The sequence below is a fragment of the Manis pentadactyla genome, chromosome 5, assembly GCF_030020395.1.
Source record: "Manis pentadactyla isolate mManPen7 chromosome 5, mManPen7.hap1, whole genome shotgun sequence".
NCBI lineage: Eukaryota > Metazoa > Chordata > Mammalia > Pholidota > Manidae > Manis > Manis pentadactyla.
The window spans coordinates 159,438,577-159,582,423 of NC_080023.1; the positions used below are offsets into that span (position 1 = coordinate 159,438,577).

Genomic DNA, 143,847 nt, shown 5'->3' on the forward strand with positions numbered 1-143,847 from the left:
AGCTAGTGCCCAAATGGAAGGATTGGTGTCAGGCTCAGGGACAGTTCCTTGATAGTAATAAGGCAGAGATGCAGACAATTAGGTATGTGTTGGGGAAGCACGTGGAAGGTCTCTCTGCTTCTATTTTCTCAGTGAAATAGAAGCAAACTCTTTTTAAAAGAGAGGAAAAGGTAGAATGAATGAAGGAAATGTAGGCTAGCAGGCAACCCTAAATGCCCACTGGAGATCTTGAATTTAAAGCAAAGCCAGTCAGCATGGTTGCGTTTTCTTTTTCTTGGCACTGTGCAACTGCAAAGTACGGAGAATGGGGTTTAACCAGGGCTGGGGGTTTGCCAGGCAAAAACCACTTAGTGAAAGAAGAGAAATCCACCTGAAGGTATAATCCAAGGAGTGGCTATTATGATGGACCGGTATTTTTGAACAAGCTCCGAGAGTCCGTGAGCAGCGCCAACAGCTTGCGGCCAGTCTCCCCTAGCTGGGCGTAGGTCCGACCGCAAGCCACTCAAGGCCAAGCCGAAGGAAGGGCCGGCAGGGGGCGCGCTAGGACTGTGGGGGCCTGGCACCAGGGCTTCAGCTCTGCTCTGCTGTCGGAGCCGCCGCCTGGTAGCACGGCCACTCAGGCCCGGAACCCCCTTTCCAGCTGACCACAAAGAGCTCGGCCCTGGCAGAGGGGAGCAGGAACCGCTAAGTGGGAGAGGGGACGGAGTGGCTGGCTTTAAATTCCACCAAGCCATCCTAGACCTAGGGCTAGAGGTGTCTCCTGCAGCCAATGCGGAGATGCAGGGCGGGGCCGGGCAGCGGGCCAGCCAATAGCACTCAGGGGGCGGGGCCACAGCGGCGTGCGCAGCATCCGGACTTCGCCGTTAGGGTGGCAGCCAATGGGAGGGCTACGGCGCGAGCCGGTTACATTCAAAGGTGCCTATAAAGCGATCTGCACGCCCGCACTCGCCCGAGCCGGTCAGGTCGGGGTGCCACCATGGCTCTGTGCTCCGAGGGCCTAGACGAACTGCTCGCCGCCTGCCTGTCCCCATGCGGGCCGCCCAACCCGGCCGAGCTGTACAGCGAGGCGCGGCGCCTGGCTCTCGAGGAGCTGGTGGCGGGCGGCCCCGACGCCTTGGCAGCGTTCCTGCGACGCGAGCGCCTGGGCCGCTTCCTGAACTCGGACGAGGTGCACACCATCCTGCGCGCGGCCGAGCGGCCCGGCCAGGAAGGCGTGGCGGCGGGGACCGAGGACTCCTTTGGCTCGTCGCACGACTGCTCGTCCGGCACCTACTTCCCCGAGCAGTCGGACCTGGAGCCGCCGTTGCTGGAGCTCGGCTGGCCCTCCTTCTACAAAGGCGCCTACCGCGGTGCTACGCGCGTGGAGGCGCACTTCCAGCCCAGTGGCGTCGGCGCTGGCGGCCCCTATGGTTGCAAGGATGCGCTGCGCCAGCAGCTTCGCTCGGCGCGAGAGGTGAGCGGCCCAGACCCTTGGGTCGCCTGTGTCCCCAGTGGGACAGGAGACCTCTTCAAGAATGGGAAACAGACCTGCTGAGACCTCGGGTTGGGTGGCTCCGGGGTCCACTCCGCTCCATTCTGCATGTCTCCTGTGCATCACTGATCCCCCCGGCGGCTCTTTGTGTCAGGGGAGGTTGGGAGAAGCATCAGCCCCCACGGATGCGAATTGCGTCTGAGGTCCAACTCCTAATATTCACATCCCCTGAGTGAGAGGGTCAGAAATACTTGCAGTTACCAATTTCAGTTAAAACTAAACCAGATTGGCAATTTTCCTGGCTGTCAGCCAACACTAGCTCCCACTTTCAGGGACCTATTAGATGCATTATCTAAGAAGTTCATTACCTAAGGAAAAGTTCCAGAAAGATTGTCCCTAGAGCAACTGTGGGGCATTGGGAATCTATTATTGCTAGTCACCTCCACGTGTCTTATGTTGTAGAAAGCAAATACATACCACGGGCCAACAGAACCCTGCCCTTTGCCTCCTGCCATAAAAGAGACGAAATTGCTTCTTCTGGGAATAAATGGGGCAGGGGGTTTGCTTCTCTGCAGGCTGAGGCTGTTTCAGTTAGCAGTGGCCTCCTAACATGCAGATTCCCCTACCTGCATTCGATCTCCCTCTGATTCTTCGTGTGGCGTATTGGGGTACGGTGGGAGGTCTTGTCTCCCTGCCAGCCAAGATGAGACTTCAGCAGAGTGTTGGGGACCTAGGGGTCTGAGAGGAAGAATGCAACACACAAGGTGGGTGGGGCATGTAGGGTGTGGCCCCAGACACCTTAGTCGAGAGCCCTAGTCCCTGTCACTTTGCTTGCTGACTGGTAGTGCCCAGCTTCATGTGTTGTTTGCCTTGGGTTAGAGACATGGCAGGTAAAGCCCCAGGCCATGGTAAGACTCAGTAGGGCTGGTACCTGAGTGTATCTGACTGGGTTACAGCATGAGTCTCGTTGAAATAAACAAGTCCAGGAACAAGCCCTGACTCCAGTCAGTGTTCCTGGTGCTGCTGTTCTTTTCCTGTTGGTGGGGTTGCAGTGGGAAGAGGTGGGCTCCAGGTAGGCTGGTATCAGCCCTGCAGTGTTCCCAGGTGTGCTGCTAGTCCTTCTGATGCAGCAGACATTTGTGGGTTCAGTGAGAAGATCACAAAGATGGGAATGGGCATGATTGTGGCATAGGTGTGCATTCCCAAAGCTCATGTGCAGGGAGAGAATTTGGGAAGATGGAACTTGAGAGAAGTAATGAAAGTGTCTACACGAAAGAGGAGGGATTGCCTTAGCCTCTTGCCCAGTTCCAATTTCTAGTGGTAGTGGAGGGGCACTGGAGCTAAGGCCAGAGGGAAACTATCAGCTCAGTGCTGGCGCTGAGACACTCTTTGTCCTGGGAGCATTCTGCAATACTGGCAAGCCTGGGTAGAACTTTCTGCTTGCTCTGTTCTGTGCCCTAGTCCAACTACATACACACTCATTGTCTTCAAGATTCTGTTTTTGGAACCCGGGCCATTTTAGCTGAGAAAAGTAGTACATTACTTTTAATTAAACCCCATGAGTATTTTGAGCATCTCTGCCATATGCCAGATTGCTTGTTTATTCAGTGCCTCCTGTGTATCAGACACTGTGCTCAGGGCTGGGCCACAGCTGCAGGGCGTGATCCTTGCTTGCAATTGAGAGTTGACAGTCTGCTGGTGGGAAGTGTGAGGAGGTTGCTACAGAGAGTTGGGGCAAGGGCTGAAGAAAGAAAGCCTCAAGAGTGATGGTGACCTTGGAGCTGTGTCCAGGAGGATGGGAGGCTTGCTGGGCCAGAGGATAGGGACTGGCCCAGAAGTGTGGAAGGGACTGGCGTGTTTGGAGGCAGCCGCGTTTCTCACAGCTGGAGCAGAGAGTGTGTGAGGGTTAGTGGTGAGAGGAGGCCGGAGAGGAGAGGAGCCCAGGCTTTGCACATTAGCAATGGGGAACCACTGAAGAAGAAGAGCATGATCAGACTGGTGTTCCCGAGCTGTAATTCTGGTGGGAGCGTGCAGGAGATGCGTTAGAGAGGGCTGAGACTGGTGTCTGGGATGGTCGTAGGGAGGAGGGTCGTAGGGAGGAGGCTTCATATGACGTATGAGAAGAGGGTCTGTGCTAAGGCAGTGTTGGCTGGGTGGGTTGGGCAGGGAGTTTTCTGTAGAACTGACAGGACTTGGTCATTAGATGGCCTGGAGGGGTAATGAGGGAGGGAGCAGGAGCAGGAGTGCCAAGGAGAAGAAGGTTAGGAAGAGTTGAAGAAGATAGTGGTTGTTCAGCTTGTGTGGGCAGTGATGCTATCAAACTAGATAATAAGAGGGAGAAAAAGACCAGAGGTAGGAATGGGAGATTAGTTGGATTTGAGACATGCTAAACTTGATTTTCAGAGACCATCTCTTTTATTTAAACGATCATAGTCATGCTTTCTCAGCTAAGCACTGTTCCCAGTAATCCCAAGGTAGGTGCAGTTCTTGCCATTGTGCCAGTGACGGAATGGAGGCATAGAGAAGTTAAGCTGCCCCGAGGTCACACAGCTCTGGAAGGACAGAGACCCGAGACACAAAATGAGGCACAGCATCTCTTAACGGAGACCAGGAGCTGTGTCTGTGCTCAGGTGGAGGGGGCCTTGTGAGGGAGACACGTGACAGAGAGCTAATCTGGTGACTGGTCCAGTGCTGCTGGTGTAGTGAGGTGTGCCTTCTGTACACAGGAGGGGCAGTGTCACTAGCCACATGCTTTGAAGTTCAGTACCTGTGACAGTAAGGACCATGAAGATGCAGGTCTCAGGCAAGTTCAGGATGAGATGAGAAGTCCTTCGACATCTGTGTCCAGGTGGCTGATGCACTTGGTATAATCGAGCACTTTCAGTGGTTAAGCACTTCAGAGAGGTTAAGTAACTTGCCTCAGATCACGTAGTTAGCGTGGGGCAGAGCTGGGCTCGAGCCCAGGTTTGCCCAGCTCCTGACACCAAGCTCTTACTCACTGCTCTGCGTGGTCTCCCGGGCGCTTGGGTAGTTTTCAACAGGCTGAAGGTTTTTAACAGTTTCTTAAGATTTGGACTTTTTACTTCCATGTTGCACATCCTATTAACAGGAAAATGACAATGACAGTACTGGAGCTGCGCTTCCCAGGAAGAAGACCAGTGTCAGGTCAGGCAGAAGAAGCCAGGGTCACTTGGTAAAGGGGGCATCCAATCCTGGCTCGGCAGCCTGAACGAACCGTTCTGGGATAGGTCTCATCCTCAGCAGGACTGCTCTGTGAGCCGCATACTCTTGCAGGGCATCCGTCTGGCACAGAGCAGGAGTTCAGCGGACGCTGCGGACACTCACCGCAGTACGTTTGCTCTTTCAGCTGCGTGCATTGCGTGGGGAGGCGATCAGTAGGAAGGACGATCACAAAACAGGAAAACAGGTCAGCTGTTTCTGCCTGTCTTTCCAATCAGTGAGTATTTGTCCCAGAGTAGGTGTGGCTGGGGCTGTGAATCTGCCGTTTCCTCCATTGGCTCAGTGTCTGGGCGCCTTTCAAAGTGTGGCATTCTGCCGTGAGAGGTGTCACGTTTAAAAAGCATAATTTATGTACAGCATAGTTTCTGAATACAACCTGGTGCTCAGTCAAGCTTCCCCAAAGCTGAAGAAAATACTGTCTGCTTTGGTCTCAGTAGACTGTCTTATCCTTCCTAATTAACTATTTTCAGAAAGTATGGTCCAAAATAACTACTCTAAAATTAAAACTGTTGCTTCCTAAGGAATTTTTAGGATAATTTTGAATTATGTGGGAATTTTCCCTTACATACCTACTCCAGACTCTTTCCCCATATTACTGTACTTGATGAATCATTCAGTTCTTTGCCTCTGTTGCTGCGTGAATCAGTGTGTGGTTGGGCTCTGCCCCCCTAAATCAGGCGTGAGTGGAATTCTTGCCTGGAAATGCTGGGTGCCCACATTAGGCCATGTGCTTCTGCTCTGATTCTTGAGGTATTCCTGGTTCTGAATAGGCGATTGATAGGCAAAGCTCACCCTACCAGGAGGTTCTGCACTCCTAAGAGCCATGCGTATTCCCTATGTGCTTTTGTTCCAAAGAGGCAGTTTTGCTACTACCTCACCCTTGGGCATCCTTCTGATAACCTGAGCATTAGTAGAAGCGATCATTGCATTGACACAGAGTCCTGCCAGTGTCTCAGCTGAGAAATCTGTCTGAGGCCCCTGTGTGGATGTGGATGTATCTGAGTTAAGGGCCTCCTGATCATGCTCAGCTCTCTCTGGGTTACAGTAGAATCCATGCAATGTGATGGGTTCCTGTTCTGGATGCCCCATCACCCCAGAGCAGTGTCCCTGGCCTCCCCACTGACTAGATGCCAGAAGCACCCCCATCTCCAAGAGCCATGACAGTCAAAAATGTCTCCCAAGGTGGGAATAGGGAGTTATTCCTTAATGGTCACAGAGTTTCTGTTTGGGGTGCTGAAAAAGTTTGGCAACAGAATGGTGATGACTATACAATATTGTGAACAAAATTAGTGCCACTGAGTAATACAAATCATTAAGATAGCAAATTTATGTTAGGTATTTTACCACAGTTTTTAAAAAATAGCCAAATATTGGGAGGGCAGGGGGTCAAAATTGCCCTGATTGAGAACCTTTGGCCTAGAAAGTCTGACTGGCGCATAATTTTAGGAAGCTCCCTACTAGACTAAGTGTGGCTGCTTTTATCCCTTCCTTTAGATTTTGTGTGGTGTGTGTGCAGGTTAAAGACTTTGCAATTGTTAGCTATTTCATTTCATTTTTTTAAAATTGTGGTAAAATATACACCACAAAATTCAGCATTTTAACCATTTTCAAGTGTGCACTCAGTGGCATTAAGTATATTCACATTATGCAATGGTCACCACCATCTCCAGAACTTTTTCATCTTACAAACTGAAATTCTGTACCCACTGAACACTAACTCCCCATTCCCTCCCCCTCCCAGCCCCTGGCAACTACCATTCTACTTTGTCTGCCTTTTCATCTCTTCATTCTTTTCACCTACTCTCCATCAGACAGTAGAGTGGCTGCAGGATTATTCTCTGATTCTTTTATGGATATAGGATTAAGTTCTCTAAGGAAGAAAAAGCTGTGAGTATGCTGGCTTTTTATATAATTTTTAAAATGATATAACTTCTGGAGGGGAATTTGGCAATATCCAGTGAAATTTTAGTAGTATTTACTCATTAACTTAACAATTCCAAGTCTGTGTATCTGTTCCAACGATACACTATCAAAAATATACAACAGGCTATTGATTGCAGCACTGTTTATAGCCAAAGACCAGAAGAGCTCAAATGTCCCTCCATAGAGGACCTTGGAAACTGACCTGTCTACACAATGGGGTGCCCTGTAGCCCTAAAAAAGGAATGATGACTGGCTTTGTTTTAAATGAAATGTCTAGAATTATCGTAATGACCAATGCAATAGCCATTAGCCATATGTGGCTATTTGTTTGTGTGAATTAAAATGAAATATAATTATTTCCCCCCCATGCTAACCATATTTCAAGCATTCAGTCACCACTTGTGGCCAATGGCAAGCATGTTGGACAGCACAGATACAGAAAAGAACATTTCCATCGTCTCAGAAGGTTCTGCTGAATAGCACTAAGAATAATGTGTATCTACCTTTTATCTACAGGGTGGATATGAACACATATACACACAAGTATATATATATAATATACATACTTATGTATGTTTTAAAAAATGGAAGAATTAAATCAAAAATTAATTGAAATTATCTTAATGGAGAGAGAGGAAGAGAAAGGAGGGAAGGAACAAGGATGGAAGGTAGTTGTCTCTGAATGTACCTTGTTTTGTAGATTGGATTTTGGAGCCAGGCAAGTTTTACATAACTATAAAATAAAAATAACTCAGAATGATAACCCCTTCCCTCTAAAAACCTCTTAATGCTTTTCTCTCCCAGCAGCCTGTGTATTTCATGCTAGGACAGAGGAGATGCAGTTGTGTGTGGTCAGCCCCCAGCACTGTGGCCGGTGGAAAACGGGCTCTCCCCTGCCCAGCCTTCCTGGAGAGGCACTCTGACCCCCGTCTGCAGCAGGGCAGCCGGCTGCTCCACAGCACTTGACTCTGACCCTTACTTTGCTCATTGTATAATAACAGCCTAGGAAACCTAGAGAGAACAACACGTAGGTTTCACGGTGGAAATGTACATTCCTTTTGTTTTTAAACCCTGAAGATGGTACCAAGATAGTTATTTAAAGATTTTTACAGGAATTTCAAGGAAATCATTTCTGTTCTATTATAACATGTAATAAATGGGGAGAAAATAGACCTTTTGCCTTTTTTTTTTTTCAGTTAGAAAAATTTTTTTTTTTTTTTTGAGAGGGCATCTCTCATATTTATTGATCAAATGGTTGTTAACATCAATAAAATTCTTTATAGGGGACTCAATGCACAATCATTAATCAACCCCGAGCCTAATTCTCAACAGTCTCCAGTCTTCTGAAGCATAACGAACAAGTTCTTACATGGTGAACAAGTTCTTACATAGTGAATAAGTTCTTACATGGTGAACAGTGCAAGGGCAGTCATATCACAGAAATGTTTGGTTTTGATCACGCATCATGAACTATAAACAATCAAGTCAGATATGATTCATTTGATTTTTATACTTGATTTATATGTGAATCCCACATTTCTCCCTCATTATTATTATTATTTTTATTTTTAATAAAATGCTGAAGTGGTAGGTAGATGCAAGATAAAGGTAGAAAACATAATTTAGTGCTGTAAGAGGGCAAATGTCGATGATCAGGTCTGTGCCTATAGAATAAGTATTTATCCAAGCTAGACAAGGGCAACAAAACATCCATGGATGCAGAAGATTTTTCTCAAAACGGGGTGAGGTTCTAAGCCTCACCTCTGTTGATCCCCAGTTTCTCACCTGATGGCCCCTGCCTTTTGCCTTTTAAAGTAGAGAGTCTTCAGAAGAATAAGTGGCAAGATCTCTGGGGAATTGAAGGAATTGGGGGTTGGGTGTCAGGTCGTCAACATGAGTTCAACAGATAGGTGGTGTCGGCCGCTGGACAGGCTGATACATCTGTGCATGTGCCTGAGCCTTTGGCAGAATTCCAAGCATGCTGCACATGTGTCCTTGCTTTATGACTGGGTGGGAAGGGGTGATTGACGTGAACTTCCTGCGGCACAGCGAGGAAGGGCTGGAATGAGAACTGCAGTGACTGACTGGAGGGGCCCCTTGGGCTGTTGGTGTGCTGCTGGGTCAGTGTCCAGAGCAGCCCATCGGGGGCGCGTGATTCAGACTCTTCAGCGCTAGAAGCGGCCTTGCGTGAGGAACTGAGCTCAAGTAGCATGGCTTGCCCAGGTAGAGTGGCCGGATTGGGACTAAGACTATGACTAGCTGCCACTTGAGGGCTTTCCATATGCCGGGAACTGTCAGGTGTTTTTTCCTGACTGAATGTACTACAAACATTACAAGACAGTAATGTTTGCATGGTACAGAGGTTAGCAGAACTTGCCAGAGGGTACGTGGTGCTTCAAAGTGGAGGAACCAGGATCTGTATGTCCAGGTGTGACTCTAAAGCCTGTTCACATAATATCTGTGCTTCCAGGGTTTCCTGATTTAGTTCTGAGCTAGTGGGCAGTACCACCTGCAGAGACAGGGTGCCTGGTGTCCTAGAGCGTCCTGAGTGTCCTTAACGTTTGTTCTGCGAGTTATTCCATACTGTTAGTAGTCTTCCTCTGGTGGGCTGGAGCCTCGGTGCTTTATGGAATGCTCTACTGATCCTCTGAGGATTATTCCAAGCTCTCAGTCATGTGAAGACTGAACAGTTTGACTTGTTTAGAATGATATTTAACCCTTTCTTCATAGGTAGCTCTTTAGTTGCCCAGACTTGGGTTACACTTACAGCTTCTGCATTTATTTGTTTTCATTTTGAACTAGTTACCTAACCTCTCCAAGCTTTATTTTTCTCATCAGTCAATTGGAGATAACAATGGGGTTTTGAAATCTCTAATATCTCTTTAGAGTTTTTGTGCAAGAAGGCAACTGGGAAAGTTTCCAGTTCTATGGGAAAAGTAATGTACCCAGGGTCTGTGGTCTCCCCAAAGACAGCGAATACCACAGGGCTTGCTACTCTGTGACTACATGGATCACCGGATATTTTGGTACAAATCACCTGGATAGTTGGAGTGACTAAGGTGGGTAAGGCTTGAGGTTTTGTCACCTGTGATGCAGACGTGGGATTTGACATGGGTGTGGCTACTCTAGATGTGGCTGGAGAAGTGTAGCAACAATGTGGGGTACCCAGCGGCAGACAGCCATCCAGGCTTCTGACAGCTATTTCCTCCTTAGGTATCATGTTGTGACCAATTTGCACTGCCTGACCATGGAATAGATCTCACAAGTCACCACTTGCTGAGCTTTCCAGCCCTAAGAGTGGGCAGGCTCTGTGCAGCACAGGCTGGGACAAGGCAGTGCCTGCAGTGACTGTGCACTGATGGGCGTGGGATGCCCACCTTGCTGACGTATCTCTCCTTTGTCCAACCTACATTATACCTCAGGGAGTGGGAGCAATGACCATTTTCCAGTCCAGGTGTATTTCTAGGGCCCAGCAGCCTGCAGCATGAACACCAGCTCCTAGGAGATGTGTCTGGCCTTGGAAAGTGGGCACTCAGCTGGCTAGTGAATGAGTCCAGGTCATTGCTCATTTCAGGAAAGCAACCGTCCCTTCAGAGATTTGAGAAGACCAAGGTCTTATTCCATCAGGCAGGGCATGGGGGCTGGAGGGAGCTGAGGGGGAGAGTATAGAGGAGCGGGGATGGAGTCTGGAAGGAAGGAAGGCCTTCCTGTGATTGCCCCTTCTCCAGAAGTCTCTTTAGAGTGCTGCTGTTGTGAGAGAGGAAGGGCCGTTGGGGACAGGGGAGTTGGGAAGAAGCACCTTTATCCACCCTCTAAACAGCCTGTGGGTGTTAGGGACCAGCCTTGTAAATCCAGTTATTTTCAACACATACAGGAAAGGTTGAAGCTTTAAAACTTCATAGCGAATAATAAAACTAATAGCAGATAACATACTTACTCGTTACCTACCAGAGGTGTTGTTTGGACAATGGTGAATCAAAATTCAGTTTGGCGGACACCTTATACTGGGGGCCTTGCCTCCAGCAACCCTGCAACCCTTTCCAGCTGGGCTGGGTTCCTGGTCTCTGTTCCTGTGGCCCCTGGGTATGCGCCCATCGGCCCCATCACATCATGTTTCCCCGGCTTGTCTCCTGTCCCCATCATGGGACTGGATTTCTTGAGGACAGGGATTGACTCTAGATTTGTTTTCCTCTAGCCTTCTCTGTGAGCTCCACTCATTCTTAGACTGTGCATTTGAAACCGCTTTATGAAGGTTTTATTGCCATTCAAAATCAGTTTCTAAGCCCCTCCCTCTCAAGCCGGTTCTTGTTTCCTGTTTGTGGTGGCCTGAATCTGCCTCACCTCTTCCCACTCTCCTCCCCTCTTTTTGCCTCCCTGAGCCCATGTAGTCCATTGCTTGGCTCTCCCACAGGCCCCTTTCCCTCTTCTGCAACCCTTCTTGCTCCCTGCCTGGCCCATTGTGAAACCTCTATCACTGATTTTTCCTCTTTCAGTCTTTAGTCCTCCTAAGCTTTTGCTGAACCTAGAACTATATGTCAGTGCCTGCTGTGTACCTCCCCATCGTTCTGCTGCTTCCTCAGTCACATGGCTTCCTGCCAGAATGCCCTCGCCTTCCCTTCCCCATGTCCTGGTCTTGGCCTGTTTGTGGTTTGGGTCAAATGCCATCTCCACGAATCCTTCTGTGCTCTTGGCAGGTATCTGCCTGCCTATAGTGTGTCTACTGCTGCAGGGGGAAGCTCCCTTTTCCCCTGAAGTATTCCTCCAACTTAACTGCCTTCTACAGGTGGTATCATTTTACTTCCCTACACCCCATGGCCTCCCCTGTGGATAAGTCAGGCGTGTGTCAGATTCTTTATAGCCATCTGTCGGCCACTTAGGGGGTTCAGCCTGTAGTAGATCTAGGGAGGTGCTGGCTGCATAATTGAACACCTGTTTCATGCCTGACTTAAGCCCTTTTCAGCCTTTGTCTCATTGAATCGTCACAACAGCCCTTTGACATAGATACTGTTGTTATCCATATCTTCCAGAGGAGGAAACTGAGGCTTAGAGAGATTAAGCAGTTTGCCCAGGGTCACATAGCTAGTAAGCTCCTGAGCTGGGATCTGTGCCCAGGCCTTTCAGCCTTTTAACCACTATGCTCTGTGACCTGAATTAATGGGACAGGTACAACTCCAAATAGGATGTATAAAAAAAACGTATTAGAGGATATAAACTGCTGAAGATGCCACCAAATCAAACAGAATACTTTTTTTTAAAATTAAGGTTTCATTGATATACAATCTTACGAAGGTTTCACACGAGGAACATTGTGGTTTCAACATTCACCCATGTTATCAAGTCCCCCCGCACCCCACTGCAGTCACTGTCCATCAGCGTAGTAAGATGCTATAGAGTCACTACTTGTCTTCTCTGTGCTGTACTGCCTTCCCTGCGGGACACTTGTTTTTTTAAATCACTGTCCAGCGGGTTTTAGCCATACCCTTTAGCAAGAGTTGCTCACAGTTGGGGCTTCATCAGCATGGGGAAGGGAGGGGAAAGGCAGCCAGAGAAATTGGTCTCCCAGACTCCCTCACAGCAATGACTTCCGGGGAGCTGGCATTTTAAGGTCCCTCATCCTGGTAGACGACACTCTGGGGTGTTGGAGATTAAAGACAGCAAATTTGCCTCTTTGTCTCTGCATTTCTTCTTTAACACCCAAATATGTAAGGGATAATTATATTATAAATGACTGTCAGGTACCTTCCTGAGTCCTCTGGGGCCAGAGGTAAGTCAGTCCTGTTCTAGGGCCTCTGCTCCCATGGAAGAAGTGAGACTTGTAAATAAATTACCTTAACATTCAGAAAAAGAGTCAATGTGATTCTAAGAGACATGTTTGTACTGTTGAGGTTAGGAGGAGAATGATACCTTTAAGCTTCGGACTGCAAAGAGCTCCCACCTTGGCTTCAGGGAGCAGTTTGCTTAGGTAATACCCATGCTCTGACTCAGTTTATAGGGACTTGTGCTAAGACTGGATGTTTTAACATCCCTGCAGCCCTGCCAGGAATTATCTGAGGGCCATGGTTTTAAACCTGCAAAGGGTGTGATTAGAGGCTTTGTGGCTGGAGCGGCCTCTCTGTAGCAAGGAAAGCTGGGAGCTGGCAGATGTCTCCTAGTGTTGAACTGTCTGGAAGGCTCAAACTGCATGTAAAGTGAGCCAATGAACAGGTACTTAAGGGATCTTTTGTGCCTTGTACTTCATGTAACACAGTCATTTAGTTCTTACCACAGACCTATTTTGCAGGCCAAGGAAACAGACATATGAAATGTCTATAATTTGCCCAAGGCCTCTTGGCTGAGGCAGCTCTTAACTGCAGTCTATGCTGAGTGTGGCAAAGTGAGTAGAAGGGAGGAATGGAGCCGTGTGTCAGGGAGGAGAAAGGATTGGCCCAAGAAGAGTGTGGAAGAGAGGCTGGGAGGGTTAGCTGGGCCACGTTGAGATTTTTAGGCCCTAGCAGCCTGAGCATCTTTGAAGATGGGAGAGTCCGTGGTGGTGGCAGTGGGGTGGCCATACTGCGGGAGAAGGAAGGACATGGTAGGGGGCACCTCTCCCAGCTCTGGGATGGCTCCGGAGCCCGGATGCCCAGCTGTGTGGTGGCGGTCTCGTGGGCTGACGGCTTGCTCTTCCTCTGCGTCCCGTTGCAGGTGATTGCGGTGGTGATGGATGTTTTCACAGACATCGACATCTTCAGAGACCTGCAGGAAATAAGTCAGCAGCAGGGAGTTGCTGTATACATCCTTCTGGACCAGGCTGTGCTCTCTCAGTTTCTGGATATGTGCATGGATCTAAAAGTTCATCCTGAGCAGGAAAAGGTTTGTGATGCACTCTTTCTAGTTTCACCACAAGCAGCCAGTAATGCTTGAGCATCTGTGAGTTCCATGGTGGTGGCTGGTGGCATCCCCATGACCAGAGGAGGGAACTGAGGCTGTGAGCAAAGTCATTTGCCTCAAGTCTCACAGAAAGGAAATGACAGAGTCAGGATTCAGACTTGGGCCTCTCCCTCATATCGTGCTGCCTCCTAATAGGGAACTTGCCTGACAGGGAACGGCTGCTTTGGAAGCTGCTGCTTTTAACAGTAGCACCAGTAGGCTCCAATTTTAACCATAATGACTGCCATTTATGGAGCTCCTGCTCGGTCCTTGGTACTGTTGTAGGCTGTAGACAGATGATATCCTTAATCCTCACAGCAGCCCTGTCAGGTGAGTGGCCTACCTGTGTTTCAGATCAGGAAGTGGTGACAACAGGGAGCCCAGTGTCTCCAGCTAGGAAGTGGTGGGACTGGGGATTGACTCCCCATCTGTCTGCCCGCCTGCCTCCACCCTGGTGTTCTTAATCACTGCCACATGCTGCCTCTCATGTCTCATTATTATAAAATTAGACTTTTTATGTCCTTCGCTCTGAGCATGAAAGTAACTTGAGCTTAAGTATTTAAATGTAAGGTTTCATAACTTAGCTAGCTTGTTCTCTTTAGTGGGAAGAGGCAAGAAAAACAGTTGTATTTATTACATCATTTCATTTTTTTTAACTTAAGCAACTTTACCTGTGACCTTTTGAACTTAATCAAACATCACCTATGTGAGCACCTACTCTGACCCACTCACTGTCCTAGGGACTAGAGTGAAGCATTTGGGCTTTGGTGCTGTAAGTTATTTGCATGGGGGACATAAATTTACTGCCTGGTTATTATCAAGCAATTTGGTTTACACAATTTTGCTATTGAACTTCTTTCACAGAGTTCTTATTGGTGGTTTGCCCTAAAAAGGAAACTGAGGATTGGGTTTAGTTAGGGAGCTACTAACTTGTCACTAGTGCTAAAGAGCAAATTCATGATGGTGGAAGGACTGGAGCTTGGAGACAGAATGAAACCAGCCAGCCACGTGAACTAACAGTCGGTTAAAAAAAATGAGATCTGGTGGGGATTATTCTCCCAGACTTCAAGCTCTACTACAAAGCCACAGTAATCAAGACAGTTTGGTACTGGCACAAGAACAGACCCATAGATCAATGGAACAGACTAGAGAGCCCAGATATAAACCCAAGCATATATGGTCAATTAATATATGATAAAGGAGCCATGGACATACAATGGGGAAATGACAGCCTCTTCAACAGCTGGTGCTGGCAAAACTGGACAGCTACATGCATGTGAATGAAACTGGATTATTGTCTAACCCCATACACAAAAGTAAATTCGAAATGGATCAAAGACCTGAATGTAAGTCATGAAACCATAAAACTCTTAGAAGAAAACATAGGCAAAAATCTCTTGAATATAAACACGAGCAACTTTTTCCTGAATGCATCTCCTTTGGGCAAGGGAAACAAAAACAAAAATGAACAAATGGGACTACATTAAACTAAAAAGCTTCTGTACAGCAAAGGACACCATCAGTAGAACAAAAAGGCATCCTACAGTATGGGGGAATATATTTGTAAATGACATATCCAACAAGGTGTTAGCATCCAAAATATATAAAGAACTCACATGCCTCAACACCCAAAAAGCAAATAGCCCAATTAAAAAATGGATGGAGAATATGAACAGACACTTCTCCAAAGAAGAAATTCACATGGCTAACAGGCACATGAAAAGACGCTCCACATCACTAATTATCAGGGAAGTGCAAATTAAAACCATAGTGAGGTATCACCTCACACCAGTTAGGATGGCCAACACAGAAAAGATTAGGAACAACAGTTGCTGGTGAGGATGTGGAGAAAGAGGAACCTTCCTACACTGCTGGTGGGAATGTAAACTAGTTCAGCCATTGTGGAAAGCAATATGGAGGTTCCTAAAAAACCTAAAATTAGAAATACAATTTGACCCCGGAATTCCACTTCTAGGAGTTTACCCAAACAAAACAAACATAGGCACCCCTATGTTTATCGCAGCACTATTTACAATAGCCAAGATATGGAAACAACCTAAGTGTCCATCATTAGATGAATGGATAAAGAAGATGTGGTACATATACACAATGGAATACTATTCAGCCATAAGAAAGAAACAAATCCTACCATTTGCAACAACATGGATGGAGCTAGAGGGTATAATGCTCAGTGAAATAAGTCAGACAGAGAAAGACAAGTGCCAAATGATTTCCCTCATTTATGGAGTATAACAAAAAGCACATTATCATCTAGGCAAATATTTAGTCCATGACAATTCTTATGTATAGAGCCAGGTGAAAAAATTGAATGTGTTCAAGGTTTTTGAAGATTGTTTAGTTTCAAGGCTCTCTTTCTGTAATTAAGGCTGTGAGTTAGCAGCCGGGATATCACAGAATCATTTTGGCCACAACAAGAGACTGTCTTTGAGTCACCTCCTTGCAGAAATCTAGGGATGTTTGTTGACTCTGGTTCTTTAGGTCGCTGCCTTCATGGGTGTCTAGATCCTCTCAGAGGGCTTGAAAGGAGGTCTGTACTTTGGCCTCACCAAGTTTCAGTGTCTTAACTTCTTCCTAGGGAAGCACCATCTTGCCTGGCGCTCCTCTCTCCAGGGTGTGTCTGTGCTGGTGGGTCTGCACCTCACCCAGTGGGGGTGATGTCTCCCGCCATGCTCTGGCCCCGTGGCTGGTTCAGAGCATTGGATGTCCTATTTGTAGGAACTTGGTCACACATTTGTGTGTGGGCCCTCAAAAGTGCTTTGGCCACAATCACAGAGGCCTGCACAACATTCAGATAAGCAACAAAGGGAAAGATGCAGAAACTGTGCCTACCTGCCTATAGTGATTTTTTGTGATGCTTGTTATTATATGTTGATCCTTTGAAGCTTGGCTCAGGAATCATTACCTCCTCCAGGGAGCCCTCCTCTGTCAGCTCCATGTGTACCTCTATGGAAGTTACTATTCTTAAAAATTTTCATTCAATTGTCAAATAATTTGATTTACAAAGGAGTTACAAAAATAAGAGAAGGAATTCCTGAATACTCTCTTCCCAAATTCCCTAAATGTTAACATCTTACAAATCTCAGTACAAATTTCAAAATTGGGAATAAACTTCATACTCTAATCTACAGGCATTATACAGTTCACTAATCATTCCCCAAATACCCTTTTTCTTATATATAAACATACATTTCTTATCCTGGATCCCATCCAGGACCATACCTTGCACTTGGTTGTCATGTCCCCTTTGCTTCCTCTCATCTAGAAATGTTCCTCTGTCTGTCTTGTAGGGTCTTGATGCTTTTGAAGATTATTAGCCAGTTTTCTGTAGACTCTGGGTTTGGCTGATGTTTCCTCATGGTTAAAATCAGATTACAAATTTTGGTAAGAATACCGCAGAAGTGATGTTAAGTCACACATTTGTGTGCCATAGTTTTCTCTTTTTATTTTGAAATAACTATAGATTTATGGAAGTTGCAAAGATAGTACATACAGGTTTCTATGTATCCTTCACCCAGTTTTCCCCTATGCTTTCCTCTTATATAACTTATGGTACCATATCAAAACCTGGAAATTGACATTGGTACAATGTGTGTCTGTAGTGCTGTGGCATTTTATCACATGTATGTGTAGCCACCATCACCATCAGGATGCAGAAATATTCCATCACCACAAGGATCTCCCTTGTGCTACAGCTTTATAGTCACATCCACTCCCCTCTTTGTGCACGCTCCATCTTTAACCCTCGCAACCTAGTTTGTTTCCCATCTCTGTAATTTGTCATTTAGAGAATGTTATATAAATGGAACCATATAGTATGACCTTTTGAGACTGGCTTTTTTCACTTGGCATAATGCCCTCATGATCCTTCCAAGTGGTTGTGTGTTTTAGTAGTTGATTTCTTTTTATTGCTAAGTAGGTTCATATAGTATGACCGCACCACAGTTTGTTTTACCAGTCACCCACTGAAGGACATTAGGATAGTCCCTAGTTTTTTACTATTATGAATAAAGTTGCTATGGTTTTGTGTGGACATAGATTTACTTTCTCTGGATGATGCTACGTCTTGCTGTAATTATTTGATCATTTGTTACTTTTCTTTCTCCTAGTCCTTGAAGATAAGAAACATGTCTTATAGTAAGATGCATGCCTTATATTTTTGCTGTCTCAAGGCTTGGCACGTGTAGGGGCTTTCTTCATGGAATGAATGAGAGAATCAAACAAAAATCCTAAACATTTTATCTGAATTGTGTAAGATTTCTAAAAATACATGGCTACTGATCTGCTCCAAAGAATGCATATTGTCTTTGGATTTTGCGTACCATTGTACATACACTTACATGTGTCATTTTACAAGGATAATTGTGCATTGATATACAGTCTGTAGCCTCAGTGTATTATCAGAGTACCTTTTTGGTAAATACTTGTAAGAGATGTGACATTGCTGAGTAAACCACACATGAGATGAGTGTTTCAGCCTCATAAGCCCTGTGTTGTCAGCAAATGCTTGTCCTCTGTTCCCATTCTCCATACACATATGGATGATGGGGGGGGGGTAAGTGAGGATGGGCAATATTCATTAGTGATAGTATTAAACAAGAGTAGGAGCAATATCAGTTTAGTTTCTTTAAACCTTTGTTAAAATGTTATTTATTACCAGAGTGTTTGATGATTTTATCCCCCACATTTTGTTTCAGAAGCATTTCTTGGATTCTGTTGGTTAGTATCCGCAAAAAGTGAGTCTTCTTTAGAGCACATGTACACATGAACTAATGATCTCAAAAATAATATAAGAAAAAGGCATACAACAAGATGGACTAAATGTGAAGTAGCATTACTCAAGTCTGAAGGACCATGTGCTGAGGGTAGCCTATGTGTCGTTACTTAATGTTGACTGTGAGCCACTCACTTCCCAGTGAGTTCATTTAGAATTATAAACTAAGCCCTCTTATCATTCACTCACTGGACTGTTGGATTCTTTTTCTCCCATATCCCCACCAATAGCTGATGACAGTTCGGACCATTACTGGAAATACTTACTATGCAAGGTCAGGAACTAAAATTGTCGGGAAGGTTCATGAAAAGTTCACATTGATTGATGGCATTCGAGTCGCTACAGGCGCCTACAGGTAAGCTTCTAACCTGTCTACTTATTAAGCTATTTTGAATAAGCACGCTATAGAGAGGTATAAGCTTCTTTTTCCTCTCAATGGGAGCCTTGATGGCCAAGCATTCTGATACGTGTGCATCCGTGTGTATGTAGAATAATTAAAGCCTCCTCCTGTAGGAGGTGGGCGGGGTAGGGTGACCTCCCCTGCTCTGGACCACAAAACTAAAGTTCAGAATATGAAATTTTCCTTGAGACTCCATAATGAGTGAGTGAGTCCTAGATTCAAGTGTTGGCCAGGCCTGCAGTGGACAAACTGGGTGTAAACAGTGTCAGGAAATCCTGTTCTTTGGGGACTTTGAGCCTCCTTGTCCCTGCTCGCTTGCAGGTGAGGGCAGTTACAGGCATTGGCACCAGTGTGAAGGGCAAAGCCAAAGCTGCCGCCTTACACATAAATCCTTCATCTTGCTCCTAGCCTTGTGATGAAGTATGTTAGCCTGGAACCTACTGATCCATGTTTCTGGCCCCACCCCTGAAGTCTTACTTAATCAATGGCATCTTAAGGTAGAGTTCAGGGAGGTTGAATAGAGGGTGGAGATAATGAATGGTTAACACTAATCTCCGGAAGTTAAAATAGACCATTTTTACTTATGTGGCTCTGATGGTAGCATGTTTTGCCACCTCTGTGTTAGTTTGTATGATAGTATACATGGGGTGTGTCTTTAGAGTTTAAAAAAGACAAACTCATTTTTGAAGAAGCATAATCCCTGAGTGTCAGCCCAGGTAAAGGTGGACATGCAAAGGTTTGTAGAAGATGAGGCACTCAGATCAAGAAACTCTTGATGTCTCTTTTCAAAAAGTACCGTCATTGTTCTGAACAAAATTCACTCTTCCCTGAGACTTCCTTTCATAAAAAATGTATAAATGACAGGAGGAAACTAGATTTTCACCCAAAGTAGGATTTATTGACACTAATCACTTAGTTCCAAATGGTTTTGGCTATTCTAAAACATGAAATATGAAAACTATCCTACAAATGAAATATGCTACCATTGAGGAGGAAGAGGACCAGGAGGTGGGAGGGGGCGGTAGCTTCTATTTGTTGAGGACATTTCATAATCCAGGTTTTGGATAGGCATCTTGTTTATATGATCTCATGCAGGGTTTTCAAAAGAATCTTTCTTAGGCTTTGAAGGCTATTCTCAAGGTGAAATTTGTATTAGCTAGGATTCTTGGTTGCAAGAGACAGATACTGTATTTTATGATCCGTTTATCAGAACACTATCTCATGCTTCTGCTTTTCTCTAATCTTTATTCTCAGTCAGGCTCTCATTTGAAGGCAAAGATTCAGGCTTTTTACATGGCCTTTAGTAGCTATCTCTTAAAGAGAGACTTTCTTTCTGCACTGGTATCAGGCCTTGAAAAATTACTTGGCCTTAACTGGGTCACACACCAATTCTGGATAGATCCCCATATCCAAGGATAGGATACTCTGGCCAGCCTGGATCACATGTGCACCTCTGTTGTGAGAGGATGCAGAAATGAAAGGCTTCTTGGCTGGGGTGGGCAGAGTTCTGTTACCAGAGGAAGGAGATGGGGTGCTGGACAGGCACGGGCACATGGCCATAATCAGCTCTAAACATGCTTTGAACAATAGCTTCATCCTATGAATGACAGTATGGTCTCCCTTGTGAAAATGGCAGCAGTGGAGGCATTAGCAAGGAACACTGCATTAACCGTGCTTAAGGGCTGGGGCCTGGTCTAGGGTCTGCCACTAGCTCCTACTGGGACATTACTGGACGATTTGCTTACTTCTAAAATGAGAGTGCTGGCCTAAATATTTTAGAAACCTTTTCTAGTTTTTAGAAACTCTGGGGCTGAGGATGTGTAGGTTAAACAACTGGCCTTTTTCCTTTTATGTTAACACATACATATGTTATGTTCCATGTAAGGCCAGTTGAATTTACACTAAGTGGTGGGTATGCTGTCACCAGAATTGTGACTCTTAGGTAGCAAGATATCTGCACTTTATTATTCAGATTGACAGTAAGTAAACTAAGATTGCTCAACCTTACCAGCTTCTGTTTGTTTGTTTTTCCCCCTTAAGTTTTACATGGACAGATGGCAAGTTAAATAGCAGTAACTTGGTCATTCTGTCTGGACAAGTGGTAGAACACTTTGATCTGGAGTTCCGAATCCTATACGCACAATCAAAGCCCATCAGCTCCAAGCTCCTGTCCAACTTCAGGATCAGCAGCAAGTTTGACCACCTAGTTGACCAGAAACCACTGTCCAAGGAGCTCACATTGGGCAACCTGCTGCGACTGCGGCTGGCCAGGCTCTCAAGCACCCCCAGGAAGGCTGAGCTGGAGTGCGAGGCACCTGCCGAGGGCATGGCAGAGGTCAGGCACCGCGAGACTGAGTCCTCCACCATCAGTGAGGAAGAATGCTTCAGCAGCCCCAAGGATGAGCCGGAGAGTGGAAAGGTGACCGATGCTGCCACTCAGACAGAGCCAGGAGAGGAGATGCCAGCAAGTGTGAGGGATGCAGAGACACAAACAAGCACCACAACAGCGTGTACTGGGACCCAGACTGCAGTCGCCACCCAGGCAGCAGAGTCCCAGACGTGCGTGGTTGAATCCACGTCGGCCACCACGCAGACTGACGCAGACGAGGATGTTCTCTTTCCCCAGGGAAGCCAGTCTAAGGAAGGGTCACCAGTCTCAAGGATGTCGGTGTCGCGATCTTCCAGTTTGAGGTCTTCCTCCTCTCTGTCCTCCCAAAGCTCCGTGGCAAGCTCCATCAGCTCCCCGACTTCTGTCAGAGCCACTGACTTCGTTGCTCCTGGTCATCCCACGTACTGGGGCACCCCCCACTTGGATCTGTGCTTAAGAGACTCATTTAGAAACTTGAATAAAGAGCGGCAGTTTCACTTTGCTGGTATCAGGTCCCGGCTCAACAACATGCTGGGCATGCTCTCAAGGAGAACATTCCTTACTGAAAACTACCTCAGTTTTGATTCTGGAAATTTTACCAGAGCGTCAGTTAACTTGGTGGCTATTAGAGATATCACACTTTATCCCTCCTTTCAGTGACTGCTCAGCATTCAGAGTCTGCTGGTCTCATCTAGGCTCGTAGCAGACGTTCCCCGAGCATCCTGCTTTACAAAGTGCCTCTTGTCCTAATTGCCTTTCTTTCTCCTGACTTTTGATCATCTTGGTTTTCTATGAATTCTATAAACTGAACATTATTTTACATACTTTGTTTTATTTTATTTTTGCCTTGTATAAACTAGGTATTGGTTTTATGGTTTTGAACACTATGGGTACAGTTTCTTTGCACGATTTTAGTATTGATATCTCTTAAAGAGAATGTTTGGGGTTCTCAGGTTAACTCAGGATGTGTTTTGCATTTTTTCAGAATTGTGTGCTCTTCTGTTTTAGAGATTCAAACCACTGGCTTTTATGATCAACATCATTTTTAGAAAAAACTGTTTCTTAGTTGTCTGTCTCTTTAGGATATCAATGTCATTAGCATTAAATAAATATAAACAACTTTGGTGATTGCTTGAGTGCTTTTTTAATAGTGTTGGGGTGGGGAAGAAGTAGGTGATCCAAACTGTAAAAGAGAAAATATCCACTTAAAAGTTAAACATCAAGCAAGTGTCAGGGTCATATCTTCCTTAGCAATGTGAATATTGATGTTGCTATCTCTATAGTTTGAATGAGGAAACTTGCCAGAAACGACAGGTCTTTTCATGTGCTTTAGCTTGTGTTTTCCCGAAGAAAAAGCTTGAGCTAATTAGGCAAGGACCTTGTTTCTCCGCTTTGTGCCAAAGAAGGGCTTAGTGTGCAATCCTGGACTGTTCCTGATACTAACTCTAGTGGCCCCATGGGCCTAATTTCATCAGATGGGTGTATTGACGATTTAGCAACCTAATATCCTAGAGTAGGGGCAGAAGAGGACACTAACAATTATCCCAGATTCTTTGTCCAGTGGCAGGCAATGCAACTGGTTTCGACACCCTGCTAATCAGGACTGGTATGGCTGTGGTATATCCTGTTTTTGTCTTGTCTCGTTTGTGTGGACAGACAAAAGGAAGAGAGTTAAATGATGGCTTCCTTCTGATTTGGCTAGAGCAAAAGAGATCTGTAATAGCGGAGGGTGTTGTCTGCCGCACAGACACATGCTGATGCACCCAGATCATGAGCACGCCTGCAGGTTTTCATGCATGCACCAGGACTCCCTTATGGTCACCAGGTTATTTGCTGAGTTAGTGCCATAATCTGGACTAAGAAGCAGGCCAGACAGCTGGTTCATGTCCAGTTATAATTAACTCTGGCTTAAGCCTCAAATAAACATTGTTATTTGAAACCACTTACAGATTTAGATAATATCCTATACGCTATCTTTGACCCTCACAATAATGTAGTTGTTGGACATGTTATTTCCAATTTTCAGGTGAAGAAACAAGCTCAGATTAAGTAGCATGTTCAAGGCCACATGGCTGGTGACATAAGCATTGAAATACAGGTTTTCAGATTCTAAGTTTGGTACTCTGTTACATGATTGTTTCTCTATGGGATAAAGGTATTAGAGGGTGTACCTTGAGAAATGGCAGTTTATGCAATTATGAATTGAAAACAAAAAATTAATCGCATTAATAAATGTAGGTACGTTTGAAATTTCAACTTACTATGTTCTATGGAACTATAAATAGTCATTCATAAAAAAAGGTTCTGTGTTCAGTTTGGGAAATGATGGATCAAATAAATTTACACAGTGACTTTTTCAGAGGAGAGCAGGTGTACGGCCTAGCACAAACTTACCTGACCACAGAGTCCTCTTTTTGTGGAATAGGACTCTAAACCATTATTCTCTGAAAGTGTTGCCAACTATTAGAAATAAGACCAAGAGGTATATGAAATCCCAAGACAATGGCCTGGGCTCAGGGTAGGCAAAGCATTTCTGGTGCTGGAGTGTGGAAAGAGTATCATTATAGGGCAGAGTTTCTCAAGGCGAGATCTGAGGACACCCACATCAGAGTCAGTTGGGGTTCTTGTCTAAAATGTTTATTATGAGCTTCCCTCCCAGAGGAGGGGAGGATAGATGTGACAGACTATTTGATACGGAAATATTTGTTGCCTCTCCCTGGGAGAGAATTAAATTTACTTATCTATCTAATGTCAGACTTGGCCATTACGGACTTGGCTGTAAAAAGAAACACAATACCATGATCACACCTAAATGACTTTTAAAAATTTCTCAATGTCATCAAATAGTGTTCAAATTCAGTTGTCTGTTCTGTTTTCTTCTTGATGATTTGTTTGAATTAGAAATCCATACAATTTTGAGGTCAACCAATCAGATTGCAAGATCACCATTCTCTTGAAAAATTTAATGAGTCAACTGAAGAGGTGCACTTATGGACACTTCAGACAAGTAGGCAAAACATTTTGGGGTGCAAGGGCCACCCCACCTCTGCAGACAACTAGTTGGGTTGAGGAGCATCTTTTGATTATGGGACTTAGGGTGAGTAACAAGAAAATCTAGGGTATAGAGCATATGAGTGAAAAGTTAATGTGAAAGAAACTCAAGGGTGGAGGTTGTAAAATGGAGTCAGGAACAAGGCTACATTGTGTGCCACACTGAGTAACACACTTTGGGTAGGCCATACATTTAACTTGAAGCTTCTCAGCGGCCAAGGCAGAGAGAGAAACCTGGTCAGAGCCACCATTCACAATGTCCATAAATTAAAGTATATCCAGTTTCAAGAGGAACAATTCTTGGTACTAAGATCAGGTAAGAATTTCTTAGAGGGATCATTATGAAAATGACACTGTGAAGCATTCTGATAGTAACATCCTGATGATAAACACAGTGACAGATGTTCTGGGTTGGGCCCAGGCACTGAACTCCAGAGGGCACTTGTCTGAAGTGTCTATAAATGCACGGAATGTATTCAGATACATTCTGTGAGCATGGAATATGTACCTTACGTTGCATATGTTCATATGAGTATTGGTGCACTAGGTTCACTGGTGCCACACTCCTAGAAATATGCCTCAGTTTGCCTGGTCAAATTCCAGCTTATGCCTGTGACTCCCCCCAACCTTCATTTGAAGAAGTGTCCCAGTTTGAACAATAAAGCATGACCTAAGGAGACCCTCCCAACTTGTCCAACCCCATAGATGTGCCATGTTCCTCAGGCTGATGGAATAGACGCTTCCCCGGTAGCTGAGTCTGTTTCCTAGCGGATCTTTCCACACTCTGTACCCAAGTCCTTGGAGCTAAGTAAACACTGGATTATGCTAGTACATGTGTGAACTTAATCATTTGTGTGAGGCCAACAAACCAGAGAGGTATATGTATGTCACAAGTTGCAGAGGGCTGCCCCTAGACTCAGTGGAAAATCCCAAGAGTACAACTCAATAAAGGCAATTTTGCAGAGGACTCTGCCTCTAGGCTCAGGGATAGCTCTCTGTGATCTGGCTTCATGGAAGAGACCCATGAGCAGTTAAGATTTTTCTTAGGAAGCCAAGAGTTCTACTACATGAATACATGGATGATATAATGGATATCTTTTATTTTTGCTTCATTCGACCTCTGATAATCTCAAATTTCCCTCTGAGGAAACATTCTGTTCCCAGTCTCAGTCCATGTGGTTCTGGTGATGCTGACCACACCTGACTTGGGGTGGAGTGTAACCTAGGTTTGAGCCAGATAGTACATCTTATTCCCTGATTCTAGTGATTGATTCAGGGATTGATACATGGCCAATCAGACATTTTTGCCAGGAAATTCTGAAAGAGGCTTGATGCTGAGAGGACGTGGTGGCTGATCTGACATGGCTCTTATGTTACCAAGTGAAACCCAGGTCAGTAGAAGGCAGAATGTTAGGTTTAGAAACAGGCCCTGATTATGTTATGTCTGATGCGGCTGTGTGTCAAATCAGAACTACTCTTGGACTTTTTAGGTTATTTATGAGCCATTTTTGCTTAAGAGAGAATGGACAGAGTTTTCTATCACTTGTTAAAGTCTTAACTAGTAGAAAGATGAACACCCCTAAATCCTATGCCTTGTAAACATGGCCAAGATGGTTGAACTGGAAATATTTCAAAGCAGATATTACCAGTTAACCAGCAGAGGTGCAGAAAAACTTCTGGAACACACCCATGAAACATGATTTTGAGGAGTATGATCTTTCTGGAAAAACTTATCACTCAGAAGTTTCAAAATGCACCTCTATGTAACAATATGATCTAACTTTCATGGAATTGTTGGCAATGAACTAAATAAATTCTGGATGCCATCTAAATAAAACAAGGATCAACGTCATCTAAAACAGCATAGAGCATGGTGTTCATATATACATTACTCAGTTGGCAGTTTGTTATTTGGCTATGAATATGAATGGGACATGGTTCTTGTCCTTAAGAAGCTCCCAGCGTAATAGTGGAGGCAGATTAACTACAGTTCAACTAAATAAGTGTTACCACCACAAAAGTGAGCACCCTGGTTCTGAGTCTACAAAGGGTGAATGCTTCAGTGGGATAGTGAATTTAGAGAAGTCTTCTTAGAGCTGGCTCTTCTAAGGACATCTTAAGAAGGGATGGAGAATTCTAGGCAGAGATAATCATGTATTGAGCACTATTTTTTTTACCATATAGAATACATTTTATTTTATTTTTATTTATTTATTTTTTTTGAGAGGGCATCTCTCATATTTATTGATCAAATGGTTGTTAACAACAATAAAATTCTGTACAGGGGACTCAATGCACAATCATTAATCCACCCCAAGCCTAATTCTCATCAGTCTCCGATCTTCTAAAGCGTAACAAACAATGAACACTATTTTTAATATGAATATGGAAATAAATCAAAGGGGATATTTGGAAAATCAGTGTATGCAAGTAAATTGATTTTTTCCCTGGTGGATTTGCTCTGAGAATGGGAGCTAACACTGATTAAATGACTATGTCTTACACTGTTAGGTACTTCACAAGTTATCTCATTTAATACATTTTTAATTCTTATTTTAAAGCCCTAGCTCTTTTCACGTCATGAGGACATTTCTCTCAAAAAAATGCAGAATTTTCTTCATATTCTAAAATACATAGATTCTGAAGTCCCTCACTTCCTTCCAGTTGCCTACCCATGAACTATTTCCTCTACTTGAGCTTATTAGCTCTTTCTCAAGCTTGTTGATGGGAAGAATCATCTGTGGAGCTTCTCAAAATGCAGGTTCCCAAGCCCTGCCCCTGTAAGTCTGACTGGGTTGGATTGGGGCCTAGAATCTCAATTTTCAGCAACCATTTTAATCACATGGGCAGTCAAACCGGAGGAAACATTGGGTTAGCCTAAACTGACCTACCCATTTCTAAACTTATCCCACTTTTCCCGGTTATTCAGGGTTACTCTCAAGGACCCTGAAAACTCCCATACCATTTCCCAGTGTTTTATTTACTGATAGTAATAACACTGTTTATCGGGCTCTCGCTCATTTACTGATAACCCTTGGCACACCCCCCCAACCCTGACCAGCTCGATGAAGGGGCTGAAACTGCAGTGATTAAATATTTACTGAACCAGCAAACACACCAGGTAGTTACTATTATTATCTTTCATTAGAAAACACGGAGGCCAAAGGAGAATTAGTAAAGTTGGGACGGCTTGTTAACATAACATTGAGCAGTTAATTCAGGATACACGGTCTCCGTGGCCACCGCTGGCGAAGACAAGACTCCCAGGCCATTGGTCCTTTTCCAAAGCTCGCCCTTGCGGAGGTGTACAGCAACCAATGCCAAGTCACATTCCGCCCCCAGGAAAGGCACTTGGCACACTCACCCTCTACGGTAAAGACGGCGGAATAGAGCGCCGTTCTCTCCAATATGGCCGGACGGGTCACGTGTGTGGGGGGCGGGGCCGGAACGGTCGCTGGAGATGAGGCGCAGATCACGTGCCTCAGGGCGTGGCTGTCATACAGCCGGTCTCGCCGGGGCTGAGGCTCCTCGAGGGCCACGCCCCCCAGCCTTTCTGGGGGCTCGCGCGCGACGAGGGGGTGGAGCCGTCGTCGTGACCTTTCACCCCAGCATGGCTGCGCCCGTGGGACCTGTGAAGTTCTGGCGACCTGGTAAGGTCCTTGGAGGAACGCTGTGCAGATGCGGTGGCCTGACTTGTTCCCGGTTCCGCGACCGGCGCCCTGGGGCCTGCGGACCTGTTCCCAGGCCTGACCTTGGCGGGCCGGCCACCGCCGCCTTGGTGCTAGTGGGCTCTGGGACTCAGGGCGCCCACAGTGGCCCTGAAGGATTGGGGGTCCGCTCACAACCTGGGCAGAAACTGTGTGTGACCTTGTTCGAGTCTCTTAGCTTCCTCAGGCCTCGTTTTCCTCACTCCTGATGTCTGTCTTGCCCAACGCGAGAGATGGGGAAACGCTAAAGCACCCACGCGTGCCCTGTTTACGCCCCGGGGCTACGCTGGGGCCGGATGGGCGGTGCTACTCGGGGCTCAGGGGCTCAAGCTATGGAGCCGGGCGTCTTGGGTTCGAGTTTTCGGCTCTGCGGTATGGTAGCATAGTTCCTCTGGGCAAGTCGTTTAACCCTCTGAGCCTTGGCCTCCTCACCTGTGACATGGGCAGAATGGTAATATCTGTATTGTGGGCTTGAGTAACGAGCACGACGCGTTGTTTGACGTAGTGTTAAGTTGCTCGTAAAAAGGGAAAGTTTTTATTTTGTTTTAGGGTACTTCTTGTCCACTCCGAGCGTCTACCACAAAGTGAACACCCTTCCTAATTGGCTGCCACACACTTCACCACTTTGCAGACTAACACGAATATCAGTCACAAAATGTTTTGTATGTTTTATTTTAATTTACTCATTAATCAGGATTTTATTGAATGTGTACTTGCTAGACCCTGGTAGATGCATCATTTTCTCCTCTTGCATCAGTTTCTTGTGAAAAAAGCAAAAGTTTCTTACCAGTTACTAGCTTTTTTCCATCATTTGCACCTCTGCAGGTCTGGATGTGTAAAGTATATTTCAGCAAAAATGAAATCATACAGAGTAGGTAATACAAGGAAAGCTTTTAGAGGGTATTTTTGAGTGGGTTCCTTTTTACAGGGATTTTTGAGTGAATTCTGATCATGCATTTACATGAGGTAGGAGACAAACCCAAGCAAGAGATGTGTTATTTAAAAAACTTTGTGTTTTGTTCTTCAGTGACAGTTGTATGATTCAGTATTTCAAGTCATTAGCCAATTATCCATCCTGAGTTTTGTTTGAAGCCAAAACTAAGATCCCATTAGGTAATGAGATACCCTGTATTTATTCAAACCTTTACTAATAATAGGTCGAAGTGTTAAGTATAATAAAGGCTGAATGAATTGTTGAAATTCAGAGCAGGATACTTTCTATTTTGGTTAAATCATGTGGGGTTATTCTAAGAGTACTGTTCTTTAGTTCATTCATTGAACGGATACTTATTGAACATCTGATTTTGTGGTCAGGAGATAAATATGGGTGACCAGAGTTCTGCTCTCAAGATTTATTCTCTTCCTCAATTATAGTATGAAGTTGGATGTCCTTTAAAAGACATTTTAAAATGAGGCAGGAAAAGGTGGTGGTAAGGAATATGGGCTCTAGACTCAGACTGTAGAGTCTATCCGTGACTGCTATTTACTGATTTGGTGACTTGGCAAAGTCAGTTAAGTGCTCAGGCAAGTCTCAGTTACCTCATCTGTAAATTGGGCATAACACCTACCCAAAAAATAGTTTTGAGGATTAAATGAGAATATGTGTACAGATTTTAGCACTAGACACATATTAACTGTTACATGGAAGTATAAAAGAGAGGGAAAGATTGAATGTGTGAATAAGAAATACTTCATAAAGATAGTGCTTTTCTTGAGGTGAACTTTGAAGCACAAGTAAGGTTTTGTTCCTTGGAGAGGTAAGAGAATGGAACAGTAGGCAGAGGGTGCAGCATGAACAAAGGCAAAGTGAGATGTGGGATATGTGCAGAAACCAAAATAATTGAGTAGTGAGATGGTGTTAAGTGGTTGGATATATTTTGGGGCATGGCAGGAGATGAAGTTAGAAAAGTAGGTAGGGGCCTCATTGTGAGAGGTCCCCATGGCAAATTAAAGAATTCGAACTTCACTGCTTTTAAGCAGGGGATGACACAGGTTTTATTTTAGAAAGATAATTCTGGCCGTTGTGTGCAAAATGGTTGGGGGAGGAAATTAGCGTCATGCATACAGTTCTTAAGAGAACATACTACTAAAACCAAGGAGGGATATTGCAAGCCTCAATTCTGGTCTGGGAGCAGAGAGGAGGGACCTTTTTGGAGAGACATTTTAGAGGCAGATGTAGGAGAGGGTAAAGTCGGTTATGAGTTACATTTTTGTGTTGGGTGACTTATCTAGGTAAGTGGTTCTCAAATTTTGCTGAATAGTTGAGTCACTTAAAAAAGCTTCTAAAAATCCTGCTGTTCAGTTATACCCCATGGCAATAAATCAGAAGTCTGAAAGGGTAGGTATTAGGTATCAATATCTTTTAAAGAAACACAGGTGATTCCAGCATGTACCAAAGTTTGGGAACTACTGGTGTAGGTAAACTGTTGTCATTAACTAAGATAGCAATGGATTTAGTACATATTTACCAGGTCACTACTTTTTGCTAGTCACTTTTACTTACATTATCTTGTTAAAAGGTCACGGTATTTCTGTGATGGAGGTACAACTCTCATTTTACAGATGAGGAAACTGACGTTCAAGGTATGAAAATAGAATAGACACATGATAAAGGTCAGGGAAGTGGTTGAAGCTGGCTATAAGGCTAGATGCTGGAATCACAAACATATCCTATACGCTGGAGTCACATGCTCAGGTAGCTACAGGGGCCTTTCAGGCAGTCTAAATAAATGAAGCTGCTGGGTGGAAGTAATAAGGACTGGTGGGGACTGTGGCATAGTAGAGTGTGCATACACTGATGGATATGTACACTGTAGATATGCACTGGAGCTTGCATATGCTCTTTAAGCAGGAAGCTGTACTTGGTTCCACCTCATTGTTACATGGGCTCAGAGTTGCCAGATTAAAAAAAAAATCTAATATCCAGATTCAAATGAGAAAAAATTTCAAGTTTTTTAATGAGCTATTTCAAAAATTGTAATGATGGTGTGTTTGGAGACCTTGCATAATTAGTTTGTGTTCTTTACCAGTTTGTGATTTCTGCCTTAAAAGCTTTGTATGAGTTGCCTGAGATTTTTGTAGAAAAAAGTTTGATTTGCTAGTATAAGTGGATCAGGAGGGCCTAGCCATTTTCTTTCATTAATTCAATGTCTTTAATGATTGCTGAACATGGGCCTGGCAAACATTTTATAGCAAGGGCTTTGAAGATTTTTTGACAGTAAGAAATATATTGTGCTGTGATTCAGCAAACACACACAGACATACACACTGAAAAAAGTGGTATTAAAAGGATATTGCTTTCTGGTGTGCACCCTGATACTTTGTATTATTTTTCTAGTTCATTATTAAAAAATGCTTGCTGGGTATGACCCACTACATTAATTTCATAACCTACTAACAGAAAAACTGGGTTAGAAGAAAGAGAAGAACTGGGTTAGAGAGAATGCTGAATTGGTGTGTGCGTGTGCTGTTTAACAGCCTTGTTTTATAGGTGGAGAAACGAAGGCATTTGTGGTTTGCAAGAATTATGAATTTGTTCCTCCCCTAAGTGTAGAGAATACTCCCATGAGAAAAACAACCATAGGCAGCCAGAATGTGCCACGGGATGTATGTAAGAGGGAAAGTGGTCCTGTTTTGGCTGAGTGTAGTCTTTTGTAAGGAAGAACATGCTCCTTATTGTTTGACAGCAGCTGTTCTTGTAAAAGATCTCATAACAAAATAAACTGAGGGACTTGGCTATAGGTTTGAGGCCGGGAGAGGGAGGGTTAGTGAAGAAGACATCTGGACAGATTCGAAGCCCTGGTGTGGGAGGAAGCAAGAGATCTTGCAAAGACAATGTTAAAATACTGTTAAAATATTGTAGATGTGCTGTAAAGGTTTACAGCATGTTTTGAAAAGGAGAAAGTTCAGGCCAAGAACAGAGCTGATGAGGGAAGAGGTATTCTTTGCTGTAGTTTTCATTGGTAAAGATTACACGAAGTTACTGGAAAGTAGTGATAATAAGGAAAGAAAGGAAAGGAAATGTGCTTCTTTGAGCACAGGCTTTGTTCCAGGTTCTGATCTATCGTTTGTCTTATTGAAAGGAAGTTCACCATTTTGGCGAAAACAATACAGCAGTGCCCTACTTACCTGATTTTTGGCATCCTTGGACTTCTGGAACACAACTGTATGCCTAGAAACAAATGGAAAAAGGTTCAGAGGTTTGTGGCAGTGATTCTAAACTTAGCTTTAAGGGGTCTGTGGACTGCTAGCATTTTGTATTCTGATAAATTATATTCTGGTGTATTTTTCAGGAGAAGGGGGTTCATAGCCTTTATGATTGTGGAAGGGATCTGGCACACCCCCAAAAATGTAGAAATCACTGGGCCAAATATTCTTGTCCCAAAGCCCCTGTACTTTCACATAGCGTCATAGATTCTGAGTTCAGAGGACCTGGTAGATGAAAATTTTGGGTAGTTACCCCAGTAGTACCAACCTTCCCATCCCCCCAACCAAGAAGGCTGTGCAGCATGTATTTGAACTTCCAGGGAGGGTTTTTATTGATTCACAAGGGCAGCATTCCCCAGTGCTGAACAGCTCTGACTTTTAGAAATATCTTCCTTGTGTTGAGTTAAATTCTGAACCCTGAGTCATTTACTTATTACTCTTAGTTCTGTCCTAGGACTGCACAAATTGGCATGAAAAGGTATGGAAGCTCATCATAAAAACGGAACCCATGTTCCTCCAAAGACATTTTCTCCTTTTCAGGCTAAAAATCATGGTACTTTGAACAGTTTTCCATGGTGAGATATGACTTCTCCATTCTTCACTGTCCTGAGCACTGATTTGTTATTGTTCTCACCAGGAAGCTGTTAGGGATATCCGTTGTTTAACCAGCTCAGCACAATGGTTTCTCAGAACACCACCATCCAACCAGTCCAGTTCTGTTATTCAGAGTGGAGTCTGCCATTTCTTGCATCCCATTCCTCTGGCCTCTGGCCCTGGTTGATTGGCTCGAGTTGGGCATGGAACCTAAGCTGGGAGTAAAAGAGCCTTCCCCACTCCCCCAAAAGATAGCACACACCTGGGACTCCCTGTTCCCCTTACTGGGTCTTGAATTTCCTTCACGCACTTACTACCACTTAACACACTAAGTTCTGTTGGGAGGAAGAATTGAAGTGGGTAAGTTGCACTAGGGTAGGGCCTGCCTCTGTAGTGTTCACTGTTGTATCTCTTGTACTTCCATTCTTTCTGGGTGGGTGAATGAACAATTGGTGGAGGAATTGTGAGCTTGAGCTCTGTCCCTGAGAGCAGCCTTGATTCTAGCTCCTATAGACAGCCAGCCAACCTAAGGACCTAAAGGAACCTGTGGCGAGGTGCAGAGGTGAGAGGAGAAAGCCCGGGCAGTGTTTGAGTCCCGGGTTCCTGTCATTCCTGGACCTTGCTGCGATCCTACAGTTATAGGACTCATCTTTTGTTTCAGCTAATTCCTATGGGGTTTCTGTCACTTTTATTAAGAGTGACGATAATTCTGATGTGGAGGCCAGAACTAAAAAAAACATTGTCCTCTGTAATACACAGTTGTGTGGCCAATTTGGAGTCCAATGGGACTGCCATTTCCTTTGTTTCACACACTGCAGTGAAGCTTTTAGGGTAGGTTTTTCTATTCTCATAGGTACCTTTCTAGATGCTTTCCTAGAGGTAAAGTTTAATTTTTCTTAGCAGTTTGAGATAAAATGCATTGCTTTTGTTGTGTGACTTTGAATTTGTAACTGCAAATTTTTCTGTTTACTGTATCAGAATCTGTAAAAAAGCATTTCTTTTACAGGTACAGAGGGACCAGGTGTCAGCATCTCTGAGGAGAGACAGAGTCTAGCTGAAAACTCTGCAACAACCGTTGTTTACAACCCTTACGCTGCCCTTTCTATAGAGCAGCAGAGGCAGAAGCTGCCAGTGTTCAAGGTATATTGAATAAGCACGTTCATTCTGTCAGCCTGAAGTAGTCTGCAGTAGCTTTGTACTTGACACTGACATGAATAATGGCCTCTTACCTTACTGAGGCTTTGGAATATACTGAGCCCAGAGACACTCTTGTTTGAAGGGATTAATCTTTCAAAATATGTATTTGTTAGCTTTATAAATCTTGAAAGTCCTTAAGATTTTTTCAGTTAGATCTTATGTGTTGAGAAGCTGGAAGAAATGGAATGACGTTCTTTTCACCCTCTTTGCTTTCAATTGCGGACAAGTTCAAACATACAGAAAAGTAGAGAAAACCGCACAATGAACTTTTATGCATCCAACTTCAAAAAATTACCAACATGTGGCCAATTTTAGCTTTGTTTTTAAAGATGTATTTCTTTAAACAAGATTAATTGGGAATATTAATTAATTGTTTCTGTTGAAGAGACTCACTCCCACTGAGAAGGCAATGGGATTTTGGTGTGCTTATTCTGTACCTCGTGCCCACCCAGGTGCTCGACCTTATTAGTCTCATGGAATGGATGCATACTCATCCCACAAGAGACCAGAACGTAAACTAGAGTTCAGAATCCATTCATTCACAATGAGCTGAAGTTCTCCAGTACAGACAGACACAGTCTATGGTCACACTTTCTCCCCTTTGCCAAGTTAACTTGTAATCAGGAAGCCGATTCAGAGCCACAGGTGATGTACGTATAGTTGGAGGATATTTGTTTCCTAAAGCCCCTGATGACGGGTGGTGAACTCTCCCTGCCTCATGGGATGCTGCTGGGATGACCCTAGTAGGTACGGCCACCAGCACCTGTGTCTCTTCTCCTGGACAGTGGTGGGTGAAGATGCTGTGTTCTTATCCTTAGGGAGTCCCTTTGTTTAGACTGTGCTAATAATTGCTCTTCTATTAATATGTTCTTTCTCCAAATGGATGTGACACAGAAGCCTTTGTAGTTTAGCCAAGTCACCTTGGTTAGTGTTTTATGTGGCCTCAGACCTGTTAGTACTCATGTGCTGCCAGGCTGGGTCTCCCCCTCAGGTGATTAGCCTCATCCATTATGTGTGAATGCAAACCAGTCTGACCCTCAGGAGATAAGTTTATAGGTTCACTGTTGCTTCCTTATCACGAATGGACGCAGCTTGAGCCATGATGAAGTGTCTGGACTTTGGAGCTGGACTTCAGAATTTAAACCCAAATGTCATCATCTCTGTGCTGTGTGACCTTGCTTCACCATCTGAGCTTCTGTTTCCTTATCTATCATATGGGACTAATAGTACCTACCTCATAGCATTGTAATGAGGATCAGATGAGATAATCCATGTACAGCATTTAGTAAGATAGCTGACATGTAAGAAATGTTCAGGTACAAAGATAATTATTGTTTACCAAGTATTTCGTTTGACCTTTTCTTGACTCTTCTTCATCCTCCAACTCTACTTGTAAGATGAAATAAATGAGACAAGAAATGAAAAAAAGCTAAGCAAGAAGTTAACATATTGATGAAGTTAAAATGGTAAGAAGGGGTATAAATTATTGATCAATAGCAAAGCAGAGTTTAAGCACAGTTAAGATCTCATAAGGTGTTACAGATAAATCTAGAAGATGAAAAAGATAAAAAGTTACCCACTCACTCTCCCCCACCCAATTAAAACTAAAAGTAAAAGTAACTTTAAAAGCAGAAAATGAAACAGAAAGCAGCAATAAGTCTTAAGGTCCACTCCCTTTCCCCAGTGCCATCACAAGGTGGCCTTCTATAGGCTGGCGTTCTTATTGGGCCCTGGATGCCGTGTGCAAGGTTGTCATCTTACTCCCTCAATCTTAGCTTCTTTGCAGCTCAGTGTGATCCCCCTCACGAGTTCCCCTTGATTTCCCTGCCTGCATCTGTTGGTGGTACTGTCATTCTCCCAGTCACCAAACTAGAAATCTTTCTGTCATCTCTCTCTCTCTCAAATGCCACACATCAGACTCTCCATTCGCAGTGCTTGATATTTAGCACATGAAGAATGCGTTACTGCCTTCAGTTTCTTCATGTTCAAATCAGTCTGGCATGCTGCTGCCAGTATTCTCAAAGCACAGCATATACTGCCTCCCAGGTGAAGTCTAGACTCTAGATTCAAGGCCTTTCACAGTGAAGCCCTAACTACACCTCTTGTAACTCATTTCTAAACCAAACTGGAACCTTCCATGGGCTTTTTATAGCACGCATCAAATAGAGTTTATATAGTTTGCTTATTTCCATCCTCTTGTCTTTTTATGCTATTTTCCTTTCCTGGAATGCCTCGTCTGTCTCTGTCTGTATTCAAATTGTCTTTCAGGTTTTCCTTGACCATCTGTTCATCCATCCAACCATTCATTCATCCGACCAACTGTCCGTCCACCCACCCACTCAGTGGCTGGATGTACTATTTACAGAATACCTGTTGAGAACTCAGACCTTTCCTCTTCCCCTACTCAGATCAAAAGAAATCACAAAGTCCAAGCAACCAACAAAGAAAGCATCTAGCCAAGTTATTAGATCACCTGCCACAGAATCTCCTTGGGGGTGCTTGTAGAAATGCAGATTCCTGGGCCCTACCCTAATCCTACTGAATCAGAAACCCTGAGGGCAGTGCTAGGAATCTTCATTTTTAACAAATATCCTAAGAGATTTTCATACCAAGATTGGCGAACTGTATATTTAGACCATAAATAATGACCAATTCAAAAACCCAGAATAGCCGATGCCTTATTTAGCCACTTAGCATCCTAGCTCTTCCAGTCTTGATCAAACACATTGTTGCTGTGGAATCAGATGAGCTGAGCAGTGATCAGAGTGTGAGAATTAGGCAGTTTTTAAAATATTCCACACAAGGTATTTATGGAATACCTTCATGACTTAACAGACTGTCAGGTGTGTCTGTAATCAAATGTGGGTATAAAAATACATTTTGAAGCCAAGTAGATAAGATGTTGGAATTATCTGTGGCTTTTGTGTGGCCAAACCATTTCTGCTCCCATTGAATGGGTAAAGGAAGCCTCAGATGAAATATAGATATAACCTCCGGGTACTTTATTATGAATGTGAATTTAGGTGTAGAGGTGAGAGCATATTCTTTTTTGTCTTTTTGGGTTTTTTAAAACAAGTTAATAAGTGAAAAAATTTTTAATTAGGTAATACATACATGTAGAAAATTCAAAGATCTCCTTCACACTCTTGCTCCCCAGCTCTTCCACTTCTTGGAGACAGTACAACTGTTTCTTGTTTTGTTTTGTTTTTCCCAAAGATAGCTTATACATAAACAAGCATGTATATATTCACCCTTTCTTTTGAAACACAAATAGTAATGTATTATTCACACTGTTTCACACCTTGCTTTCCTCTCTTCACATATCTTGTTGGCTGTTCTCTACCAGTACAAATAGACATTTGTTCTTTTTAACAACTGCATATTATTCCATTATTGCAGTTTTAATAACTGATTTAATCAACCCCCTGTTGAGTATTTAGGCTGTTTAAATTTTTGGCTATTATAAATAATATTTCAGTGAGTATGCTTGTATATACATCTTTGTTCACATGTGTTAGTATGTCTGTAGTATAACTTCTAAGTGAAAAATCTTGAATCAAAGGGTATGTACGTTATATATTTTGATAAGTTTTTACACTCAGTTGCAGTTGTTTCAGCTTATATAGATACCAAAAGTACCTGATAATTGGAACTACATTTTGATATATATATTTTAAAAATTTACTTTACTTTGGCAAACAGCTCATTTCATAACATTTAAATATCTTTGTTTAGGTTTTTTGAGAAAATGTATGGCTGTTTACAATGTATGGTTGTATTTTTTTCAGCTTAGGAATCATATATTATACCTGATAGAAAACTATCAGACAGTGGTGATTGTTGGAGAAACAGGATGTGGGAAAAGCACGCAAATTCCACAAGTGAGTATATATTTAAATGTGTCTTTATACTTAGGGTTGATTGGAAGGATTTTGTAATTTGAGAACTCTCTGTATTGTCATATACATTTTTAATAACGCTTCTCAGGAAATAATCCAACTAGATCTTTTTAATTAAACTTGTGGGTCTTACCATTTCTTTGATTAATGCTGAAGTAACAGTCATCTTCGATTAATAATAATTCCAAAATAATAGTTGAATAATAGCCTTTCTCTGAGGGAAATAATGGGGATCCATTCAAAGAAGTGTAATGTGTAGTTTTTGTCCTCAAATATTTACTATTGAAGAGAAGGGGTAAAATGAATATTGCTATAGCTGTAAATAAAAGTGGACTTTAACAGGATTATATACTGCTATGGAAGACACCTCTTATAAGACTCAGTAATACCTGGTGCAGATGGAAGTTAGAAAAAGGATCAGGAAAGGCCTTGTAAAACAAATGGCATTTGAAATGGACCGTGAATGATCAGTGGGTGCTGCTTAGGAAGCTGTTCTAATCTGGTGAATATGATAGTTGGAGATACTGGGGTGGAGAAGTGTTTGGGGCTCAACAAGAGTGGAGAGATAGGGTCAAGAGTGGGAAGGTAGGGTGAGGTCAAAGTGTGCATGAGAGCCTTGATTTGGAGGGTGAAGAATGATATGTAAGTGGTCAGGGATGAGAGTCCTTGCAGGTTTTTCTTTCCTTTTTTAATGTAGACTTTTATTGAAGTATAAAATACTTGTAATTATACAGCTTGATAAACTTTCAGAAGTAACTACACCTATGTTACCAGGACCCAGCTCAAGTAACAGAACAGAACATTGCCACAACCCCAGATGTCCTCTGGCTTCCTGTCCTGGTCTCCTGCCTCCTCTTCCTGCCTCCACAAGCATATACACTAGGGGAACTCTTATTCTGGCTTCTGACACCATGGATTAGCTCTGCCTATTTTTTGAACTTTCATAAAGAAATAATACAGCTTCTTTTGCCCAGCCCAACAGTGGGTTTAGGATGGGGCCCAGACATAGGTATTTCTTAAAAGCTCCCCAGGTGCAACTAGGGAAAGGTGGGCAGAAGGGAATGACCTAGCAGAGAAAGGATAGCAGAGGAAATGGTGGCCTGAAGGAGAACATGCGTGCAGATGGTGCAAGGCCCTAGCAAAATACTTGCTTCCTTACAGAGAGACACAGAGGGGCCATGTTAGATTACCAAGAGAATAGCAGTTAGAGAGTAATAATAACAATAAAACAAGTAATAATAAGTAATAATTGTAGTAAGTGGTACATAAAGTGATTGCTTTATACATATTTATCTGTTTAATCTTCAGTGACCCTGTGAGGTAAGTAGGTACTACTATTATCTTCATTTTACATATGAGGACACTATGAGAGTAGTGAGGCAAAGGATTATGGGAGTAAAAGATAGGCCATGTGAGATTAGATAATTTTAGTTTGTTTTGCAATTAGTCTGTATGGTTATTTTGTCAGCGTAATATAACTGATTTGGTAACAAAGAACCTGAAAATCTCAGTGGCTTAAAAACACAAAGGTTTATTTTTTCCTCATGCTAGTGGTCTTGGGTTGATGACCTAAGATGTAGGTGGGATGCTCGCCATGGCCACTTTTTTCACTGGGACCTGGGATAGTGACATAGCCCTTCTCTAAAACTGTTGGATCCTGTGGTAGATGGCAGAATCAGGAGATGGCTCTTAAAACTAATGACTGGAAGTGGCACTTCTGCTCACATTTCATTGGTGAAAGCAAGTTACAAAGCCTGATAGCAATAGGGTGGCAGTGTATAAAATCCTCCCACAGGGATGGGTAGCACATACATGCATCAGTACTACAATACAGCAAGTGATCTGGTCATTTCCCCCAGTGAGGCTTAGCTGCCAGGGAACAGAGAGGGCCTACTGAGGGGCTGAGTTCAGGGAAAGAGTGGCCTGAAAGAGAGAGGACTAGGGTTTGAGGATTCAGCCTGGATAATGTGACAGCAAACAAAGGTAATTAAAAACATTTTTTTTTTCTTATCTTTTTTTTTTTTTTAGATAATTATTTTTTATTGAAGGGTAGTTGACGCACAGTATTACATTACATTAGTTTCAAGTGTACAACACAGTGATAAAACATTTATATACATAATTCTAGGTTCCAGCTATCACCCTACCAAGCTGTTACAATATCTTTTTTTTTTTTTTTTTTTAGATAATTATTTTTTATTGAAGGGTAGTTGACACACAGTATTACATTACATTAGTTTCAGGTGTACAACACAGTGATTCAACATTTATATACATGATAATTCTAGGTACCAGCTATCACCATACCAAGTTGTTACAATATTTTGACTATATTCCTTATGCTATACATTACATCCCGGTTACTTATTTATTTTACCATTGGAAGTCTGTCCTTTTTTTTTTTTTTTTTTTTGTGAGGGCATCTCTCATATTTATTGATCAAATGGTTGTTAACGACAATAAAATTCTGTATAGGGGAGTCAATGCTCAATGCACAATCATTAATCCACCCCAAGCCTAATTTTCGTCAGTCTCCAATCTTCTGAGGCATAACAAACAAGTTCTTACATGGAGAACAAATTCTTACATAATGAATAAGTTACATAGTGAACAGTACAAGGGCAGTCATCACAGAAACTTTTGGTTTTGCTCATGCATTATGAACTATAAACAGTCAGTTCAAATATGAATATTCATTTGGTTTTTTTTTTTTTTTAATAATTATTTTTTATTGAAGGGTAGTTGACACACAGTATTACATTACATGAGTTTCAAGTGTACAACACAGTGGTAGAACATTTATATACATAATTCTAGGTTCCAGCTATCACCCTTCCAGGCTGTTACAATATCTTGACTATATTCCTTATGCTATACATTACATCCCGGTTACTAATTTATTTTACCATTGGAAGTCTGTCCTTTTTTTTTTGTTTTTTTGTTTTTTGTTTTTTTTTGTTTTTTTTTGTTTTTTGTGAGGGCATCTCTCATATTTATTGATCAAATGGTTGTTAACGACAATAAAATTCTGTATAGGGGAGTCAATGCTCAATGCACAATCATTATTCCACCCCAAGCCTAATTTTTGTCAGTCTCCAATCTTCTGAGGCATAACAAACAAGTTTTTACATGTAGAACAAATTCTTACATAATGAATAAGTTACATAGTGAACAGTACAAGGGCAGTCATCACAGAAACTTTCGGTTTTGCTCATACATTATGAACTATAAACAGTCAGTTCAAATATGAATACTGATTTGGTTTTTATACTTGATTTATATGTGGATACCACATTTCTCTCTTTATTATTATTATTTTTAATAAAATGCTGAAGTGGTAGGTAGATACAAGATAAAGGTAGAAAACATAGTTTAGTGTTGTAAGAGAGCACATGTAGATGATCAGGTGTGTGCCTGTAGACTATGTGTTAATCCAAGCTAGACCAGGGCAATAAAACATCCACGTATGCAGAAGATTTCTCTCAGAACGGGGGGGTGAGGTTCTAAGCCTCACCTCTGTTGATCCCCAATTTCTCACCTGATGGCCCCCCTGCGACTGTGCCTGTCTTAGGTTGTTCCTCCCTTGAGGAATCTTACCCGTCTCTGGCTAACCAGTCATCTTCCGGGGCCATACAGGGAAATGTAAAGTTGGTAAGTGAGAGAGAAGCCTTATTGTTTGAAAAAGTTAGCTTTTTACTTCTTTGCATATTTATGCCCTGTGGCTTCTATGCCCAGCATTTGTCTTGAGGTATCTTTACCACTTGGAAGAATTATGATACTCGGTAAATTTGATATGAGGCACGAATTCTATTTAAGGGTTGTAATTAGGAAGGAAGAAGAAAAGCTATAGAAGTAGCAGGCGGAAGAAAACCTGGGAAGATTGATTATTTCTTTGACATATCTTCTTGTAGAGTAACTTCAGCATGTATAGGTTTTAAGCTACTACTTAAATTGCGCACACACATTAACGTAATAGGAGTATAGTTACATAACCAAAGCATATCTGTAATTACCAGCCATCTCCAGTGAAACCAAGAAAACCAGTTAGGCACCTTAGGCATTTGTGAAAACTTATCTGTGATATGGTGGATATTGTCCAACTGAACTTGAACAGTCTGAGAGAAATCAGACAAATTAAAACAACCCATTCCTGGGGAATGTTCACATCCCTTATGTTCTTTTAACAGTAAATAGTCTGTAGTTGTAAGATTTTGGAGCGCTACAATTTGCACTTCTCCTAATTCTTGGTTGAGTTCCAACAGTATAGATCCAGTCAAATTTGTTGTTTTACTGTATGCACAGGCCAGCTTAGATATCTCCTTCATTCCCATGGCAAGTCCAGGAGCTGGTGGGATGAGTGCATCTACAGCTGTAGCAGTGCGTGGATCTTTGTTGGGGTTTTTTGATGATCATCTTCTGGCATGAGTCTTCCAGAGAGTGCTGATGTTGGAAGTTCTCTTTCATATCGTATCTTAGTTCATTTTCGGGGTAGCCCAATTAGGCATTGATCTTCTGTATAAACACAAACAGACCCTTTGCCTACACTTTTATATGCCCTTTATACCCTTGTGTAGAACTCATTGGAGGTTACCACACAGGAACTGCCCTTTTTTTTGTTTTGTTTTGTTTTGTTTTGTTTTTGGTATCACTAATCTACACTTACATGACAAATATTATGTTTACTAGGCTCTCCCCTATACCAGGTCTCCCCTATAAACCCCTTTACAGTCACTGTCCATCAGCATAGCAAAATGTTGTAGAATCACTACTTGCCTTCTCTGTGTTGTACAGCCCTCCCTTTTCTCCTACCCCCCCATGCATGTTAATCTTAATACCCCCCTACTTCTTTCCCCCCCTTATCCCTCCCTACCCACCCATCCTCTCCAGTCCCTTTCCCTTTGGTACCTGTTAGTCCATTCTTGAGTTTTGTGATTCTGGTGCTGTTTTGTTCCTTCAGTTTTTCCTTTGTTCTTATATTGCACAGATTAGTGAAATCATTTGGTATTTCTCTCCCTGCTTGGCTTGTTTCACTGAGCATAATACCCTCCAGCTCCATCCATGTTGCTGCAAATGATTGGATTTGCCCTTTTCTTATGGCTGAGTAGTATTCCATTGTGTATATGTACCAAACTTCTTTATCCATTCATCTATCGATGGACATTTAGGTTGCTTCCAATTCTTGGCTATTGTAAATAGTGCTGCGATAAACATAGGGGTGCACTGATCTTTCTCATACTTGATTGCTGCATTCTTAGGGTAAATTCCTAGGAGTGCAATTCCTGGGTCAAATGGTAAGTCTGTTTTGAGCATTTTGATGTACCTCCATACTGCTTTCCACAATGGTTGAACTAACTTACATTCCCACCAGCAGTGTAGGAGGGTTCCCCTTTCTCCACAGCCTCGCCAACATTTGTTGTTGTTTGTCTTTTGGATGGCAGCCATCCTTACTGGTGTGAGGTGATACCTCATTGTAGTTTTAATTTGCATTTCTCTGATAATTAGCGATGTGGAGCATCTTTTCATGTGTCTGTTGGCCATCTGTATTTCTTTTTTGGAGAGCTGTCTGTTCAGTTCCTCTGCCCATTTTTTAATTGGGTTATTTGTTTTTTGTTTGTTGAGGCGTGTGAGCTCTTTATATATTCTGGACGTCAAGCCTTTATCGGATGTGTCATTTTCAAATATATTCTCCCACACTGTAGGGATCCTTTTTGTTCTATTGATGGTGTCTTTTGCTGTACAGAAGCTTTTCAGCTTAATATAGTCCCACTTACTCATTTTTGCTGTTGTTTTCCTTGCCCAGGGAGATATGTTCAAGAAGATGTCACTCATGTTTATGTCTAAGAGGTTTTTGCCTATGTTTTCTTCCAAGAGTTTAATGGTTTCATGGCTTACATTCAGGTCTTTGATCCATTTTGAGTTTACTTTTGTATATGGGGTTAGACAGTGGTCCAGTTTCATTCTCCTACATGTAGCTGTCCAGTTTTGCCAGCACCACCTGTTGAAGAGACTGTCATTTCGCCATTGTATGTCCATGGCTCCTTTATCAAATATTAATTGACCATATATGTCTGGGTTAATGTCTGGATTCTCTAGTCTGTTCCATTGGTCTGTGGCTCTGCTCTTGTGCCAGTACCAAATTGTCTTGATTACTATGGCTTTATAGTAGAGCTTGAAGTTGGGGAGTGAGATCCCCCTTACTTTATTCTTCTTTCTCAGGATTGCTTTGGCTATTTGGGGTCTTTGGTCTTTCCATATGAATTTTTGAATTATTTGTTCCAGTTCATTGAAGAATGTTGCTGGTAGTTTCATAGGGATTGCATCAAATCTGTATATTGCTTTGGGCAGGATGGCCATTTTGACGATATTAATTCTTCCTAGCCACGAGCATGGGATGAGTTTCCATCTGTTAGTGCCCCCTTTAATTTCTCTTAAGAGTGACTTGTAGTTTTCAGAGTATAAGTCTTTCACTTCTTTGGTTAGGTTTATTCCTAGGTATTTTATTTTTTTTGATGCAATTGTGAATGGAGTTGTTTTCCTGATTTCTCTTTCTGTTGGTTCATTGCTAGTGTATAGGAAAGCCACAGATTTCTGTGTGTTGATTTTGTATCCTGCAACTTTGCTGTATTCCAATATCAGTTCTAGTAGTTTTGGGGTGGAGTCTTTAGGGTCTTTTATGTACAGTATCATGTCATCTGCAAATAGTGACAGTTTAACTTCTTCTTTACCAATCTGGATTCCTTGTATTTTTTTGTTTTGTCTGATTGCCATGGCTAGGACCTCCAGTGCTATGTTAAATAACAGTGGGGAGAGTGCGCATCCCTGTCTAGTTCCCGATCTCAGAGGAAATGCTTTCAGCTTTTCGCTGTTCAGTATAATGTTGGCTGTCGGTTTATCATAGATGGCCTTTATTATGTTGAGGTACTTGCCCTCTATTCCCATTTTGCTGAGAGTTTTTAACATGAATGGATGTTGAACTTTGTCAAATGCTTTTTCAGCATCTATGGAGATGATCATGTGGTTTTTGTCTTTCTTTTTGTTGATGTGGTAGATGATGTTGATGGACTTTCGAATGTTGTACCATCCTTGCATCCCTGGGATGAATCCCACTTGGTCATGGTGTATGATCCTTTTGATGTATTTTTGAATTCGGTTTGCTAATATTTTGTTGAGTATTTTTGCATCTACGTTCATCAGGATATTGGTCTGTAGTTTTCTTTTTTGGTGGGGTCTTTGCCTGGTTTTGGTTTTAGGGTGATGTTAGCTTCATAGAATGAGTTTGGGCGTATCCCCTCCTCCTCTATTTTTTGGAAAACTTTAAGGAGAATGGGTATTATGTCTTCCCTGTATGTCTGATAAAATTCCGAGGTAAATCCATCTGGCCTGGGGGTTCTGTTCTTTGGTAGTTTTTTGATTACCGCTTCAATTTTGTTGCTGGTAATTGGTCTGTTTAGATTTTGTTTCTTCCTGCGTCAATCTTGGAAGGTTGTATTTTTCTAGGAAGTTGTCCATTTCTCCTAGGTTTCCCAGCTTGTTAGCATATAGGTTTTCATAGTATTCTCCAATAATTCTTTGCATTTCCGTGGGGTCCGTCGTGATTTTTCCTTTCTCGTTTCTGATACTGTTGATTTGTGTTGACTCTCTTTTCTTCTTAATAAGTCTGGCTAGAGGCTTATCTATTTTCTTTATTTTCTCGAAGAACCAGCTCTTGGTTTCATTGATTTTTGCTATTGTTTTATTCTTCTCAATTTTATTTATTTCTTCTCTGATCTTTATTATGTCCCTCCTTCTGCTGACCTTAGGCCTCATCTGTTCTTCTTTTTCCAATTTCGATAATTGTGACATTAGACCATTCATTTGGGATTGTTCTTCCTTTTTTAAATATGCTTGGATTGCTATATACTTTCCTCTTAAGACTGCTTTTGCTGTGTCCCACAGAAGTTGGGGCTTAGTGTTGTTGTTGTCATTTGTTTCCATATATTGCTGGATCTCCATTTTGGTCATCGATCCATTGATTATTTAGGAGCATGTTGTTAAGCCTCCATGTGTTTGTGAGCCTCTTTGCTTTCTTTGTACAGTTTATTTCTAGTTTTATGCCTTTGTGGTCTGAAAAGTTGGTTGGTAGGATTTCAATCTTTTGGAATTTTCTGAGGCTCTTTTTGTGGCCTAGTATGTGGTCTATTCTGGAGAATGTTCCATGTGCACTTGAGAAGAATGTATATCCTGCTGCTTTTGGGTGTAGAGTTCTATAGATGTCTATTAGGTCCATCTGCTCTACTGTGTTGTTCAGTGCTTCCGTGTCCTTACTTATTTTCTGCCCAGTGGATCTATCCTTTGGGGTGAGTGGTGTGTTGAAGTCTCCTAGAATGAATGCATTGCAGTCTATATCCCCCTTTAGTTCTGCTAGTATTTGTTTCACATATGCTGGTGCTCCTGTGTTGGGTGCATATATATTTAGAATGGTTATATCCTCTTGTTTGACTGAGCCCTTTATCATTATGTAGTGTCCTTCTTTATCTCTTGTTACTTTCTTTGTTTTGAAGTCTATTTTGTCTGATATTAGTACTGCAACCACTGATTTCTTCTCACTGTTGTTTGCTTGAAATATGTTTTTCCATCCCTTGACTTTTAGTCTGTACATGTCTTTGGGTTTGAGGTTTCTTGTAAGCAGCATATAGATGGGTCTTGCTTTTTTATCCATTCTGTTACTCTGTGTCTTTTGATTGGTGCATTCAACCCATTAACATTTAGGGTGACTATTGAAAGATATGTACTTATTGCCATTGCAGGCTTTAAATTCGTGGTTACCAAAGGTTCAAGGTTAGCCTCTTTAGTATCTTACTGCCTAACTTAGCTCGCTTATTGAGCTGTTATATACACTGTCTGGAGATTCTTTTCTTCTCTCCCTTCTTGTTCCTCCTCCTCGATTCTTCATATGTTGGGTGTTTTGTGCTGTGCTCTTTCTAGGAGTGCTCCCATCTAGAGCAGTCCCTGTAAGATGTTCTGTAGAGGTGGTTTGTGGAAAGCAAATTCCCTCAGCTTTTGTTTGTCTGGGAATTGTTTAATCCCACCGTCATATTTGAGTGGTAGTCGTGCTGGATACAGTATCCTTGGTTCAAGGCCCTTCTGTTTCATTGTATTAAATATATCATGCCATTCTCTTCTGGCCTGTAGGGTTTCTGTTGAGAAATCTGATGTTAGCCTGATGGGTTTCCCTTTATAGGTGACCTTTTCTCTCTAGCTGCCTTTAAAACTCTTTCCTTGTCCTTGATCTTTGCCATTTTAATTATTATGTGCCTTGGTGTTGTCCTCCTTGGATCCTTTCTGTTGGGGGTTCTGTGTATTTCCGTGGTCTGTTCGATTATTTCCTCCCCCAGTTTGGGGTAGTTTTCAGCAATTATTTCTTCTAAGATACTTTCCATCTCTTTTCCTGTCTCTTCTTCTTCTGGGACCCCTATAATATGGATATTGTTCCTTTTGGATTGGTCACACAGTTCTCTTAATATTGTTTCATTTCTGGAGATCCTTTTGTCTCTCTCTCTGTCAGTTTCTATGCGTTCCTGTTCTCTGATTTCAATTCCATCAATGGCCTCTTGTATTCTATCCATTCTGCTTATAAACCCTTCCAGAGTTTGTTTCATTTCTGCAATCTCCTTTCTGGCATCTGTGATCTCCTTCCGGACTTCATCCCATTTCTCTTGCGTATTTCTCTGCATCTCTGTCAGCATGTTTATGATTCTTATTTTGAATTCTTTTTCAGGAAGACTGGTTAGGTCTGTCTCCTTCTCTGGTGTTGTCTCTGTGATCTTTGTCTGCCTGTAGCTTTGCCTTTTCATGGTGATAGGAATAGTTTGCAGAGCTGGGACGAGTGACGGCTGGAAGGACTTCCTTTCTTGTTGGTTTGTGGCCGTCCTCTCCTGGGAGAACAGCGACCTCTAGTGGCTTGTGCTGCGCAGCTGCGCGCAGACAGGGTTTCTGCTTCCTGCCCGGCTGCTATGGAGTTAATCTCCGCTGTTGCTGTGGGCGTGGCCTGGCTCGGGCCTCTGCTCCAAAATGGAGGAGTCGCGTTGGAGCAGGAGCGGCTGGGAGGCTATTTATCTCCGTAAGGGGCCTCCCTGCTCCCTGCAGCCCAGGGGTTAGGGTGCCCAGAGATCCCCGGATTCCCTACCTCTGGATTAAGTGACCCGCCCTGCCCCTTTAAGACTTCCAAAAAGCACCCGCCAAAACAAAACAACGACCACCAAAAAAAAAAAAGAAAAAAAATTTTAAATTAAAAAAAAAAAGTTGGTTGCTCGTTTTTCTTTATTCTCCGGTGCCAGCCTCAGTCCTCTGCTCACCGGTCTTGCTGCCCTGTTTCCCTAGTATTGGGGTCCCTATCCCTTTAAGACTTCCAAAAAGCGCTCGCCAAAACAAAACAGCAAAAAAGCAAAAAAAAAAAAAAATGGTCGCGTGCTTTTCTTATGTCCTCCGGCGTCCGGCCTCCAGTGCCCGCTCACTGTTCTTGCTGCCCTGGTTTCCTAGTATCGAGGGCCCTGCACTCTGGCCCGGATGGCTGGTGCTGGGTGTTCGGCAGTCCTGGGCTCCGTCTCCCTCCCGCTCTGCCTGCTCTTCTCCCGCCGGGAGCTGGGGGGAGGGGCGCTCGGCTCCCGCGGGGCCGGGGCTTGTATCTTACCCCCTTCGCGAGGCGCTGGGTTCTCTCAGGTGTGGATGTGGTCTGGATATTGTCCTGTGTCCTCTGGTCTTTATTCTAGGAAGGGTTGTCTTTGTTATATTTTCATAGATATATGTGGTTTTGGGAGGAGATTTCCACTGCTCTTCTCACACCGCCATCATCCGCCCCTCTCTAAAAACATTTTTAATGATTTATTTGAACATTTTAAATTTTTTGGGATATTTAATAGATTCACATTGTTTAAAATTCAAAAGATATGAAAGAACATAAAAAGAGAAAGATTTCCCTTCTGCCCCATCCCATGATACTTCCTTTATGCAGACACAACTGATGTTACCAGTTTTTTGGACAGATTTTTTAAATTGCATTTACAGAGAAATGTGTATATACATATATATATTTACCTCCCCTTTAGAAATAAAAATGGTACCATCTATACATGCTCTAATGTGCTTTGTCTTTTCATCACTTAATGTATTGTTCTTTTTTCACTTGCATAGATTGTTGTAGTTGCATAGATTCTACACAGTTTATTTCCTCAATTCCCAGCTGATAGATTGCTTCTAGTTTTGCATTATCACTTTACATGGGTATGGGTATACTTACAGAATAATATATTACAGAATTGCTGGGTCAAAGGGCATATGCATTTGAATCTATTTTTAAGGAATTATATAATTATAAAATATATAGTATATCTTTTTTTTTTGTTATTATATAGTATATCTCTTAACAGCACTTTTTCCACATTCACAGGTACAAAATTGGAAAAGCACAAAGGAATAAATGTTAAAAAGTGAATCTCCTAAGCTTTGCTGCTGAAAATGACTTCGATCATTATGATAGATTATATTATTGGTTCAAATGTCTGCTACCCCATCTATGGAAGGGTTATTATTCTTTTCCCTTACCACTCAATTCTTCTTCTCTGAGACAGTCACAGTTTCCATCTTCTCGTGAAGCTAAATTTGAGTTACTGCCTAGGGAAATTGGAAAGGCTGAGGAACTGAAGGTCATGGTGAGGATATGGAACAGGTTTTTCTCAACAAACTGTTTTGTTAGATTTATATAATATCTTTCCTTGGAAAAGTATAGCATGCTGAAGCATCAGACACTAGTTTTGAAATTTCACAAACTTTGTGGAACCTAGATGAAATTTTTTTCTAGAGCTCTGTCAAAACAACAGACTATGGAAACAAGCTCTTTACTACAGTTTTTATTAGTACTGTTTCTGATGGCATTATTCTTAATTGCACTCTTTAATGAGAAGACCAGATTTGGTGACCGTTAAATGGAGTGGAGAGAGCTGAGATGGAATTCAGCAATCTCTCCCCTTCCAGTTGCCTCTTGATGTCAACACTATACCTGCGCTTGCAGAATCTTTACATTTCCACCTGTCAGCAATCATAACCATGCAGAAGTCTGAATCACAGGTGTATTGAGACTGGCTTCACAGACCAGTTGTTTATTACTATGAAAATTATTCTTCTTTTGCTTAGCACTGCTACTAAGAGATTGATTATGAGTGTGTATGTTTAATTTTGGATGATAGAATTTTGTCTGGGATATGTGTCAGGGCTTTGATTTGCTGAGCTTGAATCCCAGCTCTTCAGTTATTATCTATGTCTTGGACAAGTTATGTGGCTTCTGTTTCCTCATCTGTAAATTGTTGATGATGCTGTTACCTTCCTTACAAAATTTATGGTGAGGATTAAACAAGGTTATGAATGCAAGGCACTCAGCACAGTTCCTGGCACTTAGTAATGTATTCAGTGAATGTTAACAATTATTCTTATAGTGGTTTTTGGCATGTGTGTTGATTGGGGTGGTTGGTAGTATTTTCTGTATGTGTTTAACATAAAAGAGAAGCTACAGTTTTTATAGCAAAAAACCTACATTCTAAAATATTTCTTCCTATGGTTGTTTTTAAAACTTCTGACCTAATTTTAGACTAACAGAAAATTTGCAAAAATAACAGAATTCGCTTATACCCTTACATCACTTTCCCTGGTACAGTAATCAAAAGGACATTGACATTGGTACCATACTAGTCGCTAACTAGAGATCGTAGTTAAACCTCGTCAGCTTTCTCACCAATGTTCTTTTTCTGTTCCAAGACACAGAATCCTATGTTGAATTTAGTCTCCCTAATGTCCTCTAGTCTATGACAGCTCCTCAGTCTTTCCTCATCTTCCATGACCTTGACATTTTTGAATAGTACTGGGTATTTATTTTATAGAATGTACCTCAATTTGGGTTTGTGTGATGTTTTCTCATGGTTAGAATGAGCTTGTGCATTTTGGGAAAAAAAATACCACAGAAATTATGTGTCTTTGGTGCATTATATCAAGGGGCTTGAAATGTTGATGTCTTACCACTGGTGAGGTTAATACTAATCTTCATCATTTGGTTAAGGTGCCAGGTTTTGCCTATAAAGTTACTGTCTTTCCCTTGGAGTTGATGGATATTTTGGGCGAGACGTTTTTAGACCACAAGTATTCTGCTTCTTTTCAAACTTTTGCCTACTTATTTTAGCATCCCTCAGTTGAGCTTGTCTGCAATAGTTAACTCAAGTGTTTGCCTAATGATTATGACTTCCTCTCTTCCTTTTTCCTTCTATCTTTATTAAATGGAATCTTCTGTAAGGAAGACCTGTCTTTTCTCCTTTATTTGTTTATTCATTCAGTTATTTATGTATGTCAGTATGGATTCAGGGATACTTTGTTTTATGGGCTAAAATCCAATACTATCATTATTTTGTTGCTCACATGATCCACCTTTGATCATTAAAAGCATTAAGTTTGGCTCCTGTGTTCTTTTTAAAAGGCTCCATTTTTTTTTTTTTTTTTTTCTGGTTTATTTTCCAGAACAATGGAGCAAGTGCCATGTTCCCTCTCCAATTGTTTATCTTCTTTTTTATTTTATTTTATTTTTTTTTATTTAAGCGTAGTTGACAACAGTATTGCGTTACATTAGTTTCAGGTGTACAACACAGTGATTCAACATTTATATACATGATAATTCTAGGTACCAGGTATCACCATACCAAGTTGTTACAATATTTTGACTATATTCCTTATGCTATACATCACATCCCGGTTACTTACTTATTTTACAATTGGAAGTGTGTTTATATATATATATATATATATATATATATATTTTGTGAGGGCATCTCTCATATTTATTGATCAAATAGTTGTTAACCACAATACATTTCTGTATAGGGGGGTCAATACTCAATGCACAATCATTAATCCACCCCAAGCCTAATTTTCGTCAGTCTCCAATCTTCTGATGCATAACGAACAAATTCTTACATGGAGTACAAATTCTTACATAGTGAATAAGTTACATGGTGAACAGTGCAAGGGCAGTCATCACAGAAGCTTTCGGTTTTGTTCATGCATTATGAACTATACACAGTTCAAATATGAATACTCATTTGATTTTTAAACTTGATTATATGTGGATACCACATTTCTCTATTATTATTATTTTTAATAAAATGCTGAAGTGGTAGGTAGATACAAGATAAAGGTAGAAAACAGAGTTTAGTGTTGTAAGAGAGCAAATGTAGATGATCAGGTGTGTGCCTGTAGACTATGTGTTAATCCGAGCTAGACGAGGGCAATAAACATCCATGTATGCAGAAGATTTCTCTCAGAACATGAGGGGGGAGGTTCTAAGCCTCACCTCTGCTGCTCCCCATTTTCTCACCAGATGGCCCCCTGCAACTGTGCCTGTCTTAGGTTGTTCCTCCCTTGAGGAATCTTACCCGTCTCTGGCTAACCAGTCATCTTCCGGGGCCATGGGCTCCATCCTTTTATTGAACACTTCCTTACTTTCTAGTACCACAAGACATTTCGGGATTGTCTTATATTTTCCCTGCACTAGCCCTGGGATCAACCACTTCTCCCAGGAGCCCTGGTTCCTTTTACTGGAAAAGTGGTGTTTAGAAATCAAGATTTGGATGCCAGGGTGCTCATTGCTATAAGTCTCAGTGGCAGGCTTAGGAAATATATATATGAATACCAATCTCCGTATGTAAAGACGTCTGTATCAATCTTACTGTATATATATATTAACAACTGTGATTTTATGCTGATATGTTTGATTCCAGTCCAACACCATAGGGCTCATTTTAGCTGCTTCTTATATGTAACTTTTCTTGAACAGTGAGAAACCGAGTCCTGTCTTCTACAACACATTTACTTACTTGTTAAATTCTTGGATAAACATAAAATACTGTCAGAATTGCTAACCCATACCCCTGTTTATTTACTAACATCTACTAACTAGATAACAGCATTTACTGATGTTGATTAACTAGATCACAGTATTTATGTGCAGTTCTTTTTCTCTTTATCCTTATAGCATCCAGTCAGGATAACTGCTTTCCAGTTACTTAGGTTAGTTCTTTTCTTCTCCAGCCCCTCAGTGTAATCATGTTACTCATTTGTAGTGCAGGAAGGGCCATTTGTTCATTTTTGTATTTCCTTTTGTTTCCCCTCCTCATAGGTTTTGTTTATTTTTTGGTGGGTGTTTGAAGTGTATGTGAAACATGACTATGGTTCTAAGGGTCAGAGCTACACAAAAATCTACTCAGAGCATTATCACTTCCAGTGGCCATTTCCATTTTTCCCTTCTTTCCACCCCTTTCCTACTGATCCTTCTAGGTGACCATTCACGTTAGTTTCTGGTTTATCTTTCCTTTATTTCTTTGGAACAAATGAATAGTAGATACATGTAATAGCATTTTAAATCTTTTTATTTCTCTTGTAGAAGTCATGTACATTCATTGTAAGACAATTTAGACATTACCAAATTGTGTAACTCTGATAACTACTGTTATCCATTTTATATTTTAAAATGCATAATCAAATAAATACATAACATATATTTATAGCAAATAAATACATAAACATATAATAAAATTTTATGTATATCAATCTAATGGCATATACACAGGTATATAAAATCTATTTGTATTTAATCTAAAATATTTTATATGGCTTTTATATTGAGTTGTATATGTGTGTACTTAAAATTTTTTTGTTCTGCATATTTAGCGCTGTTCTAAGTGCCCATGGATAGTCTTTTATTCCTTGAGGCAGCTGTGGTTACATGGAAATTGTGTAAGAGGGAGTCAGAGTGTTAAATTTGTGCCTTGATTCTTATTATCAGCTCTACCTAAACTTAAGCAAATTACCTAACATTTCCAAGCCTCAGATCCCTCATTTGCAAAATAATTGCCAAAATGTTGGCTGGGACACGAACCATCTGTTATTTTCTCTCTCAGTGATTTTGAGACAATACAGGGTCACCTTTGGTGAGATTGTTTCTGGAGAAGTGGTATCCGATGTACATACTGAGATGTGATTTTATTTGTAGTACCTTGCAGAAGCTGGCTGGACAGCAGAAGGGAGAGTGGTGGGAGTGACCCAGCCTCGAAGAGTGGCTGCTGTTACAGTGAGTTTCTTTTTTGTATTGTGAAGACTTCATCTGCATCTCATATTTCAATGACTTACTTTTTTCTTGTTTCCTAAAAGCTCCAAATGAATATGATGTTAATTCTGAAGCTTAAAAAGAACTGTGATCTGGTTATGTTTGTGAAATTGATACCTGTACATTATGAATTTTTAAGCAGTAACAAAGTACAGAGGAAGTCAAAACAACAAAAAAATTTTAAAAACCTCCAAATCTCACTGCCCAGCAAAAACATCATGAACATTTGTGAACATTTGTGAACATTATTCCAAGTTTCTCTTTCATGTTCACATAAAGATGAGTGGTTGGCTGGATGGATAGAAATAACTATAAAAATGAGATGATAACCGTATATTTGTTTTTGTTGAATTTAACAAAAGGAAGAAAACTGAAGTGAAGTAGGAGTAGTTACTGAACTTTGGATACATTTTGTTCACCATAAGAGAGTTTATTAAAGGTTAAAAACTAAGAAAAAAGTACAAAAAGCTTTAGGATGTTACTTTTTGAAGCTATGTTATAGGTAGTCTCCTGCTATAAAGGAAACTTTTCTCCCTTTCCTCCCTCCATTTGATATAGATGCAGTACTGTAGTTTTTATTTTAAAATTTATAAATATATGCTCTCTTCTGTAACTGTAGCTCCCAGAATTGTTTAACTTTATTTCCAATTTAAATAGATTTAGTGTTTATCACTGATTACTTCCATGCTTTGGACAACCTTGAATTGCTCATTTCACTTTGTTTCTTAATTGGCTGAATTTGATATGCCTGAGAATGTTTGGTTGTGGTTTTTTTTGATAATAAAATTCTTGTTTCACACTTTTTTTCCCTAGTAACTGTGCGGACATTGCTCCACTGCCTTTTGGCTTGGAGACTCATCACTGTATAGAAGTCTAAAGTCCAGTGGGGTTTTTGCCCCTACCTTCTTGGCTTACTTTTTCTGCTTGAATGCTTCTGAGATTATTTTTGTGCCAGGATATAACTTGATGCTGATTGTTCTGTTTAATGTTACCTTAAATATGGATTAACCTGTCATTAAAGGTTTAAATCTTTTATATCAGTCAGGTTTTCTCCTATTATGTTTTGGCATTTTTTTTGTTCCATTTATTATATTCTTTTTTTTTACAGAGCATCAGTTAAATGTGTAACATGACAAATTTTAAAAGCTGATTATACCACAAATATTTAAGAAAATCCAGAAGAACAGTGTAGTGTTTTTTTTTTAACAAACTGCCTGATATACTTCTGTAAATCTTTTTCTCCTGCAATTTTGACTCCATTCCTACTGATCCCTTCTTCACGTGCCAATAATTTTCTATTATTTTTCTATAGGGAGTGTAGAACAGTATTTTTAGTATTTCCCCAGCATGGTTGATCCAAATTTGCTTTTAATTATTGACAAATAAATAAAGTTTCTTTACCTTTGTAGCTATTTGTAGCATTGTACATTAATATATATAATAATACATATATATAAATTTGGGGATTGTCTGCAAATTTGGGAAAAGCCTCTCTAGCATCTTTCATGTCCAAGTTGTGAGATGTGGAGGACGTTCATAGACTAGCTTCTAACCTGCCATTTAGACCTTACTTCTTGATTCTCTTTTGACTTTGTGTTTCTTCCTTTAGCTGTTTTTAGCCTAAGTTTGTGATTTCTTTGAAACAGTGTTTCTTTGCCTGAATTCTACTTGTGTTTCTTTGGGTAATACTTTTAACAATTCCTTTTTAAATTGCTTTTTTGCTTGTGTTCCTCTCCATGTAATGGGCTTATTAGTACTTACGGTAATTATTCATCTTTAAGTAGGGCCCCTGATGGCTGCAGAATATTGAAGTTGTGCTGGCCTGGGTAATGCATGGCCTGTCACCAACTGTCTTATCCTCTTTTGCTGGAAGGGCTGAGGATGAGGTTCTGGCCGTGGATTCTAGCTGTGCTTCCTAGTGAGTTGAGAGGTCTGTAATGGCTCATGAGAAAATGCTTGGGAAGTTCTGACTGGGGATTTGATAATTGCTGCCTGACTGCTTTCAAATCCCCCTCCCTTGTGATTCTTTGCTGTCAAAGTGGGTCTTCACTGAGACATTTCCTGTGTCTCCTAGGCCTGAACCTACTGCTGCTGCTTGTCTTCCTAATATAAGGGTTGTGAGCCTTGCTTTTTAGAGTTGTGGCACTTACATTAAGGAAGCCAGCAGTCTGCTCTGGTTGTGAGGAGGCCAGGGCCTCTCTTCTAGATTCAGACCTCACAGTATTTGGCAGCTGGGTTTCCTAGTTTAGTGTTTGGGCATACGGATGTTTTCTTCTTTCACTGAAGATGGTGATTTTGGTTACTAATATGTTTTATTTCATTTGTTGTTTTAAATTATCTCTGAGAGAGAGAGCGATGAAAATGCCTTTATTTTGCCGTCTTTACCTGGACAAGAAATTAATACTATTTCCTTATTTTTTGCTTTGTACTTTTTAATTATTGTGTAATCCTTTTTCTTAAAGTTCATTTTCTAATTGTCTTTGAATTAGAAATTACTGATAAACATTTTCCAAGTCTTGATGTGTGTGTATAAAAATGGAGATAATGGCTTTGAAACAACACTGCAATATTAGACTTAACCTTTTATGTCACTGAAAGATGACTCAGTTGCTTACAAATTAAAACTGTTTTTCCTGTTTGTGGTTTGGAATCCCAGCTCTTAATCACCATGCATTTTAGCTCCAAATTTCTAGCCATGGATAATATCCATGAAACCACAGACTTTCTCCTGAAAACAGATTTATTTCTCTATAAATTAACCATCTCATATTAATAGAGCTGTCAAGCTTGAAATGCTACATCTCAAAAAGTACTTTGTGTACAGACTAAAATGTGAAAACAATCTCAGAGCCTAAGAACAAATTGCGTAAACCATTGCTTGGTCTTCATGAGAAGCATATACTCATATATGAGTATGTTGATTGGACTCATGTGATCTGTGTTTGACTTCAAGACCAGGTCCTGCCTTGACATGTGATTCAGGACAGATTCTAAGCTTGTCTCATTTCAGTTTCTTTCCTTGTAAAAAATGAAGTTATACTTTGTGAAAGCTTGGAGAACAACACGTGCAGGTAAGAGGCAGTCAGTGATTGGTTTTCTTCCTTTTTTGTTAACCTCTCCCTAATTTATTTGGTTCAGTTGAAAAGAAAATATTTATCAAGTCCAATTGATGAAGTTATTGGGAGTGAAATTTTAAAAGTACAGGTAAAAATCTAGTAAAAAGCCAGTAGACTCTGACCTTTCAAATGTCCGGCTGTGTGATCAGACACACTTTAAAAAAAAAAAAGTTTGAAAATACATCTTATGGCAAATGTGTATAAATAGTGAGATAATAAGAATAAATATGGATTTTACCTTATAGACACATAAAATGATTATATTTTCATGGAGAGGGTTGGTTCACTTATGCTCATTTTTAGCCTGTTTAGCCCATAAGCTCCTAGTAGCTCTATGCACACATTCTCTATTTGTACCATTTTTTGAGAATTATAGTATTATGATCTGTAGGGTTGAAATTGATAGTAACAGTAACAAAACTGCCCTGGTGAAATTGGGTATCAGGAAATATGACCTTCTGAGGTAAAGTAGTGTAGGATGAATTTCTGATTTCATAAGATGTTTTGAAAGATTGCATGGCGTAGACCAGCTGCTTGATGATTGGTTCTCTTTTGGCCCTACCACATCTGTAATTTAAAGTCATTAGGCAGAGCCACTTCGGATCTTCACATGCTCGCTAGTTTCTTAAACACTGCTGTGGCCATATAATGCCCAATAAGCTTGCTTCAGAGAGCTGAGGGGGCCTCTGGGCTTCCGAACCTGGGGCTGCTGTGGCCCAATGGCTGTGGCAGTGAGCCCTGCCTTGGGGCCTGTTCCAAACGCAGGAGTCAGGGATGACGCAGGGAGGTAGCCTCACCTGTGAAAGGGGGGACTAAGTATCTGCCTCACTTGGGGCTTGGTGTGCCAGGTCCCCAGGACTCCTCTATAATGTTGCTTGAGTTATTTTCAGTTAGGTAGTTTATGTAATGAATGTCAAACTCTATCTTTTTTTAAGTTAAACTATAAGCACTATTCCTCTCCCACTTTTTTAGCCATTATTTCAGATATTTTGTATTGATCGGTTAATAGCCTTTGGATAGCCTTCTTGGGGTAGCAGAAGATCTTGCTGTTGGATTCTTTTTTCTCTTAACCACACTCACCTTTTATTTGTCACATGTTGATAGGAAAAAATATATCTATGGTTATGGTCTTTATAATATATCATTTATTTTGTTTTTTACTTTTCCTTTATTATGTTAACTTGGGTTCTTTATTAATCTTCTCATCGGCTTATCTGTTCTTTTTCATTTTTTAACCTAAATTCTTGTCTTTATTTTCTCTTTTAATGGTTATGGCAGCTGGGACACTTGCAAATTTTTTAGGTCATCTGGCTCTGGAAATGTTGCTCTTTTGCCTCTAAAGAGAAAACGAACTTGTCCCAGTGTGGAGTTTGATCATTCCTGTTCTCTGCTTTCATGGTCCAGTGGAAGGTTCTTTATTTCAAGGCACAAAAGATATGAAAATTTGTCCCCAGTTGTATTAAAGAAAGCTTTACCAAAGTGAACCTTGACTTTCTTCTGCTTTCCTTTCTGCTTTGGTCATTAGGACATTTAGAGCTGAATTTATGGCTCAACATAATACCTATGTTTTTAAGATTTTCTCATTGGTTTTGATCTTTTGAACTTTATCATTTCTTTGGTAACATCTTTACATGATTCTGTTTTTATTGCATATGTTCTTATAATTGCCTCAGGTTGTAAGATGACAGAATGAGGTGAGATATGTAAAATTAATAAATTGTAAAAGTTATCACACTTGTTCTCTAATAACCTGCCCCTTCTCATTTTCTATTGCATTCCCATACTATTTAAAATAGAAGTGACCTTTGGATTTTCCATAGTATGTGCTCTGTGCAGTAATTTCTATGTCTCTATTTTCAGCATGATCTTTCTTCTCAAAGGTTGCAGGGAGAGTAGCTGAGGAAAGGGGTGCAGTGCTGGGCCACGAGGTGGGCTACTGCATCCGCTTTGACGACTGCACTGATCCGTTGGCTACGAGAATTAAGGTGATGTGCTCGAGCTGCTTTTCCTACATAAATAAGGAAGGAGGTTCTTCAGGGGGAATCACCAGCATGCAGCATCACTGCTGACCAGGGCTCTGATACCATGGCCGAAAGTGTATGAAGTCATCCTGGTCCCTGGGGAGTTCGGTCTTCTGGGAGATACAGAGCTTTTTAAGAGAATCCTTGAAACTTAGCCCAGAAGGAACCTAGGAAGTAAGGTCAAGTCCTTGCTTCTGCAGATGAAAATGTTGAGGGCCTGGGAGGTTGAACGACTTGCCTCATGTTATGTGCCTGTTGGTGATAGAACCAGGGACTCAAGGCTGTCCTTTGTTATGTGCGTTTTATTGTTTTTCCACTAATCCACCCAGCTATCTAAATATAGAAACTTGCCTATAGAAGACTTAAAAACTGGGACAAGGTGGTCCTTGCTGATAAATTGGTAAAGGATATTTTCACTGGAACTTTCCCATTTTTACATGATAATGCAGTTAACCTATGTGTTCCTTGACCTAGTTGCTACTATTAAAATAATTAACATCAATAGTAATCAGTGTACAATCAACTCAGCGATGTCAACTGTGTACCACTGTGGTGGAATCAAAGGCTAATCAGAAAGTACAATGAAACAGTGAATGAAAATGCTCTGATGAAATGAAAACTGGTCATTACAGTCTCAGTTATCTGTTTGCAATAGAGAAAGATTGAAAATCAGATGAGCTAAATGAACAAGGTAGTGATTTGTAAAAATATGGACCTTGTTTTCCAAAATTCTGTATTTTATTACCTTGGAGATTGATTTTGCTAGGTAAAGGGAATATTCTTCTCTACCTTCAAATATGTTTAAAGTAGCTAAATTTTAGATGAATATTCAGTGCATTACATAACCAAATGATTGTTTTTAAGTCTTTTCTGAAAAGCTTTTGCATTCTATTTGGTCACAATTTTAAGTCACTCAGTTCTTAACTGGTGGTCTGTCACTGGTGGTGGGTTCTCATTTTCACTCCTGTGGCAGCTGGTACCAGGTCCAGGAAAAATATAATGGAAATGCATCCTGCTCTTCAAAACAAAAGAAAAAGTAAAAATGCTAAGGCAGCAAGTGAGGGAGATGTTTAACCTTGTTAAAGTACTGAATTGCTTTTGAGTGACAGTAATAGCATGTAGTTGTTACTGCTTATTTCAAAAGCATTTAATAAATACTCATTAGTCCTGTGTAATAATAACTGACATTCTTGAACACTGTGTGTCAGGTCCTGTGCTAAATACTTTACATGTACTTTCTCATTTAATCCTCACAATAACCCTCTGAAGCAGATACTTCTATTATCTCTATTTTACAAATAAGGAATAGGGCTCAGAGAGGGTAAATAACTTGTCCAGTATTCACAAGTAGGAGTTAGAGCCAGGATCTGAACTCCCAGCACTCAGACACCAGAGCCTTTGTTCTTAACCACAACCCTATCCAACCTCCTAAAGTAATATAGTTGAAGTTGAGGTTAGTAACCTCAGGAGCTGCAAGCCTACAGTCTTTGGGATATTTTACGAGCAGTTATCTCAGACTCATGGCCTTCCTTTCGGTAGACACAAGTTGGTCTTCACTGCCTGTTCATCAGCAGTACCAGCAGTGCAGGCTCAGAGGAAATGAGGCTTAGCCAATGTTCAGATACTAAGTGCAGGTGAAATTCTTCTGAAAGATTTGCAAGCCCCAGCAGAGGATTCTGTATTGGAAGTCTTGCTTGTGAACAATTCCCATTGCTTGATTACTAAAAGATATTGGGGCATTTCCTCAGTTATTTGTGGACATTGTCTTGTACACACACAAAGTAAGGGGGTTGTATGTATTTGGTTGCACTTGAATTTAAAAAAGGTCATTAATATACATTGCAAATGAATTATTTCTAAAACTTTGTGTTTTTGCTTTTTAGTTTCTGACTGATGGAATGTTGGTCAGGGAAATGATGGTTGATCCATTGTTAACAAAATATAGGTAAATGTGTTTTTCTTATAACTTTCCTAACATTTCAAAAGTATTCGGGTAGAGAAGCAGTTATGTTAATATCTGGGATTCACATATGTGTCCAGTTGTCTCAAAGCTTTTCTCCTTACTTTGGCTGTTGTGACCCTTGATGTTTTTCTCAGAATTTAGATAGTCAGAAGTGGGCATATTGAAATCTCTGTCATTATTTGAACAGTCTATTGACTCGTTATTTTTATGTTACTTCTGTTACATTCCAGGATGGATGGAGGTTGCAGAGTTCAGAGCTGGGCAGTGTTTGTTGAATGTAATATGCAGAGTCCAAATAATTATTTACAGTTATTCCCTCCTTGTGTGTCTTTGTCTGTCATTCATGGTGTTGAAGTTGTCCCACTCAGGCTATGTGGTATTCTGGGAAAGGATGTCACATTTGACTCATTGTTTACATGTACTACAGCTGTGCTTACATGCCTTTTTGTGCTGTTTTGTGCAGCTTAATAATCTTTGGGTGGTAGTGCCTTGTTTTGGTTTTTATGCGCTCTGTGAGGTTATATGTTATGCTGTAATTTAAAATCAGGTATTAGGTCCCATTAGGAATCCAATGTGGGTGGTAAAACTCCTTTAAAGATAGCAATAAATATACCATTTTCTTCACCGGGATGTGTTTATGTCATCATTTTTATTAGTTTAAGAGTTAGTTCCTTGTCAAGAGGCCTTCCTTAGCTTTACTTATGCTACAAGTTGACTGCCTGAAGATGAAATGTCCAAAAGTCACTTATGTGTGCGGTGATTTGTTTGATGGTCACCAGACTCTCCCTCCAATTCTTAGTGCCATCATGTTGGATGAAGCCCACGAGAGGACCTTGTATACAGACATTGCCATTGGCTTGCTGAAAAAGGTAATGACTCCACTGCTGGACATTTTTGCTTATATGTTTTTGTTTTGTTGCCTGATTAGGAAAGTAATTGTTGTAATTTGAAAAATCCAACAAAATACGAAGTAAAAATTAAAATAATACATAATCCTGTCCATTCAGAGAAAAATAACTGATAGAATGTTGACGTGTTTTCTTTTTTTTTCTGTATGGTGTGTGTGTGTATGCATCTGTTTGGTATAATAAGGATTGGATTATATGTGCTAATTTGCATCTTATATGTTTCTCTTAACATTACATCAAAATCATTTTCCTGTTTCATTATTCTTTGAAGGCATTATTTTTAATGGCTATATAATCATATGTCTTTACCATAAAGTATTTGACTTCCCTTACTGTAGGCATTTATATGGCTCCCCAATTTATAATATTTTAAGTAATGCAATAGTGAAACCCTTGTAATCAAATCTGTTGCATTTGTTTCTTTTATTTTTTAAATTTCTTATTGTAGAAGGTTTTACATATACCCCAGAATAAAAGAGGTTTTAATGACCGCCCCCTCCCCGCCCTCTACTCTACCCCCTGCCCAGTGGCAGTGCCCTCGTCTGGCTTCAGCAGTTACAACTCATGGCTGATCTTCTTTTGACCTTACCTCCATCCTCTTCTCTCTTCCCATATTTTCTGACCATTTTCTTTGGACAAATTCCCAATCACAACAGTCTAGAAAGAGGTGAGGTGGTAGAGCAGGGTAATTAAGAGCATGGACTCCAGATCAGACTGCCTTGGTTCAAATTCTGACTCTGCTGAGTTTACTGTCCCCAAAGTGGGAATAATAGGAGTCTGTATATGTGTGCTGGTACCTTTTCCTGTATTTCCATTAGGCACCTGTGGCTAGTTAGATTTAAATTAGCTTAAATTGAATTAAATAAAAAATTCAGTTCTTCAGTCACATTGGCTATATTTGCTGGGTCTGTATGTGGCTAGTGGATATTGCATTGGACAGAATCTCTCCATCATTGAAGAGAGTTCTCTGGGACAGAGCTGCTCTGAATTATAATATGTTGTGAGTCTTAAATAAGATAATAATGTAAATTTCTTAGGATAGTGCTTGGCATGGGGTCACAGATAGACTATGAGGTCCCACCTTTGAGCACATTAGAAAAGGACACTCCCACTAGGAGGATGTCTACAGCTCTGAGGGGAGGGTGGGCTGGATTTTGTCAGCCAGGCATTCCAGAGCTGCTGGAGTGGCACATAGCGTAGTATATGTTAGCTGTCATTACTGTTGTTGTTTTCACTATTTTATTCCTTGGCCAAAGGTTTAGACTTTTGATACATATGAGGGATTATTCCACCCAGTTATTTTCTTCTTGGGAAGGTAATAAGAGGGCCTGTTTCACGAATCTTTGCTAATACTGTGTGTTAGCCTTAAAAAATAAATCCTTGCCAATGTGATGGATGGATGAAAAAATATCATTGCTAATTATAGTTGCTGTAGTTTATTTGATCATTTCTCTTCTGGCTGTTGATTATCTGTTTACTTGAATAACTGTTAATATCTTTTGTCCATATATCTGTCTTGGTATTATCATTTATTGTTTGCTTTTAATGTACTTTTTCATACTTTATATACATAGATTCTGACTATCCAGAGCCCTAGGTGTCAAGAAGAAATGGTTTTACTTCTGGCAAATTCAAGTTCTGGTCTTAAAACTCCTTTATGCTTTCTATAAAAATTTTTTTAGCTTTTTGTTTTGGAAAAATTTATTACACAGAAAGAATAGTAGAATGGTCACCTTTTTACCTGTGACTTTAACAGTTATCAGCTTGTGATCTGTCTTGTTACAAGTAAGCTCCTTGCCACCACCCAAAAAATATACACACCGAATTGTTGTGAAGTAAATTCCAGGTATCAAATTATTTAATCTGTAAGTATTGTACTGTTATCATTGTTTCCTAATGCCTTCTTTTTTAGATTCAGAGAAAACGGGGGGATCTTCGATTGATTGTGGCTTCAGCCACTCTGGATGCAGAGGTACGAGCCTCTCCCATCTCCTCTCCTCTCCCCGCCCTCTCCCTTCCCCCACCCCAACACCCCAGTCTCATGGAGGCACTGGAGTTGTTGGACATGGCCTTGGAAAGTTACCTCTAGCAGGAGCTTATCTTTGGCAGAATGGCCTACCTTTCCTGTGGGGCCATTGGATGTCCTAGATTTGAGGTGATCAGAGGATACTCCTTTTTTAGCTTGTGGGTGGAAATTAGCCTGTAATTAATTGAATTCATAATTACCTACTTGTCTTGTTTCTCTGCATACTGTGTTTCTCCTCACACAGGCAGCTTCTTCTCATACTTTTTTAGTATGAGGCTGTATTTCTTGAGTTTATTTATGGCTATAACTTTTATAGTTAGATTTTTTAATGTAGTTGATGCCTTTCCCTGTGTATATCATAATTTCCATGTTAAAGTTTTTTATAGCTGTTTACATGATTTTTCTTAAATTAACAACTAACATTGAGTTCAAACAGCAGCTCAACTCAAATAATTTTGACCATTTGCTTTATATTTGTATTTACATTTCTAGTTCTAATTATATATGCTAAGCATGATGCTGGCTACGGGTGATGTACAGACTCCCTGGCTTCTCAGGGGTATTTGCAGTTCACGGTGGCCAGGGTGCTGAGAGAGCCAAAGAGGGAGCGCTTAACTCCCGCTGGCTTTCACAGAGTCAGAAGCTTCCACAGAGGAAGGACATCTGCCTGGGTTTGCAAGATGCACACAAGTTAGCCAGATGGGCAGGGGTGGAGAAGGGCATCCTTGGCATGTGTGGAACCACAGGGGTGTGAAACCATGCGTTCAAGGAGCTGTGAGTCGTGGGTAAGGCTGGAGTTTACCTTGCCTGCAGCGCCTTACACGGGGTGGTCTGCCCCTGGTCACCTCTCTGCCTTCATCTCCTTCCGGTCTCTCCAGTGCTCCTTCCACTCGACCTTTTGCCTCACCCAGCTGTTCCTCAGAAGAACCTAAGCACTGTTCTGCTCTCGGGGGGACGCTCTTTTCAGACCATTCTTCCCCAGGCATTTCATGGCTGTGCTCTCGTTTCATTCCGGTGTTGATCAGATAGTACCTTCCCAGAGAGGCCTTTCCTGGCCCGTCTGCCCAGAAGAGTGCCCCTGTTGCTCTCCACTCGGCTCATTTTTTCTGTTTAGCACTTGTCACTACCTAACATTATATGCATATCTAAGTGTGTGTTTATTATATGTCTCCCATCACTAAAATATAAGCTGCATGAAGATCGGGATTTTGACTGTCATAGTCCATTATTTTATCCTTTTCACCTGCAACAGTGGCACAGCGCAGGTGCTTTGGATTGAATGAATTTCGATTGAATGGGAGGCAGTGGGGGATTAAAATGGAGAGGTCAGTAGGGGTTAGATGACGGAAGGCCCTATTGGCCAAGCAAAGGAGGAAAGATTCCACTTTGCACCTGGTCTGGGTGTGAGGTGTGGCAGTGACTTGATTGTATTTGGGTTCTAGAAAGATCACTCTGGTTCCTGTGTAGAAGAGACAAGAGTGAATGTGGGGATACTGGTCGGAGGCCAGTTCTGTGATCCAGCTGAGATACAAAAGGGGCCTGGCTCCTGGCTCTTGGTCTCCTTGTGGCTTCAGGGATGCAGAACAAGTTGGAGAGAAAAAACTCAGCAAGGCTAAGAGAGATGTCTGCAAGTGTACCCAGGCTGTTTTCTGGGACTTTCTCACAGGCTGTAGGAATCTTTTGTTTCAAGTCTGCTCATAATAACTTCTGGATCAAGCTCTCTGTTGCCCTCTTTAATTAATTCTCATCCCCTTTACCCATGAGACGTGCTGGAATGCTATTTTGAGGACTGTACCTGACCTCACATTCCATTGTCTCCTCCATGCCTAAGTTGCAAATAACATCTTCCTCTTTTTACCTCTTATCTTTGTCACCCTCTTCTCTTTTAAAAATTATTTCCATTGGTTTTTATTGTGTTTGAAAACTATAATGTCTAAGACTTTTCTTAGAATCATTGTTAACTAATACTGCTTACATTTGCCTTTCATTCTCTTTTGGTATGACAGGGATCTTAAAACAATAGCTTCTTTCAGTTTTGCCTACAGTAGTTGATACAGATGAATTTTCTGGATGTAGATTTTTTAAGTGGGCAAGTGGAATGTGGGAAGTTTGTCATGCTGTCGGTATGCCAAGATGCAAGGCATGCTGGGGCTTCAGCAGCATTCGGCTGGGCCCTTGGTGGGCTAGGGCTGTGCATTTCTCCATCCCTTCCTCACTCACTGCTGCTTCTGTGAGGGGAGAAGTAAGGTTTGTGTGTGTATGAGGGGAGTCAATCCTGTGTGAGTGAGGGTGTGGGGTGGGTGGGAGTAGTGGATGCTTGAGGGGCGTGGTATGTGAGTTCCCACCTGAGGAAGAGGAAGTGGAGCTTCAGGAATGGGCTGATGGGGGTGAGAGGAGGAGTGTGTGTGGGAGTGGGGTATGACAGGGTGTGGCTTATGTGGCATTTGACCTAGAGGCCCAGGGATGCCAGACCTCATTCCCAGTCCCGCAGCTGCTGGATCTGTGGGTGACAGACAAGCCTCACGGCTTGGAGGGATGGACGCCACCTGCTGTGGTTTTGCTCAGGGCCTGGGTCATTCAGCTCTTCTTGGGCCCAGCTTCTCTGTGTATTTGGGCCACATTCCCTGAGAGGGAATCATTTGTGGGGTCTCCCTGCCCCACTGTTGACCAGAGCTCTTATACCAGACCTCCCTGTAGACGGCCCATCTGGTGATCCAAGGCCACTAAAGAAGATAAGGCCGCCTCTTCCAGAGGAACTGCTGTGAGCCACTTCTTTCAGCAGGATACTCTGGGAATGTCAGAGAAGTATATAATTGATAACCTACCCCATACAAAGTGCTGTGCTAACTGCTGTAGGGTACATGCAGATGGAGAAGACTCTGCCTTTGCCTTCAAGTGGCTTAAAATACACTGGGAAGGTTATAGTAAATATGGATCTGTAACTGGTGCAAGGAACATACCTACTGTTCGCAAAGTATAAGTGTCCTTTATAAATTGATTAGAACCTAAGCTTTCTAGATTAGAACTGCACAATAGCCTGATTTAACCTTTATTTAATTTGAATCACACCTTTTGACCTAATTTTTAGTTAATGAAGTACAGGGAATAGAAATAAATAATACCACAGCTACACATTGACTCAGATGTATTAGTGAATACAGTTGTGAAATCTGACCTTTATAATTTTTATCAAGAGTTTCATTGAAATTGGATATGTCAAAGTAATAAAAATATGATTTTTAATAACTATTTTGTAATCTGTACTTTATATTATGTATACATATCCAATCCCTGATACCCACCCCCTGCTTTGCCAGTTTTATATTCTTTCCATGAGTATGATGAATTGAGTTTTTTTGTTTTTGTTTTTGTTTTTTTAGAAATTTCGGGATTTCTTTAATCAAAATGAAACCAGTGACTCAACCAGGGATACCTGTGTGATCCTTACAGTGGAAGGGCGGACATTTCCAGTGGATATCTTTTATCTGCAAAGGTTTGATGATACTTAGTTTTAATGATGGTAATGAGAAAAGTAGGCCTGCGTTGTGGAATGAGGAGCAGCTGCATCTGCCTGCCAGGCTGATGAGGGGAGCGTATTCGGTGTCTCCTGTTGTTGATAGGATGTTCCAGAACCCTGCTCAGCATCACTGCTGAATTCACTCTGAACTCTTGATACCAATGTGCACGTTTCTATGAATCTGTCAGGGTCAGTAGCTCAGTTGTGGAGATCAAAGTGGTCATAAGGTTGCAGTGAGGAAGGTTTATAAGGTTCATAAAACTGCCTGTCGGTAGGGGCAGCACTGGTCATCTGAATCACTTGATTCTCAGCTTTCTGTATCTTAGCAAGAAGACCTGGTTGACATTTTTGGGAGAAGCTCCCTTAGACAGGAAGTGGCCATTCTGATTCCTACCTAGTCACTGGACAAAGACCAGGAGTCTGGTAGAGTGGTTGATAAATCAGAGAGTTGTGGGCATGACTTCTGAGTTGTTCTAGCTGAAAAGCACACCCGTCAGCTCCAGCTACCCAACTCGGACATGCTGCCAGGGGTCAGGGGAGAAAATGGTAAGAATGTGGGATTTAGCACTGGGACCAGAGCTCCAGTCTTCACTGACCCACATTTTTGTGTCCTAAAGATGTCATAGCTGTTTGCATGGGTTTATTGTTTTCATTTCTTTGCAAATAAAACCAGAAATCATAGTATACATGTAATTGTGAATTATTTTTGAATGTTGCATTAAAAAAAAGGAGAGTGAATATTTATTTATTCATACACTGATTACCTGCCAGGCAGGCCCAAACTAATTTTCATGAGGCTTCACTGCCAGATAATTAGGGTAGTTAATATGTAATTATTGAGCTTGTTAAGTGATGAATTTATCCCATACATGTTTTCAGTCCTGTTCCAGATTATATCAAATCAACTGTGGAAACTGTGATGAAAATTCACCAGACAGAAGGAGATGGAGACATATTAGCATTTCTTACTGGCCAGGTAATTCCACTGGACCTTTTCTCTGTGATGAACAGACATGTTAAGGCAGCACCAAAATTAACACAGAGGCCTATTATTTTATGTAACCCATTTACTTCATGTTTTATTGTGTTTTGCTATTACTTAAACCATTAAAAATTGGTTTGAGTCATTCCATTACATTGAGGGTTAAATGTATTTTAAATTTATTAGCTGATTCCAAAGTAAATTACACACTTTAGTCGGTGGGCTGTTTTATTTACCAGAATTGAATGCGGCAGCGGGTACATTTTGTGCATGCATGCTGCCGCTGTGTGCCTCTTACCCAGTGACATCTTTCCAGCTCATCTCCTGGAGTTGCTAAGTGGGCTCTTCACTGGAAAAACAATTGACTATGTCCAAGGTCTCACTCTGGGTTGTAGCACTGTTCAGGACTACCCTCCAGTTGTAATCTTTTCCACTGATAAACATTTTCCATAGTCTAGTAATCTTTTCTGGGGGAAGCTTCTAACGGTTTTATATGCCATAGCTTGTCTATATATGTGACACGTTTTGCTTGCCACAGTACATAAAAGCCAAGTAAGATGGTCATTGTTTTAGTTTATCTGGAACTCTTCCATTCACTGAAGATAATACAGATTTCAGTAATGAATCTGACAGTTGCAAATTTTCAACCACATAGGTACCATTGATCAGTAGCACTTGATTAAATACCACCCCAGAACGGAACATGATCACACTGAAGGTCATGAATCTGACCGCAATTAAAATCCTGTTCCCAACTTTCATTTTCGTTCAGCATGATAAAATGACATGCTTCAAATTGATCTTGGTTTCTTTGATATCTGGTTTGATGTTTTTAGGAAGAGGTAGAAAGTGTCGTGTCTATGCTGATTGAGCAGGCTCGAGCACTAGGTCGAACCGGGATGAAGAGACACCTCCGGGTTCTCCCCATGTATGCAGGACTGCCTTCCTTTGAACAAATGAAAGTGTTTGAAAGGGTGTCACGCAGTGTCAGAAAGGTGAGACTAACCTGATGACCAAGGGTGTTTATGGTCATCTAAATTATGTTGTTGCCCTTTGCTGTGCACTGGAAAGATTTCTTTTTTTAAATGAAGTGTAACTTGCTTATCAGGAAGGTTACTTTAAGAATTTTAGGTCTATATATCTGTGCAGTAGGTCTAAAAGTACACAAATAATGTGTTGCAAAGATTTCTAAACCTGCCTCACAGAAGCATAACTGACTGTGGTTGTCAGAGCAGGTGGTTGATCTTTGCCTCTTTTCTCCCTGCCTGATATTTCCCTGTTACACAATACTCCCTTGTCTTGGTAGATTGTGATTAGTTAGGAACAAAAGGTAAGTTTCTATAAATGGTTTCTAAACCATTTAAGCCTTAGTTTGCCTATAGAGCCAAGTTTAAATCAATTAATCAAGGTGTGGCTTAAAAATATTTAAGCCTTGAAATTGGGGTGGGGAAAGGGCGTGGTGGGAAGCACTGGTCTGAAGGAGCCGGCGGGCGGCCAGTCTGCCTCCTGCTCACTGTCTCACAGGCCTTAACTCTGCTTTCCCTCCATTATGTGCGGAAGGCACGGAACTGGCCTGAAGTTAGCTTATAGCAGCTATTTATCAGCAGGTGGCAGAGAATGCAATAAGTGAGGGATGGTCTGAGGATCCACTCCAATTCAGCCCATTCGGAAGAGTAGGGGGCTCAACCACCTGGCTGTTAGGATGGAGCAACTCAAGTCTGCCCAGAGGTGAACTATGGTCAACCAGTGAGGCCTGGATTCTACACCTGAGTTACTCTGTGCCCTGGATGGGTTACTCAACCTTGAGGCCCAGTATTCTCAGCTGCAAAACATAACTAATAATAACTTTTAGATAAATGGTTTTAAAGCATAAACTCTTAAAAAGTCTACTATGTAAAAGCAGTAAGAAGATTTTTATAGAATGATAGATATAAAAGTGCCTTAAGAAAGTTAGGAATGCTGTCTACACATGTCCCCTGCTGCTTCACATCCTCCTGGAGCAGGACCCAGTGTGCTTACAGTAAAATGCAAATATCTCACAGTGGTCCAGAGACTGCACATGACCTGGTCCTTGCCTCCTGACCTCGTCTTGTACTTGACTCTGGACTCTGGACTCTGGTCTCACTGGCTGTTTTTCCATTCTTTGAACTGTTTCTTCTGCAGGGATCTGTATAGGGTTGGCTGCTTGTTGTTACTCAGGTCTCATCTCAAAATCATCTTTTAGAGAGCCTTTGCCTGTCCATTCCATCTAAAGTACCACACCCCATTATTATAATTTAATATATAGGAGACACTTTAAATACTGCATAATATTATATTATTACTCTTTTGCCTTTTCTTCTTGGTATTTGTTACTCTCTGGAATTACTTATTTATGTTCACTACTTCACCTAGACACTCAAATTAGAATGTAGAAGGGAGAGCAGGGGTCTTGTTCATCATACCTCCCCAGAACTGTGAACAATGTCTGGCAAAAAACAGACCCTTAGGAAATAGAATGTGAGTGAATAAATGAGTATACATGTACAAAATGGTGGTTTATATTAGTTAGGCAAGAGGCAAAATCCAGGCTCTAATTACTTTATATATATTTCACATTTATATGTAAAATGTTTATATGTAAGCATTTATATAATAAACCTTTACAACCCTGGGGGGTACTAAATATTACACTGATAAGCAACCATGCTCAAGAAGTTAAGTGACTTGTCCAAAGTCACACACTAGGGAGAATTCAAAGCCAGAGGCCCCTGACCCTGAGGCTCATGTTCTTTCCAGTATACCAAGCTGCCTCTCAAGATTCCAAAATGTCAGAAGTATCGTTAAATCTTTTAGGATTTTGAGTAGTTTATTAAAAATGGAAAGAACCAAATAAAAATCTACTCTTCTTTTTTGGGGGAACTTAGGTGATAGTGGCCACCAATGTGGCAGAAACCTCCATTACAATCAGCGGGATTGTGTATGTGATTGACTGTGGCTTTGTGAAACTCCGAGCCTACAATCCCAGGACAGCTATTGAGTGCTTGGTGGTGGTCCCAGTGTCCCAGGCGTCAGCCAACCAGCGAGCAGGACGTGGTGGCCGCAGCCGCTCTGGAAAATGTTATCGTCTTTATACAGGTGAGCATAGCTTTCCTTAAAGGTTTTTAACTTTCTCATAGTCTGGGCATGGGAGAATATTACAGGTACTTACTCGTGATGGTCAGGACTTCAAATAAACCTAGGCCTCTCTCACAAGGCCCTCTAACTCAGCCCCCACTGCCTTCCTCACTCTAAACATTGCATGTCTTTGCTGCTGCTCCCATTGGCCACAGTTGGCCCACACGTCACCAGCTATTTGCCATCCTCATTCTAACCTAATGCCTGGGAATGGCCTGTCCATGGCCATGTGATCTGGTAGCTTGGGCTATATGTTTCAAGTCCTGTTTTTCTTAACCTTCTCTCAACTTTATGGGCCATTCTCTTGTTCTGGGATTCCTGTATCCTGTGAGGCCTCACATTGGGTTCCATCTTTATCTCTGGTTTAGAGTGTCTTTTCAGAGCTAAAATGGCAGGATCTGCCCTGAAACTCATTGATAGAAAGCAAAGAGTTGGTTAACTCCTGCTCTGTGCTGTGCACTGTGCTAGGCTCTGATAATGAAATTATGGTAAAGATTGTCCAGCCCTTAAGAGAGTTTTCTCTCCAGCTTCAAGACAGCCTTACTTACAGACCATGATGCCCCAGAGCTGCTGTTTCTCTCTCTGCATTTCTCTTTTGCGGGGGATGGTATCAGGATTTCTCTTAACTGTCTAGACTTAATTTTCACATCATTTTTAATTCCCTCTTCCATCCAATGTCCATCGGTAGTCACTTACCAGATTTGGGTTTTTAACATTTATCCCTTCTTTTCCCTTCTGGTTACTGTCGTCCTTGTTCAATTCCTGACATTATTCTTTCTTTTAGCAAATGTTTACAGAGCACTTGCTGTGTGCCAGGGTGTAGAGATCTAGGGTTAGGTTGAGACATGGTCTCTGGCCATGTGGCTGACAGTCTGGTGGTAGAGGCAAACCCATAACGGATTGGCATATGATGATATGATGAGTTTGCCGTAATAGAATGAGCCTTGGAGACAGAGAGCAGGAAGTTATCCTGTTGGGAAGAGCTTCACAATTGAGCATTTGAGCCTGATGATCTTGGCAGCCCAGTAGTCATCCGGGTGAGAAGGGATAGCAGTGGAGATTAGACTTCAGCACACTAGGCAGAGGGAATTGAAATGTGCTAGTCGTTGGAAGGGAAGAAGAGGGATAAGGAGTAGAGGGAGGAAGGGAACAAGTAGAACCTAAGGCCAGAGAGGTACGGGTCTTCCACCACTGAAAGTGCTAAGAAGTAATGGTTACAGTAGAAAGAGAAGAATCAGGGCTGAAAGGCATCCTGAGATTCTGGGGAGGAAAAGGTTTTAAGATACTTAAAAAATTTATTGAGGTGAAATTCACATAACATAAATTTACCATTTTAAATTGAATGGTTTGGTGACATTTATTATGTTCACAGTGTGCATCCACCACATCTATCTAGTTTAACAACTTTCCATCACTCCAAAGTAAAACTCTTACCCATTAAGTAGTTTGTCCCCATTCCTTCCTCCCTCAGCCTCTGGCAACCACTAATCTTTGTTATATCTCTGTGGATTTATCTGTTTCAGATATTTCACTTAAATGGCCATATAATATATGACCTTTCATGCCTGGCTTCTATCATTTGGCATAATGAATGCTAAATATTTTCCAGGTCTATCTGTAGTATATCAGTAGTTTGTTCTTTTTTATGGCTGAATAATATTCCATTGCATGGATATACCGCCATTTGTTAATCCATTCATCAGTTGATGGTTGTTTCCGCCTTCTGGCTATTATAAATAGTTGCTGCTGTGTACATGCATTGTACATGTACTCTTTTGAGTACCCATTTTTAGTTCTTTTGGGTATACACCTGGAAGTGGAATTGTGGATTATATGATAATTCTATATTTAACTTTTTGAGGAACTCAAGTTATTTTTAAAGAGGAAATGGCCAGCATCATCTCATCCTCCAAAGAAATCAAGTAGTAGGATGTAGATGAAAGATAGGCAGATAAATTTGGTTGAAAGATCACTGGGCTCCTTAGCATGAGTAGCTTTAGTGGAGGGGGGCATTGAGGAGGGTTGGCCCATCCAGTAGTAATGAGGTGCATTAGTCTCCAGCCTCTAGGCTTTCTTGGCTAACCTATTTCTAGGTGAGCCTTCAGAGAAAGCAGCTCTGAGAAGGTGCTGCCTTCTCAGACCCTTAACAGTTCCTCAGAACCTTTCAGGACTTTTTCTATCTTATCTTTTCCCACTGTCCATCTGTACCTACCCTACACTGCATCCCAGATGAACTTCTCTCTTCCTGGATGTACCTTCTGTTTTCCCACATCCACTTTTCATTCCTTCGATACCTTTCCTTGGGCTGTTTCCTCTGTCCAACAGATCCTCCTTATCCTTCAAATCCTCTCCAATGGCAACTCCCTTAAGAAGCAACCTCAATGCCACCTCCTAATGATTGTGCTTCCTCCTCCCTTAAGCCTCCATTTCCCTTTGGGTGGACCATACATTGGGACCTGGCCTGTTATTATTTTTGGTCCTTCATGTCACTGAAGTTTCTAGTTGCTGCAGCTCCTGGCCCAATGCCCCATATACCTGTGTCCTCATGGAATTCAATTGAGTGTCATTGAACTCTTAGGGAGCATCTCCTACCTGTGAGCATTTCCTCAGCAGGGTTGTTATCTGATAACTTTGCTTCTCCTGTCGTCAGCAGTATGCATGGAGAATGTGGTTGTCATACCAGAAAGGTATCCCCAAAATGCTCTTGAAACTCAAAGGGAGGATCCCGATTGGAACCTCCTGCTGTTGCCTGTTACTCAGAACCTTCCAGTTAGGCCCATGCATTTGACAGTTTGTATCAGTCAGCCCACAGAATATTGCTTGTCCATTTTTTCAAAGAAAACCTTTCTGAGGTTCTTTAGTGCTAGTGCTCTTTCTTCACGACACCTTTTTTCTTTTTTTCTCCAGTTAACTACAGCCTTATATTCTAAATGGAAGTTGGGCCACATTTGTGTTCAGGAGGGTGTTAAAATGTTGACTGATGTGAGAGGGTTTTGTGGGTGGAGCATTCTCGGTATAATCCATAAGCTTTCTGAATATATTACAAAAAACTTAATCTCTTCCTTCCTCCTTTTTCCCTACCCTATTTGTCTAGCTTTTATAAACAGGCCTCCCAAATGCTATTTTGCTTCCTACTCCCTCTCCTGTGCCTCGCATCTTGGCACCTCTGTGCCTTGTGGTGCTTTTTCCTGTTGGAGGTCATCTGTTCCTGATGGGGCATTTGAGCATTAGTTGATCTCTTTAGGGCACCATCGGAGTCTGCATGTTACATGTGCCTGGTTCATTGATTTAAAAGTTAGATTTGGACAGTTTTTGCACTTCATAAGATTTGATTGTTTTGTTATATTCTCATTACTATTTGGGAATTTATTTTGAAATTGTTCATTGCTTATGTCCTTGCCTTCTTGATTTACTTCAACCCAAGCAGAGGGAATGGTAACTGGGCACCAGTCTGATTCAGAAAAATGCTTGTTGCCTTGATTTAATATCTTGCTGTCAAAAAATATATTTTAAAAATCATCCCAAAGTAAAAGGACTTTCATTTTTATTATTTATTTTTCAAGTCAGTCAGCTAAAATGCTGACATTATAACAAGGTTTGAGGGAGGCACGTATCACTCAGAAGTATGAACACCCAAACATCATGTTTATGAACTACAAAAGGGTCAGGACAAACTTTTATAAAGATGTAAATTGCTGAAGTGTTTTTTAAAATACAATGGTCTTTCCTAAATATGAAAAGACATTAAAATATATGCATCTGATTCTGTACACTTAGAGCCTCTTATTAGAGAAGGAAAACTGTCCCTTAAGCATAATGATTGCATTTGATTACATTTGATCCCAAACAGTTCTGATTTCCTATCCTCAGAGGAAGCCTTTGACCAGCTGCCTCAATCCACAGTTCCCGAGATGCAGCGCAGCAATTTGGCACCTGTTATCCTACAGCTGAAAGCGCTAGGCATTGACAACGTCCTCAGGTTCCACTTCATGTCGGTAAGTCCTGCCTTTTGAATGGGGCCTTAGGAAGGCAGGAGTGCTCCCAGGGGAATGTCAGGACCTTGTTATAAAGCACGTCACCTTCCTGTTGTTTTCTTTTTCACTTTTTTCTTGTGTTGTTTGCCTCCTTTGCTCCTGGCCTTGTGCAGGGTATGGGGGAATACCCCCAGACAAGGTGGACATAATTCCTGTTCTTATATGCTGGGGGAGAGAGACAAGTAAGTAGGTAATGACAGTGCATGTGCCTAGTGCTCTGGAGACAGGAAAGGCCCCCAGCCCACTTAGCCGTGTCTGAGGTGGGACCTGAAACCCAAGTAGGGTTTCACCAGGCCTGGAGGGGTGGGGAGATACAGGATGGCAAGTGTGTGTATCGGCCGACAAGAACGAGTATCACAGCTGGGGAGCCAAGAGGGCTCTGGTGGAGCTGCAGCAGGGAAGGTCCTTGTGGCTGATGGAGTTTCTCATTATTTCCTAGGCAGGTTTCCAGGAGTGGGATTATTGGGTCAGAGGGCCATGGTCATTGTGTAGGTCCTAATGCACACAATGGTCATATTGCTCTACAGCTATGAACTCCATCAGTGTACAAATGCTCAAGCCACTGTGCCTCCATTGTGCCATGTTATATTCCTTCAAAGTTTTACTAATTTGATTGATGGTGGGGAGGGAGAAAGGAAGGGAGGAAAAATATTATCTGTACCTCATTATTTTGACTTCTGATAAGATTGTTTTAAAAATAACTTTATATCTTTTGAAGTGTTAAGCCAATTATCTGTTAGAATTACTGTTTATTTGTGGTTTTCACGAGCCCTTTAGCTATTGAAGACTGTAACTTTTGTGTAGTATTTCTTGCAAATAGTTTTTTGTTATTTGTATTTTGTTTGTTTTTTAAATGACATTCTGAACATTTCCACAGTAAGATCTTTCTGTTTTTGCCTCTGATTTCTTGTGTTTATGAAGCGGTCCCTATATCTAGGTCAGTTAATAAATAGTCACTCATATTTTCTTCTTGAATTTTTATGATTTGAAGACTTGCACTTTAACTCTTTATTCTATCCCAACTGTATTGGTATGTGGCATGACAAAAGTCTGGGTTTTTTGGATAATAAAGACCCTAATATCATAATGAACTTGGTAAATGAAGAAATAGAAAAATAACAATAGCAATCACCTTGCCAAAGGAAAAAATTGTATTTATCATAAGTATGGAAAATACACCCTTTGATTAGTGGATTTCAAATAAATTATAAGGAAAAGATGAACAGTATATGCAAATTACAAGTTTATGAAAAGCTCCACATAAAAGGTTAAAGGGAAACATCATGGTGGAAATGACAGATCAGCATCTCAGAAACTACAGGGAGTTTTCAAACATCACTTAGAATAAATCAAATACTCACTGATAAGAAAGCTGAAAGAAAAAAAGCAGCATAAAGATAAACATTAGAACATGTTTGGCTTCTCTCTAGGAGAGAGAAGTGTAAATCGAAATAGCTGTGTTGTGCTACTTTACGTTAATCGAGCAAACAAAAAAGTGATGACATCTAAAGCTGACAGTTCAGGAAAGTCCTTATGGGGGACTTCTTGACATTTTATGAACCATAGAAATGTATGGTATTTTTTCTCATGGAAATTTCTCCTGAAAAAGTAACTCAAAAGAAGAAAAAAATTAATGTGTATGATAAGGTTTATAGCATTTCACATTTATACTTTGTTAACTTTATATTAAACTTTATATTAACTTAAAAAATATAATGAAAATCATAAACTTTTGGACAACTGCAGTATGAGGAAAAGACATGCACATTCATTTTCATTTATTCCCTTCTGGTTATTTCCCCCCCAAATTGTGTTTTTTTACAGTAGAAATCACAGGGTACATATAATTTTTGTATGTTTATCAGTGTTAATTGCAGTAGCAAAGAACTGAAAACAACTCACTTGTCTGTTAGTAAGAAAATTGCTTATTTTACAGTCTGACCTTGTTGGACTATTATACAGGTATCCCAGGTGATCAGTCTGAAGTTTCAGTGGATATAAGAAACAGTGAAAAAAGAAAACCATATAGTGAGAAAAACAAACCAAGACTATACATACATAGTCCTTCCAACTATGTTAAAATAGTGTTTGATATGATTCTGTATCAGATGAGGCCACAGAGAGGCACTAGTAAATGTGTATTTAGGTAGAAATACTATGGATGTTATGGAGTGGGGGGGGCAGTAAACTTTTTTTTATATTGATGATAAATTCAAAGAACAGAATTCATAGATTCATAGGCTTGGTGATTGATGAATAGGGCCAAGGATTGAACGGAGTCAAAGAGGACCATGTCAGTTTTGTTCTGTAGTTACTCGAAACTGAATTCAGTGCTTTATTGTTCCTGGCAGCTCATGTAATCTCAGTGTAAGAGATCCCCATGGGGATTCAGTGCCTCCATTTTGGTGCTGCATACTTTCCCTTTTTTTACAGTAGGATGTCAGAGGCCCTGAGGAAAGGCTAGTGAATTAGTGACATGATTTAGTCAACAAGGAATTGTTTACTCTTCTATGTGTAGTGAATCTGGTCTAGTTCCTACCCTTGCAAGTGTGTGTGTAGTCATCACAACTTTTAAAAATACAGCGTTGTTGCTAGGCAGTCAGTGGGTGGAGCAGAGTAAAACAATGAGACCTGAGATCAGTTTCTGGCTTTGCCACCAACTGCCTGAATGACCTTGTTCAAATGTCTTTTACTTACTGTATTTACTTTCCTTATCTGTGAAATTGAACTAAAACAGTATGATAAAGAAAATACATTTGTCATGTGAATGCATTTAGGGGGAAAAAAAGCTATGCAGTTTGAAAAACTTCTATAATTTTATTACCTGGCTTATTGTAAACAGAATAATTTAGAACAAAACTGTAATGATGCTTGTCACTTAGTAGATGCTCAGTAAAGATTTGCAGATGGAAAGGAGGAGATGAGGATCCAGAGAATCAGAGTGAAGGTCACAGCATCAGCTTTGCTTAACTTTGATGGTGCAGCATTCTCTTATTATTTTCCGAATTTCAGATTTAGCATATGTCAGTCACCCTCTGTAGGTAAGGCCTGGAGCATGGCTCTGGGTGGTACAAAGATCAGTCCCCCCAAGCACTACAGTATCATGGGGTTTCTAGTTGTAGGAATTTGAGATGGTGAAGTGAAAACTGGCAAGCAATGTCTGGTAAGTTTCTGGAGAACAAGGAGGTAGTTCAAGGTAGGGACCCGCCACTTCTGACGGAGGGGAGCATGAGGGAAAGCTACAAGGGGAAATGTCTAATTGGTCTGAGATTAAGGACCATGTGATACTGAGGATGCTGAGGAGAAGGAGAACATTTCAGGGGCATTCAGATCACGAATAGAAACACGGCACTTGGGGGTGTGGGGCACGTTAGAGGGAGGAGTGGATTTGAGCAGGAAATAGTCATGTTTTTATGTCCCTGAAGGAATGAACTTATGAGGGTTTGTCTTTTTTACAGCCTCCTCCAGCACAGTCGATGGTTCAGGCCTTGGAGTTACTCTATGCTCTGGGAGGTAGGCCTGTCTCTTATCTGTGTTCTTCATCTGTTTACTAATATCTTAGTATCTTCAGGAATGGGATTGATTCTTCGGATATGCCAAGTTATTCTTATCCATTCATCAGTTGATGGACATATGGGTTGTTTTCCCTATTTGGTTAACAAAAAATGCTGCTGTAAAGATTCATGTACAAATTTTTGGTGGATATTCCTACCAGCAGTGTATGTGGGTTCCGATTTCTCATACTAAATGAGTTGCCAACACTTATTATTTGTCTTTTGTATTATAGCCATCCTAGTGGATATGAAGTGGTGTCTCATGGTCTTGATTTCTGTTTCCCTAATTATTAATGATGTTGAGCACTTTTTCATATGCTTGTTGGCCATCGGTATATTTTGTTTGGAGAAATGTCTGTTTAAATCCATTGCCCATTTTTTTCTTGGAGTATTGTTTTTATTAATGAGTTGGAGGAGTTCTTTATATATTCTGGGTACAAGTTTCTCATTAGGTCTGTGATTGTAAATATTTCTCCCATTCTTTGGGTTGGCTTTTCTTTCTTGATGGTATCATTTGTAGAATAAAAGTTTTAAGTTTTTATGTAGTTCAATTTATGTTTTTCTTTGTTGCTTGTGCTTTTAGTGCCTTATCTAAGAAACTTGCGTAGTTTAAACCATTAACCCATGGGCATGAAGATCTCTCCTATGTTTTCTTTGAAGAGTTTTTATAGTTTTAGCTCTTACATTTAGTAGATCTATAATCTATTTTGAGTTCACCTTTTGTATGGGGTGAGATAGGGGTCCCTCCTCACTTGTTATATTTATGATACTTCCTTATGAAGGAACAGCCAATTACTGATTGAAAAGATCTTCAGTGATTTAAAAGGCCTTTAGGTGGGTCTGTGTAAAGTCAGCCCAGAGTGAGTATGTGATAGAATAGGTTTCCATCCCATTCCCAAGCGTGTAATAGGAATTAGAAAGCAAGGTTTTGTGGGATAATCTGTAAGGAGTATTGGAAGAACATTGATTACACAGAAACTTTTAATTTGGACTGATTTTCCTCCAATCAAACAGAATGAAATTTCAAATATCTTATGTTTTTCCACTGCCATAAATAAGCTTGAAAAGGTAGAACGGAGCACCCAACTTAATTTAATTATAAGCTGAATTATCACCTTTAAAGAGATGATGATGTGGGAACAGAAGAGAAATGACCTTTTTTGTCTTAGTATGAGCTCTGCAGTATTTTCTCTAATTCTTCATCTTGGGAATAGCTTAAACAATAGTAAAACCCTAGCCTACATCTTGGGAATCCAGTACCTGGATGTTGGCAGACAAGGAAGAATGTGGGAATAGAAGTTCAGTAAGTTGCCCAGGAGCCAGTGGGTAAATAGCTCTAGTGTTCACATCAAAGAGAGATCTGGGCAGGTGTTTAGATTCAGTCACCAGCCTTGTAATTGCTCACATAGCATGAGAATAACAGAGGGCATGTGGTGCCATCCTGGGACATCTGCAGCATGGAAGAGGATCCAGAGGTGACAAAGAGCAGCAGGGGGCGGTGGCAAAGAACCAGGAAAGAGGGGTCCAAGGAGCTGTGGTCACAGAGTCAGTGGCTGCTGAGACCCAAAGCAAAGCGCCCTTTCTGTTTGGCCCTGTCTGGTTGGTTTTGCCTTTGGAAAGAGCCATCTCTGCGGAGCCATGGGACCAGGAGTGAGGCTGTTGTGGGTGAGCAGGGTGTGGGAGCAAGAGGAGGCTGCAGGGCCATTCTGTTATATCTACATCCTTGAAGAGAAGCCGTGAGAAATACCGGTTTTTCAAAATTGAGTGTTCAAGAGCCCAGATGAGATTTCTTCTTGTAATGGAATAGCTCTGAGGTGGCAGATTGGGTTTGGTAGCTCATGATGCATCTTTTGGGTCCCTTCCTTTTTTTTTTTTCTTTTTTATTAAAGTATCATTGACAAATAATCTTATGAAGGTCTCACATGAAAAACATGGTGGTTTCAACATTCACCCATATTATCAAGTCCTTACCCCCCCTCACCCCCCCGCCCTTGCAGTCACTGTCTGTCAGCATAGTAAGATGCTATCGAGTCATTAGTTTCTTCTCTGTGCTATACTGCCTTCCCTGTGACTTACCAATATTGTGATTGCGAATTACAGTGTCCCTTAATCCCCTCCTCCCTCCCTCTGCACCCACCCTCCTCAACTCCTCTCCTTTGGTAACCACTAATCCCTTCTCAGAGTCTCTGAGGCTGCTGCTGTTTTGCTTTGTTCTTATGCTCCACAAATGAGTGAAGTTGTTTGGTACTTGTCTTTCTCTGCCTGGCTTATTTCACTGAGTGTAATAATCTCTAGCTCCATCCATGTTGTTGCAAATGGTAGGATTTCTTCTCTTTTTTATGGCTGAATAATATTCTATTGTGTATATGTACCACATCTTTATTCATTCATCTGTTGATGGACACTTAGGTTGCATCCATATTTGGCTATTGTAAATAGCTCAGCAGTAAACATAGGGGTGCATCCGTCCTTTTGAATCAGGATCTTGTTTTCTTTGGATAAGTTCCTAGGAGTGGGATTCCTGGGTCAAATGGTATTTCTATTTTTAGTTTTTTGAGGAACCTCCATATTGCTTTCCACAACAGTTGAACCAATTTACATCCCCACCAACAGTGTAGGAGGGTTCTTGGGTCCCTTCTTTTTAGCATACATCATCTTCCATTCTCTCAACAACTGAGCATTTTTCAACACAGTGGTACATCTCCCCTGATTTTTATTGTTGTTCTTGTGGCAGGTTTGGACAAAGACTGTCGCCTAACTGAACCACTTGGCATGAGAATAGCAGAGTTTCCTTTGAATCCCATGTTTGCAAAAATGCTACTTGAATCAGGTAGGTGGAGACCCACGGTTCTCATTAGTTCTGTTTTGCCAGAAGAGTTATTCCCCTGAATTCTGTGTGGCTTGAGGAAGAGGGTAGTAAAGGATCTTTCATGTGAAGCTGCCTGGTTTTTGGCTTGTTACTAAGTTGTAATTCAACATCAGTTATTAATTCAGTAAACAGTTGTGTCTTTTTCCTCTGAGTCCAGAACTGAGACCTTATTTTTAAAAAATTTTAAACAGGGAATTTTCTTTAATTGTAAAAAATTATGTAACTGTTTTAACCATTTTTAAGTGTACAGTTCTGGAGCATTAAGTACATTCATATTGTGTTCAATCATTAACACCATCCATCACCTGAACTTATTCATCTTTTCAACGTGAAACCCTGTACCCATTAAACACTCCCCATTCTCTCCTCCCCTCAGCCCCTGCATCCACCATTCTGCTTGCTGTTTCTGTGAATTTGCCTATTCTAGGAATCTCTTACATATAGAATCATATGATATTTTGTCCTTTTATGGCTGACTTATTTCACTTGATATAACATCTTCAAGGTTCGTCTGTGCTGTAACATTTGTCAGAGTACCTTTTTAAGGCTGAATAATATTCCATTGTATGTATTTACCATTCGTCTGTCCATGGGCACTTGAGGAGCTTCCAGTTTTGGCTACTGAGAATAATGCTGCTGTGAACATGGGTGTGCAAGAGTCTGTCCCTGCTTTCACTTCTTTGGGATTTATACTTAGAGTAGAATTATTGGATCATCCAATAATACTGTGTTTAACTTTTTGAGGAATCACCATACTGTTTTCCACAGTAGCTATACCATTTTGTGTTCCCACTAGTAAAGCACAAGGGTCTCAGCTTCTTTGACACCTTCAGATTTTTGTGAGGATATGAGTTAAGGGATAAAAGTGTATAACCTGGAGATCTTGTCATACTTAGAAGTCAGAATCATTTAGAAACAATGGGAATATTAATTTTTCTTGTTTTTGTCTAACTTTTATATTCTCTGGAAATCCACAAAGCTGTATTTCCAACTAAGCCTGGCGAAAGTGAACTCTAATTGTGTTTTGGAACAACCATATAATCTTAGGCTTACATTGAGAAATGGGGTTCTTAAGTTTGGGGTGGGGGGATACTTATGAGGCAGGAAGCTATGGGGAGGTAGGACGGGCCGGCATTTCATGCTCACCGTCTAATGCCCTGGACTGTTGCCAGGTGCTTGCAGCAGCCAGTGGCCCACGGAGTGTTTCCCTGTCTGGGTATGCCTCAGGCTTGCTGGGGGAGATGAGCCCTGTTAAGGGGGAGGCTGCCTCAGGGCAGGGTCCAGGAGCAGGGAAACAGCAGAAGGGACACAGCCCACGTATTCTCTACTCCCTTTTCCCTCTCAGGCTTTCTGCCTGGTCCAGGCATCTGCATAGGAGAGCAGGGAGCGGGTGTGGAGCTGACCTGCCCGTTGTGAGGGGGCCACTGTGGCTGCCTGTGGCTCACGAGAGCCCCTCGGTGTTGCAGCTGCAGGGGGGACCAGCGGCCCCTGTCTCTGAGTCCTCCCCAGCCTTCATTCATCAGGGCCATGTAGGACATTCCATTTGGTAGAGAGAAGTGTTTATATATCATCACCTTTAAAAATCGAACTGTTTATAAATATATGGTCTTAGTTTACAATATGGTGTAAGGAAAATGTCAGAAAACATTTTTCACGTCTCATCAGCACATTGTATATTTGAAATCAAACATGCTTTTTGTTTGACAGGAAATTTTGGCTGTTCTCTGGAAATCCTAAGCATTGCTGCCATGATGCAGATCCAGAATATCTTTGTGGTCCCCTCAAACCAGAAGTTTCAGGCAGTAAGTCCATCTTCCTCTCCGAGAGTTCATACCAGTCTCTTTTACTTTTGCCTTTCCTTGTTAAAGCAGCCCAGGAACTATAGACGATACCAGGTGTGTTTGTGTTTGCTGTGCTCCCAGCACTGTGCCACACATTTATGTGCGCTGTTTCGTTTTACCTTCACCATAAACCTGGGAGATAGATGCTAGTATAATCGTTTTTAGAGATGGAGGCATAGAAAGGTAAGGTCATTCATGGCTGCACAGACATGGTGGAGTTGTTTTTCACAGTACAGAACCCCAAATCATAACCGCTGTCATTCTGACTTCCTGTCAGGGAAAACCGCCCTGGTGGGCACATTAGTGATGTCAGGTGTGATGCACAGCAGGCTGATTCTAATGCTGTGGGAGAGGGTGCCCTGCCCAGGAGAGGACGAGGCCCTGCCGGGAGCCCTGCGTCAGTGGCGGCTGAGAGTGAACGCTAGAAAGAGTGAGGGGAAATGTTAGGATATTGAAGATGCTCCAGTGGTGAGGCGTACAGAGAGGGGCAGGCCAAAGATGAGTTCAAAGCCACTTCCTCTTGGAAGAGTCAGAGAAGCAGCAGCTTTCGCCTGGAGGGACTGAATTTGGATGTGTCCCATGGAGGAGAGAGTCTTTCTTACGGATTGTTGTCATCTCCCTCACAGTTGTATAACAGAGATTACAAAGTTTTCCTGTCTCTGTGCCTGGGTAGTTATGTCCATTTTCTCCATTTTTTGTTTGTTTTTCTCTTAAGCTTTCTAACAATCCTACCTCAGGACAGGCAAACTCATGTTCAAGGACTTCAACTAAAGTTCTGACAACTCTGTCTCAACTTGCAACATGCCCTCCTCCCCTTTCCATCCCCATCCCTGGCTTTATTTTTCTCTCCTGGCAACTCTTGCCACCTAATATACTATACATTTTGCTTATGTATCTTGTTTGTTTTTTTTCTCTCATCACTGTTTTTTTCACTGTTACATCCCAAATGCTTAGAACAGTGCCTGGCCTAGAGTAAGTGCTCAGTAAATACCTGTTAATGAATGAGTGGAAGGAAGGAAGGTAGGAAGGTTAATTAATCATGTGCTATTTGATGCAAGGAGAAAATTCTGAGGTTAATAAGTAAATTTGTGTACTTGTTATATATATTGTATAGGTTGCTCCTTGAAGTCATGGGAGCAGATGGCATTGCCCAGGATCTTACAGAAAGAACAACTCGGGGATGGTTCTGAAAGGATTGTGCCGCTGGTGGTAGCCTAGGACTGTTGAGTGTTTACCATGGGCCAGTCAGCCATCTGCCGTCCTGGAACTTACATTCTGTTGGGGGCTGGGAGTTCTTCTGAAAGAGATGGTACTGACGGATAGAGGAGGAGACAGACAGAACACTAACGTTTATCTAATACCTGTGCCAGTGAATTATCTTAATCCTATTGCAATCTTGATAGACAGGTTTAATACCCTGATGTTACAGGTGAGGACGTTGAGGCTGAGAAAGTTTAAGTAACCAATCTGAGGTCTTTCAAGAAACGGTAACAGTAGAATGGTGCAAATCAGGTCTTTCTCTCTATAAGCCATGAGCTTGTAGGTAGGAGGCAATGTTATCTCCCAGAACAGAAGGCTCCCCAGCAGTCAACCTCTGCACATTGCTTTATTTCAGATTCGAATGCACCGAAAATTTGCTGTGGAGGAGGGTGATCATCTTACTATGCTCAACGTGTATGAATCATTTATCAAAGTAAGCACAACTACCCCTCGGCAGGCCCCCTCTGTGCTCCACCTAGTTGAGCTGATTCAGATTTTCAGTATCTTGTATTCATTTCTTAAATACTTTCTTAGAAGAGAAATACTACATTTTAGTTTTATCAGAGATTGGAAGGGAGATTATTCAGATAATGAACAGATTTCAGAAAAATCAGTTCTCTTTTTGAGATGATTAATTATGGATTAAATCAGCTAAAATTCATTTGTGCAGGCCCTGTGTACCACCTGCAGTCTGAAGTGTCCTGTGCCGGTGGAGTGCGAGAACATGTCTACTTGACACTAACCTATAGTTGCCTTCTTGGAAGGTCCTCTGTGAATTAACATTTTCTTCTTTAAAACACTTTCCTCCCTGGCTTAGAATATAATTTCAGAGGTACATTTCCACAGCAGTAATTTACTCTAAAACATAATGATCACACTTAAAAATGTAGAATAAAATTAAGACTGTTGATAGAAAAATCATACTTTGAGGATAAATAATAGTAATTTACAAATTATTTCTAAATTGGCAAGTGTTGCCTTGCTTGCCTGTAGTCACACGCAGTGGTTAAACTCAGGCTCGACAAAGGAGAGTTGGTTCACAAAGCACCTCAGGGAAGTGGTTCTTGCTCATATTTTGCCACGCAGGGAGGTGTGTAAGACTGAAAATAAAACAGCTCTGCGTGTCACTAAGCTCCCATTTGCCCTTGAGCACAGGGTGAGCCCGGAAGAGCAGTCCGATGATGAGTGTGGTTACCAACATCTGTTTAAAGAGATGGAGCAAAAAAGGGCCAGTTTCAACCTGAAGATCTTGTCCCTCTAATTAGCAAATGGAGGAGAAAATAGTTGTCACAGGAGAGCCTTAGTGGAAAACATTTCTGTTTTTCTCACTTGCCCTCTGTCTGGGTTTTCTGTAGCACAACAAGAACTCTCACTGGTGTCAGGAACATTTCCTGAATTACAAGGGTCTTGTCAGAGCTGCGACAGTCAGAGAACAATTGAAAAAGCTTCTTGTCAAGTTTCAAGTGCCCAAGAAATCCAGCGAAGGTAAGAGTCAGCCGTCGTCACTGGGGATGTCCCTTCCTCTGCTGTTCAGTGGCCTTCCTCAGAGTCCTCATGCTGGGCTGGTGTGAGGCAGCACCGCGTGTCTGCACCTCCACTGGGCTGCCCTTTGGAATTGCCTGTGTCAGTGAAAAGCTGCATGGAAAGTAGCATGTTTGTTCCAAGGAAGCCCATTTTTATATCTGAGGGCTCTACTTACTAAAGAAATCTGACAAGCCCTGACAGTGCTTAAGAATCATTGACACTTACTTCATCACATGTTATACAGTTAATTTTCCCATGTGGGCTCTGCAAGAATTACTTCTAAGTGGCCAATATTTATGGTTACATTACATTTTATTTTCAATAAAACTGGCATTACTAAAACAGGTCTATGTTAGACAGGATGGAGGTGCTGTGTAAGAAGACATCGTCTCTGGCCTCTGGCAGGGAGAGTGACTACCATTAACTGAGGGCATACTAAGTTACACCATGGCAGGGGTTCTGCGAATATTCTCTCAGTTAATCTCCCCCTTTGTGAGGCATAGGTGATAGTATCCTTATTTTAAAGATGAGCTGTAAAGTCTTGGTAAGAAGTTAAATTATGTTCAGGACAACACAGCTTGTTATCAGCAAAGCTAGATTTGCGTGGCTGAAAACCTATACTTCTGAGGAAATGGCATGTCTCCTCATTCATTCAGCATTTGTCCTTGAATACCTACTGTGTGCCAGGCCCTCTGCCATACTCTCAGCAAGTGCTCTCTTTGGTGCCTGTAATAGGCCAGGCCGTGTTCTGAATGTTTTCATAAGTTAATTCATGTAATGCTCACAACAATGCAGTGAAGTGTGTGCTGCTGTTAGCCCTATTTTATCCATAAGAAAATGGGCTAAGAGGCAGAGTAACTTGCTGGAGGTCACAGGGTGAGTGTCTGGTGCAATCAGAAGTTGAACTCAGGTAGTTTTATTCCAGAGCCTTATTTTGCCTAGATCCTGAGAGCAAATGATTATAACATGGCTCTTAGGGTCAGGAAGCAGTGCAGTGAAGGGAGAGACTCACACAGATGGACAAACTACTATGTATAAGATTATCAGTTCTCTTAGAAGAGTTAGACACATTAGTGATCATAGCAGAGAGCAGTGTCAGAGGTAGTAGGAATGCTGGGAAGAGGAGTCTGGTGGGGGCTGGCCTGGGAGGTCTCACAGCAGGCCTGGGAATGTGGTGAAGTTTAGTCAAGCAGACTAGTCAAATTAGAAGACAGTGACAAAGGACACGCTAGGCCAGGAGGACTGTGGAGCTTGGAGTGGGAGCATTTGATGCTCAGAGAACACTGATAAGTGAATAGACTCACAAGAGGGAAGAGCTGAAATCTGGGTGATGGGTAAAGTTGGTGTCATTGAAAGAAACAGGAAGCTTAGAAGGGCAGCTAACTGGGGGAAGCTGATGGAGTGAGTGCCTGTCACCTGGCAGACAGATGACCTTTACTTCTACATCTGTGTTTCTTAACCTGTTTTTCATTATGAACCACTTGCCCAAGAGAAGAGTTACATTAAATTTAAATTCTGCCTAAAAAGAGAAATTAAATACTAAGGAATAAAATTTTGTAAGGTAGGGTTGTGCTTTGGAGGCCCATAGCTGTTGTACTAAGGTCCTCCCCACACCCCCTTCCTGCCACCAAGAACCAATTTTCAACCCTTTGGAAGTGATATCAACCTGATTAAGAATACATGTTCTACATGGAAATTTCTTTTGGGCAGTTAGAGAGAAGGAACTGGATCTTGGATCACATCATGGTTAAAATGTAGATTTAGATTTATCAGTTTTGTGCATAGGAACACTAGAGAAAATTATGGAAGCTCAATAAATTATATGTAAATTTAAAACTTCTGTATGTTTAAGAAAAAGAAAGCAAAAGGTTAAAAAAATCTTCAGACATTAGATAAAATTAATAGCTTTATTACAGAATGACTTCATTTAACATATTAAAAATATATACTGGTTTCCAAGTTGACAAATGGGCAAGGGGATGGAACAGAAAATTCACAAAAGAAGAAATACAGATAGTAATCAAATAAATGTACAGTAAAAGGAGGGCATACCTTTTTGCCAAAACATTGCTGGTAAGAATACAGTGAAATGTACATTCTCATACATTGTTTATGACTTTGTAAGTTGAACCACCTTTTGGGAACTTATTTACCAACAAACTTATTTCACTGGAACAAAGATGCCATTGTTTTTAAGATACCATTATTTTATGTATCACTAAGAAAGAAAATGCTACCAAATTAATTATAAAATGCTGTCCTGATTTCAGTAAGTTCAAGTATAAAAAAAAAGTCTTAGAATTGATGAACTACAGTATGTCATGTGCCATATAAATGACATCCTTTTGCATAATAATTTGGAAAGTATCTTGTGGAAATCATCTAATAAATGGGAAGGCTTTATCCTTGGGAGATGTTTACTATAGCAGTAGAGACACAAAATAAAATGGAATGTTTGAAGATTTTGAAGAATTCCACCCTATAGCTTATAGTCTCAGAAACCCTGTTGTAGTGGAGTGTCCCAGTTTGTGTCTTCTGGAAGGAACAGCATTCCCACAAGATGCTCTCCTAAAAAGGTCACTGGCCAGCCTGTGGAATGTGCACTGATGTTCTGGTGCCCGCATTAATGTGGTCACCTGTGGCCTAGGGAGGATTTGGGGGTCCCAAGTAAAAGGAACAGTCCAGGATGCTGCCCTCAGCAGTCATTGTGGAGGGTGGGGACCTTCATAGATGGTGCCAGGGCAGATGTCCAGCTCCCAGGGGCGTGTGGCTGGGGCTGCTTCAGGAGGTGGTTGTGAGGTGTCTTGAAGCAGCCTGGAGTGGGGCCTCACAGCACGACCCTGAGCACGCAGAGCACAGGGCAGGTAAGGTCTTACTCCTCACTCTGCTCTCTCACATAGGTGATCCAGATCCGGTTCTGAGGTGCATTGTTTCAGGATTCTTTGCCAATGCAGCAAGGTTTCATTCCACTGGAGCCTATAGGTAACATGGTACCTTATGAAGTCATCTGTTAAAGGAGGAATCTTAAAAAATGATTCGCCCACCCCCACCATAGAAAACTGATATTCAGGGAAATTAAATAATTTTTTTTTACATCATGTCTCCTTCCAAAGATGTATAGCTTTAAGCAACATATCTTACCTTCTTGGGAGTGATTCTCAAATATTCAGCCAATCCACATATTGTAGAAGGATGACAATTACAGGTCTGGTAATATTTCCATTCCAACAATATGATGATAGGACTAGAGGGAACCATTCAAGATGGTTCTTCCCAGAGAAGTTACCTTTGCCGTCAGGCAGCTCATTATGTTTTGAGAGATCTGCTGGACTGGGGTAGGTGGGGCCAGCACCTCCCCTGATACATCGAGGCCACATTTGGTGTCTGGATGTTGGCACACGTCTTCATGTGCTGGATGTGCCTCCCCTACAGACCATAGCCTGTTTCTTCCAGTTCCATTTTCTAGGATAGAAAATCACTGATCATCGATGCCTCCTAATAACCTTCAGTGTAATCAGATACAGGAAAAGCTAACACCTGCTTAGTCTTCTTTTCTCCAAGTGGAATCATTCCCATTCTCTGAATTGTTACTTTAGTTTGTCTTTTCTCAGTTCACTGTAGACTCATTACTCAGCCTATTTCAAGTACAGTGATCACAATGCTCTGTTCTTTAATAAGGGAGCAATCCAGAGGCATTCTCCCAGCTTTTCTTTGGATTTCTTCTGTATATTATGTCTTTGTTAGCTTTTTCCTCTCAGAAAATACTACAGTCCTGTTGTCCTGAGGTCACCCGTGACATCTCTTGTTAATGCATCTGGAGTTGCTCTGAGCTTTTTTGTTTGCTTTTCTGAAAGCCAGGTCTCCCCAGTCTTGTGTCCTAGTAGCTGACTGTTTGAACCTAAGTACAGCACTTTACATTTTTCCCTAGTATGTTCTGTGTGCTACTCCAGGCCAAGTGCCCTTGTCTGTCAGTATCATGAGTCTGTTGCCCATCGTATGAGCTCCCCCTCGCACCAGTGAGTTGTCCATGTTTGAGGCAACTCTGGAGAGGCCTGTGATCTCCAGTGAGTACCATTATTTTGTCATCATTTTAATCACACCACTCTCCTCAAGAGCATTAATTAGCAGTTTCTACTAGCATTTAAAAAATTCTTTCACCAGTGTCCTCAACAAAAATATAGGCTACCTAACAGGGTTCAGAGTCAGTCCCTTTGAGACAAAGTTCAGTATTGGTCAGCTCAAGATCACCTGGTAGGACAGCCAGGACCCCAGGGTGCTGGTTTCATTAGTGTGCAGGGACAGCTTGGTTGGGGCACTCGACAGTACTTAACCTGCACACAGAGCCCTGGCACCCCAGAGACTCTGTCTACAGTTGGGGCAGTGACATCCTGATCTAATGTTCTCTTGTCATCTGACCTTATCGATAGTTTTGTGCTCAGGAATATTTTTTGAATTGAATTGAATCAAATCTTAGTTGGAAATTGAAATATTATTTCAGAGAAATGGATAGTTCAATATTGAGCTTTCCTTTTTCCTCTGTTTTTCCCCCATAGTCATTTTCTTTCCTGTTTGACTTTGTTTAATAGAAAAGTTTATAGAAGTAATCATTATATATTGTTTCTGTCCCCAAGGAAATTGTTTTGAAAGAGAATCTACAAATGATAAAAATATCAGCAGAGTAATATATTTCTAAATGTTTTTTCTGAATGCTCACATATTTCTTTTCTCTTTTTTGCATTATTTATTCTTGACTTCCGGGGTGGCATTGGGGAAGGGACCAACAAAGGACACTAGAGAAGATGGAATAGTTTTGTTCTTGTGAAATACAATCTGCATACATTTTTTTACAGTAGTTGACATACAGTATTATATTAGTTTCAGGTGTACAACATAGTGATTCAACAATTATGTTCATTATAAAATGCTTACCACAATAAGTATAGTTACCACCTGTCCCCACACAAAGTTACTGTAATACTATTGACCATATTCCCTGTGCTGTATTTTTCACCTGTGAGTTACTTATTTGATAAGTTTGTACCTTTTTATTCCCTTCACCTATTTTGCCTATTCCCCACCCACCTCATTTTTTGATACTACTACTAAACACTTCTGTGGGAAAACCTTGCTGTAAGTAAAATGTACTTCAGATAAAATTCTTCTGTTTCGCAAGGACTATCCGTGATGATCATGAATTACATATCCACCCTGCATCGGTCCTCTATGCAGAGAAGCCGCCTCGCTGGTAAGCCACCTTCCTGTTTCTTAGCCTTGTAACTGCCCGAAGGCAAGGCCTAGTTCTTTGTCTCTGGGTCCCCAGTGCCTGGCATAGCGCTTGAGTATGGGTGCCCAGTACGCTTTTGTTGATATTACTATACTGAGTTGTCTATAGAATTTCTATCAGAGATCTCTGTAAACAAATGGTGATCCTCCTCTCCGCACTCACCTACGTACTAAACATTCACTTTCACCCGCAGACTAGATGTTACACCCTGCACTGCACATGGCCATGTGGAGATGAATTCAGGTTCCATGTGGAGATGAATTCAGTCTTGATAGAGAGACAAACACAGGCTCCAGTACCTCAGGAGAGGGGCCTTGGTAGAGGGGTGTATGAAGTGCTGAGGTGGGCACTTCATGTCAGGGCTGGCTTCACTGAGGAGATAACATTTACTCTGGATCTGGAAACGGGAGTTTTCAGGCAGGAAGGACATGAAGGGAATACAGACTGAAAGTAGCAGGGGCAAAGCCATTGAACAGTGGAAGAACCTCACGTCTGTGGGAAGTGAGCAATCAGTGGTGTGGCTGGCCCAGGGCTTCCCAAAGGGTGCTCTGTGAAATGGCGCAAGTCTAATGTTGCCTTTGAAGGAGGTGATAAGTACAGAGGTTGAGAGTAGGCATCTCGACCTGTTAATAGCATTTTAATAGATTAACTTTATGTCTGTCTAATTTGATGACAAAAAACTGGAGCTTATATTATATATATATTACTTTATTTTCATTTTTTTAGTAATTCAAGATTCTAGAATTTCAAAATTCTAGTAAATCAATGGTATTGTAATTCACAAAAATAATGATTTTACAATGTTTTTTTTATAATGGAAATTTTAAGAATAACTGGTTCTTTACCACAGATGGAGAAGCCCTAGGAAAGGTGTGGGGGTTGTGGGGTGGGCATGTGTGAAGAGGGGAGATAATGATAGATAAAATTAGAAGGCAAAGCATCTGTTAGAAGAGACTTGGGACCCTACAGTTGTGGTTTTTGAAGTGTGATCTTGGCTAGCAGTGGCACCACCTAGAAACTCATCAGAAATGTGGGTTTTCAAGCCCTGCCCTGCCCTACTAAATCAGAAGCTGTGGATAGGGCCCAGCAGTCTTTTCTAGCAAGTCCTCCATTCTGATGGATAGTAGGTTTGAGGTCTCTTCCCTTAGACAAATTAGACTTTACCCTGTAACCAGTGCAGATCTGGAAGCTTCTTAGCCAGCGAGAAACTTTGTCAGTCCTGAGTTTAGAAATGTTACCTGTTGGCCTTTAACATGAAAGATGAGTTGAAGAGAGAAACCAAACCTTGGTTTTAAATCCGTTTTCAAGGGTTTGCTGATGCCAGGGTGATTACATTTTGGCATTGCTTAAAAGAAAAAGGCTTTTTCCTGCTTCATTCCCAAGGAGCCCCGAGGAAAGAAAGGATGAAAAGGGATTTTGGAAATAGAGCCTATCCTGAAGCAGATCCATACTGCTGAGGTGATGAAGACAGTGCCCCTCGTCCCCACGGCCTGTCTGCGGAGGGCCCCTCCCTGTCACTGGGGCCAGCCTTCATTGCTGACTCATTTACTGGCTTTCAGGGGGTGGACGCAACAGTGCAGCTGAGGTAGTTGTGAGGGAAGCCCTGAATGAACACTCCAGTCTTAGAAACTAGTGTCTCTAATATATACACTCCTAACATCTGGGAATTTGAAATTATCTTTGGATCTTTGGTGTCTGTTACCTTAGCTGCAGGCAAGGCTTTTATTTTCCCTTACGTAGTGCTATAATTTATGTATAGTGAAAGAGTATTGACAACTGTGTACACCCATCTAACTGACACTCCAAATAAGATACAGAATAGTTTCATCACTCTAGAAAGTTCACTGTGTCTCTTTATAGTTAATTCCCATCCCCATTCAGAAGCAGGCAAGCCTTTGCTTCTGTCCTTGCATTTTCTAATAAAGTCAGCAGGCTCTGTTTGGAGTTCTGTAAGTGCACACTAAGAATCCAGAAGTGTCCTGTGCTGGTAATTGAGATGTTCTGGAAATCACACAGGACTTAGAGTCTCACCTGTAAGACAGACACACTATTACTCACCACTCAGGTCATGAGGTGTAAGTGAGCAACATAAATGCGTTTGGTTAGTAAAGTGCGTGGCACAGAGAATAGATACTTGTGGAGGTGAAGGGAAAATAATCTTTACTTCGAAGTGTTGTGGTTCTTGACTGTCATCATAAGATATAGGAAATTAGCTCATGTTTTCTCCTTGTTTCAGGGTTATCTACAATGAAGTTATACAAACCTCGAAGTACTATATGAGAGATGTGACCGCTATTGAATCTGCTTGGCTGTTGGAGCTGGCTCCACACTTTTATCAACAAGGAACGGTAGGAGTGAACAGAGCCTATCCCCAAAACCACCTGTTACCTGTGCCTTCATATTTGTAAATGCACATTTATTCTCCAATTTAATGCCCTAAATTTGTTGTCCGTTCATTCCATTCCCCTCCAATAGTGCGTAGGGTGAAAAGTCCATTACCATATGTCCAAATCATTCTGGGTAAAAGCACTATACCATTTGCTCATAGTGAAGTTCAGTTAAAAAGAAATCCCTCCAATTTAGAAGATGAAAAAGAGAATGTATCTTCTGCTTTTCCTTTTTCCTTCTGCTCTTCTAAACCACTTGAAAAGAAAAATTATATCAGACTTTGGACCATGTTCACAAGGAGTGGCACAAATATTCTATGATGAGGATTTCCTCACAAAGAGCTTGTAACCAGGAATGCTGGCTTAGACCCAGGGTGGCTTAAATGCAGTGGTGGTGATGCTGAGCACTGGCTTACTGTGTGTATTTATGTTCTTCCACAGCAGGCCCATGTGCAGGATGAGCAGGGTAATGAGCCTTGGATAGTGGATTCATTGTTTCATTTTCTTCATTTTTCCAAAAATGGTCTGTTCATTGCAAAAAAGAAAGATCATACATTCTTCTAACAAGATGTTTAATTGAGGGATGGTTGTAGATGAAAGACCAGTATGAAAACAGGTAAATTATAGAGTTCACAAACTTACAGCTAAATCAGCCCATTGACTCATTCGTTTGATCTGTGTTGTGTTTTTCAATGGAGTGTTTAGTACAGTCACATTTAAAGTAGTTATTTATATGGTCAAATTTAAGTCTGCCATCTTGCCATTTGTTTTCTATTAGTCGGATTTAGTTTTCATTCCTTTTTTCTTTTTTATGGCCTGCTTTTGAATTTATCTAACATTTTTAGTACTCAATATTATCTCTTTTAGTAGCTTTTTGTAGTTGTTTTATTTTTTGTGGTTGCTCTAGTGATAATAGGTGTTCCTAATTCATCACTGTCGACCTTGAATTATTATAACACTGCTTAACTTACAATGTAAGAAACTGAACAACAGAATATGTAATCCCCCATCCCATTCTTTGTGTAGTGTTTTTTTTTAATTAAGGTATCATTGATATACACTCTTCTGAAGGTTGAACAAGAAAAACTATGTGGTTATTACATTCATACTTGTTATCAAGTCCCTCCCCATACCCCTTTGCAGTCACTGTCCATCAATGTAGTAAGATGTCAGAGTCCCTATTTGTCATCTCGGAGCTACACTGTCTTCCCTGTGACCTCACACACACCATGTGCACCAATCATGATATCCCACAATCCCCTTCTCCCTCCCTCCCTACCTGCCCTCCCTCACCTCTCCCCTTAGGTAACCGCTAGTCCCTTCTTAGAGTCTGTGAGTCTGCTGCTATTTTGTTCCTTCAGTTTTGCTTCATTGTTATACTCCCCAAATGAGGGAAATCATTTGGTATTTGTCTTTCTCTGCCTGATTTATTTCACTGAGCATAATACCCTCTAGCTCCATCCATATTGTTGCAAATGGTAGGAATTGTTTCTTTCTTATGGCTGAATAGTAGCCCATTGTGTATGTGTACCACCTCTTCTTTATCCATTCATCTACTGATGGACACAAGATATTGCTTCCATATCTTGGCTATTCTAAATATTGCTGCAATAAACATAGGGGTGCATATGTCTTTTTGAATCTGAGAACTTATTTTCTTTGGGTAAATTCTTAGGAGTGGAATTCCCGGGTCAAATGGTATTCCTATTTTTAGTTTTTTGTGGAACCTCCATACTGCTTTCCACAATGGTTGAACTAGTTTACATTCCCACCAGCAGTGTAGGAGAGTTCCCATTTCTCCGCATCCTCGCCAGCATTTGTTGTTCCTAGTCTTTTCTAAGTTGGCCATCCTAACTGCTGTGAGGTGATATCTCATTGTGGTTTTAATTTGCATTTCTCTGATAATTAATGATGTGGAGCATCTTTTCATGTGCTTGTTGGCCATCTGAATTTCTTCTTTGGAGAAGTGTTTGTTCATATCCTCCGCCTATTTTTTAATAGGGTTATTTGCCTTTTGGGTGTTGAGGCATGTGAGTTCTTTATGTATTTTGGATGTTAACCCCTTGTCAGATATGTCATTTACAAATATGTTCTCCCATACTGCAGGATGCTTTTTTGTTCTGCTGATGGTGTCCTTTACTGTACAGAAGCTTTTAGCACGATGTAGTCCCATTTGTTCGTTTTTGCTTTTGTTTCCCTTGCCTGAGGAGATGTGTTCAGGAAAAAGTTGTTCATGTTTATATTCAAGAGATTTTTGCCTGTCCTTTCTTCTGAGAGCTTTATGGTTTCATGACTTACATTCAGGTCTTTGATCCATTTTGAGTTTACTTTTGTGTATGGAGTTAGACAATAATCCAGTTTCATTCTCTTGCATGTAGCTGTCCAGTTTTGCCAATTTTTTGGTGTTGAAGAGGCTTTCATTTCCCCATTGTATGCCCATGGCTCTGTCATCATATATTAATTGACCATATATGCTTGGGTTTATATCTGGGCTCTCTATTCTGTTCCATTGATCTATGGGTCTGTTCTTGTGCCAGTACCAAATTGTCTTGATTACTGTTTGTAGCTTTGTAGTAGAGCTTGAAATCAGGGAGTGTAATCCCCCCAGCTTTATTCTTTCTTCTCAGGATTGCTTTGGCTATTTGGGGTCTTCTGTGGTTCTATATGAATGTTAGAACTATTTGTTCCAGTTCACTGAAGAATGCCGTTGGTATTTTGATAGGGATTGCATTGAATCTGTAGATTGCTTTGGGCCATTTTGGCAATATTAATTTTTCCTATCCATGAGCGTGGGATGTATTCCCATTTATTGATGTCTTGTTTAATTTCTCTCATGAATGTCTTATAGTTTTCAGAATATAGGTCTTTCACTTCCTTGGTTAGGTTTATTCCTAGGTATTTTTTTCTTTTTGATGCAAGTGTAAATGGAGTTGTTTTTCTGATTTCTCTTTCTGCTAGTTCATTGTTAGTATATAGGAATGCAACAGATTTCTGTGTATTAATTTTGTATCCTGCAACTTTGCTGAATTCAGTTATTCTAGTAGTTTTGGGGTGGACTCTTTTAGGGTTTTCTATATACAATATCATGTCATCTGCAAACAGTGACATTTTTAACAACTTCTTCACCAATCTGAATGCCTTTTATTTCTTTGTGTTTTCTGATTGCCATGGCTAGGACCTCCAGTACTATGTTGAATAAAAGTGGTGAGAGTGGGCATACTTGTCTTGTTCCTGATCTTAGAGGAAAAGCTTTCAGCTTTTCACTGTGAAGTATGATGTTACCTGTGGGTTTGTCATATATGGCCTTTGTTATGTTGAGATACTTGCCCTCTATACCCATTTTATTGAGAGTTTTTATTATGAATGGATATTGAACTTTGTCAGGTGCTTTTTCAGCATCTATTGAGATGATCATGTGGTTTTTGTTCTTTTTGTTGAAGTGGTGTATGATGTTGATGGATTTTCGAATATTGTACCGTCCTTGTATCCCTGTACTAAATCCACTTGGTCAAGGTGGGATGATCTTTTTGATGTATTTTTGAATTTGGTTTACTAATATTTGTTGAGTACTTTTGCATCTATGTTCATCAGGGATATTGGGCTGTAATTTTCTTTTTTTGTGGTGTTTTTGTCTCGTTTTGCTAGTAGAGTGATGCTGGCCTCATAGAATGAGTTTGGAAATATTCCCTCCTCTTCTAATGTTTGGAAAACTTTAAGGAGGATGGGTATGAGGGCTTCACTAGATATTTAATAAAATTCAGGAGTTTGGCCATCTGGTTCAGGGGTTTTGTTCTTAGGTAGTTTTTTGATTACTAGTTCGATTTCATTGCTGTTAATTGGTCTGTTCAGATTTTCTGTTTCTTCCTGGGTCAGTCTTGGAAGGTTGTATTTTTCTAGAAAGTTGTCCATTTCTTCTACATTACCAATTTGTTAGCATATAATTTTTCATAGTATTCTCTAATAATTCTTTGTACTTCTGTGGTGTCCATCGTGACTTTTCCTTTCCAATTGCTGATTCTGTTTATGTGTGTGCAGTCTCTTTTTTTCTTGATAAGTCTGGCTAGGGGTTTATCTATTTTGTTTATTTTCTCAAAGTACCAGCTCCTGGTTTCTTTGTTTCTTTCTGTTTTTTTTTATTCTTCTTAATTTTATTTATTTCTGTTTTGCTCTTTATTGTGTCTCTCCTTCTACTGACTTTGGGCCTCATTTGTTCTTCTTTTTCTAGTTTCATTAATTGTGAATTTAGACTTTATTTGGGATTGTTCTTCTTTCTTGAGGTAAGCCTGTATTGCTATATACTTCCTCTTAGAACTGCTTCGTTGTGTCCCACAGATTTTAGGCTGTTGAGTTGGTGTTTTTGTCTCCATATGTTGCTTGATCTCTTGTTTTAATTTGCTCATTGATCCATTGATTATGTAGGAGCATGTTAAGCCTCCATGTGTTTGTGGGCTTTTTTGTTTTCTTTGCATAATTTATTTATAGTTTCATACCTTTGTGGTCTGGTAGCTAGTTGGCACAATTTCAATCTTTTTGAATTTACTGAGACTCTTTTCATGGCCTAGTATGTGATCTATTCTGGAAAACATTCCATGTACATTTGAGAAGAATGTGTATCCTGCTTTCGGGTGGAGTGTTCTGTAGATGTCTATTAGGCCCATCTCTTCTAATGTTTTGTTCAGTGCCTCTCTCTGCTTACTTATTTTCTGTCTGGTTGCTCTTTCTTTTGGAGTGAGTCGTGTGTTGAAGTCTCCTAAAATGAGTGCATTGCATTCTATTTCCCCCTTTAATTCTGTTAGCATTTGTTTCACATATTTAGGTGTTCCTATATTGTGCACATAGATATTTATAATGGTTATATCCTCTTGTTGGACTGACCCCTTTATCATTATGTAATGTCCTTCTTTGTCTCTTTTGACTTTCTTCATTTTGAAATCTATTTTGTTTGATATAAGTACTGCTACTCCTGCTTTTTTCTCCCTATTATTTGCATGAAATATCTTTTTACATCTTTTCACTTTTAGTCTGTGTGTGTCTTTGGGTTTGAAGTGAGTCTCTTGTAGGCAGCATATAGCTGGTTCTTGCTTTTTTATCCATTCTGTAACTCTATGTATTTTGATTGGTGCATTAAGTCCATTTAGGGTGATTATTGATAGATATGTACTTATTGCAATTATAGGTTTTAGATTTTTGTTTACCAAAGTTTCAAGGGCAGCTTCTTTACTATCTAACAGTCTATCTTAACTCACTTAGTATACTATTTCAAACACAATCTAAAGGGTTTTTTTCTTTTTTCTCTCCTTCTTCTTCCTCTTCCACTCTTTATATTAGGTGTCATATTCTGTACTCTTTGTTTATCCCTTGACTAACTTTGTCAGTAGTTGATTTAATTTTGTATTTGCCAATTTAATTTTGTATTACCAATTAATTGGCCTACTTCCTTTTCTGTGGTTTTATTTTCTCTGGTGACAGCTGTTTAGCTTTAGGAGCACTTCCATCTAGAGCAGTCCCTTTAAGATACACTGTAGAGATATTTTGTTGGAGGTGAATTCCCTCAACTTTGGCTTATCTGGAAATTGTTTAATCCCTGCTTCAAATTTAGATGATAATCTTGCTGGGTAGAGTATTTTTGGTTGGATGCCTTTCTGTTTCATTGCATTAAATATATCATGCCACTCCCTTCTGGTCTGTAAGGTGTCTGCTGAGAAATCTGATGATAGTCTGATGGGTTTCCTTTGTATGTGATCTTTTTTTTCTCTCTGTCTGCTTTCAGTACTTTTTTATTGTCCTTACTCTTTGCCATTTTAATTATTTTTATGTCTTGGTGTTGTCTTCCTAGGGTTCCTTGTGTTGGGAGATCTCTGCAATTCTATGACCTGAGTGACTATTTCCTTCTCCAGATTGGGGGAGTTTTCAACAATTATTTCCTCAAAGAGTCTTTCTGTCCCTTTGTCTCTCTCTTCTTCTGGAACCCCTATAATGTGAATATTGTTCCATTTGGATTGGTCTCACAGCTCTCTTACTCTTTCATTCCTAGAGATCCTTTTTTCTCTGTGTGCCTCAGCTTTGTTTTCCTGTTCTCTAATTTCTATTTCATTTACCATCTCCTCTATCTCATCTAGTCTACTTGTAAATCTCTCCATTTTATGTTTCATTTCAGATATGGTATATTCCAAAATTTCTATCTCTATGTTGAATTCCTCCCTGAGATCTTGAATATTTTTCTGTAGCTCCATGAGCATGTTTATGATTTTTTTGTTTTGAAATCATTATCAAGAAGATTGGTGCTTTGAGTTTTACTGAGCCCTCTTTCTGGCGTTTTTGCTTATAATTTTGTTTGGACCAAATTTCTTTGCTGCTTCCTTTTTTTCTTATTTCCTGTGGAATAATAACTTTGTGTAGGTGGTGCCCTCTAGTGCCTAGAAGCTCTACTCTCTGGCACTGCTGTGCACCTGTAGCAATGGTGGGGGTTGCAGGCAAGGAGAACCGGCACCTGTGGGGAGTTGAGTGCCCAGATGGGAGGGTTTCCTGCCTTCCTGGCTGTAGTGCCTGCCTCCACTGCCAGGTCCAGGGTGCCGTGTATGCAGGGAGGAGGCTTTGTGATGCGTCCCTGTAGCTGCCATGGGCAGGGCTACCCTCTGGTTGGCCTGGAATGATGGTGGGAGCTGTGCTTGCTGGGAGGATGGAGCTGCAGACTGCATATCGCAGTGGGGGGCCTCAGGGCTGTGTTGCCAGCCGGGGGGATGCAGCATCTCAAGCTTCTGAGAGTTCCCAACCTGCTGGGCTGAGTGTGCCGAGATAGTTTTGTCCTCACACCCTTTCTCCTGAGCAGCAGGCTCTGTGTAATCTTTTCCCCTTTATAGCACCCTTCTCGCTTTTGGTAAGTCTTTTACAGTGCCTGCCTTTCTTTTGTCCTGTTCTCTACAAGTGACAGGAATCTCAGTCTCTCTGAGTATTCTACCCATCTTTGCTTTCCAACCCCACTGATCCCCAGAGCACCGTGTAATGTGGGTTTGTGCTCCCAGAGCACATCTCCAGGGGTAGCTGTTCAGCAGTCCTAGGCTTCTACTCCCTCTCTGCTCAGTTTTTCTTCCCCATCTGTGGGCTGGGGAGGGGGCAGGGCTTGGGTCCTGCCAGATTATGGCTTTGCTACTTTGTCCTTTTCTGTGACGTCTTCTCTTTTTTCCCAGAGGTAGGCAGTCTGTTCTGCAGTCTTCGGATTGCTTTTTTAGGATTAGTTTTATCTGCTGTATTTTCGTGTTTTATGTGATTTTGGGAGGAGGTTTCCGCGTGACTTCTCATGTTGCCATCTTTTTCCCCCCTCCAGAACTTCCTTTAATATGTTTTAGTGTATGTCTGCTGGTGAAATATTCTCTTGGCATTTGCTTATCTGAAAATGTCTATTTCACCTTCATTTTTGAAAGATATTTTGTCTGTATTTAGATTTTAGGTCAAAAGCGTTTTTTTGTGTTTGTTTTTTTGCTTTCCTTTTAGCACTTTAAAGAGTTTATTCTATTCCCCTCTAATTTGAATTGTTGAGAAGCCAGCAGTCATTTTTGTTGTTCCTCTGTATATAATGTGTCTTTTTCTGTGGCAGCTTTTAAGTTATTTTTCTTTATCTTTGGTTTTTCAGCAGTTTGACCTATGATGTACTTTTCCTTCTTGGAGTTCATTGAGCTTACTGACTTTGTGTGCTAATGTATCTTTTCATTATGTTTGGGAAATTTGGGACTGTTATTCCTTAAAATATTTTTTCTGCTCCAATTTTTCTCTGCTCTCTTTTGGAACTTCAATTTACATACAATTCTGAGAGTTCCCAACCTGCTGGGCTGAGTGTGCCGAGATAGTTTTGTCCTCACACCCTTTCTCCTGAGCAGCAGGTTCTGTGTAATCTTTTCCCCTTTAGCACCCCTCTCGCTAATGTTGAGCACTTGATATTGTCCCACATGTCACTGGGACTATGATCTTACTTTTTTTTCTTTAGTTTGGGTAGTCTCTTGACCTGCCCCCAGTTTGTTTCACTGGCCATTTCTTCTGCAGTATCCAGTCTGCTTTTAGCTCATACAGAAGATGTTTCATTTCAGATACTGTATTTTCCATTCTAGCATTTTCATTTGATTTTTCTTTAAGTTTTTTATTTCTCTGTTTAGATTCTCATGTGTTCACTCATCACTCTGTTTTTTACCTTTAGATCTTGGAACATATGTTTATAGTAGCTGTTTTAAAGGGCTTGTCTACTAATTCAACATCTTGTCATCTCTGGCCACATTTTCCTGTGTCTCTTGTCTAGTAATTTTTTGTTATATGCTAGACATTGTAGAAGTTATGTTGTGAAGAGTATGGACTTTGTCTTTTCCTTAGAATGTTGAGTTTTCTTCTAGTAGACAGTTAATACTCACAGATTAGTTTAATTCCATTGAGGTTTGATTTTAGTCTTTAATAGGGCTGGTCTAGAGTGACCGTGTTCCTCAGACATGGCTTTTTGATGTGTCATCTAAATGTGTAGGATGGTCAGAGAGGTCTTTGTACTCTGGCTGGTCAGAACTCCAGTGTCTCCCTGGTAAAAACCTCCAGAACTTCCATATTAGCTCACAACTCCCCAGTAACTATTTCCAGCCAGCCTTATCAAATCTTGGCCTGCACATGTGCATCTTAGTAATCAGCGAAGGATGTAAGGATAGCCCTGTGTAGATTTCTGGAATTCTTTCTTTCTGATGACCTGTCCTGCAAATTCCAGCTTTCTTAGCAGCCCTGAACTGTGATCTGTTTCCTCTACCCAGCAACACTGTTGTTTTCTGTTTAGGATTTACTTCCCTATGCTAAGGTGTGGAGGCCCAGGTGGAGACCTGGGATAAATGTAGAACTCACTTGAGTATTTCCTTTTTCTGAAGGATTATAGCCTTGTGCTATCTGATGTCCAATGCCTGAGAACTTTTGCTTTGGCTATTTTGTCTACTTTTACCTTTGCTTACCATGGAAAGGAAAGTCCAAACTCTTTTACTTTGTTAGGGTTATGACCAGACTGCACTGTTTTCAAGACAAATTTTGTATTGATTGCCACATTTAAAGTTGGGAGGTTTCACATTAAATATGGATTTCAAGTTTCTCTTGAAAGAAACATTCAATGTGCTGATAGTGGGCCTCAGTTACTGCCTGGCAGCAGTGAGCAGGGACTGAGGAATGCTGCCTGCCGTAAGTGGCACTGACCAGGTGCCACAGTCCTGCCTAACTTGTTTATTTCACATTCTCCGCTCTGCGAAACATTCTCGTTGTGACCTGTAAATGGAAGGATCTTCTCTTCCCTCCCCCTCTAGCAAGTTCAAGGGAAATTATCCTTTTAAAATCTTTTTATAATATTTAAATCTTACCCAGTCAAACAGATTTTAAACCTGTGTATTTCAAACCTATATAGTTCTTCACATATCTTTATACAGATATTTCAGCTAGACATGAGATCAGCTGTAGGGACTGATAAAAATACAAAGTGTGTTGTCTCTGCTATACTGGGTTGATAAGAATAAACCTAAAGTGAAAGAAAATCTTTTCCCTCAAAACCTCTCAGTTGGAAAGCAGCAGACTTCAGGAGCCCAAAGAGGTGACCGGAAGTACATCCTAGAGCTTGAGGAAGATGGTGCAGTTGTAGAAGCGCTTGTTAAAGTGATACAGTGCAAGCAGTTAGAGAAGGATAATCCCGATGTGGTCTTGGATTCATTTAGACTCTTGGAGAACAGAATTAATCTAGAAGTGGAGTCATTTTTCTTCTCAGCTCAAAATTATAGTTTCTTTAGGTCAAATCCACAATGTTAAAGTACAGATAGCCTCAGAAGTTTGGAGAAAATGGAGTCCTAAATTTCTGCATTTATCTCTTCTCTCCAGTGTCTCTTTTTCAGCTCATGAACTCCACTTTGATCACTACCTTGATCAGAACATTTTTAGAGAGGCTGACACCTTTAGAAATCACCAGGTGCAACAGCTTCATTGTATGGGCAATGGCCCCTCCTTAACTAAACAGTCCAAAGGTGGTATTTCTATTAACTTGGCCAAATGAACTGATTTCTCCAAGTGCCGTGTAGGTCTTCAGTGGCTGCCCATGTATGGTAAATGTTCCTTTGTTGAACAGTGTAGTGCCTCACAACCATCCACAGCCCACAGATCACCCCCAGCTCTGTTCCTGGCACCTCTGGTGTCTTTCCATTACCACTGTTTTCCAAAATGTCACTCATACCCTGTGAAGAGGCCTGAAATGGTCCAGAATCGGCTTTGTTTATACTCAACATTCTTTTCAGAATTGAGCACCAAAAAATGTTCCCTCAAGCATAATGACATCATCTCCCATTCCCAAGCTAAGACTGGGTGACTAACATTAGTTGGAGGGGTCATATTAGGCACAGTACAGGTAGGAGAGAGTTCAGACAAATTCAGCAAGACCCACAGCTGGAGAGAAGAAAAACAGGGTGACCTGCTCAGATTTGCCTTCCAGTCCATAATTGCTTCTTCCTGATTCTCAGAGATGTCTTTGGAGTCCCTCTTAACTAGGGACTTCGTGAGAGTCTGTACTCCTTTGTCTGGCAGAAGCAGATAGACAGTGGCTTCCTACAGCTCATTAGATTTGTGTCCTGTTCACTCAGTCACCTCTTAGGTTGTACTGGGGGTGTGTTGTATCTTCTTTTGCACCCTGCATTCTTTCAGGCCCTGCAGTTCCGTGTTGGCGAAGGGGGTTGTGTCTGGAGGCCATGTGGGTGTGATAAGATTTGGGCACCGAGTGTGCTGGGGATCGGCAGGCCTGCTTTGCTGGCAGTCAGGGTTGGGGCTTGCTCACGTGGAGATCCCACTGCACGCTAGGGGGACACGCCTTAGGTATCTCTTGGTTGTTAATGTGTGATTATTAAGGAGGTGTCAGGGATACCTCAGCTGGTGAACAGAAGTTCTTCACTAAGAGCTATGTTTATACACTCTGCCTTAAGTGCATAATTTGGGATTTCCAGCACTTTTGACTTTACCTTAAAATGTAAAGAATGATTGTATCCCTCGTTCCTAAACATTTGAGTATAATATTACGCTTCCTATCTTATTCATACTGGTAGAGAGCCACACGTCTGAACAAAAGATGTGCTGGCAAAGGCATCCTCTTCCGGTGTGTCTCCCTGTGCTTGGGCGATTCCGTGTGGGCGGGGCCTTGAGTACAGGCACCTGCACACGGATGCTTGGTAAGTGGTGCTTCTTCTTGGTCCTAGGGGAGGATACCTTTTCTTGACCATTCTCAAGAAATCTACGGAAACTTGGGGTGATGTCTGGCCAGGGCCCAGCGTCCTGCTCAGGTGTTTGGCGACAGAGCTGTCCTGTGGGCTGGGGCAGAGGAGAGCCGTGTCTCATGGAAGCACCCCACAGGAGAGCCCCGTGTGACCTGTGGCTCACGGAAGGCCTATTTCCTTTGTTGGTCACTTGGGCTTTTTCCCTCCAGACTCCTTCCTGGGGCGCAGGGCACTCCCGGAGAAGGTGTGGACCAGGTGGAAGCTTTGATTTGGTCTTTTATGTGGGATTATGTTGAAGTCTGGTTTTTGTCTAACCAACCACAACTAAGATGTTTTCTCTTCTCTCGTAGCACCTGTCCCTAAAAGCAAAAAGGGCCAAGGTCCAGGACCAGTGAGCCAAGCTCACCTGCAGCAGCAGGGACTGCTTGGTGCCCTTTCCTCCATGCTGCTGCTCCCCCAGCCCAAGGCGGTGAGCCGGCGTCGGCTCATATGGAACCTTCAGCTGCTCCGAAGTGGGCTGCAGCCCACGCGCCAGCCCCATCCTTCTGCTCCCCTCAGCATTTGCCTTCCCTGCTGGGATCCCGGAGGAATCTGTGCGTGGGCAGGTGTCCCGCTGTGCTGCACCCCCACAGAGCAGGAGTTGGCAGAGCCGTGCTCCTTGCTCACTCGGCACTCTCACACACCCCGAATGCTGCCTCCAGCCGGCACAGCTCTGGCCCCGCTTTGTGGGTAACGTAGAGGGAAGTTAGGCAGGCAGCTGCAGCGCCCTGTGGGTGGATGGGGTTTGCTGGGCTGGCTTTGCTCTTCCTGGAGGGGCCACGGCTCCAACAACCAAGGAGGTCCACTGCCAGGTGTGAACAAGCCTTTGTCTCTGAAGGGATGAGGCCCTGGCAACACTGCACATTTCTGCCAGAACCATCACGGGGCACGGCTGGTGGCACAGGGGCTCCAAACCAAGCAGCTTCTGTTTTCCTCTGCCCTGGCCCCTGTTTATCTGCAGCCAGACTTACAAGGATCGGGATCCACAGAGAGGACTCGTGTGCCCTGTTCTTTGTTGGCCAAGGACTTCTCTGTTTCCCAAGTGGGCTCAGCTTTCTCTCTGCGTACGATACCATGTCCTCTTGCCACTGGCCGAGCACTAGTGAAAGCTCATCAGCTCAGACCCCGTGGGGATCCTCTGCAGCAGGAAGTCACAGCAGTTTAGAGGCTCTAAGCTTCTGTTGCTCAGGACCATAACTTATGTATTCGTTTTTGGTCTGTTTGCTTGGGTCTCAGGAAACCATACAGGGGCGGCCCTCCCAGCAGGCACGGGTCTCATTGTTGCCCCAGTGCTGGGATGATGTTCACTCCAACACATGACCGACAGATTTTTTTTCCCCTTACTGTTTCAATGACATTTATTTAAAAAACACGTAGCTTGAAAATTATTTTTGTACTAATGTTAGTTTGATGTGCCACTTTTGGCACCAAACATGTATGTCATTTTTATTTCCATTTTATAAACATGTAAATAATAGTGATATTGTTAAAAATAGTAAACCTTTATACCTCAAGTAAATGTATTCCCTCCCAGCTCTGGTTTTCGTGGTCTGTATTTTAACATGGTCTAATTAATTCTTCCAAGTGGGAGCCTGGCATTAGCTAAGAAACCTGATGCTGTAGCATTAATTAGCTTTTAGGGTCACAGGGACACAGGAAGCCCCATTAAGCAAGATAGTGGGGTCAAATGCACTCAAGACCTTATTAAAGCAAACCACTAGACATTGTTTAAGTGAAGAGCCGGAGAGGTGCTAATTCTTGCCATTTGCTGATGGGGATTTTTCTGTAGCAAGGTCAGAGTTCAGGACTGGGGCTGATCCTAATAAGCATCTGTTGGGGTGGAGGGAGGAAAGGGTACGGGTTCCACACTCTTTGGGGTAGACCAGACATCCAAAATGGGGATCAAATAATCACTGGGGGGAGGGTGTGCAGGCTGTAGAGAGCACAGTGCCACAGGCTGTCCCTGCCTGTGGGTGCCTGGTCCAGACGGCGTCTTCCCTGTACCCCTGCCTCTCAGAGGACGTCCCCACCAGGGCAGGCCGCTGAGCTTTGTACCATGTGCTATGTTGTGGCCCATTGTGGGTGTAGGGGGTTCTTCACTGTCAGACCTGTAACCGCAAAAATCACAGCCTTGGCTGAGGCCCCTTCATGTGTATGTGAAGATGTGCAACCCCATCAGAGAGCGGCGTCCCAGCGTGCCTGAGAGAGGGTACTGCGGCCAGCAGGGCCTCTTTACCTGGCAACTCACATGACTTTGTCCCCAGGTATCACAAGAATTTGTCCCTCAGCCTCCACATAGGTTTTTGGGTATTGTTAGTGGAATTTCCACAACATTCAAGTGTCTTCCTTCTGAAGCCAGGTGCTTAGGGAGAGAGTGGTGGAGGCAGTGGTGACCTCTAGGCCCAGAGACAGGAGCCTTCTGTGCCTGTGGCTCACGCCCTCCAGGTTCTTTCCCACAGCCGGTGGTCTCCCTGAGGGGTGCACAGTGCCATCAAAGGGAGTCCCCTGGGCCAGCCAGTGCTCCTGTTGGTCCATTTGGAAATGCTGGTTGAGTATTTGGGCTGTGTACATGGTAAAGGGTAGGGGTGGAGGTGCTGCAAACAGGTGACTGAAGAGTAAGCCAGTATGGAGGTGGGGTGACAAGGACAGAAGTGACCGATCACAGAGGCCACAGCGGGGGGCAGGGCAGCATCCAAGAGGCTCCCTTGTTAAAAAAGGACCCTTTCTTTGTGAATGTACAGATGGTGTCCACATTCCCTGTCTGTCCCCTCCCAGCTGAGTGTCTCACTTGGCTGTGAACCTGGAGAGTTACACGGTCCCCCAGCTGTACGCTCCTACCCACTGTTGTGGTGATAGCACTGTTTTACTTGGTGGCCTCGGTGCTGCCATTCAGTCTGTGTTCCCCTGGCACTCTGTCCCTGTTCTCAGCTCTGCTTTGCAGGATCTGGTGCTGATGGCTTCTGGCAAGTCATTTCCATAATGGTGGGGGCCACGACGTGAGTGCCCAAATCCAGGTGACATGAGTTCCCATACTGGAACAATTGGACCAGCCCGTCAGTAGAGAGACCTGGGAGCCTGCAGTTGGAACAACTCCAGCCCACATGACGTGGCTTGGGAACCACTGGTAAAGGGGACGGGGTATGAAGATGTGAGAGCATCAAGATGGGAGGGGGGTGAGCCACCAGCTAGAGGTCAGGGGGAACATCAGATTCAAGTGACAGTTTAATTTGTGCAGGTTGTACCCTAACAAGTTCCTAGATCTCACTTCAAGTCCTCTTGCCTGTTCCCCCAAGGCACTGTGATCAGTGGGGTTGGAATTCAACTCCAGGCAGGTCCTGGCTGTGGCCTCCAGTACAAGACCATGGTGAGCCTTCCTGACTGCCCCCCCACATGAGGAACATGTGATAATGAGCATTTCCTAAAGCTTGAAACTATTCTATATAAATGGCGTATCATTTAGTCTTTTTTTGGCTAACATGTAAAGTGATGGTGATTATTAGATGGTAGTTTTAAAAAACGTTTTCCTTGGAAAAAGAGAACACTAACAATCTTATACGAGTCTCCCAATTAAAAACTAATCACAAAGAACCCAAGAATGGACTAACAGTTACCAAAGGGAAAGGGACTGGGGAGGATGGGTGGGAAGGGAGGGATAAGGGGGGGAAAAAAAGAAAAGGGGCATTATGGTTAGCATGTATAATGTTGGGGGGAGGCTTGGGGAGGGCTGTGCAACACAGAGAAGACGAGTAGTGATTCTACAGCATCTTACCACGCTGATGGACAGGGGTTGTGGGGGGGACTTGGTGATGGGGGGAGTCTAGTAAACATAATGTTCCTCATGTAATTATAGATTAATGATACAAAAAAAAAACGGGAAGAGGAAATTATTTCAAGTATGCAGAAAATGAAGGATTTGGGGGGAAAGCACATTAACTATGAATGTTAGGGCATTTAGGGTACTAATGCCTAGAAATAAAAAAATAGTTAGTTATAAAAAAAAAAACTAAAACCAGAAACTGGCTGATGAACCCCCAGGTCTGGGAACCACTGGGCTATGGGCTAAATGGACTGTGTGGGCCCGCTGGCAGCATCTGCCCTGGGGAAGTGGGTCGGCCTCATCAGGCAACTGCATTTCAGGTGACCTGGAGCCACCGGGGCAGGCTGCCTGCCCTCATATACCTGCCGGGATTCAAGTTATCAGGACTCAGCCTCCTTAGCCCTTTCTTCTCCTTTAGATAAGATCAGGTATTATCTACTCCCCAGTGACTCATTGGGACTTTTTCCCAGCCTTCTCAGTTGTGCTGAAAGAGGATGATGGAATTCTGGATTTCCTGTCAGTTTAATCTATTTCTTCTGTCACTGAAACTGGAAACAGCCAATCAAATCATTCATACACAGCCGGGCACTTTGGGTGAGTAGCTCGAGTCTGCGTAGCGGGACTCCTGGAGAGGGCTCACTGGCGGGTCCTCATGGTCACTGCTCCCCTGGTGAGCCTGGGTGACGTTCTGCTCTCTGGGGAACCATGGAGATGCCACTTTGTGTATTTTGTGTGCTTTTGGGTGGTATTGAACTTGTTCAAACAGGCTGTCTCCTTGCCTGCCAAAGAGATTCCCCGTGCCGCATTTTCCCCTCGCCCTGTGGCTTACGTAGCCTCAGCCCCCACTTGTGGGTTCTACTGAAGGCAATGAGCCAGCAAGGGGGGCTGCGAGGTTGGTTCACAAGGGGGTTGTTAGCATGGTGGTGAGGGGCCCTGTGGGGATCTCCGTAGCCAGTCAAGGCCCAGCATGGGCTGCTGCCCAAGGCTTGTCCCTTGACCATGGCCTGGGCAGTGACTCTGAATACAAAGGTCCTGGCCAGGCTTCACTGGCCCCAGACTGAAGGGGGGAGCCCTTACGTGTCCTGAAGATACCCAGGTTCCCTGCCTCCTGCCCACTGGCCCCCAGGAGCCCTTAGAGCAGGATATGGCTGATAAGGGTTTACCTGTCTGCCTTTGGTTGGTTTATTTCAGCCATTGTCTTTCTGTTCCCACTTGCTGTGTTTTCCGTTCTCAAGTATAGTCATATCGGCTTAGTATCTGCTGTCACTGCGGCTTAAGGATGATCAGCATCCTTAAGATGGAATTTAGGCTCTTAACCCACAGGGCCGTTGTCCCTCCTTTCCAGGTTACTCTTAGTTCCTGTCTGTTTTTGTTTCCATTTGTGCATATCTTTGCTCCCCTGGGTTCATAAGGAGACATGTATAAGGATGCTCACCAATCTGAATATGGTGGGAGGGGTAGTAATAGCAGTGGGAGAATGGAGTGATGTCCATCCCTGGGGGAACGTGTAGGGAGAATTTAGTGGGAGACACCGTGGAGGACTACAGAGTAGTCTCAAGCCACAAATAGTACATAACACTATTCTTAAAAACAGCTGAGTAAAAAAAGTAAACAGGATAGTATTTACAGACAGCAGAAATAAATGCACACAAGAAACAAAACAGTGTTTGCAAAAATAGGTACAAACAAAAAGCTGCACATTAGAATGTTTGTCTGGAGGGAGTTGAAGGGGTGGGAGTGAGGAATGGAGATAAAAAAATTCAAAGCAAAATGAAACCAGATGGGACTGAAGAAGGAGCCTGGGGTGTTCATCTGTAGGAGACCTGGGTTTTAGGACCTTTATCCTTATTCAAGGTTTTAGACAGGTTTACCTGTGGCCCCAGGTAGGCAGGGTGTACCTTATGCAGTTGATCTCAGTGGGCCTGCTGCTGGCCTCCCAGCTCATATCCCCACAGGTACCACCACTTCCATCCTGGATGTGATGCTCTGATGAGTACCGTGAAATATAATGCTTACATGCCCCATCACAGTACATTTCTAGTGAGATAAATGCCCTTTTAACTAATACTTATTTTCCGTGTCCCCCTGTGGTGGAGTTAGTTTTCACTGGCAACCTGAAAGCCAGAGGCGGCAGTTGGCCCTGCATGGCCACCAAGGAGTGAAGCAGCCCCGTGTCCTTTTTAGGAGAGGCAGATAATTTCCTGGAAGCACTCTCCCCAAAGTTATGAATAGACAGACTGCTGGAATGGATGGTAACTCATGGGATTTATCTGGGCAAAGTTCATGCCTATTTCCAAGACAGTAACTCATAGGACAGATGACATCATTGTGAATCTTCCCTGCTGATCAGCATCCTTAAGATGGAATTTAGGCTCTTAACCCACAGGGCCTTTGTCCCTCCTTTCCAGCCCTTGGCACTGTGCTTCCAGAGCCTTCTTGCCCTCAGAGCTGGCCTAGATCATTATGACGCTAAAAAGAACAGGATATGCCAAGGTTTTGAAAATCTCTTGCTGATCTTTTATTGTCCAAGGAGCATGTAAACTCCAGCTGTGTTTGCTGCCCTGGAGGTGTGGCTCCCTCTCTCCTCACCATTGGCTTGCTTGCCATTTAGAGCCAGTTTAATTAGCACTGGTGTCTGGTTTTCCCACCATTGCCTCATAGGGGGAGAAATCTGGGCCAGGTTAGTGATGCAACATGCAAACTGGAAGAGGTCACCAGGGAACTTATTAAATTTAAGTCTTCCTCTAAACTTTTCATTGCTTGCAGAAAGGGTGTTATAAATCATCCTGGCTTGGGCCAGAGCCTCAAAGGAGGGCAGATTCTGAAACAGTTAGTTACCTGTCCCAGTGGTCAGTGCGGTCATGGAAACCCCGCTTCTAGGGAAAGAGGTCAGTTTTCTGTTCCCAGATTTATAAATCAAGGTCAGCTCTCTTGAACTGTGTCAATGCCTTGAACTGAGGGGGCCCAGCTGGAGTACAGTTTTCACGTTTGAGGTTTGCCAGTTGATGAGCCATTGTTCCAGCCAGAATGAGGATTAAAGGACCTGCATTCCCACAGTCTCTCCTGCCTGCTCTCCTGCTTCATGCCCAGATGGGATTCTGACACACGCTGGGTGTGAGAATAACTAATAACTCTTGCCAGCCACAAGGGTACTTATCATTGACAGTGTTATCGGATGTTGCCTGAGTGGATGGTAAGAGCCCTGAAATCTGAGTCAGAAGACCCAAATTAAAACAAACAAAAAAAACCCCAAAAAAACCTTTATTGAGGTATAATTTACATATAGTAAATGCATTCATTTTAATTGGATACTTCAATGACTTTTGACAAATCTATACACCACAAATGACCACCCAAATCAAGTATAGAATATTTGCTTCAAAAACTTCCCTCATGTTTTATAGTTAGCCCCCTTACCCCACCTTCAGGCTTCACTATTCTGCTTTTTGTCATTATGAAGAAGTTTTGCCTTTTCTAGAATTTAATGTAAATAGAATCATTCAGAATATCCTCGTGTCTGGAGAAGACCTGGGTTTAAACTCTAGTCCCACAATTAGATAACTTTGTGCCCCCTGGCAAGATACAGTTTCCTTTTCCATCTCAGTTTTCTTATTTCTAAGATGAAGATAATGATAACTTACAATAGTCATTCACCCAGGTGTGTCCTGGTGTGGAAGCAACGCCTTTTTGGGGCTCTGGGAAGGTTCTGGGCCAGGAGTTGCTCAGAAATCAGGGGCCTCTGCTCTTCTCAGCCCAACTGTGTCCTCGAGGGCTCCCTGCCACCCGCTATTGGCACACCTGTCCTAGCTTCCCTGGGCCATGGTCTGCAGGTCCCGGCACCCTCTTCAAGGAGGACTTCTTTTATTTTAAATAAGAGATATAAAGACAGCCCAGGAAAGATGGATGGAGTGATGAGGGGCCCCAGATGGGCAGAGGTGGCCAGGGCCTGAGCAATTAGGAGGGACATACCTGGGAAGGTGTCCACAGAGGCAGGACTGGCGCTTCCCTGGCCTTAGGGCTGGGGCACTGGGACTTTCCAGGAGTGAATATAAACAAAGGCAGGTGGGGGCTGCCAGATAACTCAGGTGAGGCACTGGGGACAGACCCACACTGACTCTAATCCCCCTGGGTACAAAACCTGATGGATACCCTTAGGCCAACATGGTCAGACACACACTCACATTCACCTTCAGATCAGAAAACTGCATGTTCTCACCCAACACTCAAGTATTGCTTGTCTTCTGCATACCACTGGGGGGTACAGCATTGAACACATCCAAGTCCCTGCTCCTCTGGAGCTCACAAACTAGAAGAATGTGGAACCTCACATTCAGGCCGCACCCCATTCTTTGCTAGGGATACGGTGGATCCTCAGTGTGGCCTTGAGCAGGTCCTGCTAGTCTTTTGCTCAGCATCTGACCTGGCAGAGTGGGGCTGTGCTGCCCTCTGCTGGCCGTGTGGAGGCAGGGACTGACTCACTGACTGGGAGTTCCCGTGCCTGCCTGGCCATGAGCTAAAGGGAGGGGGAATGGGGCTTTTGGTCCCTTGCTCAGGCTACTTGGCAGAGTGAACAGGGAGACTCAGGGACAGTGTAAGAACGTGTCCTGTGCTCTGACCTCCTTGTTATTTCCTGCATGCCCCAACTCCCTTTCGTATCAGTACCTGAATTTGAAAAGTTCAAGTTGAACCAAATCATGATATTTCTCGAGCCTTCTCCAACAGCACCCCCTTCCCATGGTATCGTCCTCACGGCTCCCAGCTGTGGCACCTGACTCAGGGGATCCCTCCTCAACCAACTTCTGCCCAGCAAGGATAGAGGGACCCGCATCCTGAATGTCATAGTGGAATCCTGCTGACACCTATGGAGGCCAACTTCCTGAGGCCAGGATGCAGGAGAGGCTGACCAGTAGGCCTGGGCTTGGGCCAATAGCCCAGTGATTTCCCAGCCTCTGCCATTCCAGCCTGGGGCCCAGATGCACATGAAAATGCCATCTTGGAAGTGGATCCTCCAATCTCAAATCTTTCAGTCGCCAGCCGACTTCTAGTCCCTTTTGACTCACCCTTGGCTGAGGCCCCAGACATCCAGGGGCAGAGATAAGCCATCCCAATTGTGCCCTGTCCTGTCCAAATTCCTGGCTCACAGAATCTGTGGGCATAATAAAATGGTAGTTTTTATGCCATCAAGTTTTGGGGTGGATTGTTCTGCAGCCCCGGGCACACCATGCCAGTCTACCCCTGCAGACCCAGACCATGGCGGGCTAAATGGGCTTCTGAAGCCTGGTGTGGCAGTGGAACCCACCTTGGTAATGCTGCTTTGGGGCCCCAGCCTGGAGGTCTGGCAGCCTCCATCCCCCATTGATTCCTAAGGGGTTGTCACATTGACCAGATCAGTTCCATGTTTCCTCAATTTTGACCTTTTGGACCCAAATTTTTTCTAATGGGAAAGCAATGTTTCATGCAATAACCATTTTGCCTACAGGGTCTGAAGTAGAGGAGTGGCACACGGCTATTTGGAATTGCAGAAAATGTCACCCACATGTCGGAGAGTGGTGGTGGGGCTGGAACTGGACCAGAGGAAAGGCCAGGGACACCAACGAGGTCAAGGCTGCAAGGACAATGCAGGTGGGGGACAACAATCCCCTGCCCCAAGGCCATGGCCGATGCAGCTCCCTGGGTCCACAACCCGGTGCTTGGCCGTGCCCTCAGCGGAGCCGCGCTCCCTGCACGGGGCCAGGCCGAACCCCCTCCTCTGAATCTGGGCCGGGGTTTCTGGCGTCAGCGCGCAGGAGTCGGCAGAGGGACGCTCTGGCCGGTGCTGTGAGCGGAGGCCGGCAGAGGGCGCTGGCGCCCCGCGTTTGTGCCTCCGGGACGAACCTGTCCAGCTCCGGGGTCCTGCCGGCGGCGAGGGCCCAACGCCGGCCAGCCCTCTGCGCCTGCCTGGTCCATGCCACCGGGCACGCTCTCAGCTGCCCTGGTCTTGGCCTGAACGTCTCGGAATGGAAGGAACCACTTTGCCGCAGCCCGCGACTGAGCTATGGTTCTTCCCACTGCTCAGAACTGGGCTTGACCAGGCCCTTAAATCTTGACTACATCTCAGAGAAAGGCACGCATCTCACCAGTTTGCAGGTCTAGGCCATGATAATATAATCAACAACAGAAATCAAATAATACAATGACTTCTGTGGAGTTCTAATTATTGACCTGGCTGGTCAGGATCCTTCGTAGTGGAGTCAGGGCAGGTAGGCTGGGCCTCAGTTCAGCTCCCGGGAGGTGGCCACCTGCTCCACTGTCAGGGTCCTTGCACACCTGGAGGGAGGAACAGGAGGGCTGAAGGGAATCTGAGGGTCCGGTGGGGTGTCTGAACCACTCCAGGCCACCCTGTACCTGCGTTTCTGCCCGTTGCCCCCATCCCTCCTGCAGCCTTGAGTGGCCAGAGAGCCTGAGCAGTGGCCCAGGAACAGGATGACTAGCAGCTACCAGGAAGCACTGCCCAAGGTCATGGCGCTCAGAGCTACAGCCGGATCCCAGAGCTGTGCTGGCTGTGCCAGGGCCTCGCCCAACCTGCTCCAGGCTCTGGGCTATCGGGGACCAGCCAGTGTGCAGTCCCCGTGGGTCAAGCAGCCCTGGCATGAGGCAGTATTGCATGGTGGCCACGGGCTTGGCCCGTGGAGCCCCTGTGGCTGGGTTTGAGTCCTGCTGTTACTACCTACGAGCTGTGTGGACCTTGGATGTGACAGTTAACTCATTGTCTCAGTTTCCTTGTCTTACAAAGGAAGATAGTAGTAGTATGCATTTCTGCGTTAATCACACTTTTTATTTTTTGTGCTTTTAATGATGCTTTGACATCTTGGAGCTGTGCAGATCCAAGAAGGGACCGCCCGCCCCTCCCAGGGCCAGCTAAGTCTCAAGGATGGGAAACAATTTGCCTTGCGTGTACCTTTCAGATGCGAGCAGATGGATCCAAGGCCCACGGCCCCTCCCCCTCCCTTACCTAACTCACACAAGCCAATATTCCTCCTGCCTCCATCATCCCAGGGCCAGCAAAGGTACCAGACAACGAGGGGGAGCCCCTATAGCCTGGTGCTGCTAAAAGTACTCAAACTAGCCACTCCTAGACTGGCGACTTTGCCTTGCCATTCCTCCCTGTGAAAAGCACAGTGAAGATTCCGGCCCATGTTTTCCGCTTTCCTTCTGCCTTCGGACTGAGGGTACTTCTCCATGGGGCCCTACGTGGTATGCTGTGATCCCTCCTCTTGGAAATTGTGAGAATAAAACCTTCTTTCAAAGCTGGCTCTGCAGCTGTCATCTTACCATACCTGATTACTACCAAATCCCAGGTACATTTAAAAACAACAGCAGTTGGCTCCTGGAATCAAATGATTTAACTTTGCTAAAATGCTTCCAGTAGTGCCTGACACGCGGTGGATGCTAAGCAAGGAGTAGCTGTTATTATTACATCTCCTCTCTTCTGTTTGCACCAACTGCCTCCCTCTGGGTGACTCTGAGTGCACATGCAGCACGAGGAGCAGCCAGTGGTTGGCGCTGGTGGAAGGACAGCCTGGTGCTCCCTTCCCTTGGCAGGCGGTGGTGAACACCCCATGCTGGCAGTGAGTGCCAAGTTGGGGGGGTGCTGCCAGGAGCAGAGCGGTGAGGGTTCTGGAGCCAGGGGAGACCCCGCTTTTGCCATTTGGCTGCAGGGACTAATCAGGGTCTCCAGGAATTTCTCCTCCCTGATCCACACCCCTGAGAACACCACCTCAAGTGGGCAAATTGTCCATTGATAATTACTCCTAAAAATGATAAAATTTACTGAATGTTTGCAGTGACCAGGCACTGTGCTAGCATCTTGTATCAGCAGTGCTCAAATGTTTTGGTCTTAAGAACTCCTATTTATTTATTTATTATTTTATTTTGGTATCATTAATCTACAATTACATGAAGGACATTATGTTTACTAGGCTCCCCCCTTCACCAAGTCCCCCCCACATACCCCTTCACAGTCACTGTCCATCAGCGTAGTAAGATGCTGTAAAATCACTACTTGTCTTCTCTGTGTTGCACAGCTTAAGAACTCTTTATACTCTTAAAATTTTTTGAGGATCTCAAAGAGCTCTGGGTAATGTGGGTCATTTCTGTTGCTATTACCATGTGAGGCGTTAAAACTGAGAAACTGTAATAATAGTAGTTTATAATTTATTTAAAATTGCAATAATAAACACGTTACATGTTAACATAAATATTTGATGAAAAATAACTCCATTTCCTAACAAAAAAATTAGGGAGAAGGAAGTGTGGCATTGCTTTGCATTTTTGCAAATCTATAATGTCAGGCTTAAAAGAAAACAGCTGGGTTTTCATATCTGCTTCTGCATTCAAGTTTTTGAGCTGTCATATGTCATGTAGTCTTTGGAAGACTCCATTGAGAGTAAAAAATTAATTGAGAGCTAAAAGGACAAATGACATCTTAGTATTATTATGAACATTAACTATTATGGATACTCTGGAAGGGTCTCAGACCCCAGGTGGTCCCCTTTGGCAACTGCTGCCTTATATCCAGGATGAGTGGGTTCTGATATGCCCCAGCTTTACAAATGAGGAAACCGAGGCACAGGGGTTTGAAGTGATGTGCCCAAGGTCGCGCAGATGGGATTCAAAGCCAGGCTGCCTCCAGGAGCGGGTGGTCACCAGGAAAAGACCTTGACTTTGGTTCCCGTGGACCCTAGCACTGATTCCTGAGAGACAGAGCAGGAAACTGACACAAAGTGAGAGGAACAGGATGGCCATTGGGGTGAGGAGCTGGGTCTGAAGTGATGGGGGTGCTGTTGGGAGGGGCCTGGGGGATCAGTTAGTCATCGAGTAGTCCTGGTGACAGGGCTGGAGATGGCTGCTGGCGGCAGATGCAGTCTCCAGCTGGAAAATCAATAGGTGATCAGCGGTCCAGGGGCACCACTGTTCATCAGGTGCACGGAAGGCAGGGGTGGGGGCGGGGGCCCGGAGGAAATATCACTGACCCCCGGCAGGATTGATCAAACAGCCAGACACCCAAGGCCAAACTCACTAATAAAGTGAGACGTTCAGCTCAGCCAGGCGGCTGCTGGCTGAAGGTCTTAAAAAAACCGCTTAGCTGGGGAGTTCTTGCTAAACTGTCTTTGTTTCTTGAAGCCAGCGGGAGGGAGGACAGGCTGTGTGGAGGCTTGGCTTGGCTTCTGTTTGGCCTAGATCTCTTGGCTTGATGCAGGCCTGCACCCCAGAACCCAGGAGTGCCCATGACCTGTGTGTGTGGGCATGTGCACACAATACAGCCCACCATTTACACATGGCATGCACATGCACATATGACACACGACATTTGCGCACACATATGCAAATGCACCCACACATGCTTATGTATGTACACACATGCTACGGAATGCACAATGCCCACACAGATGTGTACATACATACAAATGTGCCTGTGAACGTTTGTACACACATTTACCACATAGCATGTCCACACAACATACACACACATGCATGTTACAGCATATATATGTGCACATATGTGCATGTGCCACAGCACACATGATTTGCATTTGAAGGATGAGCATGTGTGCTTGTGGGTTAAACTCTTTCTTCTTCATTTTTCACTCATATCACCACTTCCTCTGCCTATACCCCCGAAGATGCATCTGTAGAAATGACGGTCATTATTATGGGGGGAGTGGAGAGGGAAGTGGGGTTGGAAAAATCTACATAGAGAGAGACTGTAGATGTGGAAAGGGTGAAGGAAATGAGAAGTAGCCCAGGGCCTGCAAGGGTGTGAGTTAGAGGGTTTGGCCAGGAATTGGGAGAGAGGACCCCAGGCCAGGGGGATGTGCCCAGGTAGCTGTGGGGTGAGAAACCTAAAGGATGAAAGGATGCACAGATAGGATATTACAAAGCAGCATGATAGGTAATGCTTTGACTTCATTTGGCATTCTGTGAGGGGTCTGAGTAGAGGAAGAATAGAATGACTTCCAGCAATTTTCTGGTTGTTGGATTGTATTTTGTTAAATGAGTCACTATACTGAGACTAGGGTTTTGCATTGTATGTATAGAGAAAAGATGATCAGACACCTTGTAGCATTGATACACAAGTTTAGTATTATTATCCCCTTATTTCCTGTAGATAAGGAAACTGAGACCTGGAGTGGCTCAACATCTCACTCGAGACAATCCCCAAAAGCTAAGGGAGCCTGGGTCTGAGCCTAGTGCTTTCCCTTCCTAACACTGCTCCTTGGACCACAAAGGTTTTGATAAACAATGCTTCAAAACTTTGACCTTGACCAAGTGCCAAGTCTTCTGATGACATGTTGCTGGAAGAGATGGAATGGTGTGCACTGACTGGTGTTTGGGGCACTCAGGTAGGCCTTACAGTACCAGTGGGGATAGATGGACTTGGTGTGTTGCCATGTAAGGAATGGCAGGAAGACATGCTGTTCCATTGGCACGACATAGGATTCAGGGGGTAGATTGGGTTGAATGTTGGAGCCCCCAAAGTTATATCTACCTGGAACTTGTGAATGTGACCAGCTATCATCTGAGTGTTGTATTCCCCACACCCCAAATTCATATGCTGAAATCCTAATCCCCGAAAATGATGGTATTAGGAGTGGGCCTTTGAGAGGTGCTAAGGTCCTGAGGGTGGAGCCCTCATAAATGGGATTTGTGCTTTATAAAAGAGATGTCACAGAGGCCCCTCACTCCTTCCACCAGGCGAGGACCCAGCAAAAAGGCAATGGCTACAAACCAGGACAAGGCCTTCAGTGATATGCTGGCAGCCCAATGGCCTCCAGGACTGTGAGGAATGATCAAGGTGAGCTCCTTCTGGATTATCCGGGTGGGCCCTAAATCCAATGACCATGTCCTTATAAGAAAAGGAGAGATGCAGACAGAGAAGGAGAAACACAGAGGAGAAGGGCTGTGAAGACAGGCAGAGTTTGGGGTGGCACCTCTGCACGCCAAGGGGTGCTAAGTTTTGCATCCAGATGTCTGGAGATGGGCATGGAACAAATTCTCACTCAGACCCTGCAAAAGGAGCCAACCCTGGTGAGGCCTTGGTTTTGGACTGGCCTTCAGTGCTGTGAAACAGTAATTTTCTGTTGTTTTAATCCATTAAGCTTGCGGTCATTTCTTAGGCCAGCCCTAGGCCACTACCATGGGGAGTAGAATGACGTCCTAGAGGAATAAGAGTGGGTCCCACCCTGTGTGTCCCTGGAGGAATGTGGAACTTAACAGACGCCCAGCTCCCGCTCCTAACAATGAGGACCTTCTACAGCCAGGGGTTCAGGATGAAATGGGCTGAGGTGGGGAGGAAGGACCTTTCCATCACTGATGCGGCCATAGGTGGGGGTCTCAGCATCTGTTATATAGTTGCAGTTGGAGTTAACAGTTTCAGCATCTGTTATGTAGTTCAACTTGACAACTTGGAGGCCAACTCCAGGCCTGAGAATCTACACATTGGTGCAAAGAAAGATATAAAGGTTTAGATTGATGACAGGGAACCTAGAGTGGACACCTAGGTTGGTTTGACAGGCCTGACAGGCAGTGCTGGTGATTGGTAGAGAAATGGGTCTGTGCGATTGGAGGGTGCTCGGAGCCTGGCTGCGGGGTGAGCGGGGGCATCTCGTAGACCCTCCACAACTGCCCCTCCCAGCCATCTTCTGATAAAGTTGTCTTTGTGTGGATGTTGCATTGGACATAATGTTCACAGCCCCTGAAGGAACAGCATCTCTCATAAGCCACAGTATTTTTCCAGCCGAGAACTTGCTGTTCCAAATTCATTAAAATTGGTTTGATATTCTCTTCCCATTTCTGTGCCAAAAGCTGGTGTGGACAGAATTGATGATGTCATGGTGAATGTAACTGAGTGATTATTCAGTCAAAAAGAAGCGAACTTAATTTGTTCTTTTAAGTGTACCTTTGAGGTTGGCAATGGATGTTGACATGGATGTGGGGAGACGGCACGCTTATGTGCTCATTAGGAGGGTACAAATTGGCACAACTCTTGTGGAAAAGAGTCCAGAAATGCCACTGAGATAGAAAATAAAAGTGGTTGTTTTGGGTTTCTTAGTCCTCAAAGCTCAGCTGGGCAAGAAAGGCTATTTTTGTTATTCTGTGAGTTGACTGGGCTTCTGTTTCAATGCTGCCTACTTCCTCCCAAATACACATACCTTTTCACCGTTAGGCAGAAAATTAAGTCTAGTTCAAGATAAAGTCACCATCTGAGGGGCTCCTCAGCCAATTAGAATTTCTTTAAAAAAAATTTGTTCTTAAATGCCTTATTCCTGGGAGGGGAGCCTGTATTTGGGGGAGAGGAGCTTATGTAGTAAGTCCTTGCTTGGTCGTAACCCCTCACCCCCAAAGAAGTGGCGGTGTCTGTGGACATTTGCTCATCGCCACGTGCCCCTGAGACCCTGTCCAGCATCTCAGCTCACTTCTCTGACCTTCGCGGAAGCAGAGAAACCCTAGAGGCAGTGAGTGCCTCGTGGCCTGAGGCTGGCATCTCCTTCTGTCATCTCTGCCTGCGTGACCAAGGACTGTGGATGGGAAACGGGGCCTAGGTCGCCTCCAGTTTCACACTTTCAGATCCTCCATCTTCTCCATTGTTCCTTCCTCCCCTATACCTAGTCCTGCCTCTGCGCAGGTGTGACCCAGGTGGCCTTTTCCTGGGCCCCGTCATCCTCAGCCTCCTCCACCCCACCTCCGCCCTCCAGCTCGGGAAGATCTCCTTGTTTTACCTGGCACTCTTGTGCATCCTACCTTGGGAACCTAACGGCCAGAATCTCCCCCTGTTCTGTGCTGCTCCACGCAGCCCCTCTGGCAGGCGGGGGCCTGAACAGGGAGGCTGTCAGTGGTATAAAGTGCAACGGGGCTCACACAGTATTTGTGTGTCTTGTTCCACTGATGTGAAATATCCAGAACGGACAAATTCATAGGCACGGAAAATGGACTGGAGGTTACCGGGGAGTGGGGAGTGGGGGGAGTTACTCCTTTATGGGTACAGAGTTTTGTTTGGGATGAAAAAAACTTTCAGAGATGGTTAGTGGTGAAGGTCGCAAGACATCGTGAATGTCACTAATGCTGTGAAATTGTACACTTAAATATGGTCAAAATGGCAAATGTTAAATGTATTTCATAATTCTAAAAAAGTAAAAAAGAATAAAAAACAACAGGGCAGAAAAATCCTGCAGTAATACTGAGCAGAAGCCTTCTGACTCTGACCAGATGCCCCACTTGGGGGAATTGGGTCTATGGAAACCCTCGAAGTGTACAGGCTGTGCGAGGAGGTTGGTGGTGGCCTGGTGGGTGACAGTGAGACGCCGAGACAACCTGCGTGTCCATCAGCAGGGGACTGAGTGAACGTGGAGCCACACCTGGAAGGCTGAGCAGTGGGACGAAGGCTGCACCCTGCTCTGAGCCGGTGCCCACGTGGAAGGTGCCCACAGGTGGGCGAGGGAGCTGAATAACATGTGTGTGGTAGCACCTGCTTGTGTAAAAATACCCGTATATGGAACAGGTATGAATTTGCTGGACATTCGAGGCGAAGGAGATCTTGCCTCCCTCCCTCTCTCCTTGTTCCCTTTCTCTTTTCCAGGCAAAGGTTTATTTGCCTACGTCACCATTCTTTCCTCTTTTGCTAGCTGGGGGCTTCTATTCTCTGTCTTTGCTGTGCATGATAATCTTCTTTGTTTTTTTTTTTTAGTATTAAAAAAACTGTGAGAAATAACTAATATACAGGAAAGTGTGTAAAACATAACATCCAGCAAGTGTAAGAAGCAAACACCCACCATCCCGGCGAAGAATTCCAGCAAATCTACCCCCCGTGTTCTCTTCACAGTCACCTCCTCCAAGAGTTAAGTATTATCCTGAATTTTATAGCAACTATCATTGCTTTCAAAAAATTTTTTTTCATTTTGAAATAATTTTAGATTGACACAGTAATTGCAAAAAGGATACCAAGAGTTCCTGTGTGCCCCCACCCAGCTTCCTCTAATGAAAACAGCTTCCAGAGCTATGGCGTGACACTCGACGAGGAAACGCGTGTGGGCCCGATACTATTAACAGGGCTGTAGACATCAGTTGGGTTTCATCAGGTTTTCCACTAATGTCCCTTTTCTAGTTTCAGACTCCAACTTCAATGCCAGATTGCATTTGGGTGTCACGTCTCCTTAGAGTCCTCCAGTCTGTCACTCGTTCTGGGTGTTTCTTATTTCCCATGACCTTGACCCTTTTGAAGGGTACTGGTCAGAAACTCAGATGGCTTGCTTTTCTTCATGATTTTCCTCTCCTAAGTATGTACCCTTGAACATCTTAGTTCAGTTTTGACTGTTTTGAGTTTTATAGACATGGGATAATATATATCCTTTAGTGTCTTATCTTTTAAATCTAAAGTTCATTAAATGATGTTTTCATTTTATGTTTTTTTTTGGGGGGGATTCATCCTTGTTTTTGTGCGCAGCTGCAGTTCCTTTTCCTTGCTGAATACTATTCCATCGTAGAGCCAGACCATATTCTAATCATAACAATACAATGGCTATCACTGAACCATTTTGCATTTGATAGGCTTCTGGGTTATTTCCAGTTTGGGGCTATAGCAAACAGTGAGTGCTGCCAGGGGCATTCTTATTATGTGTCTCCTGAAGTGCCTGGGCCACATTACTCTAGGACAAATTTCCAGGAGCGGGGAGTGTGTGAATCTTCACCTTGGCTTGGTGCTGCCAGGCTCTTTCCAAAGTGGTTGCAACCATCTGGAGCCCCACCTGTGTCTGAAAGTTTCCGACATGCCATACTGCTGTTTCTGAAATGGAATTGAATCAGTTAGGGAACAGGAAAGAGATGTACATAACATGCTTAGAACATAACATGCTTAGTGTCAGGGTTTAATTTAAGAGACCCTAATGAAGAGATTATTTAGAGAACGGTGGGCAGGAGTGAATGAGCCAATAAGGGCTGTGGAGACACCCAGGTACTAGCAACAGTTGGGAGCTGTTACCACCTGGGGCTGGTGTGGCAAGGAGAAAGGAGGGGACCTGGGGCTCCCCAGGAGCTGTAGGCACAGACTCATGCTTCTCAACCATTTTTCATTGTCCAGTTGTAGGTTGATATGTATGTGCTCCAAATAGGTTCAAGTCCTAATCCCCAGGACCTGTGAGTGTGACCCCATTTGGAAATAAGGTCTTTGCATAAGTAATCAAGTTACGATGAGGTCTATCTTAGATATCTTGGGCTGCTATCACACAATAACATAGACTGGGGGTGAAGGGGGAGCCGAAACAGCAGACATTTATTTCTCGAAACTCTGGAGGTAAGAATTCCAAGATCAAGGTGCTGGCAGGTTTGGTGTGTGGGGAGGAACCACCTCCTGGGTTGTATATGGCAGCCTCCTTGCTATGTAGTCTCTTGGCCTTTTCCTCACAGAGAGATTGCTCTGTGTTCCTTTTCTTATAAAGGATACTAATCCCATTGTGAGGGGCCCACCCTCATGACCTAATCTGGACCTGATTACTTCCCAAAGGCCTCGCCTCCTAACACCATTGCACTGAAGGTTAGGGCTTCAACATATGAATCTGGGAGGGAAGCATTCGTCCATAGCAAGGCTGTACTGGATTAGGGTGGGCCCTCACCCAGTAACTGGTGTCCTTATAAGAAGAGGGAAATTTGGACCCAGAGGCACAGGCAGGGGGGCCGTGTAAAGACAGGAGCAGAGATTGGAGTGAGGCAGCCACAAGCCAAGGACTGCTGGCAGTCTTGAAGGAGGTGGAAGCAAGAACGGATTCTTCTCTAGGGCCTTCAGAGGAAGCACGGTCCTCCTGCACCTGGATTCCAGACTTCTGGCCTCTAGAACCAGGAGAGAATACATTTCAGTTGTTCTAAGGCCCCCAGTTTGTGGTACTTTGCTCTGGCAACCTGGGAATGAATATGCCCCCTCCCAGCAAAGCCAGGGTATCTCTGTGTTGGTGCTGTGGCTCTTTGGAGGGTCACCAACCATTGCCATGGGTGAGGCTTTTACTCCCTGAGAGCCAGTCGTCACCCCCTTGGGGGTAAAATTGCTCCCATTGAGGCTGCGTGGATGGGAGGGGAACAGGCTGATGGGAGGCGGAGAAGCAGCTGGGAAGCGGAGCCCTTCCTGATCTCTCCACTGCCCCTTGGTTTCCTGCCAGCGCCCCCCACTGGCTGGACTGCTCATGGCAGAGATGGAGGGCGGGGGAGCTCAGGGATGCTGTCCACTGAGATCAGCCCCCTGGGGCCGAGCAGGGATGAGAGGAATGGAGAGTGGATGGGTGTGTGCATGGGCAGCAGTCAGCTCACAGATGCAACTGGGTCAGCCCCGTGCCCTTCCTTCAAGGGCCATCCTTCCTCTGCCGGCAATATATGAGACCCCCAAGGCTGCTGTGGGCCAGCAAAATGGGAAGAAAGGCTGGTTTTCTGTCCGGGTGGCCTTGCTCAGTATTCCTGAGCAGAATGATCATCAGAACAAAGGCTGCCCCAGTTCCTAGAAGCTAAGCCAGGGCATGGGCCTCTCCATGACGCTCTGAAGTTGTGGCTATTGATGCCAGCACCCTGTCCCTCCTGGGTCCTGCAGAGGAGCATGGCCCAGCACCGAGGCTGTACCCTCCCGCCCTCTTCCCTGCCTCTCTCCTCCTCAAAAAGCCTTGGAGTCCTGCCCTCCAGACAGTCCAGTTCTATCATCGCAAGGGTTCTATGTAGAAAGGCAGAAAACAACATGGACCCCAGCATCCTAGGGGATTGCAAGAGGCAGTAGGGTGCAGCAGAGAAAGAGTTTGGATTCTGGCCCAGACCTCCTGGGTTTGGATCCTGGTTCTGCTACTCACTGGACTCTGTGCCTCAGTTTTCTCATCTAAAAAATGGGGATATAGTATCCACCTTATAGGGTTATTGGGAGCATTACCTGAGCTCACAGACACAAAGTGTTCAGAATGGTGTGTAGTACATAGTAAGTACTACATAAGAGTTAGATCTATTATTGCCCTGCTGGGTGGATCTACCCATAGAAAGTTCTAGGGTAATGATGCCGCCTAAGGGGGTAGAGCTGGGCTTATAGGAGGGAGATTTTCACTTTATTTTATTTAATTTCATATTGTTCATACTTTTTAAAACAAGCATCTAGCACATGTTACATTAAAGCACCTAGAAAATTTTAAAATAAATATTTAAAACATTTTTTAACTCTTTAGAAGCAAAAAGGAGCTTTTGGAAAAATGATAAGATTTGCACCATTTAATGTAGAATACAAGACATGACAGACTCTCATCAATCTCCCTTTCATCGCACGTGTGCTTTGAAAGCAAAATTGATGAGCGGGCCTGGGTTTGAGGTTGAACCCGCCTAGTCCCCTAGATCCTGGGTTCCCTAAACTGCCCCTGCTGGGTATAGTGCAGGGACTGAGCCTGGGCCTGCAGCTCCCCACACCTACCCAGTGTGGGCCTCCCAGGGCCCCCCACCACACGCACCTCTCAGCACCTGCCCTGGTTGCCAGGGAAACGGCCTTTTATTGAGTAGAGCCATCCCCAAACCCAGCCCAGTGATTTGTCCTTGTCTAATTATTATTACTCTTTGCATTTCTCCTTTGGATGAGTAATGGGGGAGGGTCGGGAGGTGGGAGGGCACAGGAGCCGAGGAGCAGTGATTTGTGGGCTTGGCAGCTCATCTTTGAGAGGAGGACATTTATCTTTCTGGAAGCAGAAAACAGCCCAATGGAGATGAGTTCAACAGTTCCCGTGTGGATCTGTGTGCCCACATACTTGTCAGGAGTCACCTGCCCGGAATGTGCGTGCACGTGGACTCATGGTGTGCGAATGTGTGCCCGGTGTGTGCATAGCTAGCAGACCTCTCAGAGCCACGAACCCCGTGGGTGTGGTTGCTGTGTGCTCACCGTGAACAGCTCCTAGAGCTGTGTGGGGTGCATCTGTGTGCACCCTTCATACCGAGTTATGTAACCTCCGTTTGCCCACTTGCGTGCATTCTGGTGACAATGTTGTACATGTTGTAAACAAAGCAAGGGAACCCTGTATGTGTGCCCATCTGCCCGTGTACATGTTGAGTACATTGCTATCAAATGTGCTTGTGCCTTTGTGTGTCTCTCCGTGTACATGGACTACATTCTGTTTTCAACCGGGGACTTGTCCTCATGGGGCTGAGGGCTGTGCACATGTCTGTGTGTGAACACATTGTGTACATGTTATGGAAATGTAGTTAAGAAATCTAATTATGAAAACTAGACCCGTGAGTCTGAGTGCTGCCCTTTAATCACAGACACCCACCTTCGAGGAAGACATGGGGTTGGGTAAATTCATAGGTGTGCACACCATATGTTTTGATAGCTGGGACGTATTGCAAAAATGTCCTCACTCCTTGCTTCTGCCTCAATCCATGCCCTTTGAATGTGACTTTGCAGTTTCTCTTCCTAGAACCTGAGGTCTATTTTCCCACTGCCTGAAACTGGCTGCACTTGAGACTTGCTTTGGACGACAGAGTGAGGTGGAAGGGACAGTGAGCCTGTTCTGAGTCTAGGCTTCAAGATGCGTTGCAGCTCCCTGGCTGTCTTATTCCTCTGCCCAGCTGCCACATGCACAAGCCCGAGCTAGCCTGCTGGACGATGAGGGGCCATTAGCGAGCAGGAGAAGAGCCCAGGTACCCAACTGAGGCCAACTGAGCTCCACACATTTGAGAGTCCAACTGCAGCTAGCAGAGCTGTCCAGCCTTCCTGGCTGTTGGCCAGAGACGCAGGAGCAGGCACTGATGACCCACAGACCTGTGAGCAACAATAGTTGTTTTAAGTCTCTGCATATTGGGGTGATTTGTTATGTAGCTTTATTATGATAATACGCAACTGGTGAAAGCGAAAACCCTTCATGGACAGCTAGCTACACATGCAGGGAAAGCCTGTATACAGATCTACATGTAGGATGGGTAGCTCTGCATACCAGGATTCTTCGCTAGTTATCCAAATTACCCCTCAATTTGGAAGCTTAACACAGCAAAGGTTTATCTCACAGCTCCCATGGGTCAGAAATCAGGGCTGGGCCTCTCTGGGTGCCTCTGGCTCAAGGTCTCTCATGAAACTGTGGGGGCTGCTGTCCCATGCTGGGTAATGGCTCCTTCTATTGGGAGCCTGAGGGTCCCTGTCCCTCCTCAGCTTCAGGATACATGCCTGGAGCCCCAGTCGGGAGGCCCACTGCAGGAGATTCCTTTCTAGACAAAATGTCTCAGCTCCAGTGCCAGGACCAGGACTCTGGATAAACGAATGTTTATTTCTATCAAAAAGCATATACACGTACACATGGGTGTGCATCACAGTTTGATTCATAATGACCCAACCCAGAAAAAAATCCAAATGTGTATACCAGGAGAACAGATAGATGGTGGCATATTCCTTCACTGGAATATTACCCAGCAGTGAAAATGAAGTATTACCACAGAGAACACCATGAATTTCATGGACAGAATGTTGAGCTGAACAAGCTGGAAATAAAAGATGCTATAATGTGAGTCCATTTATGTCAACTGCCAAAAACAGGCAATGTAACCTGTGGCCAGAGTGTGGGAGGGGCTTGCTCTTGTGGGGTGGTGGCTGGAAGAGGAGATGAGGGGCTTTGGGGTCCTGGTAATGTTCTGTTCCCCCCTGTAAAACTCTGGGCGCTGGTGTCATGGATGTGTTCACTTGATGAAACTCCACATTCACAGCTTTCGGCCTTTCCTGTACAAATGCTACACTTGAATAAAATGTGTCTTGAACAAAAAGTCCTACTAGAGAAAGTGAACAGTGGGGGGGAGCTGGGGGCATGTGGGGGAAGAGAGAGGTGGTGGCAGAGCTGGCGCATCAGCAGGAGCCTGATCCTGTTGGAACTGAGAAGCCAGGTGAAAGACGCTGAGCTTTCTCAGGTGAGCAGGGGAGCGGCAGGGAGGTGCGCAGGGGAAAAGCACGTCCAGGCGTTCGTGGCAGAACTAAGGCCTGGAACTGGGGCTGAGGGGGGATACAGGGGGGAGCAGCTGGGAGGTGGGCTAGGAGGTTCTTGGCACCGTCCTGGGGGAGACAGTGGAGGCCTGAGCTCAGGGGAGGCAGAGGGGATGGAGGGGAGTTCGGGTGGCTTTGAGGGACACCCAGGAAGTTGAGTTGACAAAGCTGGGAGAAGCCTGGGCAGGGTGGGGAGGGAGAGGGCATTGAGGGAGGAGGAGACACCCAGATAAGAGCTCCCCGGGCATTTGGCTGCGACTGTAGACTTTAACCCCTGCCTAGGGTTGGGAGGCCACTGTGAGGCTCTAAAGGTACCTGCCTGCTGAACTTCCAGAAAGGCAGGCGGAGCCTTAGCGGCAGAGAGCTGGGTTTGACCCCTCACCGCCTCAGGGACAGTGTGCCAGGCTGTGTCTGACCCTGTCCATCAGGTTAGCAGCAACTTCCTTCCCTTTTGTCCTGTCTTCCAGCCTAAAGATGAAAACTTTCTTGAGGTATAAGCTACATAAAATGAAACTCATACATTTTAGGTTTAGAGGTCTCTGATTTCTAACAAATGTATACACACCTGTGCAAGCCCTACTCCAACCCAGAGGACTTTTCCATGACTCTGGAAGGTTCCCTCCAGTCCCCTCGCACATTCTCCCACCCGTCCCTCACCGTCCCACTGCCATTGTTCTGATTCTTATCACTTTCCTTCAACTCAACTTTTCATTTGCTTCTGTGTTTGCAAATCTGTTTCTTTTCTCCTTTTTCTGTAGAGCACATACTCTTTGGTAAAACAATATTCATTTTTCTACCATCTACCTTCTTTAATCATTGTTGATAATGGCCAGATAAGACACATACACACAAACACACACACCTACACATACATACACATTTACACACACACAACACATTCACACTCAGATTCACACACACGCATGCATGCAATACACCAACTTACACATATACATACACACATACATTTTAGGTTAAGGAAACTTTTTCGAGGCTCACAAAGACTTAGATCAAGGTAAGGCCAAAAACAGTCTTGTTTTGACTGAAACCCTTCATGTTAGTGCACCCACAAACACACGCACACAGCTTCTGAAGCCAAGACCCATTTGCTACCTTCTGCTCCCTGACAGAGTCAGAGCAAGAAGAGAAAAATCGGAATTCTTGCCCTGTCTCAAAAGTAAAAGGGACAAATTAGTTTCTTGTCAGTGCACTGCAATAAATACATTGTCATTTTTATCCCCCAGTGAATCATAGTCTCCATTTCTCCCGTAACTATTATACAGTCTGCTGGCACTATATCATTTTTTGGTAATTTTATTTTCACCAATTGTTTTATGAAATTTTTGAGTTTTATGGACACTAAAACAAATCTAGCCTGCGAGTGTTATAGCCCTTTAAATCATCAGCAGGAAATCTCAAGGTTCCTCCAGACTGTGGCGGAAGGAAGCTTTAGGAAAGAAAGATTGCCCCTAGCTTATAAACTGAGCAAAAACCCAGAGATAAGTTTGTAAAAGGGACATAGATCACAGTGGGTGAGAACTGGGGTGTAAAACATCTCCCTGCTCAGCTCGTATAAGAATAAAAATGGACTTTTATTTAGCAGAAACACTAAAGTAGTTGGAGGGAAGGACACACAGCTCTTCCCTGCTTTCTTAGCCACCACAGCCCTGTTTTCCTCTGAGGCTGGGCGAGCCCTGTGTCAGCTGCTTACAACCAGGGAGAACAGCTGAGCCACAGACCACCCTGGGGAAGGTAAGCATGTTTGTGATATCTGCACAAAGCACCCCTCCCCACCCCCTGCAAATGTCCAAGTCACACCCTTGGGATGAAAAACAGGATAAAAAGTAATTTTAGAGCACAGTGGAAAATAAAATCTCAAGAAGATGAGAATAGCTAAGTTGATTTGGAAAAAGGTTTGCCTTACCAAGTATTAAAACGCATTCTGAAGCTACCATAATAAAACCTGTATGTTACTGGCATAAGACTAGACAGGAGAATCAGTGGAATGAAGTAGATAATCCTGAATAAGAACTGAGCCCATGAAAAATGGAGGTCCACATATCAGTAGAAGAGGGATGGATTATTCAGTAAGTGCCGTCTGTAAACCTGGCCATTTGGAAAACAGTCAATTTAGATTGTCATCTCATTCTAGAGACTAAAAACTAAAAACTAGAAGGGTAAAATAGTTGAAAGTGAGAAACAAAACAATAAAAGGCAAGAAGAAAGTATAAAAAGAATAATTTGATCTCTGGATGAGGAGGGTTTTATCCATGACCTTGGATAGAACTGACAAGGAAAATGACAGACAGATTTAGCTTCTGAAGTGTTTATATGCCTGTATTTCAAGACATATTCCCTAAGTTAAGGTTAAAAGTCAAAGTGACAAAACTGTCTTACAGTTATGGTAGCCTAAGGTTAATGTATATACATTCTTAAAGTAAACACTGGCACTCAATAGAATGGGCAAGGGCCAAAACCTTGTAATTCATTGAAGAATAAATATCTCTAAGCATGCATTTCCAACTGAACTGGTTGTGATGGTCAATTTCATGTGTCACCTTGACTGGGGCATAAGTGCCCAGGTATGATCAAACATTATTCTGGATGCATCTGTGAGGGAGTTTCTGGATGACATTGACATTTGAATTGAGAGACTGAGTAGAACAGATTGCCCTCCCCAATGTGGGTGGGCCTCACCCAATCAGTTGAAGGCTTGAAGAGACTAAAAAGGCCAACCCTCCTGTGAGTAGGGGAAAACTCCTCTTGCCTGAGTGCTTTTGATCTGAGACATAAGTGATTTCCCCCACCCTCATCCCCCAACCTTTGGACTTGAACTAGATTAGCAACTCTTTCTGGGTCTTGAGCCTGCAGGCTTTGGGACTGGAACTATACCATCAGCTCTCCTGGGTCTGCAACTTGCTGACTGCAGATCTTGGGCCTTGTCAACTTCCGTAATCATGTGTGCCAATTCCTTATAATGAATCTTGTTTTATGTATCTCTCTATCTCCATGTCCTATTGGTTCTGTTTCTGTGGAGAACCCTAAAAAACTAGTCATCAAAGAAATGCAAACTAAAGTCCCAATGATAGGCTAGTCTTTCCCTTGAGTGATTGTGGATTCTCTTGGATCCTCGGCATCGGTATCTAGACACTGTCCAGACTCCTCCAGCTTAAACAAAGTCTCCCTTTAGTCCCATAATCCTCTCGAACCGTGAGCCTGTCTTGTCCCTCTCATAGCCCAGGTTCTTTAGACGGCCCTCCAAATGTACATTTGCCTTCTGTGCCATCTGATCACCAGGCACTTCAACCAGTTTCCCTGCCCCTCTTCTGGCAGACCCCAGGTCCTATCAGCATTTCTGTGCACAGCCACAGAACTGCAGGGGGCGCCGTCTGCATGGCCTTTGATGTAAATGATGCCCAGCTGTGTAATACAGATGCCCTGCTAGAAATCTACGGGGCCCTTCAGCCTTCTCCTCATGAGGGTTTTGGGTGCATTTTACTGCAGGCAAGTGGAGATGAGGTTGTATGGAGATGGAAGAGAAGAGCTCCTGAAACAAAGACCCTCCAAGCAGGCTTTTAACCCGCATTTCTGTTCCACTGTGTGCACGTAAATGGGTACAAGTCTTCTAAAAGGCTATTTCTGGTTGTCTGTCTCAGGTAGGAAACAGAGGCTCCAGAGAACCATCCTTTTTGTTTTTATTTGTTTAACTTTGTGTTTAAAAAATGTTAAACACAGATATTCAGTTAACCCTTGGAAAACATGAACAAGTTTTCCCCATTCTCCTCACTCCCCACTCGTCTGCTCACCCCCTACTCGTCTTTGCCAATGTGCACATCACAGCACGGGTGCACGGGAAGGCTACAAGCTCTGCCACTTGGACCCATGTTAGCCTGGCTTCAAAGTCTGTCATTTCTCCTCTGGACCCTTGTCACCTCCAGCCTGTTCTCTACCCAGCAGCCAAAGGAGCTCTCCAAGACATTACTAAAATCCCATCACCACCCCAGTTTAGAAGCCTTTGGAAGCTTCCATGTGCATCAGTGACACAATTCCGACTCCTTCCAGGCCTTGCTCCTTGCCCTTTCCAGGCTCTCTGTCCTGCCTTCCCCCAGTACAGTCCGGTCCAGCCACATTGGCCTTGGTCATGCTTCCCAGACACACAACACTTGCCCATTGCGGGACCTCTGGCCCTGTCTTCTGCCTCTACTGCTCGTCCCCCTGCTCATCCCCCTGGGCTTCCTGCGGCTGGTTCCTTCTCGTGGCTAGGGTCCAGATGACCTCACCTCACCAGAGGGGTTGCCGGGTGGGTCGCTGTCTAAGCAGCTGTGGGCACCCTGTGTATTTTTTATCTGAATTTTCTGTTGGTTCCCGCTTCAGCATTCACCATCGCGTGCAATTTCTAAAGCATAGATTGGCTACTGGCTTGTGTCTTGCCTGAATGTCCATCAGAAGGACGGTGACGCGAGGACAGGAGTCTGCCTTGCTCATGGTGGCACGCTTAGCACCTACCAAGCTCTTAGTACACAGCAGACAATATGCATGTTTTGACAAACTGATTGATGGAGAATAAATGAATGAGATAAAGTGGTTGGAAAACACTGTGGCTTATGAAAAGCACACCTCCCCTCCCCCCAGCACTCATAAACAAGTGATCCTGGAAAGGCATGGTTTCTAGGACTGGGTGGGGGTGGGAGGAGACCGAGCAGGCAGCGATGGTCAGCGGTGGAAGGTCTGCGAAGCAGGGGGCATTTGTACCAGGTGTGTGATTGGCTTACTCTTGGGTCTCCCGCTATGCTGTGCAGCTCTATGCGCACAGGACTCTCTGGCTACAAGGCAGCCTCTGGTGCAGTAGGTCTGGGGTGTGGCCTGAGATTTGGCTTTTCTAATCAGCTTCTGGGTGATGCTGAGGCTTTTGGTCCAGGGGCCACACTTAAGCAGCAGGACCCAGTCAACAACCAGGTGATACCACCATTAGGGAAGCAGTTGGTTTGAGAGGAGAGTGCTTCTGTAAACCTTAGTTTCCTCCTCTGTAAAATGGGAATAATAATATGGGCGCCTTTGAAATGTTTTGAGGAACAAAAAAGTTGTGAGTAGATGTGCTCTTTAATATGCTGTATAAAGAGGAAGCTCCATGTAGCTCTTAGAACATGGTTTGCTATTTTACAGGGCATGGCTTTTGATAGAAAAGCGTAAAGGAGAATAATTTGTTAATCTAGGTTCGGAATTTTCCACCAGTATTTGAAGAGACGCGCCAGATCAAGCGCCACCTTGTGGTAGGAACTTGAGTTGCAGGAGTAGGAGCTGGAGCTTGTTTTGATAGATAATGGGTGGGATTAAACAGTATCAACTCCAGCGGAATTTTCTTCACCTGCATTTTTGACATCTTGGGTCAAATAATTTTTTGTTGGGGGGAGGGGTTATCTTTTGCTTACAAGGTAGGATGTTTAGTAGCATCCATGGCCTCTACTACAAGATAGCGCCTCTTCCCTGGAGGTGTGATAACCAAAAATAACTGCAGACTTTGCCAAATGTCCCTGCAGGGGCTAAATTCCCAGTGGTTGGAAGCCACTGAGACACAGCAAACAGCAAACACCAACACCAACAGCAGAAATAATATCTGCTAACAGTTTTTGAGTGCTTAGTGTTTCCATTATGTTGCCTCAATGCGGCTGAAGCAGCAGGCCTGTGGGAAGGGGAGGTTGACCTCCCCACTCCCAGCTAGGGCACAGTGAGCCCAGTAGCTGGCAGGACCAGGCAGCTGGGGGGCTGTGCATGTGTGCATGAGGGTTTGCCTAGTGAGGGTCCCTGTACCTCAAATAGCAAATAAATCCACTGCACAGGTCAAGACAGAGAGACAGGCCATGGAAGAAAGGAAAAAAATTTATATTTTAGTACTTTTAGTGGCACATTTTTCTTGCATTTTGAACAAGGGGCCCCATGTTTTCATTTTACACTGAGCTCTGCAAAGTATGTAGCTGGCCCTGGTGACAGAGGTGGGTGAAGTGGGCCACCAGGTGTGGGAACTTTTACATGAAAGCAGAGGAATGACAGAGTGGGAGCAGCTCTATTGGTGGGGGGCAGTGTGGGGAAAATGGAGTTACTATTGCCAGGATGCTCCCCTGACCCACTGTGCACATGCAATTGGCCTACTGCGCAGGCGCAGGTTTACACGCGTGTTGACAATGAGCCATTAAAGTCTGTGTTGCTATATAAAGACCTCCGCCCTGTGTTGAAGGTGGATGGTGGATTGCAGGTTTGCTGTGTGCGATGCAGCAGATGTAATCTAAGCGCTTAACCAGTCACAGGGGAGAATGAAGCTGGGTATGAACCCTTTTCCCAATGCTCCGTTACTGTTTTTCGGTCTGGTTGAATCCGGAGTGAACTTGCTTGGAGCTGAAATCCGGCGAAACAGGGGGCAAGCAGGATGCTGACCCCCAACCTATGACCCTGGAGAGGCAAGAGTAACAATGGAACTGCAGGCTCTGCCCCCTACAGCGAAGGGTGTTGTGCGCATGTGTGTGGATACTCAGGTCCACGGCTGACCTCAAGCTACACCAGGCAAACTGCTGCTCTTGGGACACTCGCCCCGCGGGTGCCCTCCGTTGTCCGTCTTGGGAGGATGGACCTGGGAAGATGCCTGCGTACATTCTGTACATGAGATCGAGGCCATTTGAGCAGAGAATTCTGGGGTGCAAGTGCCAGGAACATGGCCAGTGCGGAGGATGTGGGCTCCCAGAGGGCATGACCCGTGGCTCCGTAGACGACTTGCGTGGAAGGTGAGCCTGGAGGAGAGTCAGGCAGGGGTGCCGGTCCAGGAGGGAGCTGATACTGAGGACATGGATGGGCAGGGCAGGGCAGCGGGGCTTACAGTTTGTGCTGTGGGCCGGGGCGGGGGGCGTGGCAGAGGAAGAGGAAGCCAGGGAGCCTGGGAACCCCGCCCCCTCCCCTGTGGGCGGGGCTGCGGGTGCGGAGCCTGCAGCCGTCTGGAGAGTGGACGGACCCCGGCCTGCCCGGCAGGTTGTCCCCAGCACCTCCTCTTTGGTTCCCAAGGGGGCTTTCCTCTGTCCTCTGGCAAAATCTCCTTTTCTTCCTTTGCAGCTCATTTAATGAGACCAGTCTATTTTCACCCGTATTAAAATGTGGGAAAAGCATTTCAAGGGGGAGGGGGGAACAGCATGAGAAAATGTGGGCAGGAAAAGGAGGTGACAGAGAGAAGGATGGAGGGGGGCACGGCCACGGAGAAGGTCTTCCTGTGCGGGTGGGAGGTGACGCTTGCTGTGTGGGTGATGGGGGGATCAGGGAGTGTTTGAGCAAAGGAGTGACCGTGGGGAGGCCGTGGTGGCGACGTGGAGAGGGGCCTTGGGACATGTGGAGGCCGTGGTGACACGGAGAGGGGCCTTGAGATGTGGGGAGGCCGTGGTGGCGACACGGAGAGGGGCCTTGAGATGTGGGGAGACCCTGCCTTGAGATGTGGGGAGGCCGTGGTGGCGATGCAGAGAGAGGCCTTGAGATGTGCGGAGGCCATGGTGGTGACACGGAGAGGGGCCTTGGGATGGCAGGGAAGAGATGGGTGATGGGGCATAGGGAGACGTCTGGGCAGGGCTGAGGTGTGGAGGGAGAGGGTGAGAAGCGTCCAGGAAGCAGCCTGGGTGTTTGCCTTAGGAGATGAGTGGAGCGCCAGTGGATGAATCAGTTTGAGCGGGAAACTGATGCATTTTCAAACCAATTAATTGAATGTGGTTTAGTGTAGGGACCATTCCTGTGCTTGTAGGCAGGTGGAAGGAGCCCCAAGGGGCGATGGTGCACTGCCCCAGGGTAGTCACAGTGGGGAGACTTTCCCACCTGCATGAAGGAGCAAAAGCAGGGGAGACCCAGGGGGGAGCTGTGGGAGAGGGCTTCTTGGCAGGGCTGGGCCCTTGGGTAGGCATGTGGTTACCTGCAAGGACCCAAATCCAGCCAGAAGCCAGCGGGCAAGTGGTCCCTGCAGGTCATCCTCCTTGGTCACCTAGCAGGGGCTGGGGGCTGGTGAGAGGGCCTAGAGGGGCCCATGGATATATCTAGGCCAGGAAACTACTGGCAGGAAAGCTGGAGGAGGGTCAGGTTGGGGGAATGTGTGCAATTCAGGTCTCGCCTGGTAGTTTTTGGCAGATGGAGAAGTCTGGGAGAGCTGGATTTTGGAGGGGAGGACTCTCAACATTTTGATCTTTTCCCCCCAGCCTTGCACACCCAGGCTGGAGCAGACCCAAATGTGGAAGAGGGTGTGGAAGCCTTTGCAAGCCTGTCCTGTAGAACCCACTTTCCCTTTTGCCCTGGAGGACCCTGAATAGCAGCCTCTGACTGGGAAGGGCTTACCATGACCCTGCAGCCTGCCCCCTCCCAGTAGGGCCCTGGCCTTTGCCCCAGTCCTACGGGTGGGGCAGTCTCATCTCTCCCTTGGCCTCAGGCTGGCCTGGCCAGCAACAGTTCTGTCTCCTGCTGTCCAGGCTGCCAGGATGTGACAAGCAGCAGACGGCCCCTGATCAATGGACCCTGTCCCTGAGCAAGGACGGTGGAGCTGGGGGCAGGATGGGGCAGCAGCCACTAATGGATGGGCCCAGGAGCAGTGACGGATGGGCAGGAAGAGGCACCATTTGTCTTGGAGAAGTGAGTGGCTCCAGGGAGGAGGAGGAAGGAGGGTGGCCAGTGGGCTCGAGGGTAGAGAGAACAGCCAGGAACTGGGAGTCCAGCAGGGCTGGGGAGGTAGGGGGTGGAGGCAGGGTGCCCTGGATGGGCTCTTTCCTGCCTTAAACCTGAGCTCCTAGTCCTGGCCAACAGGATCCCTCCATGTAAAGTGGAAGATCCAAAGGGATCCTGTGAAAATTGAAGTTAGATGATAACCTCCCCTTGTTCCCATCCAGGGTAAGTCAAGTCCTGCCTTATATTTTAGGAGCCTGCATGGTCGCCCTCACCTCCCCGTTTACCTGCCTGACCTTGCCTCCCACTTCTCTCTCTGGCTCATGCCCCACTCTTGGCAACACACTTGCTTATTCTTCCTTAAGGGCCTCGGGCCTTTGCCCCGGCTGTGCCCGCTCCTGGAATGCCGTCTCCCCAGATGTCTGCACTGTGCTCCCTCACTTCCTGCAGGTGAGATGTCAGAGAGGCCCCTTTCCCTGCGCACTCCTTATAAAACAGCAGTGGCTTTGTGTCCCGTGCCTCTACTGCCTGGCACACACTGTCCCCTTTACCTTGCCTTACTATTACTGGGTGTTTTAGTACCAGTCATCTGACACACCATTCATTTGGCTACCTGCTCGGGTCTGTCCCGCTCCAATTGTGGACTCCATGAGGGCGAGGCGTGGTCTCTTCTGTTTGTCGCTCTATCCCCAGCACTTACAATAGCGTGCAGGAGGCGCTCAGCAAATCATTCTTGCTGCTTTGGATGGAAGGTTCAAACTCCAGCTCTGACACTTACTGGCTTTGTGAGTTTGGACTCTCTTCCAATCCTCAATGTCCTCACCTGCAAGATGAGGGGGACTGCCCTTTTCCAGTCCCTGTGAAGTTTACACCGGGCAGCTGCATCTGTGAAGGGCCTGGTAATGGTCAGTGCCTGCAACTTTGAGCTGTTATTACCAGGGTCTTCCATGGACCCTGATCACAAGGTCATGTCCTTTGCCTGGTCAACCCAAATTTCTGCTCTCACCTCGGGTCCCCCTGGAATGCTGGCCTCCCCTGTTCTCCTTGTTCTCTGAAGAAGATGCTTTGACTCATTCCTCCACCGAGGGTTGGCCCTGGTGCTGGTGGCTCCCATCCCCTCCTCCACCCCAGCGTGGGAACCTCCATATCCCAAAAGTGTGGTCAGGATTCAGTCTGGCAGAGCTGGATTCAAATCCTTCTGTTTCTAACCAATTTTTGCTATTTGATCCACGGGGTGACATTTTCTCTTCTCTCACCATATGGCTGAGTCTTTAGCATACTCAAGTTGGCCAAGCACCTCTTGAATCATGGAATCCATGTTCTAGGTGGGGCAAGGGCACTATAAAGCTATACTGTCACCTCCTTCTTTATACCTGTGTTGATGAATCCCTGTGTTAATGAATCCCCCAGTCTCAAATCCCATTAGCTCCAGTGGTTCCCACTGCATTAAAGGGGGAATTCATAGCACTCATCTTTTTTTTCCTGCTGTGCTGCATCTGGTTCTGAGGGCAGAGCATCTCATGTGCACAGGCCACTTCAGTGGTCTGATGATAAGCTTAGAGCTTCAAACTGTCAGGGTTGTTACAGAGTCAGACTCTATCACCTTAGACAAGAGCACTTGCAAAAGAATCTGTCAAACTATAGAACTGGAGAAATAACAAGTCATTGTTTTAGACCACTCAATTTTGAGCTGATTTGTTTCACAGATTAGATAAATTGATACAGAAGGTGGTACAGGGAAGGGGGTGTGGCTGTAACAAAAACCTGAAACATTTGGCATTGGCTTAGGTGCTGGGTGGTGGGCAGAAGCTATGGGAATGCAGAGGGGACTGTTAGAGCCTGGAGAAAGGGTGCTTGTGTTACGCAGGGGCGCAGCGATTGGCAAACCTGTTGCCTGTGGGAACTTACAAGATTGAAAATGTACCTATGAACTTGGGGATCTACCTAAGACTCTAGACAGAATGTAAAAACCACAGAAGGTTGATTGCCTTCTCCCACCTGCGTATAAGAAGATGTGAGAAGAGAGAGTGAGCTAAATAAGGAGCAACTTGGTTTATAAACAAATTTTAGAAAAATACAGAAGGCCAAGGACTCGCTCTGGTTGGAAAACAAAACGATCTCTTATCCCCAGCTAGTAAAAAATTCTTTAAGTGAGAAGAGACCTGGGGGCTAAAGATGAAATCAGTGATGTTTCTGTAAGACACTTTGTTAAGACATCTGAAAGGTTTAAGGTGATAATAGTAAACCCTCTTAGCCACCAAATGGCTTCTATGAATCTTAAGGAGAGAGTGGGAGGGAAAGGACTGGGAGAGATAAAGAGAGAGAGAAAGGGAGAAGGGTTAAACCTGTCTCAATTGTAGTGAACCTCAATCAGATCATGGGAAACCCATGAAGTTTTCAGGAGAGTTGTATCAGTGAAAACACTCAGAGCTTGGATGAAGAGTGACTGCAGTTCAAGATGAACATAGGTCTTTGTGTTGCCAATTTTCTATAATCACAAAACAGGCTGAGAAAACTATTCATTGAAAATATTAGCTATTTTTTGCAGAAAAATGGTTGGGAGGAGAGTATCAAGAGTTCAGCTAGGAAAGCTAAGAGCTATAGAGAACAATGGGTTGGGGAATCACTCCTAGGAGCAGAACTGGACCCTACCCAAGGGCTGTTCTCTGCCCGGGAAGCAGAAGGAATTGGCCACATGTTGCTGGCTGGATTTTAGTGTTGCATGGAACCGGGGGATTTTCCTCCTCTTTTTGGCTTGGAGTGTCTGTTGTGGGCATTCTGTCCCCTTTTCACCTTTATATGCTGGGCCTTGGGGGCGGTGGTAGGATCTGCCTATGCACCTGATTCTGAATTGTGGACTAATTGCTCCCCCCACCCCACCCCCAATTAGTATTTTGAAGCCCCAACACTCCAATGTGACTGTATTTGAAGATGAGATAATTAAGGTTAAATTAACTCTTAAAGAGTCCTAATCCAGTAGGATTGGTGGCCTTATAAGAAGAAGAGAGAGTGGTCTCTCCCTCTTGCTGTGTGTGCACCAAGGAAAGGCTGTGCGAGGAGGAGGCGAGAAGGTGTCTGTCTGCAAGCCAGGAGGAGCGCCCTCACCGTAACCTGGCCACGCTGGCCCCCGGATCCTGGGCCTCCAGCCTTAAAACTGTGAGGAAGTACATTTCTGTTGTTTAAATTCCCCAGTCTATAGTGTTTTCTTGTGGCAGCCTGAGCTAAGACAAAAAGATAAGATCCTGGACATTAAGTCTGAGCATGAAACCCTCTTGGATGAATTTTGTTTGGAGAGAGGATAAGCAAATTTTGAATGAAGAAGGAATGGAAGTGTGGCAGAGAGTAGACTCTAAATTGAAAATCATCGACACAGTATTTTGTAGTCACTCCCATGAAGAAATAGAGTCTGTTTTCCCATTCATGAATCTAAGCTGGCCTCATGACTTGCTTTGACCAATAGACTGCGGTGGAAGTGAAATATCAGAAAGAACTCATGTGGCTGTCGGGAGACATTGGCTAAGCAAACAATGGCACGTCCATATGGTGGAGTGCCTCATAGCAGTTAAAACTGGGATGGATCTATTTCTATCAAGATGGAAGTCTCTCCAAGACATACTGTTGGGTTATGAAAGGACATTGACCGAATGGTAACTTGAAGTAAGATTTCATCTGTGTTAAAATAGAAGCACGCAAAACAGTACCATATAGTTCTTGTGGCCACCCAGGTGTGTGGGTGTGCCCACACATGCATCCTGTACGTGTAAGGTCATTAAAACAAAAGAGAAAGAGAAAGGTCTGGTAGGAAACACACCAAACTGATAGGGTTTAACTCTGAGGAGAGAGAGAAATTGGGGTTGGGAGTGGGTAGCGTGAGAGGGAAGTTTATCTTTTTACTCTCTATATCTCTGTATTTCTATTCTTAATGATAAGCATATATTCATACATTAATTGTATAACTAAGAAAGTTGAAAAATGAAGAAAAAATACCTGTCAAACCCAATCCAGAATCTGGCCCAGGATAGATGTTCTCCCTGGCCTGTGGTCAGTGGGAACAGTAGCTTCTCCTTGGAGAGAACTTCCCCGGGGCCTGGAGTGCTTCTCCTGGGACCCTGAGTGCTGTCACCCACCCTTCCTGCCGTCCTGGCCATTGACTCCCTCCCCCTGATGTCTGCAGCGGGAAGGTCATTGTCTCTGACACAGAAGGCACAGGCCGAGGTGTGGTGGGCTCAGGGTCCCTGCCATCGCTCATTGACATGGCGTCAGTCCCAGCCCCGGCCTCCCACTTCTCCTGGAGCCTCTGCCCTCCTGTCACTAAAACAACGCATTATCTTGTCCTGGGCAGTTTTTATGGGGAGCCAGAGCAATGCGAGGGAAATGAATGGCAGGCTTGGCTTGCATGGCCTACAGCTATTTATGCAATGTTGGGCCGGCCAACACCTCTCTGCAGACTTTGCTTTTTATGAAATGGGGGCTTCTGTCAAGATAAAGGGGCATGATGCAGGTGAAGCACCCCACACAGTGGCTGGCACTGCAGGTACTTATAAGAGGACTTCCCCTTTCTGCTGCTAAGTCCAGCTCTGGTCATGGATCCCTCCATAACCATGTGACTTTAGGCAAGTCACTGAACATCTCTGGGCCATACCTGTCAAATGGTGATAATGACACCTACCCCAGAGAGTTCATTCATTCAGCAAATATTTGATCAAAGAGCTACTATAGGTCAGGCACTGTGCTAAGAATTAGAGATACAGTGATGAACAAGACAGACTGAGTCCATGGTCTTAGGTGATGATTGTTTAGTGGGAAAGACAGAAATAGAACACATGACTGTACAGATAACTGTCAGAAGCTTGAAGATGAAGCAATAAAGTGCCTGGAACCAGTGGGTGCTTCAGGGGGGCAGTCACCCATCACCCACTGCCACGGTCATGTCTGTGCTTTGTGAAACTTCTACTGGCGCCTGAGTAGAGAGCTAACTCCTGCCACCCTGGTCCCAGCCCATCAATACCCAGGCACCTTCTCTATTGTCCTGAGGGACCTCTCAGAAGATGTGGCTTTTCCCCAGGGCCAGAGCACTGCTGTTCTGAGCAGCCAAGAACCTGAACCTTCCTCCCAACCTTTCATTGCCCTTTGCTGTGGGCTGTCTGGTTTTCTTGTGAGACATTCCTTCCATTCCCTCTAGCATGTTTTCATCGTCCTTGCAAAGCCAGAGCGTGAAGAGGTCCTCAGGGACCCCTTATCCTTGTCTACACAATAATAACCATCCATCGAGCATTATGATGTGCCATGGCACTTTATACTCATTATCTCCTCCAATCTCAGAGCAATGCTGGGTGATATCATAATTCCCTTTTTACAGAGGAGGAAATAGGCACAGAAAGGTTGGTTAAAGTGCTCATGGCTGCGTAGCTGGTTAGGGGCTGTGTCTGAATTCCAACCCGGACCCTCTCTGCTGTTCTGATGATAAGCTGTGAAAATACGTTTGAATCAGAGCTGGAGAGAGGGGATGGTGTGAGGACATGGGGGAAAGGTCCAGGGGCTGCATAGAGGGGTGTAAGTCTAGACGTGGGACCCAGACATCCTTGTCTGTAGCCCCTTTGGTAACAGTACCTTCATACCCAGGGGAAGAAAGGAGGTGGTGGAGAGGAGAATGAATGGGGGGACTCCTTGAATATTTTGGTCCCAAGATAGTATCTGACTCGT

At 43.5% G+C, this 143,847-nt stretch overlaps 2 protein-coding genes, 1 long non-coding RNA gene and 1 other non-coding gene across 5 annotated transcripts; 3 read left to right on the forward strand and 1 right to left on the reverse strand.

Annotated features, from left to right (window-relative positions):
* The first annotated feature begins 929 nt into the window (after positions 1-929).
* On the forward strand, positions 930-22,223 carry FAM83D (family with sequence similarity 83 member D). Its single transcript, XM_036902288.2, has 4 exons — positions 930-1,453; positions 13,316-13,483; positions 18,563-18,687; positions 20,773-22,223. The coding sequence occupies exons 1-4, from the start codon at positions 977-979 to the stop codon at positions 21,758-21,760; spliced, it is 1,758 nt and encodes a 585-aa protein (XP_036758183.2). The 5' UTR covers positions 930-976; the 3' UTR covers positions 21,761-22,223.
* A 5,422-nt stretch (positions 22,224-27,645) lies between these two features.
* Positions 27,646-107,194, forward strand: DHX35 (DEAH-box helicase 35). Of its 2 annotated transcripts, XM_036902286.2 has the most exons (22): positions 27,646-27,801; positions 33,665-33,798; positions 37,644-37,736; positions 53,818-53,895; positions 58,928-59,032; positions 60,952-61,013; positions 61,831-61,900; positions 63,852-63,911; positions 67,346-67,458; positions 68,362-68,458; positions 69,301-69,459; positions 71,371-71,581; positions 75,491-75,615; positions 79,113-79,167; positions 81,943-82,038; positions 83,785-83,879; positions 85,534-85,611; positions 86,534-86,663; positions 89,603-89,684; positions 91,876-91,947; positions 94,223-94,334; positions 105,973-107,194. In XM_036902286.2, exons 1-22 carry the CDS (start codon positions 27,762-27,764, stop codon positions 106,015-106,017), a joined length of 2,112 nt encoding a protein of 703 aa, XP_036758181.2. In that variant the 5' UTR covers positions 27,646-27,761; the 3' UTR covers positions 106,018-107,194. The 2 variants fall into 2 exon arrangements, with proteins under 2 accessions (XP_036758181.2, XP_036758182.1); XM_036902287.2 differs by lacking the exons at positions 27,646-27,801; positions 33,665-33,798 and having other exon boundaries at positions 37,678-37,736; positions 58,908-59,032.
* Positions 75,182-75,285, reverse strand: LOC118920991 (small nucleolar RNA U13). Its single transcript, XR_005028149.1, has one exon. It is a non-coding gene; the product is annotated as a small nucleolar RNA U13 (small nucleolar RNA).
* A 516-nt stretch (positions 107,195-107,710) lies between the features above and the next one.
* On the forward strand, positions 107,711-115,751 carry LOC118920843 (uncharacterized). Its single transcript, XR_005028097.2, has 3 exons — positions 107,711-109,025; positions 109,949-110,072; positions 114,958-115,751. It is a non-coding gene; the product is annotated as an uncharacterized LOC118920843 (long non-coding RNA).
* Positions 115,752-143,847: the final 28,096 nt, after the last annotated feature.

What these genes read in the sequence shown, in the direction of transcription:
- FAM83D (XM_036902288.2), top strand. Translation starts at nt 977, where the DNA reads ATGGCTCTGTGCTCCGAGGGCCTAGACGAACTGCTCGCCGCCTGCCTG. An exon ending in AGCTTCGCTCGGCGCGAGAG is followed by an intron (nt 1,454 to 13,315) that starts GTGAGCGGCCCA and finishes GTCCCGTTGCAG; the next exon opens with GTGATTGCGGTGGTGATGGA. An exon ending in GTCGCTACAGGCGCCTACAG is followed by an intron (nt 18,688 to 20,772) that starts GTAAGCTTCTAA and finishes TTCCCCCTTAAG; the next exon opens with TTTTACATGGACAGATGGCA.
- DHX35 (XM_036902286.2), top strand. Translation starts at nt 27,762, where the DNA reads ATGGCTGCGCCCGTGGGACCTGTGAAGTTCTGGCGACCTG. An exon ending in GAAGAGTGGCTGCTGTTACA is followed by an intron (nt 53,896 to 58,927) that starts GTGAGTTTCTTT and finishes TTCTTCTCAAAG; the next exon opens with GTTGCAGGGAGAGTAGCTGA. An exon ending in TGTCACGCAGTGTCAGAAAG is followed by an intron (nt 69,460 to 71,370) that starts GTGAGACTAACC and finishes GGGGGAACTTAG; the next exon opens with GTGATAGTGGCCACCAATGT.